We start from the raw sequence: 124,946 nt of genomic DNA, 5'->3' as shown, positions 1-124,946 counted from the left end.
TCCTTTTCTTTTTGCGAATACAGACTAACAGGGCTGCTACTCTGAAACCTCTCAGCATGTCGGAGAGCCTAAATTTTCAACTTTGAGGCTCAGTGGCCTTTGGTGCCCCCTTGCGGGTTTGGTATAGAATCATTGAACTGTCGGGCTGGAAGGGACCATGAGAAGTCATCACCCCCAGCCCCCTGTGCTGAGGCAAGACCAAGTAAACCTAGACCGTCCCTAACAGGTGTTTGTCCAACCTGCTCTTAAAAACCTCCCATGACGGGGATTCCACAACCTCCCTGCTCCAGAGCTTAACTACCCTAAAATAGAGTTGGAAAGCTTTTCCTAAGATCTAACCTAAATCTCCCTTGCTGCAGAATCAGATTAAGCCCATTACTTCTTGTCCTACCTTCAGACATGGAGACTAATTGATCACCAGCCTTCTAACAACCTTTAACATCTGAAGACTGTTAGCAGCTGCCCTCTCATTCTTCTTTTCTCAAGACTAAATGTGCCCACTTTTAACCTTTCCTTATAGGTAGGGTGACCAGATAGCAACTGTGAAAAAATGGGACAGGGGGTGGGGGTGGGGGTAATAGGCGCCTATATAATGGGACGGTCCCTTTAAAAACGGGACGGATGGTCACCCTACTTATAGGTCGGGTTTTCTAAACCTTTGATCACTTTCGTTGCGCTCCTCTGGACACTCTCCAATTTGTCCACATCTTTCTTACAGTGCGGTGTCCAGAACGGGACAACTACCCCTCGTGTCTTATATGCAGCCCTTTTCATAACCACATCATATTGTTGACTCATCTGCTCTTTGTGTAACCCCAGATCCTTTTCAGCAGCAGGACCACCTAGACAGTTATTTCCAATTTTGTAGTTGTGCATTTGACTTTTTCCCCCCTTCTCAAGTGAAGCACTTTTTACTTGGCTTTCTTGAGTTTCAGCTGGTTGATTTCAGACCAGTTCTCTAAGAGCTTGTGTACACTTGAAATGCTATAATTGTGCTGCTGTAGTGCTTCAGTGTAGACACTACTTATGTTGATGAGAGAGGTTCTCCCATCAGTGTAGGTAATCCACCTCTTCAAGAAGCTGTAGCTCGCTCGGTGGAAGAATTATTCCATCAACTTAGAAATGTCTCCATTGCAGGTTAGGTTGGCGGAGCTACTTCTCTCAAGGCTGTGCATTTTTCACACCTCTGAGTGATTTAGTTAAGCCAACGTAATTTTCTAATGGCGACCAGGCCTAATATAGTCCCTCTGGAAGCTCCCTAAACTCTCTTCTGGTTCTAAAGCTCTGTGGAGTGGCGGTTCTGGGGCCCAGGCACCTGCAAGGCTGGTGGCCCCCCAGCTGCATAGCCATGCTCAGTCTGTTCTTTCGGAGGACAAAGGACTGGGAGGGTCACTGAGCCCAATCCCAGCTATTGCAGGCAACCCCTTCCTATAATCCCATTCAAAAACGTATCAAGCTCCACTTTTAAACTACGCAGGTTGTTTGCCCCCACTACACTACTGGAAGGCTATGCCAAAGCCTCCCTCCTCTGATGGGTGGAAATCTTCTTCGCACACACACCTGGGCAGGAATAGACCTCAGATTCTCTTTCTCCAACTGACATTCCCCCTCCCCAGCTTGCAGTAAAGGAGAGAATCTCCATTTAGCCCTTAGCAGTCTAGGGCACATGGCATGCAGTTGGGCAGTCCAGATCCCACCCAGTAGTGGGCTAGTGCTGGGGGGGGTCTGTGCCCCAGAAGCGAGAGGGGAAGGTCTGGTTACTGTTGGTTGTCTGATGCTCTGAGTTCTTTTCTGTGCCATGGTAAGTGGTGTCATTTTGAATCACTGGCAAAGCCAGCAGGTGAAAATTGTGTGAGCGCCAAGGCTGGCCATGTTTGTATGACAGGGTGTCTCAGGAACAGCTCTGGATCTGGATCAGGGCCGTGAGAATGGAACTCTCAGCTTCACTTCAAAAGGATCTGTAAGTGGGAGCCCTGCAATGGAAACAGAGGGGGCCTCAATAATAATACAGACTCTCTCTGTCTGTCTGGTGCACCACTGCCCTCTACAGGGTAGAATCAGAACTGCCTACCTGTGTTTCCTAGGCTCTACACTGCTACAGCTGAGGGAGATTTTCTGTTTGCTCAGGTGGAGGGCTGTCTTTTACAGAAGGGGGCTTTGGAGTTCCATCCGTGGTGTCACTGGTATGGTCTCAGTGGTTGGGGCACACAGTGTAATCACAGCCATGGACTCAAGGCATGGCAATGAACTTGTACCACATTACACAGCGATGAAAGCATTCATTGCTCATCCATTTTATTAACCAGAAAAATAACAAAACAACCACTCTGCGAAGACTGAGTGTGGGTCTGTTGCGATGCCCTGGGTGGCTCTCACCCATTTCCTAGTGGACAGGCACAAAGATCCCCATCACTGTTGGCCTCTTTGGTGGTATTATTGGCAGAGTAGCCAATGTGTGATAATAACAGTTACCTCTTTTTGCCATAGACCCCCAAAGCCCTTTACAAAGGCCAGTCCCATTATCCCCATTTCACAGATGGGGAAAGTAAGGCACTGAGAGGGAAAGCAACTTGTCCAAGCTTAGGGTGGAAGCAAAGTCAGGAATAGAATCCAGATCTCCTAAATCCCAATCTGCTGCCATATCCACTAGGTCACACTACCAATGGGTCATTGAAACTGAGCTCCCCACTTACACGAGAGTCGGGAGGGTCCCTCTAGATCAGGACTGGAGCAGGCAGGCAGTGTGTGTGGGAAGTCTGCCCTGGATTTGGCACCCTTTCTCAGTCACATTTTCTATTAGGTTTCAGAATAGCAGCCGTGTTAGTCTGTATTCGCAAAAAGAAAAGGAGTACTTGTGGCACCTTAGAGACTAACAAATTTATTTGAGCATAAGCTTTCGTGAGCTTAAAAGCTTATGCTCAAATAAATTTGTTAGTCTCTAAGGTGCCACAAGTACTCCTTTTCTTTTTACTTTCTATTAGGGTTCCAATATAAAGGACTAAGAAATGATCAATAGTTGTTACAAGCATGTGCCAATCATATGTATTCTAGATAATAAGCCCATCAGCAGAAGGTGTTAAAGATGGTTCTAAACTGTGCTTGTAAGTAACCTATTGGACTCTATAACAATCTATAACAGTTGATTAACCATTTATGAAAGCTGCTATTAATCCTCCATTAACTATTTATAAAGTGTGACTTATTCCTCCAGCTGCAAATGCACATGAGAAAGTGACCAATAAATAAATAAAGCTGTTTCCTTTCTTCCCATCTCAGTGCACAGTGGTCACCTCTGCCGCTCGGATGGATCAAGCTCCACAACATGAGATACCCACAGTAGGCACAATTACAGCAACCGGATTGTTGGGCTAATCAGTACTGTGGCTGGCTGAGTTGACCCTGAGGGCTTTATAATACCCATTGTATGGCTGGTGCATGAGAAGCGATCTCCTGCTGCTTTATATACCTTGGACCCCTTACAAACCCAGATTATCTTGTCACCTATTGCTGTTTTAGATTCCCCCTCTTTAAATTGGGGACCTCTTACAGGGATGTTGGGAGACTAAATTCATTAAAGGGGTCAAGTCTTGAGTTTTTGACTCAGACAAACTACAGTTGACTTTCACCTAGGCTAAGAATTAGTAACTGGTGATCTGTTTTGTGTTTTTAATCAGATTACATTAGCAGCTGGGATCCCCAGAAAGAAACTACAGCAAAATCTGATTTGAGTGACTACTCAATGGACTGACAAAAATCAGCTGTTTAAATAAAATTGGCGAGCTAAATCTCTCTCTGTCACAGGGTTTTGTATTTAGTACCCATCGCTATCTGATCATTAGTTTAAAGGGGGGGGTGTGGCAGAATGATCCTTAGTGTGTTTTGGAACTACTCTTTGGATAGGTGGCATTTAGTGAGCATTTTCTTTCACTGGTTTCACAGTGTATATTCCACGAATTCTCATAGGCATAGCTTCCCAAACAGGGGATGGGATGACTCAGGGGACTGGGAGACAGAGCCCTTCCCTGTTGGGTCACTGGTCAAAACCGGCCCAGCTTGTAAATGGACAATCCTGCCATCTGATGGCTGTTTGCAGCATGTGTGAAATGAGAATTTAGTGGGTACTAGTGTGATGGACTGGTGCTCCTGTTGCTAAAAACACACCTCCACTAACTGGTCCTCATTGTAAGATAACTGGTCCATGCAGACTAATGATTCAGCCTTGGCCCTGGAGCTGGTCTCTGTGAAACAGAGGTGACGCCTAATGATAGACAGGCCATTTGTCCAGTTTGAAACTGGACAGTTCTGCTGTTTGTCCCATCTGATACTCAGCCAAAACTGACTGTGGTTTTATCCGGTGTCAAATGTGGGATGCCATAATGAAGAGCATCCCTCCGCCGGTGTGACCTTGCGCATGCCATCCAGGCCAGGTCATCCCAGCAGGGCTGTCTTCAAAAGGGCACCCCATCGGTGTGGCGTGACCTCATACACACTCTGTGTGTGAGATCAGACCAATGAGATGGGGTCAGGCCCAGGCTGTTCCTGGAGATACTGGAATGTGTGAGTGGCCACCCTCCCTATTGGCAAGCTGGTGCATTGTGTATGTCATGCAACTGAGACGGGGTGACTGAGTGGTTGAGGCACTTGGCTATGCTCCTGAAGGTTGTGAGTTTAACAATCTCATACTGAAAGGTCGCCTCAGTCCACCCCGCTGCGAAATGGGTACCCGGTCCATTGGAATAGGGCAGCCAAAGAGGGAGAGATGGGATGCTGACCACATCACATTCTCCTGTGCTGTTGGCTATGAACTGATGGTGGCTTAACCAGCTGAGCCAGTGGGTGGGGGGAACTTTGAGCGCATAGAAACTAGAAAAGAACATTAAACAGAGAAGGGTGTGAGAGGACTCAGCAGCCCTTGCAACAGATCCTGGAAATACTACAACTCCCAGCAGCCTTTGCAGCTCTCTATAAATATTTTATTAAAGCTAATGTTAAAAAATTAAGAAGCAGACCGGTTAAGAAATGAGTGTCTGTACATCTGGGTAAAGTGCTTAGGTTATCCACAAATACAAAGTTCATTTTTAAAATCATAAGATGCATACAGTGCATAATCAGCAATAACTCAAATTTAGGTGAATACATTTAAGAATAGTTTGGATATGAGCATCCAAGTTTTCAGGTACTTCACTCATGAAAAGTGATATAGAGAGTTGGTTGTGAAAAGCAAATATAGCAACGAGTGGAGCTGTTTCAGAGTAGCAGCCTTGTTAGTCTGTATTCGCAAAAAGAAAAGGAGGACTTGTGGCACCTTAGCGACTACCAAATTTATTGGAGCATAAGCTTTCGCGAGCTACAGCTCACTTCATCGGATGCAATCTCCTCACTGTATTTTCCACTGAATGCATCCGATGAAGTGAGCTGTAGCTTGCGAAAGCTTATGCTCCGATAAATTTGGTAGTCGCTAAGGTGCCACAAGTCCTCCTTTTCTTTTAACGAGTGGAGATTGTCCCTCAGTAATTGCGACGCTACGTTTCAGAGTAGCAGCCGTGTTAGTCTGTATTCGCAAAAAGAAAAGGAGGACTTGTGGCACCTTAGAGACTAACAAATTTATTAGAGCATAAGCTTTCGTGAGCTACAGCTCATTTCATCGGATGCATTTGGTGGAAAAGTTTTTCCACCAAATGCATCCGATGAAGTGAGCTGTACAAATGCATCCGATGAAGTGAGCTGTAGCTCACGAAAGCTTATGCTCAAATAAATTTGTTAGTCTCTAAGGTGCCACGGGTACTCCTTTTCTTTTTGCGACGCTACGGTGGGTTGTCCCCTTAGAAAATACAATCCATGAGGGAAGCATTTCAACTACAGGTTTCAGAGTACCAGCCGCAAAAAGGACAGGAGTACTTGGGGCACCGAATTTGCTCGTCTCTAAGCTGCCCCCGAGCACGGCTGCTCTTATTTCAACTACAACTCCCAGCAGCCCTGGCGACGAACGCGCCTCGAGAGGACTACACCTCCCAGCAGCCCCCGGGGCGAGGCCGCCAGCCCCCCTTCCGGGCCCCGCCCCCCTGGCAGGACTCCATCTCCCGTGAGCGCTTGCGGGCGAGGCCCCCCCCCCCTTCCGCCGGGCTGTCCGAGCGGTGCCTGCAGGCTGCGGCGGGTGGCCGGGTGCGAGGCCGCCGGGGCGATGCTGGAAGAGGCGGGCGAGGTGCTGGAGTCGGTGCTGAAGGCCTCGTGCCTGCCGCTCAGCTTCCTGCTCTTCGTGCCGGCCGTGCTGCTGCTGCTGGGGCCGCCGCCCGCCGCCGAGGCCGCCCACGAGTTCACGGTCTATCGCATGCAGCAGTACGAGCTGGGCGGGCAGCCCTACGGTGAGTGGGTGGGTGGGTGGGTGGGGGAGCCCCGGGCCGGGCCTGGCTCCCCCACAGCCCCGGGGGCGGCCCTGCGGTGAGTGAGTGAGTGGGTGGGTGGGTGGGGGAGCCCCGGGCCTGGCTTCCCCCCCCCCGCCCCGCATAGCCCCGGGGCCCGGCCGGGCTTCCCCCCTTTCCCCTCCCCCAGCCCCGGGGGCGGCCCTGCGGTGAGTGGGTGGGTGGGGGAGCCCCGGGCCTGGCTGGGCCTGGCTTTCCCCCCCCCCCCGCATAGCCCCGGGGCCCGGCCGGGCTTCCCCCTTTCCCCTCCCCCAGCCCCGGGGGCGGCCCTGCGGTGAGTGGGTGGGTGGGGGAGCCCCGGGCCTGGCTGGGCCTGGCTTCCCCCCCCCCCGCATAGCCCCGGGGCCCGGCCCGGCTTCCCCCCTTTCCCCTCCCCCAGCCCCGGGGGCGGCCCTACGGTGAGCGAGCGAGCGCCTGGCCTGGCCTGGCCCCCCCACGACTCCCCCAGCCTCGGCGCGGCCCTCTGGTGAGTGCACGTCAGTTCCACCCCCCTGCCCCTCCTCCATGGGGCCCGGGTTCTCTGCACCCCCAGCCCGCTCTAGGGTGAATCTGGCCCGGCCTCCGTCCGCCCCAGGTTGCGCTTCCCACTGATCTCCGAGGCGCCCTGGCCCCCCACCAGCTCTGCTCCCTTCACCGGGCCGGCGGGTGCAGGGCCTGGGTCGGGCAACACCCCACCGGGTGCTGGGCGAGGCTGGCCCGGACCTACATCGCAGGGACAGTGCTGTGGCCCCCCGCTGCCTGCCTGCTCCTCGTCAGGGCACCTTAGCCTGCGGCTCCCCGGAGCCCTGCCCTGCCGCCTCACTGCCCCCTGATCTTTCCGTCCTAGCTGCGCCCCGATGCCCACCTGGCCCATCACCATGATATCTGCCTTGGCACATCCTGCCGCTCCCCCGGCTGGGGATCCAGAGCCAGGGTCTTACCCCATGGCAGCCTTGCTTCACCTGGGGCTCAGTCACTTTGTCAGTTGACTGCATTGGCCTAATGAAACGAAGGCGTGTCCCTGGGCATAGAGGGCTCTGTCAGAGAACGGGGCACTACTTCAAGCACCAGCTTCTGGACGTGGCTTTGCATTTTACGGGCTGTGGCCCCTATAGGAAACCCCTTGTTTGGCAATATCCTCTCCATTGAGCACGTCTGGGGGGCTTCTCTCTTCCCTGCTTCCGCCCCCCCACAGGCTCTAATCGCTCTCATACGTACATCAGCTGATGTCCTGTCTGTGCTGCTAACTTTATTTAGCTTAGATTTAGCATCTGGTTTCCAGTGAGGTTTTTACTTTTCACCCAGATTTACAGCTGCTTTCACAGAAGCCAGGAGAAGGGTTAAGGGCATCTCCAGAGGTCACCTAACAAGTGAGCGCAGGCTGCATGGCAGCAACTGAAGTTTCCTGAAGTGCTGCCCAGGGTGCCTCTTGCACAACCCTTCAGTGTTGCAGTGAGCTCAGTTCTGTGATTACAAACTTCTTCTCCCACTCCTAGGGCTAAATCCAGCCCTGGTCTGGCTTCAATAGAGTTGCAGTCTCTTATGTTGGAGAATTTGGCACCTAAATTGTTCTGTTCATATATGCCTTTGTCTTTTCTTCCTTCTGTTCAGAGGTCAACTTTCCTCCTTCCTGAGCTATTCCATTTTCACTTTTTTCCTTCCTCCTGACATATGCCTCACTGCTGCCTGGTCTGAAAGTTCTAGTCCCTTCTCCAATCTATTCCCCAGCCCTTTCTTCACATTACATTTCCCTCCTCTTTCTCTTAGTCCTGATATTCTTGAACTTTACGTTCTTATTGGTTGCTTAACATCTTGTCTTGAGTCAGAAATATAATATCCGGCATGAATTTCTTAAATGTTATAACCTTTTCCCTTCTCATATGCTGATTAACACGGAACCAAGTATGGTTTCTAAGGGCTCTGTTCCTAGCTATCTTCTTCCAAATTAGGGTTTATATTCTGCTCCTGTGTGGATCTTACAATTTTTTGTCATTGTGGTCTAAAACTTCAGCCATTTGTTGACCTCCAGAAATACTTGGGTATCCCTGATCCAGCCCTAGATTCATGTCCTAGAATTTTGGGGATTGAATCTCTAGATCTCTCTGAAATTCCATAAGATTAAACAGCACTAAAAGTGAACTAGTGTTGGCTAGATCTGTGTGCCTTGTAAATTCTACCCCGGTCTGATATTGGCCTATAGGATATATGAATGGACTGGATCCTTGTGGTTATTTTTGAACCGGAGTTTAATCATTGCCAATGTTCAAACCTCCATTCTTGAGAACTTCATTAGCTCGTAGCTGTATTCTCTCATGGAGATACTGAGCTAGATCTCTTCAGACTGCAGTAGTCTTCACTGGCAGGTTTAATAGGAGGCATTGTGCACAAATTTCAGTTGGCCTTGACTTCAGCTGTAAGAATATTAAATCCAAGCAAGTGTTCACAACAGCTCTCTCTGATTCCAAGTTCTTGAACTCTTAGAAAAGCAGCATATTGATTTTTAAGATGCTTGTGATTAACTTTTAATGCTGTTTCTTTTTCTGGTTAGCTAAGTGAATTGTGTATTCTCTTTATCCCTTGCTAAACGCTTTGGATAGCTAATGTTCCCATTCTGTGTGTGTTCTGAGGCCAGATGTCCTTTGGGGCAAAAGCTTTTTGTTCCAAATTCTCAAATTCCTTTCCAATGGGATCAACTAAGTTTTTTAAAAGATCGAGCCTGAAGCAGGTTAAGAACAGAGTTTGATTTGTTTCTAATTCTATTAAAATAGAGTCCTTCAGATTATAAATAACTATATACATATTTAATTTGTTTGATAAATTACAAAAAGTAGCTCTTTCTTGTAGTATGAACAGAAAACAATGTCGAGCTCACTCTTCAGCAACATCTAACTGAGGTCCATGCTGGGAACAGAATATGCTAGTTACAACCCTGTAAACAGTCATTGCTCTTGGGATTGTTGCATGGTTTTCCTGATGAGTGTGGGCAGATGTTTGTCTGGGAGGTATATTATAGATATAGGCCCCTCTGATCATGCAATCTGATCCACTGGTGTAGATCCCTGTGTCTGTGCAGGGGCAGAGGTCTGTAATAGTTGGGCTCAAGCAGAGGTAACTAGAGAAATTCTATAACTTGTGTTATATGGAAGCCCAAACTAGATGATCCTTCTGACCTTAAACTCTATGGATCTGATTGCGGGACTGAGGCTGCATTACACACTACACTACATACCTTCATGCAGTGGGGCACAAAGTGCAGCTCTCAGGAAGAATAAAAATTTGTGTTCCTGCTGTTCAGGGAAACTGTGGCAGAACTCTGCTAACAAAGACCATATTTAAACACTGTTGTGTAAAGGTGTAATGCGGTTCCTGGATGTGCTGCCATCATTGGGGCCTAAACAGTAAAAAGCAAAAAAAACCCCTGTGCTAACATTGTAAAGAGGTTTGGCCTTTCCTCTGTAAACAAGTAACCATGTAAGCTGGGCTAGCCCTGACCTTCACAATCTATGCAGGCAAGACTAATGTGAATTGGGGTACTGCCATGTTCAAGCATGTTGTCTGACTTAAAAATACATTCTCCCATCCTATAAGTACGGCCTACATTCTTTGTTCTTAGGTGTATACATTTACCCATACTAAAACCTATTGTTTGCTTGCACCCAGTGTACCAGGTGATCTAGATAGCTTTGAATCAGTTACCTGTCCTCTTCATTATTTACCACTTCTCCAATTTTTGTGTCATTTGTACATTTTATCAGTGATGATTTTTTTTTTCTTCAAGGCCACTGATAAAAATGTTAAATAGCATAGGGACAAGAAATGGTTCCTGTTGGACCCCACTGGAAAGACACCCACTTGATGGCGATTCCCTGTTTATAATTAATTTTGAAATCTATTTGTTAGCCAATTTTTAATCCATTTAATGTGTGTCACGTTAATTTTATATCTTTCTAGTTTTTTAATCAAAATGTAATGTGGTACCAAGTCAAATGCCTTAGAGAAGTCTGGATACATTATATCAACACTGTTAACTTTGTCAATCAAACTTGTAATCTCATCAAGAAAAGGTATCAGGTCAGTTTGACAGGATCTGTTTTCCATAAACCCATGTTGATTTGCATTAATTATATTATCCTCCTTTAATTCTTCATTAATCAAGTCCCATATTAACCTCTCCATTATCTTTGTCTGGGATCAATGTCAGGCTGACAGGCCTATAATTTCCTGGGTATCTCCCCATTGTATTTTCCACCGAATGCATCCGATGAAGTGAGCTGTAGCTCGCGAAAGCTTATGCTCAAATAAATTTGTTAGTCTCTAAGGTGCTACAAGTACTCCTTTTCTTTTTTGGGTCATCTCATTAACCCTTTTTAAAAATTGGCACATTAGCTTTCTTCCAGTTTTCTTGAACTTCCACAGTGCATCGAGACTTATTGAAAATCAACATTAATGGCCCCACTGCTTCCTCAGACAGCTTTTTTAAAAACTTTTGGATGCAGTTTATCTGGACCTGCTGCTTTAAAAATGTCTCACTTTAGTAGCTTCTGTTTAACATCCTCCAGAGATACTAGTGGAATGGAAAGAGTGTTATCATTTCCATATAATGAGACTGTATTATGTTTTTTTCCCAAATACAGAACAGAAATATTTATTGAACACTTCTGCCTTCCTGCATTTTTATTGATGATTCTATCAATTCCATCTAGTAATGGACCAATGCCACTGTCAGGATTCTTTTTGTTCCTACTACAGTTAAAGAACTCCGTTTTGTCCTTAACTGTGCTGACCATAGATTTCTCCTTGTGTCCCTTTGTTTCCCTTATCAATTTTCCACAATTCCAAATTTCTGATTTTATATTCTGAATAAGTTATGCATGTATAACCAACTCCTTTTCATATATTATCTCAGACTGCTGTCTATTAGCATTTCCGTTCAGCTTGATCCCTGTGCTCTCATGGAAGCTATTCGCAAAGCCAGAGGATGCCTGAACAACCTGCTGCCCAGATTTTCCCAGAAAGCACTGATACAGACATAGGTGATAGATGCAGAGTAGCAAACAGATCTCGTATATCATTGTGCTGTGTGGGTTTGACTGTACTGTATCAGTAATGGGGTCAGGTGAGCATGTCAGAATATGGTTGTAACCGGTGTAGACGAGTGCACAGTGACTGTCACTAACGTGCCCATCGTGGGCTTAGGAACCCAGGGCAGATGATTAGTGTATCCCACAGGGGAAAGGGGGAAAACTGAGGGTGTTCAAAAGGAATGGGAAGAGAGAAAGGAATAACTTAGTGATTACAAATACCTGTCTCTGCTGATGACTGGAAATAGTCAAGGCTGTTTAGCATGGAGAGTGTTCTGGGAACGGGATGCTGGTATTGACAAGACCATCGGCTAGATCTCGTCCTCTCCTTCCCTGCAGGCACCAGGAATGCAGTGTTAAACACAGAGGCCCGCACTGTAGAGGCGGACGTCTTGAGCCGCCGCTGTGTGATGATGCGGCTAGTGGATTTCTCGTATGAGCAGTACCAGAAGGCTCTCCGCCAGTCAGCTGGGGCCGTGGTGATCATCTTGCCCAAGGCCATGTCAGCAGTGCCTCAGGATGTTGTCAGGGTAAATATCGCTCCAGACAGAGAGATGATGTTATTGGAGAAAGGGAGCAAAGATTCAGGTACAATATAGTGACTGAAACTCCCAGTTGTGGCTTGAGGGGGTTTTTACTCTGTCAAGGTTAAGTTTAAAACTTTGATTTATGCCCCTCTGCTTTGGCCATTAGTATGCCTGCCTTCTTGCAAGTTCAATGGAGCCTAAGTGTGCCCCTCTCCTTCTAAATTCTCAGCAATTCATGGAGATAGAGCCAGAAATGCTGGCCATGGAAACCATTGTGCCGGTCTATTTTGCAGTAGAGGATGAAGAGCTGCTCTCCATCTATGAACAAACACGGGTTGCTTCTACATCACAGGGTTCAGCTTCAGCTGCTGAAGGTGAGTTGCAGTGAAAGGGGGGTTTGAAAGGAAGAAAACTAGCCATAATAATGTTCCTCAGTCAGGTGTCTCTAAAAATGGTAGGTAAAGGTTTCCACAAAATTCTGGAGATGCAGTGTGATCTAGTGGCTAGGGAGGTGGACCCCAGGAGTCCAGAGTTCTGTTCCCAGCTCACCTGATGTCACTTGGGCAGATCACTTAATCTTTCCTTGCCTCACTTTCCCCATCTGCAAATTGAAGATAATGATCTGTGGACAAAAAGGCTATATAAGGGCTAAGTTATTATTTTACTTGGAGTGACATGATTTAGGAATATAGTTCCATAGAAATCCTTATTTCTGTTTCATCTCATTTGCAACAGCCTAGGGGCCAAATTCAGTAAAATTTGGTGGAAAGTTGTTTTTTCTAAGTGGTTATAGTGGGTTACTGAGTCTCACAACTCTTTGGCCCTATTCCTGGCTTGGCCACTAATCACTGTCTTTGGGCAAGTAACTTAAACACTTAGCGCCTCAGTTTACTCCACTGTAAATGGCTTTAATATTTACCTATCTGTCAAGAGTATTGGGCTTAGTTGTTTGTAACATCTTTTGGATCCTGGGGTGAAAATTGCTGTAGAAGTTCAAAGTATTCAGATTTTTGTACAGAGTTAAAATGCTTTGTCACTAGATGTGGAAATTTAAACAGTGAGTCAGAGAAGTTATGGGCTTATTTGACAAAGCTAGACTCTTTGTGAATCAGCTATCAAGGGAATTAAAGGTATAAGATTTTTTTCCCCCCAGTATATTTCTTTTTTCTAGTTCTGCTGCACACGGCGACTGCCAACGGTTTCCAGATGGTTACGAGTGGGGCTCAGAGCAAAGCTGTCAGTGACTGGCTCATAACCAGCCTGGAGGTGAGTTCTAGATGGATCAAAACTGGGATCTGGGCAGGTAATGTTTATAGGAAAGCCCAGGAATTCACTGAGTGGTGCGTTGCTAAAGACTGGAAGTTAAAGCCTCTTCCGAGGAAATCGGAGATTTTTCAGCCACGTCGTAGAAGAAGCTTTTCTACCTTTCTGTATTCAGAAGCCAGAAATCAGGTTAATGGCTCAATACTGGAAGTCAGTGGGAGTATGATTCAGGCTGTTAGAAATTGACTGGGTGATGGTTAGGAGTGGTCTGTTGTGCTCCTGTACTCCAGGCAATAGAGTGATGCAGGAGGGGATGCTAGGTAATGCTCCTGTGTGTTCCATCCCTAGGGGAGGCTGACTGGTCTGGGAGGAGAGGACCTGCCCACCATTGTAATAGTTGCCCATTATGATTCTTTCGGCGTGGCCCCAGTAAGTATTATTTTTTCCTGCAGCTCTCTTTCTGTTAATGGGTTACTTCCAGGGACCTGTATCCCTGTCTCTTCTCCACCCTCTTGCTAGCGGAGTGCTTTCCGCAGGAGCCTGTAAAGTCAGTGTGTTGCAACGGAAGCTGTTCTCGGTGGGGTGGACAAGCGCTGTCACGTAGGCTTGTCTTTACATCTCCCGTTCTCTTTCTGCAGTGGCTGTCTCATGGTGCAGACTCCAACGGCAGTGGCATCTCTGGGCTACTGGAGCTAGCCAGGCTCTTTTCTCGACTCTACACCTACAAACGTACCCATGCTGGGTAAGAAGCTGCTCTCTCCACTGGAGAGCATGGGCGGGAGTGGGCACATGGAAGGGGTTTTGGCTGTAAGAGGGACTCGGGAACAATCCTGCACCTGTGAAGTGTTCTATGTGCAAAGTCCCTTAGCTCAGTGACAGGGCTGGCAGGGTGAAACCAGGCTGCCTGTGTGCTGTTGTCACAAGCACTGTTATGAAATAAAACTAAAATTTCATCTTTTTTCCTACACATCTGTTCATGAATTATCATGCTCTTTCCTTTCTTCTCCTTGCAGTGGCTTATCAGTTTATGCTTTGTGCAAGGCAGGGGCTGCATGATCTAGTGGACCTGAGGGTAGGATAAGAGCCAGGAATTCTTGTGCTCTGATCCCTGCTCTGCCACTGTCTTACTACATGGCCCGTGGCAGGTTCCTTAACTTGTGTGTCTGGGTTTCCCCATCGGCAAAGTGAGGCTAGAGACATAAGGCAATTGGGAGAAGGGAGTAGTTAAAGTGTGTAGAGTGCCTTGGAAATGTAAAGTACAGAAGTGCCAAATATTCAATAAGAACCGTGTGTTCCAGCAGGCATTTCCTTGCCTTCTGTTCTGTTAGTAAGTGGATTCTGTCATATTCCTGTATAGATGTTGCAGTCAAGTGGATATGGTATATAAAGTAAAAGTGCTCATGATTTTACTGAAGGACCCAGCTCATAGTAATGAGCAAAAGTTAGTCTTTGGGCAAAGTTCAACTTGGATTCTATGCTCTTTCCTTCTTTACTTCTTCCAAGGCTGGGCATGCTGTCGCCATAGTCAAGGAGTCAATTCTGCTAACTATATTTTCCCTGTTTCTTGGTGGGCAGGTATAATCTGTTGTTCTTTGCATCTGGAGGCGGTAAATTTAACTATCAAGGAACCAAAAGGTGGTTGGAAGACAACTTGGATCACACAGGTGAGACAGACACCTAGGATGGGAACAGTGTATTGCAAGCTTAGCTGGGTGGAGCAACTTCAGCCATGAAAACATCCACTATTTGTGCTGTGATAAGTTAGGGTAGAGAGTGGGGTAGTTAAGCTAACTTCAGTGGCCATGATGCCATTTGCAGGCCAAAGATTAGATCACTGTATGTGTTCTATGCCCTCTGGAGAGAATGTGATTCTCTTGGGGCTGTTTGGTTGAGGAACATGTCGGGGACATGAGAAGTATGTGCATCAGGACTAGGAAAATGGACCTGCAGTGAACTCCAGCAAATGTACATTCCAGAGAGAAACTGTTATCTTCTGTGAGTATGCACAAAGGAATCCTAGACTGGTGTTTAGAGCATGACTTGGGATTGGGAGATCATTCTCTTCCTGACTGTCGCTGACTCGCTGTGTGATGTTGGATGGGTCACTTAACTTCTCTGCTTCAGTTTTCCCCTCTAAAATCAAGATAATGTTACTGATCTATCCCTACATTATGGGGATTAATATTTGGGTAAGGCACTTTGAGATCCTCAGGTGGAAGATATCCATTATTGCCTATGTGCATGTTCTGTTTGGTTGGATGGGCTTTTAATATCAGCTGAATCCATACTGACCCACTATAATAAGGTATATATTGTAAAGTGTCTTCCATGCTATTTGTATTGCAGCTGTTGTAAGAGGAGTATAGGGTGCATACTGGCCTCCTTACTGTGCATCTGTCATATCTGACCATGCTGAGAGACCTCCTCTCCATATGTCCTGCACATGTGTCTAGCCCTGAAAGCATGGGGTGGAGTTTCATGGGTTTGGATGCATCTGTTTCAGATTCCAGTTTGCTGCAGGATAATGTGGCATTTGTTCTGTGCCTTGACACCCTGGGCAGAGGGAACAGTCTTCACCTCCATGTCTCAAAACCTCCTAAGGAGGGGACCCTGCAGCATGCTTTTCTGAGGGAGCTGGAAATGGTAACGAAAAATGTCAACTTCATTGGGCATGTTGGGGAGGGTGGGCCGTGCACGTGTTGCATGGATGGGCATTTGGGGGTGAGTTGCTATGCGGAGCTCTTCTGCTTCTATAAAGGATAGAGAGTGTGAAATTAACGTGGCTAAAAGTGATGGGTGAGGAAGCCCTGATATCATCCAAGCCTCATTTCTGGTGGCCTTGATTTGGTGTGAGGAAATATCTATCATTTGGGAATCCCTTTTCCTAAATACAATGGCTCCTTTTAGAGCTTCTTGCTTGTACCAACTGACCAGCCAGCTCCTGGTGACTGCAGAATGTTGCTTTAATATTGTAAGCCAGGTTTCCAGGGTTGCTACATATTTTCCGGGTGCATCCGCCTTAACCAGCCCTTTCTGAAGGATGTTGGCAGAAACATACCCTTGTTGGAATAGGCCTGGGGAAGGGAAGCTGTAACCATCTATAACGCTCGAACTCCAGCATGGGTTTTGAGAAGGAAGGATGGGGAATGTGTTCTGAAGTGATGGGATCTGTTCCGTGACCTCCGGGTTACTGTTCTCTTGGGCTGCTTGGCTTCTCCCACAGGTGGTCATGAGCCAGTTTCCAGAAGTGAAATTCTCCATGGTGCACAAGAAGATAAACCTGGCTGAGGACATGCTGGCATGGGAGCATGAACGCTTTGCAATCCGCCGCCTGCCTGCATTCACCATTTCCCACCTGGAGAGCCACCGGGACGGCCCGCGCAACAGCATCATGGACATGAGGTCAGTGGCTCTGAGAGGAAGGCTCCAGCAGAAGATCAGTTGTTGAATGGACACGTGGGCTAGAGGCACTTACAAACATGATTGTTCCGGTGTCTTAACTTTTTCAAGTGGTTAACACCACATCACGAACACTGAGAAATCAAGACCAAGAACTGGGAGTGTTGGGTGTATAACTGTGTCTTGATTGGGCACCCTATTCTTCCTCCTTTATGGATGAAGTTTCATCATAGTTGTATGCAGTGAAAAGAGCTTTCCTGAGAGAAAGCTGTTACTGTAGCCAGATTTACACCTCCCTTCTCTTGTAGGTCACGAGTTGACTCTAAGACTCTAACCCGTAACACCAGGATCATTGCTGAGGCATTGACTCGGGTCATCTACAACCTAACTGAGAAGGTAAGACTGTCCCCCACATGCACCCGCTGCCCGTTGTCCAGGCTTTTCCGGTTCTCCTACACCACCATGCCTGCTTTTGCAACTGCGTCCCTTTTCTCTCTTCACAGGGAGCGCCTGCTGACCTGCAGATCTTCACAGAGCAGATGGTAAGGGAGCAGGGGGGCATAGATGTAGCCTGGGGGGAGAGGACTCTGGAGACCTTTGATTAGCAGCATAAGTTTGTCTAATTCTCTCTCTGGTGTCCTCTTTCTGCAGCAGATTCAGCAGGAGCAGCTGGAGTCTGTGATGGACTGGCTGACCAGTCAGCCCAGAGCTGCCCAGCTTGTAGATAAAGACAGCACCTTCCTCAACACCTTAGAATATTACATGAGCCGCTATCTGAAGGATGTCAAGCAGCATCACGTGAAGGCAGATAAACGGTAAGGGAGGCAGGTGAATGGGGAGAGGGAGAAAATGTGGTGTGCTCCTGATATGCGTAAACTGACTTCCCCCTTCATTGCATTCCTGTCTCTGAGAGTAGCAGTGTCTCAGGAGTTCTCCTCAGCATGTGGGGTGCCTGTACCTCCCACTTTCTGCTGCACCTGGACAGTCTGGTCACATGTTTTTTACACTCTTAACAGGACGTTCTGCCTTCTTTAAGGAACTCCCGAGAATTCCAGTGGGCATAATTACAAGTCTTACCTTCATCAGTGAGAAGAGGGAGGGCTTGTTTTTTCACTGTTCAGCCCCCTCCTTCTCCAGAAGTCCACTGTTTAAAGTATTGTTGAAGTATTGTTAAATACTGTGGTACCCTGTCTGAAGGCAGTGAGAGAGGAGCAGCAGTCTTCTGGCACCAGGAGAGCATTGCCTGCTTTTAAACAAAGGCAGTCTCTCGTCCTGATTTAGCTGCTTGGGATGAAGATGCTTGTGAGCCCAGTGAGGTGTCTCCAGGGCACCGGCTCTTTGAGAGAGCTGAAAATTTGTGTGGAAATGGGGGACAAAGGGTCTTGTTCTTGTGTGTAAATAAACAGCATTTTGCCCCACCCTGGGAATGGGGTTCAGCTTTCCAAGGTTTCCTCTCTGGTTGGGATAGGAGATGAGTACTTGTTTATCTAGGTACCTGCTGAGAGCTGTAAACTGGCTTAAAGGGGTATGTGAGGCTGTCAAGCTTGCCTGTCGCTGGTTGATTGCTTGTGTGATGAGGGGGACAGGAGATGAGTGAGTTCTGGGGCTGTTTTTATTTCCTCTGGAACCAGCGCCCAGAAATGTTGCACCATCTGAAGAGCTCATTCTTTCCACAGGGACCCTGAGTTTGTTTTCTATGACCAGTTGAAGCAGGTGATGAACGCATACAGGTATATATTAAGGCAGGGGTTGGGTATTTTGTCTTTCTCTAGGGTTGTAACTCCTTTGGTGACCTCACCTTTGTTGGTCCATTTCAGGGTCAAGCCAGCAATCTTTGACCTGCTCCTGGCTCTCTGTATAGCAGTCTACCTCGGAATTGCCTATGTTGCAGTCCAGGTGAGGAAAAAAAGGAGTGATCCTTCTATTCCTTCCCTTCCTCTTTAAACTATAAGAATGTATGAGCCAGGTATGCTCTACTGGCATTCATGTCAAATTCAGAGTGCGAGAGAGAGACTCTTCTCTGAATGAGAGAGGACCCATGATTTTTGAGACCTATTAACTGTTCTGGTGCTGATGTTTTCACCTTCATGGGTGTCTTCGCAGTGTTATCAGGCTCATAATTCAGCCCCTTCCCGCAATGTGGAGAGGAATATACAACAGCTTTCTGCCCCGAGTTATGACTCCCACACACTGGTTTTAGACAAAGCAAAAACAAGTTTATTAACTACAAAAGACAGATTTTAAGTGATTATAAGGCATAGCAAACACATCGAAGCAGATTACCTAGCATATAAACAAAACATGCAAACTGAGTTTAACATACTACATAGATCCAATATGAATAGCAAATCCTCACCCTAAGTGATTGATACAAGCAGGCTGCAGATTCTTAAGGGGCAAGCTGCACTGGTTTATAACTTGGAATCCCCAAATGTTCAATTCACAGGCTAAAAATCCCTTTTGTGGGTCCAGCAACCCCCCCAGTCCAGTCTTTGTTCCTCAGGTGTTTGCAGGGGTCTCTTTGGGTGAGGAGTCAGTGAAGATGATGTCACTTCCCTGCATTAAATAGTTTTTGCATATGGCAGGAACCCTTTGTTTCAAAGCTTGGTTCCCACACCAGTCAGTGGAAAAACACTGATACCCCAAGATGGAGTTCAGCACCAGGTGACCTGTAATGTCACAGCAGCCATGAGTCGGAGTCTGTCTGCAGCGTCCTCAGGAAGGCTCCCAGGTGGGAGATAAGGCCTATTGTTTTCGCTAATGGCCCTTCCCCACTCAGGTTTTCAGAATGAAAGAATCTTGTCTAGCGGGCATTCCCCAGGTGTAAACACATTTGTAATACTGATATATAGTCAGTATTCCTAGCTTCAGATACAAAAATGATACATGCATGCAAATAAAATATTCAGTAAATCATAACCTTTCCAATATCTCACATGACCTGTCTTGCATAAAATACATCATAATTATGCCATAATCATATAAGATCACCATGAAGAATATGGGGTGCTCTATCACAGAGACCATTGTGAGTCTGGCTTCTGATCTTGGGTTAAATGCTCAATAAAAGGTAACCGTGTTGGGTCACAGTCTGTACCCAGTCCTCTGGTTTCATAACAAGCTTTTTCTTTTATTTCTTTTTTTAAGTTAGATGCTTCAGGAAACGCCCACCATTTGATTAATATCTTTTATATATTAACAATAATATTAAATAGAAAAAAGAAAAGGAGTACTTGTGGCACCTTAGAGACTAACAAATTTATTAGAGCATAAGCTTTCGTGAGCTACAGCTCACTTCATCGGATAAGTGAGCTGTAGCTCACGAAAGCTTATGCTCTAATAAATTTGTTAGTCTCTAAGGTGCCACAAGTACTCCTTTTCTTTTTGCGAATACAGACTAACACGGCTGCTACTCTGAAACATTAAATAGAAAGAAAAGCACAAAATAGTGTTGTATAATTCAAATGGTCCTGTCCACCCATTTATTTCTTATTAGTTAGCTAGATCGATGAGGGGTAATTTGGAAGCTGCTGCTAAGGTTAGGGTTTGTAACCAGGGTTTTTTTGAACTTCTCTGCAGTGGCCATTTAAAAGAAAATAGGAATTTCATGGAGGGTTTTTCAGTGATTTCTAAACCGGCAAAAAATAAGAGCAGTGTAAAAGGATTAATGGTTGGCCTTAATCTGTGATTTTACCTGTTGTTTTGCAATCCCCAAATCACTACAAGCCAAATGTTACTATCAGTGGGCCAGATCATGTGCACTGAAGTCAATGGGAGTTTTGCCATCCATTTCAATTGGAGCAGGTTCCAAAAGTACTGATTGCAGATCAACAGCAAATACTCATGGCAATTCTCCATGAAAATAGGAGCTGATAATGGTACTGTGGGCAGGCCCAGTGAGCGTTTCTTTAATTAATTAATTCATTGTTCTTTCCTTATAACCCTGGCTTCACTTGCTGTACTGTAACAACTGAGCCTAGTTTGCCAAGCCCTGAGCAGATCTATTCAGAAGGAGGCAGAGTTCTCCTTAGGGTAGGGATATGAGTGTGAACTCAGCCCTGAGTCAGATATTGCATTTATATGCTAGCACTGCCTCCAGCCTCCTAATCAGCTCCTTCTTTCCTGTGAGCAGAGAAGAACACACATTGCCTGTTTGCTAGCACTGTCATGAACTCACTACTCTTCCCCCCTCCCTTTTCTAGCACTTTGGTCTCCTTTACAAGACGGTACAGAGATTATCCCTTAAATCCAAGCAGCAGTGAAGTGACAAATCACCAACCCATCGAGCAGCACTGAGCCACCGTTGAGCCCAGCAGGACCTTCTGCCTTCCACTGGCTCCTGCCATTTCTCCCTCTCTCCTCTAACCATCCTGGAGGAGAGCAGAGATTAACAGAACTTTTAACTCTTATGCACCGTTTTTAGGTCTCCCCCCCCAACTTGCCCATTTTCCTTCATTTTGTGGCAAGGGAGATGTGCAGAGACTCAGTCAATCCCTGCAGATTGTTTAAACACTGAATGGCTGATGCAAAGTTCCCTCCGAACAAGAAGTTTCTGTAAGTGTGAAGGTGCTGAACCTGGTTTCACAGGCATGTGCCATACAGCCAGCTTGGAGGCTTCACGGGGCAAGGGGATGGACAGCTCGGCCCAGCCAACTGGACTCAGAGCACTCGTTTTTAAAAAGTGCACATGTAAATTAAAAGATAATTATTAGCGTGTTTCATACTGCACCTCTTCCTTCTGCTCCCTTCCTGGCACCAGGAAGAGAGCACTCAGCAAGCAGTGTCTTCAGCAAACAGCTTATTGCATTTTCTTTGGACAGTGCAATAACCGGTTTTCCTTCTGGAAGTGCACTGTAAGCGATCTTGACTGTTAATCTGATTGGGAAATGAGAAAGGATCATTAACTGGTTGCCACAGTAGGATTCCTTCCATAGCATGTTTTGCTCCCTCAGCTGGAGGCTGCATTCTGCTGTGCCCAGGTTCCTTTGAGGTTGATATCCCTCAGTTTGATGCTGTTGCCACTCTGTGCTTAACTCTCACTGGTGTGTGCAGGTGTGTTTTTTTTTGTTTGTTTGTTTTTTTTAAGGGGTTCCTAAGTTTATAGTTGCTGCCGGATCAGGTCTCAAGCCATTCTGTATATTTAAACACTTTGATGGTTATATTAATAATATAAGCAGGAGCGACCTAGTTCCTGCCATGATCTCTGGTCAGTAGTCCATTCACTTCCATTCCTTTCTCTTTCCACTTGCAGTTGGGCAGATTTTAGTCCTGTTCACTTTCATCTCAGGGTCTTGTTCAGCATTTCTCATCGCTATTCTTTATAAAACACTGGTCCTAGCCTAATAGTATTGGTAACTTGCCAAGGCTCTGTTGTTGCTTCCTTTACATGCACCCTGTGGTATGTTTGGAGGGAGGTGGCATGTTAGTGGTGATTTTTAAGAAGGTTTTATGAAAGTCATTAAACGTTACTGTTTCCAGATTGTAGCTAAGAGCACGTGTTACAGCTGGAGCTCACCTGTTCTCCAGTACTTTTTTTCTCAAGCAAGATCTTACTTCTTCTGTTTGCTAATACATTACGATGGGGAAATTACGCTGTTGCCCAAAACTGTTGTTAATGCATGTGCAGAGGCCTGAGAATTTTCCAGTCTAGACAGACAAATGCCAAAGTGTGCTCAGTTTTAAACCCCTCTGAATTTCACAGCCTCAGGTAAGTGGAACACTGTGTCTTGCAATCATTTTTTGATGATTTCCCATGCTGCTTAGTAGAGTAGGTGAAGCAGTGTGGTAACCACCATGTTCCTATATGGAAACCTCTCAAGACCTTTCCCAAAAGTTGTAAGTTAATGGCATCTGTAGATGGCACTTTAAAGACCCAAATCTCCTGCAGGCAACAGCAATCTAACATTTAAAATACTTTTTGTAGTTACTGTACTTCCATGCATAGATCTAGTACGTCTACAAGCCAAGATGACTCTTTATTTAAAATACCACTTTCCAATTGAGGCTGAATTTTGATCTTTTGTGGCTTGGAGTTGAACTATCCACCTTCCTGTAAGCAAAAAAAAACATTAGCTGTGTGTCCTCATTTGTATTATTCACTGAACATAGATTAGCTAGGAAAAAGTGGTGGAGTGTGGCCAGATGCCCTTAGTAGTAGTGTCCTTTGGATGGGGATTAAAACCCTTATTTTTCAAACATCTTTTTTTAAAAAAAGCAAGAGAAAATGCACCTTATCCAAGGCTCTTCACGCTATCGCCAAGCTTTCCAATACACAGTGGCTCACTCTAACGGGCCTGATTAGTAGAAGCGCTTGCTGAGTTACTGTAGCTCCCAGTGGCATTCGATTGGTATCGTAGGTGCCCAGCGCTTCTGAAAATCAGGCCCTCGAGAGACGTTCCTTTTGCTAGTTCTTGGGTGCTTCCTTAAAATAGGTTCCACTGTGCGTTGTTTGGTTTTAGCATCACCTCTGGACAAGCCCTTCCTAATGGATTTGAAGCCTGTTTCCTTCTTGCTTTGGAATAGTTGGAGGAAAAACTTGCCTGCCATTAGCTTTTATGCCTTGTAACATTTTATGCCCTGCATGCAGCAGCTGGGAGGAGCAATTGCATGGAGAGTCCTGCTCAGCCTTAGGATGGAGCATGCCCATTGCAGATAGTCTGACAGGTAGATTCTCCTAAGATTATAAACCCTTACTGAGCATGTGCAAACAAAGATGTTTCAGAGGCTTATAACTGTGTTGCAACTTGCTAGTGCTCTACAGCCCAAGGAATGTCTCCTTTCCCCATATCAGCTCATTACTGAACCAGGCTTGCTGGGACACCGTTACTGCTTTAATTCACTTTAATGTAAGTAATATTTACTAATAGTGGGCAGAAGTGAACAGAGCCAGTGTACTCGCATATGCAATGAAAAGCCCCTTCTGGCATCTTCAAGACAAGAAGAGACTGAAGCTCATAGGTGCTGGAATTAGGGGTACGGGGGTGCCGCAGCTTGAAGTGGTTTCCATCATATTCACGGTTTACAGTTTGGTTCAATGGCGCTCAGCAGCCCAACTATACAAGTTGTTCCAGCGCCTGCTGAAGCCTGAGAGTAACAAACATCTCCGCCAGCGTGAACAATTGATTGCAGCTCTGATCTCTTCAAGGTTGTAGTATTAAACCAACTGTTTACAGCTCCTTACATGGTGGGAAATCAATACCAGAAGTTCCTGATAATGTGAAATAATATAGTGGCAGTTATCTTAAACCAAGGAGGGTAGGGCCGTATGGTTACAATGCATATTCAAGGGCATTGCTGGAACAATGACCTGTTCTCTCCAGAGTCAAAGCAATTTACCCTGTTATCTCATTTAGGCATGCCTAGCCCTATCCTGTCACCATAGAAAGTAAGTTCAGCTCATGGTAATTATTGCAGCTAGGGGCATTGCATTGCTGATCAAAGTGTTCCTGCTGATACCAAAGCATTCATGTATTCCTCAATGTGAGACAGCAGAATTACAGCCTCACACCTGAAGCAAAAAGAGGCTGCCACTTTTTGATCTATTTAAATCAGGTGTAAACGTTTAACAGAGAGGGTAATGAACCCCTGGAACAATTTACCAAGGGTCGTGGTGGATTTCCCATGACCACTTTAAAATCAAGATGGGATGTTTGTCTAAAGATCTGCTCTCGGAATTATTTTGGGGATGTTCTCTGGCCGTATACAGGAGGTTAGGTTAGGTGATCGCAGTGGTCCCGTCTGGCCTTGGAATCTATCAGTGTATGAATGCAGTCTTGTACTCTAATCCCACTATTGTAGGTCCCTGAAATTAGAACGCCTTATTGCTGGGGCTTGTCAGTTTTGCTGGGTTCCCCTTGCACAGTCAAACTTCCAACCAATCCGTGTGCTGTCCCTTGCGTTGTTTTGTAACAACGAAGAGTCATGATGCTGCACCAGGCAGTTTCAGATTTCACGGTATCTGCTTAATCTTCCCAACCATAAAATACCATACAGGAAGAAATCCAGCCACTGTTTGTTTGTTCCAAGGCCGGAAGGAACCACTGTGATCTCTCGGGTATTTCTGCAGGGCATGGGCCATGGCTCACCCTTAGCCTACCCATGTGCCCTGTCTCTGCTTTTGGTTTGTAAGGATTTTGGTTTGCCTGGCAGAAGTAATAATTTAAATGGGTAACCAAGTTCATGGAGGTGGGACAAGATTATGCCTTAGCTAAAATGCAACTATGGGACAATGCTGCTAGCATCCTTCTCAACTTTCCCTGCTATCTTAGGGCTATGAAACTCAGCACTTACTTACGCTTTCCAAACAGGCTTTGTCTATTGCCACCATTTTTCAGTCTCTCCGCTCACACAGACTGCTGGGGAGGCTATACACATGTAACTTGCTCCCGTGCAGCCTCTGTTACTACATTTAATAATTTTATTTTAGCTTCCCTATTTTGCACACAAGAAAATCAATCCAGAGTGATTAGGTTTGAGGATAGATTCCTTGAACAATAGTGATTGGTTTTTGCCAGTAGAATTAGTAATCCCCACACTGTTTTTGAGTTTGTAATCTCTGCAAGAAGGGAAGAAACTCTAGAAGTTATCACCGCAGCTATTGCTCTGTCCTGTGGATCCTGGCGTATAATAATTGCAGTAGAAAAAGTTTACATATAATGGGCTAAATTTTGCAATCTTAAATTGAAACTCAGACAGCAATGCATTAAGATTTAACTAATCCCTTTAAGCAAACTCCCCTTGAATTCAGTAAGAGTTTTGCTCGATTTAAGGATAGCAGAATTTGGCCAGGCAAGAGAGTTTACTGTGCTGAAAAGCTGGCTATCTTGAAAACCTGCCACATACACACTACCTCCAATACTTAATCCTATGCTTGTACCTTCTAGTGTTACCAAACTTAATACTCTGCATGTGCAAAAATGACTTTTCAAACACTGAGCTTGGTTATATTTAGGTGCAAATTGAAAGGGGGTTCTACTCATTGAGGATGAGCCAATATAAACATTTTAAATTGTAGATTTCTGCTACTTTTTTGTGGGGGGAAGGGTGTGAGCAAAACAACCCAAACAAACCACAAACAGAAAACCCATAACACGCACCAAAACAAATTGGCTTAAAATGAGCAGTGCATGCTTTTTTTTCAGCTACCCATAACACAAAAGCATTTGAATACATTTTGCTTATAAATTCCAAAACTGTCTCATCTGTGCTGTGATGAAGAATGGATAATTTTAGCTGAATTTATCTTTTGAGCATGTAAAAATGAGTTTCTAAATTAAAGTCTTGATGGTTGCCTCAACTTACTTGGCTCATTACTATCATTCTTTTTAGGCTTTGTGCAATTCACGGGCTTTTCTGGCTTCCTAAATGAAGCCCCCAGAATTCATTCATCTAGGATAACCCAACTACTGGGCGAGTCAGCAATTACATAAAGACTTTTTCCATCTAGCAGATCCAGCACATTATCTTAAAGGCCAAAAAGAATGCTTAAAGGAGTTGGTTAAATCTTAATGCAGTTCTATCTGAGTCCTGGAGCTAGTCACAATGTATTTTGAGTGCTTAACTTTCTGTTGTGGCTTTGCCGGTTGCTTTTACAAGTAAGACCCTCAGCTACCCGTTGGACGTGGGTCTTCCAGCCTCCAACCAAAGCTGCATGTTGTCTGCCCCGTATAATTCAGTAATTGAAGATCCTGTCCCTATCCCTGCTTGTGAAAACCCTGAGCAACACCCTGATTTTTCTAACATCCTACATCTATTCATGCTTAATCTGTATCTACCAATTTGCCAGTTCAGGAGTAACCAACACAACCTTCCACCACCTCAGCTTGGCTGTCCTGAAGCAGCTGTCAGTGAATCACGGGAGGCATTGCTCTCTTTGTGTCGAGGCATGATTAGAGGCACACTAACATTCTTAGCCCCCGATAACCTGCAAAACCAAATCTAGATTTCTTTGCACATAAATGGAAAAGGTGCTCGGCCACTGGCCTGCTTCTCTGCAAGTGCAGAGCACTAGTTCTAGTTCATCAAACTATTGTGCTACCACTACTAGGCTAAAGAGCTGTTCCACAGTAACACTAATCCTGCATTTTTTGTGTGCGCTCGTTTTCATGATAATGGTTCTTCTAAACTTGTACATCTGTTGTTGGTTGGCAGGTACCACTCAGTTCTGGCCAGTCTCCATTCTCCACTGGAGGAAGGAGTACAATCAATACACATAGGCACAATGGTGAATTTTTATTTTCACTGCCAGAGATGTTTTTTAATTTACTATAGAGACTTGTTGGTTTTTTTGTGTCTCTTTCCGGAATCACTCAATGCATTTAATTAGTCAGGGGATGTGCATTATGGAGAGAAAATGTTCTGGAAAAGAAAAATAAAATCATTATCAATAGACATGTCTGTTTACTCTTTGTGTGCCTAAGAGGTGAGTCTGTTGCCTGTGGCAATGTGTGGTATGGTGAAACAACCAAAGAGGAGGAGGTGGCTGTAACCAAAATGCATAGCAGACCAGTGCACTCAGCATCTGTAACTTTTTGGCAAAAGGCTACAAAGAGGAGCAATAGCAACTTTCAGTTTCTGCTGCTGTAGTGTGTATATGAGCTGAGGACTTTAACTCTGCTATAGCTGCAAGCCTCTGAGTTTATATGGTAATAAGGCTTCTGGTGTTCATTGACGTTAATGTGAGTCTTTCTGTTGACTTTAATGAGCTTGTGTGTTTTGGGCACTATAGGAGGGCTAGATGTCTTTAACTACCAGTTTACTTTTTTAATATAATGGAGAAACGGAGACCATGCAGCTGGAGTAGAAGCAGTGCAGTCCCCCTGGTTAATTCTCCTTCCTCCTAAGGCCCATTGGTCATGCATCTGGGTACCCAATACAAAAAATATTTTACAGCATGGCTCTCCCTGGGCTTCCACTGTAAGGAGACACACACATAAACACCTGCCGCCAGCAATATGCTGCTCTAGTAAGATGAGCTGTGCACCATGTGCTGAAGATCAGTATAAACTGGATTAATGTGACCAGTATAAACTGGGGGTTAGTGGGTACTGGTTTTGCATAGAAAGACTGAGCAAAAGTGTCTTAATTGTCCTGATGATGCCTGGTCTGTTAGGTTAGGAACTCCCTGAGTTGTGTTTCCAGTTCTGCCACTTTCTCATTCTCTAGTTTTGGGCAAGTCATGTAAGTGTGTGAATGCCTCAGTTTCCCCCTTTGTAAAACAGGGATGTTAAAACATTCTTGGGAAATTCTCTACATGAGATTATTATTTATATTCCCCTAGGACCCATAATGTCACAGGAACAGTCCAGAGAGAATCAGACTATCCTTGCCCTGAGAAGCTTATAATTGGATGTCTCCAAAGTGCTATATAGCTGGCAGATATTACAATGGTGGGACCCAAAGGGTGTCTGTATAGTCTGCCAATCCTAGTTCCTTTTGGATTGGGGCCACAATCTACACTTCTAGCTGTAGAGAATGTGCCACAAACAGGAATGCTTATCACCTGTGTTTGAGACAATTTCTCAACCCACAAACTTTTACCACTGGTGCCAGTGGATATTTGCAGATTTCTACCTACCTGATTTTAACATTGGTACTGAACACTGCAGCTACATAAGCCAAAAATCTTCAGTGTGGAACTTTCAGAGCAATCTTTGTCAAGCCAAATGTTTATTATAAGTCTTAAATATATAACCTCCCTGGTGGTTATAGACTTTGGTCACCTGGGGTGTTGTAACATCTTCCATTATTATACTGTCTTACACAACAAATATTTGAGAGAGAAGGTGTGAAGTAATATCTTTTATTGGACCAACTTCTGTTGGCGAAAGACACAAGCTTTTGAGTTTGCAAACTTGAAAGCTCATCTCTTTCACCAACAGAGGTTGGTCCAATAAAAGATACTACCTCACCCACCTTGTCTCTCTAATAGCCTGGGATCACCACAGCAACCCTGCAATACCAAATAGCTGTATGTTGTTTACATACAGGGTTCCTGAAATGCAACCCCTTCTGGAGTGGCAGCCAGCTGTCACATGGACAAACACTGTACGAATCAGGGTGGGGATTACAGATGCTTGTCTACACAAAGAAATTAATTTGGGTTAAAATAGGGTGTGAAAAGGAGCACCTTATTCCAAATCCACAAAGCTAATTTGTCATAAAACATTCTTATTCCCGAATAAAAGGATCCACACAGGAGTTAATCAGGAACAGCTATTCTGGAATAACTCTCCGTGTAGACAAGCTCTTCCTCATGAAAAATACCATGGGAGCTTTGATGTCCATGTGGAGTGGAGGTCCTTGGTTTTGAAGGTCCTCACCCTACAGCTTTACCCTACCGGATTTATCTATCATTAGGGCCCTACCAAATTCATGGCCATGAAAAACACGTCACAGATCGTGAAATCTGGTGTCCCCACGTGAAATCTGGTCTTTTGTGTGCTTTTATCCTGGACTATACAGATTTCACAGGGGACACCAGCATTTCTTAACTGGGGGTCCTGACCCAAAAGGGAGTTGCAGGAGGGTCACAAAGTTATTTTAGGGGGGTTGCAGTACTGCCACCCTTGCCTCTGTGCTGCCTTCAGATCTGGCTGGCTATAGAGCAGTGGATGTTAGCGGGGCGTCCAGCTCTGAAGGCAGCGCCCGGCCAGCAGCAGTAAGGGCGGCAATACCACATCAGCCACCCTTACTTCTGTGCTGCTGCTGGCTGGGCGCTGCCTTCAGAGCTGGGCTCCCGGCCAGCAACCGCTGCTCTCCGGCTGCCCAGCTCTAAATGCCGCAACCTCCCTCCCCCACAACACACACACACACACAATAACTTATGACCCCCTGCCCCACAACTCCTTTTTGGGTCAGGACCCCTACAATTACACCACTGTGAAATTTCAGATTTAAATAGCCGAAACCATGAAATTTGCCATTCTTTAAAACCTAGGATTGTGGAATTGAGCAGGATGGACCATGAATGTGGTAGGGCCCCTACCTATCATGGCTGCAGGACGGTGCTGACCCAGGGGCTGCAGGCTATCCAGGAGTTGCACCCCAGAGTCAGCCCTCCCCTACCCCCCTGGCTCTGCCCCTCCACTGGAAGGAGAAATGGGTCCCAGGGATGCTCTAGCCCACCCGGGTGCTCCCCCCTCGCTGGAAATGGAACCCAGGAGTCCTGGTTCCGCTGCTCTGATCCTCCGGGCAGGTGCCGCGCCCAGGGAAGGGGAGGAACCCAGGAGTCCGAGCGTCTCCTGCTTCTACCAGCTCGTGCCCACCCCCTGCCCAGCCGGCGCGGGAGGGGGCGGGACTGGCTTGGTGGAATCGGGCCCAGCGATTGGCTGGCGGGGCGCGGTGATTGGCAGGAGCCGGCGCTAGGAGGGAGTCGCGGGCGCCGTGGGCGGGGCCCAGCGCTCGGAGTCGGAGAGTCTCGCTCGCGCCGTTCCCCGCCAGGTACGGGGGGGGGCCTCGTGCCTCTGACGCCCCCCCCCCCCCAACAGCCCCTCGTGACTCTGACCCCCCCACGGCCTCTCGTGCATCTGACCCCCCCCAACGGCCCCTATCTCCCCCAGACCCCCCCTCGTGCCTCTGACCCCCCCCAACGGCCCCTATCTCCCCCAGACCCCCCCTCGTGCCTCTGACCCCCCCCACGGCCCCAATCTCCCCCAAACCCCCCCACGGCCCCTCGTGCCTCTGACCCCCCCCAACGGCCCCTATCTCCCCCAGACCCCCCCTCGTGCCTCTGACCCCCCCCAACGGCCCCTATCTCCCCCAGACCCCCCCACGGCCTCTCGTGCCTCTGACCCCCCCCAACGGCCCCAATCTCCCCCAAACCCCCCCACGGCCCCTTGTGCCTCTGACCCCCCACAACGGCCCCAATCTCCCCCAAACCCCCCCATGGCCTCTCGTGCCTCTGACCCCCCCCACGGCCCCAATCTCCCCCAGACCCCCCCACGGCCTCTCGTGCCTCTGACCCCCCCACGGCCCCAATTTCCCCCAGACCCCCCCACGGCCTCTCGTGCCTCTGACCCCCCCACGGCCCCAATCTCCCCCAGACCCCCCCATGGCCTCTCGTGCCTCTGACCCCCCCCACGGCCCCAATCTCCCCCAGACCCCCCCACGGCCTCTCGTGCCTCTGACCCCCCCCACGGCCCCAATCTCCCCCAAACCCCCCCACGGCCTCTCGTGCCTCTGACCCCCCCCAACGGCCCCAATCTCCCCCAAACCCCCCCACGGCCTCTCGTGCATCTGATCCCCCCCAACGGCCCCTATCTCCCCCAGACCCCCCCATGGCCCCTCGTTCCTCTGACCCCCCACAGCCCCTTTCTCCCCCAGACTCCCAACAGCCTCTCGTGCCTCTGACCCCCCCAACAGCCCCATATTCCCCAGACCCCCCCAACAACCCCTCGTGCCTCTGACTCCTCTCAACAGCTCCCGTCTCCATATCTCCCTAGACCCCCCAACAACCTCCCTGCCCTCCTGCCTCTGATCCCCCCCAACAGCCCCTCATGCCTCTGACTCCCCTCAACAGCCCCTGTCTCCATATCTCCCCCAGATCCCCCCAACAACCTCCTGGCCCTCGTGCTTCTGACCCTCCCCCCACAACAGCTCCTCGTGCCTCTGACCCCCCTCCCCCAACAGCCCCATCTCTCCCAGTCGCCTTGGCCCTCCTGCCTCTGAACCCCCCCCCAACAGCCCCTTCTGCCTCTGACCCCCCACCATGGCCTCAGCCCTCCTAACTCTGACCCTCCCCAACAGCCCTCTCCTCTTGGCTCTCCAGCCTCTGACCCCCCCCCCAACAGCCCCAGCCCCCAGTTCACCAGCCCCCAGCCCTCCTGCCTCTGACCCTCCTCAACAGCCCCTCAACTCCCCTGACTTCCCTCAAAAGTTCCCCCTGCCCCGGATCCCTCCATGTCTGCCCACCTCCTTCAGTGCTCCCACTGTGTCCCCTGTCTCTTCTGTCTTCCCCCCCGCCCCCAGTATTCCTCCCCTGGCCCCCTTGAGGCCGAGTTGCTGCCTGTCATGCCCCAGGCTCCTGGGGATCGCTAGGCGTTGTGTAGGAAGGGGCTGTGTGTCCTTCCCCTCATACAGGGATCCCCTCCCAATGCTAACATGGTCCCTTCTGGGGACCCCTGGCCTTTTTGGATCCCAGCCTCTGTCCTTCTATGCTGCTCTCGCTCCCTTTGGGAGGATGGGCAAGGCTTGCTGAAGGACAGCAGAGTTTTCAGTCCCCACCTTCTCCTCCTGCTGCCCCTCTCTTTTCTGGGGGTGCTCCCATGCTTGTGCCATCCACCTTCTACGCTGAAGCGACCATCTCGTCACTGCTGCTCACAGCTTCGGAGACAGTGTTCACCCCCCTCAAAGAGCAGCTTTGGGGGCCTGCTTTAATATCCCCCTCCCCATGAAACCACCCTTCTCATCCTCATACTTACTGGATCCGATTTGGGCATGGGGATCTCAGACTGCCAGTTCCCCTGGGCTTGTCCACAGCACCTGGAGTTTTCCAACCCATCTCCCTTGTTTTCTCTTCTCTCTCCATTTCCTTCTGTCTAGTTCTGTAGTGGGTGTCCATTAGCACAGGGCCACCAAAGTTTCTTTCACCCCAGCTAGCCTCAGTTCAATCCTTGTTGTAAGGAACCTGGGCAAAAATCTCTGGAATTATTCCTTGCACTCTGTGATGACCGCAGAGTTCTTACTCTGCGTCTCCGAGTAGGTGACTGGTGCACTGATGGGCACCTTACTTCAAAAGTTATTTTTCCTCCCTTGGTATCCTGCTGTTAATTGATACAACTCATTAGACTGAGCTCACACTTGGTAAAGCAACTGCCCATCCTTTCATGTATTTATACCTGCTCCTGTATTTTCACTCCATGCATCCGATGAAGTGGGTTCTAGCCCATGAAAGCTTATGCCCAAATAAATTTTAGTCTCTAAGGTGCACAAGGACTCCTTGTGGGTTTTTTTTTTTTTTAGAAATATTTGAGATGCTGAAATGTTGGGGAGATCTAAGGAGTGTTGTATTTTCTTATCCCTCTTTTTCTTGCCCATCTTCCATGTTATGTGGCTTTAGAACACAACACCTGATTTAATCGTTGTTCCGAGACAACTGCTGAAGACTGAATTGCCCATTTAGATTACTGGAACTGGAGCAGGGATCCTATTGTTATGACTCTGTCATTTACTCCACATGAAGTGAAGCCTAGTGACTCTGCCGTTAGAGGGAGGAGCGAGCTACCTGTGCCAGCAGCTAAAGATCTGTAGTGTGAGGAGGGGGTTATTTTACTATAAATGTTGAGCGTGGGGTTGAAAGTGAAGGGTTCAGTGTTTCTTCTTTGGTGTTTGTCTTCCAGAATGCCCAAGTCCAAGGAGCTTGTGGAAACAACCACTTCAGACAGTGGGTCTGATGCTGAGAATGAAAAGGTATCAGTATACAGTAGTTGGGGAATTAATCTAACTTTGTTTCTATATATCAGGTTTTCCCCTCCTAAACATGCACCCCTCCAGTGGGAAAAAGGTAGCAATGTTCTAGGTGCTTTAGTTAATCCTCTGAGGTCATGCAAATAATAACCTGAATTCCAGGGTACTCACTTAGTGGGCATCGTTGTCATGAGTGAGCTCTGGGGTGAAAGTCAGCAACTAAGTGTCCTTCCCGTGTCATACCACTGTGCAAGTTAGGGTGATCGTTGGCACTGAGGCAAACCCTATGCTTACAACAAGTGGATCATTTTTTTGCATCCATGCAGAGCAGAAGAGGCTTTGGGGGTTTTCTAATGTTACTTGAAAAGTCACAGCAGGTGAAGGGAGAGCAGTGTCCCTCCTTGCTTTCCAGATCTGGATGGCTTTCAGCCTTGTAGAGCCATGTAAAGGCTGTATCATAATGCAGCAAGTGACGGTTGCACAAAGAACTTTAATTCTAGCACTTCCTAACTTTTGAGGGCTTGATTTTACAGCCTGAATGTTCTTTTAGTGTAGTTTTTAATGTAATTATTCATAGTTTTGTCCCACTCTACTGGCTGCAGTCTAATTTTAAGAGATTGCAGACACATTTAGCCCAAGTACTGCTGGTTGCTAGTGTAGTTAACAGTGGAGTGCCATGTTAGTATAATTGCAGTTAGTAGGTCTTGCCGAAGAGGCCGTGCGTGACTTATCAGATCCCATCTGATGAAATGTGTGTAAGTCCCATCATTTGAACTATCTAGAAGCCCCATAGACTTGAGAACTAGACTAATCACAAGGGGAAGGGGGAGCTGTCTAATTGTGACCTCTTCTTTACAGAAAAGAAAAAAGGAGATGCCGTCCAAGCCGGAGAAAAGGCCAAAAACTGAGGCCAAAACTTCCAAGGTGGCAACAAAAAGTCAAGGGCAAGACAGTGAAGAGGAGGGCATGTTCCAGGTATTGGTGGGAGGGAAGAGGATCAGGTATTACAAACAAATCTACCTCTGTCACTTCCTTCAAATCTTCCCCCCCCCCCACATGCACACACAAATTTCTATTTGTTAATTTTCTAGCCAAATCGGAATTCTTTCCTGGTTTCTTGCATAGGTGTGTCCTTTTTCTGTCCAGTTAAATACAATTTGTATTGACCCAATGGAGTTTTAATTAATGAAATGAAATAATATGGACGGTAGTTAAATGTATGTATATGAAGCTGGTTGCAGCATTCCTCAACTCAAATCCAGACCTTTCTTTAACTATGATTTAATATCTTTGCAGATTGGGAAGATGCGCTATGTCCGAGTGTCCTGCTTTAAGGGGAAAGTCCTTGTGGATATCCGAGAATTCTACATAGATAAGGAGGGGGACACTAAACCTGGGAGAAAAGGTAACCAGACATCTCCACTAGGTGGCAGTAATGCATCATATCCTTCTCATTTCCAATACAATTAAAATCATAAAAAGAAAAGGAGTACTTGTGGCACCTTAGAGACTAACAAATTTATTAGAGCATAAGCTTTCGTGAGCTACAGTGAGCTGTAGCTCACGAAAGCTTATGCTCTAATAAATTTGTTAGTCTCTAAGGTGCCACAAGTACTCCTTTTCTTTTTGCGAATTCAGACTAACACGGCTGCTACTCTGAAACCTGTCAATTAAAATCATGAATGAGTCTAGGGCAGTCTTGTATCCAGGAGTTGGAAACTTTACATTATTCTTAAATAACTGACTTCAGCAACTTCTGAAAGTCTCCAATATTCCCACTGCCATTTGATGCTGGGAAGTGAGCAGCGCGGCCCCATGATGGGCTATTAATGAAAGAGCAACCAGCATAGTGACCTTAATCTATGAAGCTTGGCTCCCTGCCCATTTCTGAAGGGGGATTTCAACTGAGGAAGGACATGAACAGTAGGTAAACTGAATATCAGATAAAAGGCAGAAGATGGAACATGATCGAAGATGGGGCTATTCTGATAGCCCGCATAAGGCTCTACTGTGCAGGGATGTAGTACCTTAATTTGACCAAACTTTACCCTTCCTGCTCCCTTTTTCTCCCCTCCAACTATTTCTCTTATAAACAGCACCTCTGTGGGTGTAAAATAAGACAGGCCAAAGGAAAGTAGAAAATTGTAACTCACACATTGCTATCCAGCGTCTGGCTATTGACGGACAAAACTAAATATATATTGAAGCAGCATATATTGGCACATGGACCTATTAGAACTCAGGGGTTGTAAAGTGTAACGTGCATTCACCCTAATCTTTTAACCGTGGAAGTGCAGTCAGCAGGGACTGCAGGATCCCACAATATGATATTCCATCTCAGTCTGAATGGAAACTGGAATTTTATAATCCCTCCAGGCTATACCTCCATATTAAAGCCAGGATGACTGCAGTGTGCCACATAAGGTGAATAGCTGATGCTCCTGGCAAGCTGCCCAGTGTGACCCTCAGTGGAACAGAGTTTGGGTGGCCCTTTATTAAAGAGGTCCTTGGAATAACATGATCTAACATAATTTTTATATGACACAAAGGAAAGAGGAAAACAGCCCAGCAAGTAATTTAAAGGCTGCTGTGGAACAGGGGCATCATTCACTCCAGAACTTCTCTCGCACTACTGAGTTAATGTTCATTCATGGCCCTTTACATTGCAACTTTCCGGCTGACAGTGATTTGCTTAGTTGACTCACTTGACTCTAAGTTCCCAGGCCACGTCTGTAAGTCATTCCTCTCTTTTGCCCTATGTGTTGGGGTATTCAGCAGAGATTCAGTTACATGAAATTTCCCAGGAACCGTTCAGTTCTCATTATTGATTTTGTGTCTGTGCAGATGAATTTCTTTCAGCTTGATTTGCCCCTCGAACACTAAGCATGGTTTACCCTCCAGAAATTAATTTCCTTCAAAGAAGTTACCACTGTAAATAAGTCACTTAAAGCAAACAGCTTATCCTATAATGAAAGGCAGGAACAGATCCCTGAAACCTTTCTGTGCCAGTCTAGGGGGAGTGGGAGACAGAAGGGGGATTAAACTCTTTTGGCACATGTGGGGAAACTTGACCAGAATACAAGAGAGAAGATCTGTTCATCTGCTACTTAGAACTTGGGTTTGTAGAGGAATGTTCATGTGAATGTGGTCTCTTTTTTGATGTAGTGTCTCTAGCCACTGATGTTTGTCTAAAACTTAATAAAATTTGTGACTAAGTGTCAGGACATGTTACTTTTGGTTTTGCTCAGGAAACAAGTGGACAGCATCTGGGTGGAACCAAGTTGGCATGCCAATTACCATGTTTCTTTTCCATGGAAAAGGCCAGTTACATCAAGTTGGCTTTTTTTTCTGTGGGTGGTTATTTAGCTCCTGCCTAAGGAGCTAAAAAGAAGCCAATTCCTCCAAGTTTAAGCCATCATAATGAATGTTGTTAGCGGTAGATTTTGTAATTGAAATTACAGTTGCTGGGATGGGAGTTTGCGCAACCCATTTGGCCAACACAAAGGATGGTACTCTAATTGCTGGACTGGGAGTGAGGGCTCCTAGGGTTTATTTACAGCTTTGCTATGACCTTGGGCCATTTAGCAGTTTCCTCTTTACTTCCTTTTCCCCCTCTGTAAAATGTGGGATACCATCTCACAGGAGCATTAAAGCTTTCCATATTTCTATAGTACTAGAGGAGGACCACAGAAGCACACATTTCATATTTGCTAGAGTGTTAACATGGAGACACTTTGCTTAAAAGGTTGCCTCAGTTTCTGTTCTGGGATCTGTTTCAGATCATAAATTTCCCTTCTATAACTGCCCTTATGGAGCCACCTTGGCTGTGGAACTTGCTGATTATGCTCTGCCTGGTTCTGCAGGCATGTAATCCTTCTCCTTTGCTGTTTCTAGGGATTGCCTTATCTGCCGAACAGTGGAACCACTTGAAGGAGATCATTCCAGACATTGATGCTGCAGTCAAGAAATTCTAAGATGTTGTTTGTTTAAAATCCTGTATTTTTCCTTTTTTTCCCTTTTTTTTTTTCTTAATTGCTATTCTGCATTGGATTCCATCCAAGGGAAAGGTTCATTTGTTTTTAGATTGTGATAATGCTCAAGGGGCTAGAGATTGCTTTAAGGTTTTAAAATATAATGTGGAACAAATTCATGAACCTAGATTCAGTTTTGCTAAAAGAGCCTTTAGCATCTTCAGCCTCTGCCTTCCCCTAATGCTTTGTATAGTGAGTGATCCCATCAGTGATCTGCTGCACGTAAGAGTCTGACTTCTAACTGGCATTTCCTGAGCTAAATGGCTATTGACTATCATGCAGAGCTGTCTAGCTGCTCCACATCTGTTGCGATCTTCCACTTGGCTGAATATTTAGTAAGGAGTTTAGTCCAGCTATCTACTTGCCCCTCTTCCACCTCATCTAGGCTCTGGAAACTCTGCATACAGTATTCTGGCTATTTCAAGTAGCTTTTATGTTTGGAACTCTTCCTGCCTCTTCCTCCCCGTCCCCCTTGAAGAAGGGGATTAGCACTTCAGCAGGGAAAATAGCATGTAGACGATGAATATGCCCAATAAATTTCTTTGCATTACAACAAAAACAAAAAAGTGTAGTTTTCCCTGTTGGTGGTAACTTAACTCCCTGTTTTGTCCTCCCTGTTTTGTGTATTGGTGTCAGATTTCCTTCCACAGGGAAAATAAGTGGTTGAGCAGTGGCCCTGCCTTGGAGTATAATCTTTCTTTTTAAATACAAAAAAAAAAAACCAACTTTTTTTGCTCTATAGAATTGATGAGATACCTATCTTGGCAGAATATAATAAACAGTGTAGGCCACAGAAGGCCCTCAACTAGATCATATATTCTGTCAGAGGGGCAGTAATTACTTAATAAGCGTACAAATTACTAAAGAGGGAAATTAAAAGCCTAAGAAGGGAGAATCTACCTTCCTCTTGTGGAGGAAAATCACAGTAAAACTACCTGGGCCCAATACTGAACGGGTATCATGAGTATTTCCATTATTTAAGGCTAAACAGACTTGAATACTGTTAATCAACAGGGTGACAAGCAAAGCCTCTCAGCATCTAGTGCTCACATTCTATTTCAGGTACTTATCTAGCCCTTGTTGCCATAGTATCTGAGCACCTCCCACTCTTGAATATATTTATCCTCACAACCCCCCTGTGAAATACTATCTGTATTTTACAGATGGGGAACAAGGGTCAAATGTACTGAAGCACCTAACTTCCATGAGTTCAATGGGAGACGTGGTTCTAGACACTGACCTGGGTCTAAATGACTGCCCCAGGGCACACAGGAAGGCTCTGGTAGAGTGGGGAATTGAACCTGGCTCTCTCAAAGCCTGAACTAGCCTCCTACCTACTGGACCATCCTTCCTCTGGCCAGATATTAGCCCCGCTCAACATTTTTGTGTTCTAGCAAGCAAGAGAATGCACCTTGGTACCAGACTCAATTTACAGCATATTCAACAGCCACCATGTCTTATGCTGTAATCTGACTTCTGCAGCCATAGCTAATACTGTACATGATGTCATAAACCACTCTTCAGTCAGCAGCCAAAGGTAAAAGAAAAGATGGAGGAGGAACGGGAAAAGAAAACTGCCAAGAGAATGATGGGAAGGGAACAGAGAATACTCAGAGTAGAGCAGGGAAATGAGTGTCTAGGGGGAAAAAAATGACTAGGGATGTTTTGCTGTGTCCCTTAGAAGGTGCTGCCCAAAAGTCAGAGTCCAGGTTGGGGTAGGGTCAAGGTGACTTTAAGCCATTTTTCTACCTCCCTAACACTGGCCTGCTCAGATGGCTGATGTAGCTCTCAGCAAAAGTTAGTGGCCTTGGGGCGTCCTGCCCAAGAGTGATCCTGTATTTGGGGCAGTGCAGAAAGACGCTAATTGGAGGTGTTGGTTGACTGTCTTCCAAACAAGGACCTGTGGGAGGCAAGAATTTGGGAGGCACTTCGTGTATATGAATACAGGCACCAGTGTTGTCTATGGGTTAGAGCAGTAGAACCAAGGCACAAGTGTCATACAGCAAAGTAGTAGCAGTTAGGAACAGAACCCAGTTCTCTTGCTGCTTCAAAATGTGTCTTGATCAAAAGACCATCCTTCCTCCCTGTACTTCCTGTAGGAATTTTATTGTGGTCAGAGAGAGGAAATAAGCAAAACCAGATAAGTAGGGCTTAAAATTTAACTCAGTAAAATGGTCCCAAACTAAACTTTGTTAGCAAAAGAAATGCTGAAGAGCACTGAAATTCACAGTTCTGAAAGCATGCAAGGTTTATCTTTTTTGGAGGGCGGTGTAATGGATTTGAGATTTTGTTTTTTGTTGGCTGGCTTTTTCCTCAATCCAAAACTGAAAGGAGCGCTAAAAAAGTGGTGAATTACTGAAGTCCATGAACAGCCCAGTACTTTTAGTTTATAATGTAACAAGGTTTGGATTTTTTTAAAATCCTCACGGAACAGCTGCTTCTGATCAGAAAGATGCCCGAGAGTTATTGATGGATGTTTGTTTCCAATCCACCCACTGTAAAAATACAATTTATGATGATAACCTCACAGGATTTAAAACTGGCTTGTTTTTGGTTTGTGGCATAGATAAAAATATTTAAAAGCTAATTTAAAATTGGTTAGGATAAATAATAGAGACCAGAAATAGGTAAACAGTAGACTTTTGAAAAAAGAACGAGGAGTACTTCTGGCACTTTAGAGACTAACAAATTTATTTGGGCATAAGCTTTCATGGGCCACGAAAGCTTATGCCAAATAAATTTGTTAGTCTCCAAGGTACCACAAGTACTCGTTCTTTTTGCTGATACAGACTAACATGCTACCACTCTGAAACCAGTAGACCTTTGGTAAATAAGCCAAGATATAAGCATATTTGTATTTCCTATTCTCTCCTCCACAAAAATGTTTTCTAAGCTATCAGCTTGGCAGTTCTTGATCAATTTCCCTGCAGTACCTTTGCTCCGGGATAGATACAGTTGTTTTGTGTGAACGAGCTGGTATTTTACTGAGATACAGCAACCCTTTTTGGATGTCTTCTGCCAGGAGTACATACTTTTTTCCTACTTCCTCTTTCCTTGGGAACTGGTGGATGAGAGAAGATGGCCTGTTTGTCTGTCTTGAAAGATCTGGGGGATGTTTGTAGGATTTTCTAATGTAAAGTGCATCTTACAAATCTAGAACCTGATCTCCAAAGCCTCAGTGACTTTAATGTCACAGGATAGGGCCTCTAGATCTATTGGCTTAAGCTCACCTGTAAATCAAAGTAACTGGATGCTTTCTTACCCTCACATTGCTGGCACATGCTGAAAAGAACATGGGATCAAATCTGGGTTTCAATCATCTGCACATGTCCCTCTGTTAGCTGTGAAACTTCTTTCACCTGCACTGTGCGGGGTTTCCTTTCCTTTAACAGTTTTTTAAAGGGCTGCCTTTCCTTTCGGGATCTGTTCTGTCCTCCTCAGGCACAGTCATCCACATGTTTGTTAGCCTCCTTTTCTCTGTCTCTCTGCAACCTTTCTGCTGTCTGGTATGAGAGACTTGCCCTCTGCAACTCCTGGCACCTATACGAATCTTCTGAATCTCCTTGTCTTGTTGATTTTTCCAATCTCATTTGAAAACCAACCATATCTTGTCTCTTTTTGTAGATGCCTACTAATTTCCTGTCTCCCTCTGATACTCCTAGTAACTCCACAACTATTATCTTTTATTATTTCTTCTTTGATCCTGTTGCTTTGATATATAATTCTGTACCTTATTCTGTGAACTGTTTCAGGGCAGTAATTGACAGCTGCTATGTTTTATTATTTACCTGCACTATTCTCATTCCTGTCTTACTTTGCAGTCAGGGATGATTGTAAATATTTCCATCTTTGGGCAGAGTGATCCCAAAGACACTGGGTACAGTCTTCCTATGGATACCACTGCTTGGATTAGTGGCAAAGCTTGTGATGGCAGATCTCTGGTGGCCTATGCATCAAAGGACTGAAGAGAAGTGGATGATGTGTGTGCAGGGTGTTGCTTTTCATTTTTACTCCAATTTTTAAGGATGATGTTAGCTTCTGAAGTCAAAGTCCCTTTATGGAGACTGCCCTGATTGCTGCTCTGTTACTAAACATCATTGAGAGATGGCCCATGGACTCTGGTCAGGTTAAGTATGGTAGTACTGCCTGGCTCCATTTGATAATATAAAAGCGGCAAACTGCCCAGTTATTATGCGAGGTTCTCACACCTGCCAACCCAGGAGATAGGAGATTCATGTGGCGGGGGGCAGCCAGGGCTGAAAGGAAAACCTCAGACCTGCAGCATGTGTCTGGGCTGGGAGCTAGGGGAATAGTAGGTGGAGGTTTCCTGTTAAGTATGCGGAGAGTGCAATCTGTAGTGTGCTCCGGCCAACGTTGAAATAACAGGTGACTCAAGTAATGATCCTCACCATGCTCTCAGCCCATGCTGTCTCTTCCTGGGTACTGCACATCACATTAGCATTTCACCCTCTATCTGGTAGGATGGCACCTCCTGCCGCGGCAGATTTGACAGCACTGAATCAGTCCTGAGGCTAGGCCACAACAGGGGTGGGGGCCTGTGCCTCTTGCTTTCTGGGTTAAATCAGACTTGAAAGTATTGGCAGTGTTTGATCCTGCCTGCACTGGGGGAGGGTATCTCAGGATGAGTGGGCAGGTGTGTGTGTACATACACAGGACGGGGGCCTGCTGAGCAAGCTGCTGCGTTTCCTAGTGTGAAGATGTGTCGCATTTGCTACATGTTGGATAATGTGCTTCCCCTCCTCCCCTCTTCAAATAGCTGCTTCGGTTTATCTGCAGGATTCAGGTGAGAGTCCTGGAAGGTGACAAAAAGCTGCTAACAGAGCCACAAAGCAGGGTTTTTTGGTGCCAGCCTCACACTCCTTCTGCCAAGCCTGTTGGACTGATATTTTCAGCACCTCCAGCCCCTGCTGAAGTCAATGGGAGCTCAGCAACTCTGCAAATCATTCCATTTGTGTGTAAAACAATCAGGCTCCCTCCCTCCTTCCCAATCCTAGGGTAGATAAGCCATTTATCTTTAGCAATGCTATGGAAGAATGCCAGGCTGGAACGCATGGGTATGGAGATATGAGCCATGCAGTGCCGCATAAGCAATGCACATGGGTGCTGTCCTGCGATTATGGGGCTGTATCCACAGGTAATGTGGAAGCACACCAGGCCAGGTCCCCAGGGGACTGAGGATGTGTGCTGGGCTGCACACTAGGGCTAGCAGATACATTTGCCAGGCTGAAGGTAGATCTGTATCCCTTAGGTAGTCTACCATGTGAGTCTGATAACACAGTTATATTAAAAAAAATCCCTGTTCACAGTGGTCAGGGGAACCCATCTTGCTAGTGAAACTGCATTTAAAGGTGGTTAGCGCTACCAGCTTCAACCGTCCAGGGGCAGTCTGGACAGGGCCTAGCAGGGGCAGACCAATGCTATAAAGAGAATCAAATGTCCCCAGGGAAACTGTATCTCATATTGCACAGAGCAAGTTGGCTTCCAGCCCCCTTCAGCCTCAACATAACACACCGAAGCTGCTCTGTGTCACAGGGCATGATTCCACTGTATTATCGCCTGCTTCCTTCTTTGGGCAGGGACTTGGTAAATAAACCTTCTAGTCTCACTTACCGCTCCATCTACAGACTGGGGCTACAGTAGTGGTGGGGAGGGTATGAACAATACAATTTCAGATAGGGATTCAGTAGGAAGATATTTCTCTCATCTGTCCTTATCTCACAGCTCCTATACAAATTGTGATCGGACCTTTATTTTGTAGAAGATGCTGGTGTCTGCTGTGTCACCAACAGCTGGAGCATAGACACTATGGTTCTAGGAACCCTAGAAACACCAGACACAGCAGCCCCTCTCACAATCTAAGAACTGTGGGCTTGATTTTTCATTGGGGCTGAGCACGCTCAACTCCCAACTGGCTCTGTCTGGAGCTTGGTACCTCTGAAAATTAAGCTCTCCATTTTCAACATATACTTGCTTTCTGCTGACAAAAAAAAAAAAAAATCTTTAGGGTTCCTACTTGTCCAGGGGGAGGCAGCTGAATCTGTTTTGTACCTGCTTTTCTGTGTCCCTCTTACCCAAGCTGCAGGTGTCTAGATTACATAAGGTGGCCCTCTTTTCCCATTTGCATGGGTCTGGCTTGTGGGGCTTCAATCCAGTCTGAATTGTGTTGTGTTGTAAATTGTTCTCCAGTATTTTGCAGAGTTGTGGGCTGGGCCCATCCCTGAAGTACATGGTTCCTCTTTCCAGTCTGAATAGGCCTGGATGATTTCAGTGCAGTCGGCATGGCACTGTTCTAGATTTTGTGTCTCTGGCCAGGCTGAGATGATTCTGACAGCGTTCCCTTCCCAGACTGAAAGGTTCTGGACTCTCTTTACCATCCAGTCAGCATGATTCTGGACTGTACTCCTCTCAGCATAGTACTAGATCTTTCCCTCCCTTCATTGTCCCCAGCCTATCTGATTTTCCAGGGTGCGGCCGGACTCCATCCTCTTCCTGGACTGCATCTTCCTCCTCCAGTCTGAAAAATTCTAGACTGGCTATAAGAAAAGGAGTACTTGTGGCACCTTAGAGACTAACAAATTTATTAGAGCAAAGCTTATGCTCTAATAAATTTGTTAGTCTCTAAGGTGCCACAAGTACTCCTTTTCTTTTTGCGAATACAGACTAACACAGCTGCTACTCTGAAACCTGTCATAGACTGGCTATGCAACTCTCCAGCCTGTTCTGGATTGTGCCCTTCCTCTAGTCAGTATAAGGTTTGGGCACCTCTGTTCTGCCCAATGTACCTGGGTTTTCCTAGACTTCTTTCCCAGCACTAGACATCTGTCTTTCTCTAGAATGGCATGAAATGGACTGCGCTTTACAGATCTCTGTTCCTTGCTGCTGTACCATGAGTTCCTCTCCCCAGTTTGTGAGGGGCAGGACTTGCCCCCCCAACTCCCCCAATCTTCAATATTGTTCCCTACCCAGGAGACTGGATGGAGTGTTTGGGTCCTAAGAGGCATTGTGCCAGTTCTTCTCTCCTAGGAAGCAGGAGTAGGTTTTATTCTCTCTGGGGGTGCAATGCTTCTCAGTCTGGGGGAGCGAAGATGCAGTCGTCTTCAGTCATCCCCATCCCGTAGGTTGCAGGGATTGCATCGTTGGCAGCCTGGTGCTCCCAGGCAGCCTTGCCCCTCTTCCCCCCCCCCCTTGGCTGGGGCATGGTCCCTGCCTCCCTCCCTCCCTCCACAGCGTGCGCTGACTGCAGGGTTTGCAGGCTAGCAGCACTGGCCGCCCCTGGGGCACGGTCCCTGCATGGTTTGCAGCCCCAGGCAGGCTTGGCCTCCCCAGGGACGGGGGCATGCCTCCTAGAGGCTGCACCTCCGCTCCGCGCCCGGCAGGTGTCCCTGTGGAGCGGCTCTTTGTGGTCCTGATGCTGCCGCCGCTGGCGGCGGAGCCCTTTCCAGCTGAGAGCTCTTTCCTCCCCCGTCCGCTCCTTCCGTCGGCATCCTGCGCCGGGCGCGGGGAATGGCCAGACTCACCGAGGGCGAGGCGAGGAGGCAGCAGCAGCTCCTGCAGCCCAGAGCCTCCCCCATGAGCAGCAGCAGCAGCAGCTCGGACCCCCCCGCGCAGCCGGACAGCATGAAGGACCTGGATGCCATTAAGCTGTTCGTGGGGCAGATCCCCCGCAACCTGGAGGAGAAGGACCTCAAGCCCCTCTTCGAGCAGTTCGGCAAGATCTACGAGCTCACCGTGCTCAAGGACCGCTACACCGGCATGCACAAGGGTGAGGCCCCCCCCCCCCCCCAGCATCCTCCTTTCCTCCTGCCTCATGTCTCCCTTCTCTTTTCTACCCTCCCTCCTTCCAGCCTCCCCCAGCTTCTCCTCCCTGCCCGCCTCTCGCCTGTCTCCCTCTGCCCCCCCCAACTCCTAGAGCCCCCTCTTCCCCCTGCTTCCCCAGCCCTTTCCCCTCCCCATCTCCTCTCCTTTCTGGGGTACTGGCAGATTTCAGCCTGTTCCTTTCATTCATTTAGGCTTTTGACAGGAGCCGCCCGGGAACTTTTAATCCTCCCTAACAGAATTACATTTGTAATGTTCACAAAGGGGCCCTGGTGGCTTCGACCCTCCTCTTGCTGCCAGGCTAAGACTATCAGACTCTCTCTCTCTCTCTGCTCTAGGCAGGGTTGGAGCCACAAAGAAATGGGGTCTGGAGAAATCTGTGACATCTCATTAATACTTCTTCAAATGCCTTCTGGGCCCGATGCCTTTCCTTGTTTATCTTGCTCCTTTCCCCAGGTCCTATTCTGGCCAAAGATCTCCTCCGAAAGAAGAGGAATATCCCCCTCCCCCCTTTATACTCAAGTTAATTTAGGGTGAACCATTGGATGATTTCATAGATGAACCTCATTCCAATCCTCCCCTCAATATTATTGATCCAAGATGCTGCAGTAACATTTCTGTGAGCTGTAGTTTTTTGGTCCACTACTGTAGAATATAGTAGTATAACAAGAGGAAGGAGGAGGGTGTGTGGAAGACCCCTCGAAATCTTAAGACCTATAGAAAATAGCAGCCACGTTATAGCTTTGAAATCATGTTATCTAGCTAGGCAATATTTATATAGTGCTAAAAATGACTCTCTTTATACATAGACGGTTATAGACATTTACTGTACAGCACCATGCGTATAATGGGAATGCATTCAATAGATACCAGTAAAACTGTTTATTGTCAAACTTATGTCTGCAATTATAGCCTTCTGATTGCTCATGTGTGGGGCTCTCCTAGACAATGATATTTCAGTGTACATGAATGATATACACAGTCATCTTCTTACAATAGGGTAAATGGAGAAGTTGGATTCTCACCCCACTTCCCCTTTCCGGATTTGTGGGAATTTGATTTAGGGAATTGGAAATGAAGGAATGATAGTGCTGGGGACAGCCAAGTGGTGGTTGTGTGGGAGGTACCCAGGGCTCCCCTTGTCCCCCTGCTCTGCCCATCCACCTCAGCCCCAGCCTGCCAAACCCTTATTCTAGTCCCAGGCTCCCCTGACTGAGGGTAGCAAGGAAAAGCTGTGTCACATAAATAATCCAACGCCCCTTGGTTCTAACCTGCAGCATCCTCTGCTCTCCTAGCCCTCCATCCTCTTTATAGCTGTGCCAGTCCCTTCAGTCCTGATATGCAGCACCCTCTGTGTTTTGCTACCAGGCCTGGTGACAAGCAGTCATGACAAATGTCATGGCTGGGATTTTTTATGTGGACAGATGTACAGGACAGACTAGGCTGAGATCACAAAAACTCATTGCAGTTAAGGCCTGGAGCAGATGTGGAAGCAGGTCTCCAAAGGGGAAGACCAGCAGTCCCTGGACTATGGGACTGAACCTCCTACCAGGCTATAATGCTGCAGTTTTAAAATCTGCACAACAAAGATTATAAACTGCAAATCTATTCTTCATAGCAGTATCTAGAGTGGATGAAAGGCCATCCTGAGCTTCTGATTATCCTAGAAGCTTTAGGATGCCAACAAGTTTTGGAAAGCATGTTTAGGCTGTAATTATTATTATTTTTTAAATCGGATGTTTTGAAAGCTTGTTGTTTTCAGAGTATCAGGTCTGTGGCTTGAATTCATGTCCACCCTAAGCCTGACCCTGGGTAGATGTTTCCAAGTTTAGAATACTCGGATCACCACAACTAAAGGGATGGTAGAGAAATCAAAGAGCCTGTTTGTTGAAAGACCTGACACAGGTTTGTGGTGTAATCATATGGGGGTTTTCATTGGAGGGAAGGGGAGCCCAGATTGGTTCTGATGCAGCTGGTTTTGAGTTTAGGGTGAAGCTCTGAAAAGCAAAACACCCTATAGCTGCAAGTGCCAACATTCCTCCAGGGACATCTGATTGTTGCAAGCCCAACAGAGGAAAGGGTGACAAAAGGAAGTGTTATTAACAGAAGACAAGTATCTGTCCAAACAAAGGGCCAAATTCAGCTCCAGTGTAAAGGGGGAATCATCTCCCATTGAAGCCAATAGGAGCTGCGATGGCTGACTTTAGCCCAGGGAGTGTTTCTGTCTTCAATCAGGATTTCAGAATAAAACTGTCATATGTCTGTGTGCGCGCGCGCGGGTGTCTCTGAACAAACCTGTTACCATCTGACAGCATCCTGCCTTTAAAACACAGCGAGGAGGTGGATGGGGTGGGGACACGACTCAAACGCACATTTCATTACAATCGACATGTTAAATATAGTTTGCGTTTGTAGGCTGAGGTCAGGCTAAAGGCAGAAGGCAGATTCCAGGGATCTGCCACTCAGATATGGAAATTAGAGGGGGGCAGCACTGGTATTAGCCAAAGCCTTGTGACATTAACTTGCTGCTAAACACAGGATTCGAGTAGCCAAAAAAAAAATCCCCCTGGCTTTGACATTTTTGAGAGGATGCAGGCGTTGCCGGGATGTTGTTTAGCTCTCGATTCTTCTTTCCAGGGAAAGACATTTGAAAGTTCAGGTTATCATTGTGGTTGTTTCCAGGGCTTCTGGTTCTTCCTCCTTCCCTGTTTTATACAAATAGAAAGTTTTGGTTGATTTCCTTGTATCAGGTTTCACTGTTACTCATTTTTCTGTTGTTATTGATACACTCGCTTATAAGGTCGCCCTAAGCGTGGGATGTGAGTGGACTTCACATGGCTTAAGTTGGGTCATTCACCTCCCCAAATAATAACAGAGCTATCCCTCAAATTGCTGAACCTCCACCCCCATCAACTTCAGTGGGAATTGAGGACAGTCAGAATCTCATAGGATTGGGCCCAGCAGGAACTGCAGCTGCAAAGAAAGGTAGGGGCAGGAGGCTAGGTGCCCAAGATTTCATAGCTCACAATCAGTGGAAGGCCTGGGCCATCACCCATCCTTATAGCAGCAGGACACTTTACCTTTCTCGTGGGCTCATATTCAACACTCTCCTTACCTTCCTTTACTGTTGAGAACTGACAAATTCACTGGTCTAGGAGGGTCTTTCATTCCTGTATAAGAATTAGTGCCCTAAAGTCAATGCAATTATGAAATGGTTATATATTCATGTTAGTGGCTAAATATTAATGCCTCAGCAACCTATTTGGTAGCTGATATTGCTCCAGTTCCCCCTGATATTATTCATGATGCAGTTTTTCTATTTATGTTAATGATGGCAGATATATTTGCATATTAATAGCAATATTTGTCATCGAGCTGCTATTTCCACGGGAAGAGCAGGGAAGTGTTTTCACATACGCTGGGGGAGGTGAACGAGGAGGGGGAGTCCGATGAAAATTGTTGGCCTTAAATTCCAGAACTGGGCTCATGGAGGTTTCTGTGAGAGCATCTGCTGCGTGCTTTCCTGGGTGGATTTCCTGAAAGAGTCTATGGGAGGGGAAGGAGAGAAGCTGTGAAGCATGAGATACTGAACCGGACCCCCCAGGGAGGAAATGGCAGAGGAACAGTCTAAACCTGGGAGTGTGAATAGGCAGACAGTGCCACGGTTTGGCCATGGGCAGAAGAGGCATGCCTACCAGCCCTCTCCCACCGCTGTGTTTTTAGCTCATGTTCCATGTGTTGGTAGGAGCGAGCTACTCTAATAAACCTGATCCCTTATGCCAGGTTTACATGCTTAAGAGCTTTAAGGAAATTGGTGGGATTGATTATGCAGCAATAGAGGGATGAATACTCTTTCCTTGAGCAAACCAAAGATCTGGAGATGTGACTCTCACACATGCCATTAGCCTTTATTAATACAGGCATTAGGCTATTGGTGACAGCAGCAGCAGTTAGGGTGTAGCCAGGGATCGTCATTCCAGTAGCCAGTGCGGGAGGAGCCAGCCATCCTTTGCTGTGGTCCAGACAGATCTCGCAAGCTAGACAAGGTGAGATCGAGTTGGGATGCAGACGTCCCTGGAAGACCTCGGCACTACAGGAAGTGTTGATGGTGTCACACGGTCTGGGCCACGGTTCCCCTCTATCAGTACTGAGCCTCTGTTTACAGTTGAGATTCTGACCACTTGTCATCATTAAAGATCCCGTGCCACGCTTTATAAACGGCAGGCCGTTAACCTCTCTGTGCTGGCCACATTCCAATGTTCTGCCTGCATTTCAGTCCCTGTGCCACATTCCTCGCTTGCTGCCCCAAACTTCTGTGTATTGCTGCAGGCTGTTCCACAGCTGCTGCGTTTCACTGGCTGATGACATTTTCTCCCTTCTCTTGCTGTGAGGTTTAACTAACTAATGTTTGTAACGTGCTTTGAGGATCTTAGACAGTGGGTGCTGTAGGGTCGCCGGGTCCAGTATCATTATTAATAAGCACTCCTATAGTAGCATCTAGTGGACTCCTTAACATTTCAGCATTAGTACCACCCAGCGATGTACCATCTCTGTTCATCTCAATGGGCGCTGATAGCCAGGACTGGGATTTCCTGTTGGATGCTCTGAGAGCATTTGGCTACTGGGGGCGGGAACGGGGAGCGTTGCTGTATTCTCTTCCTAGGGCCTTCATAATAACTAGCAGCAAGACCACAGAGTAGTTCCTGCATCCTAAGGGCAGGGTTTCTTGGTCTCTCCACTCCTCACTTTCTCTGGGTATTTGAGCCGCTGGTGGTTGCCTTTATAGCTGGTGAGTGGTGCTAAGGGCAAATACAGAGAGTGCCGCGTTCCACACATGAAGTGCTGTTCTGTTTATTACACCCACAAGCTAGCCCCGAACCAAAGAGTGGAAGGGGTTTGGGCAAGCTGTCTGGTTTGAAGGTTAAGTTAGGAAAATCAGAGGCTTACCTATACAATCTCCAGGTCAAATTCAGAGGTGAGTCTAAGGCAGTGTAATGTCTCTTTTCCCACTGCAGCCTAGTCTACATGAGGCCACTTACTGGCAGATTCTCCAGTGTTTCAGCCAGTGGTAGCAGACCTGGAGAAAAGCATAGAAACCATGTACAGCAAAGGCTTCCATGGCCAACAGCATTTTTAGCACCACATCCTGCGGCCCACAGCTGAGCACGGTTAGCTGATACGCTGTTAAAACCACCTTCAGCTGCGTGAGCCCTACCCTTGATGGGGGGTGGGGGTGATATTGGACTTAGCAATGGTAGGAAATGTTATCCGAGAAAACCTAACGTCAATTGGCTTAGACTTAGACTCACCCCCACTGATACCGCTTTACACGTTGCCTCCAACTCTGTTTTTTTTAGTGGTTCCAGGGACAGGGGGCGGTTCCCTCCTCAAATCCAAGATGGTCATCTCAGATTGAAGTTTTAGGAGCCAGAGACTCCTGCCTTCCACAAGGAAAATGGGATCCCTGACTTGGGCAGAGGAACTTCTCTGTTCCAGATATCTGTTTTCCTAAGGCTTTGTTGCATTCCCCAGGCTCTCCCGAACTCTGAGACCAGACAGAGGGATACAACGCAGCTGGAGTTTTACTGGGGATGGCATTGAAGGTGTAGCTCAAGAATCAGTTTGCAATAGGCAATGTCTCTCTAGGGACAAGGGGCAATTCTTGTTTCCCTAATATTTACATAATTGGGCAGCAAGGAATATAACATCCCCCTCAGTGTTCCTGACCAGGACCTAGGTGCAACCGAAGTAGAGTTAGCTCCTGAACCTCAGAAGTGAATCCTGCCTCCACATGTTGGGGCAAAATGATCAGGGACTCCTAGGGGCCCTGGGTGTGGAAGGTATGGTAAGGATAGCCTTTTGAAAAGGATGCTGCTGAGCTAGTGCCCCCCCAAAGGCAAGGGTGCCCCCCTCAGTTTGGAGCACAAGAGCACGTAAATGGTTTCAACAGGCGGCCCTAAATCTGTTCCAGCTGTGAGTAGGGAGCAGCAATATGTGGGCAGCCCTGGAGGGATGTGACCACCTGTGTAGGAACATTCACTATTTAGTATTATAATACACATGTATAAAGTACCTCTCACCTTGGTATCTGGGCTAAATCCTGCTCCCACTGAAGCCCTTGGCAAAACTCCCAGTGACCTCAGTACCTTCAGTCCTCTGCTTGCAGTGCCTCACTTGCCATTTCCTACAAATCAAATTACCAAGGGGCTGATTGGATTGCAAACATGTTTAGAAAATGTTTTCATTGCTGCTTTTTAAAATCTCCTTTATCCTAAGTTTAAAATAGTCACCAGGCCTGAGCCGGCAAAGTTTGGGCTGCAGATCTTGATGTAGGTTCTGAACTTAACCAGAGTCTGGGGGCTGGCTCTGTCTAGAGAATAGAGGGAGAAAGGGTTGGTGCAGTCCCACCTTTAGTTAAAAAAGTGCATGGGTGTGGGGGGGAGTGGTCGGGAAAGGAAGGGAAGGAAAGGAAGCAAATTAAGTCATCGCTGCAGAGAAATATTGTCCAACAATGTGATTTGCACATCCAACACACAGTTATAACAGAAACCCCTTATCTGTGTCTGATCCACTCACACATACTTATTCAGATAACAGAGAGCTTATTTTTTGGAGAGAGATTGATCTATATGTTGCAGTTCAAATAAATACAAAAAGGTGACCAAATCTGCCTATATAAATTCCAGTGAACTCCTGTGATTTGTGGGTGGTGGAGGGAGAGATGAACAGCTGGCATTTTACCCTACAAACAGAGGTAGAGGGGGAAAGGCTTTTTAATACTGGTTCAGAGAACTGGGTACTTTAAGAGGCAAGCAACAAAATCTAATGTCTATTTGGTATTAGAGGAGGCCCTCGGAAGAAGAATGCATGACAATAGTCTATCCAACACCTCCATACTGCTGTGACAGGTTGGTTAAAATTTTAGCAGGGAAGGTAATTAACCATTGGAACAATTTACCCAGAGTCAGGGTGGCGGGCAACTTTTCAATCAAGATGGGATGTTTTTTCTGAAGGATCTGCTGTAGGAATCATTTTGGGGAAGGTCTCAGGGAGGTCAGACTAGATAATCTTATTGTTCCCTTCTGGCCCTGGAATCTAAGACTCTATGAAAATGTTCCAGATCAACAGACATTTTAAGTATAACAAGAGGTTAGTTTCAGTGCTAGTTAGAACAAAGTGTTTTGCTTAGAAAGTCCAGTTAGCTTTGAAGGCAGCACTGTCCAGGAGAGAGGGCACTAGACATGGATGCAGGAGACCTGGGTTCTATACCACATCCATTGATAAGCTTGGCCAAATCACTTCCCCACTTGGTGCCTCAGTTTCCCCACTCTGTAAATAATGATACCGGCTTTCCTTTATGAAAGCACTTTGAGATCTATGGATCTAACTAATAGGGCTATCGTGTGATGGAAGAGGAGGAAGAAGGTCAATGCTATTTGCCCCGCAACATGAGTAGAAGGGGGCATATATGTTCATAATCAGATTGGGTGTTGGCCAGCATGCAGCTGCAGATGCACCAGTGTGTCCGTGAAATCGTTGGATGAGGATTGCTCAGGGAGTTGACAACAGACTGTTGAATCTTTTGCTGCTTGGTTGGCAGTTCAAATCCAGCCCCGGCCGGCAGATGCTGGAAATTGCTACGCACTATATGATTGCTGTTTGGGGGTTTATGTGAAATGAATTTGATCTCAGTCCAGTTCTCATTGAACAAATACTCATGTTGCAAAAACCACCACAGAAGTTGGGCCATGGCAATTATACTTCCTTTTCTCCAAGGCACCTCTAGCTTGGGGTTGGGGCATGGTGATTGGCTAGTTTGTGGAAGACTCATGTGGTCCCTGCCCATACCGTACCCATTCTGTGGAGAACAAGGGCTTCAGTCTCCAGACACCTATCACTATGCTAATTCCATACACAGATCCCTGAAACGTTTAAAATAGAATAAATAGCCAGCTGTAAGGCACATGTGCAATGCGGGAGATGCAAGAACCCGAGTCTGAAGTCAATGGGAGTTGTGGGTGCTTGCCACTTCTCAGAATTAGGATTAGGATATGTAACTGGGTTTTGCAAATCCCGTATTTTAGCTGCATCCAGTGCTGCAGTTGTGCCCCTGGAAATAAGTTTCTGGCTTTGCACATGGAATTCTGTGTGTTATCACTGCTAAACTGGGCACCGAAGCCCAAATCCTCATTTTATAGCAGTTAGTTCCCTATTGACTTCACTGAGATCAGGAGTTAGGCCTTTAAAATGCATTTGGAAAATCTAGTTTTACAGCTGCTGGCACTTTCCATAATTCTCGCTCTGCCTCTGTCTCCACAGCCTCCTAGTAGTCCGATGGGGGTAGGTGCTCTGAACTGGGAGTCAGGAGAGGTAGGTTCAGTTCCCAATCCTCCCACCAATCTGCTGGGTGACCTTGGGCAAGTCACTTTCCCTCTGGTTCCCCTCCCACCCTTTGTCTTGCTAGATTGTAAACACTTAGAGAAAGGGATAATGTCCTCGCTATATGTGTGTAGAGCACCTGCTCAATGGGAGCCCAAACTCAGTTGGGGCCACAGGTTGCTACAGCAATACAGATAATTATAATACCGTCAGACACAAGTGGACGCAGGGTCTCTTTGAACACACAGGTTGAAAAGACCTTCACCCATAAACTTGAGGGGAGGGTTTCAAAAGCATCTAATGACTTTAGCAATCTAAGTTCATGTGATATAGGTGCTTAGGAGCCTACATATGTAGGATTTAGGCTCCCAAGTGTTTAAGTTACTTTTAGAAATGGGACTTAATGCCTAAGTCACTCAGACACTTTTGAGTATTTCACCTTTGATCCACATTACAGCTGTCAGGGGAATGGGTGGATTCAAAAACCTTGGGATACTTGTCAGCCTGTGTTTTCACTAAGGATCCCGCCAGATACTGCATTTGGCATAGGAAGTGAGAGAGAGAGAGAGAGTGTGTGTGTGTGTTTTTTTTCCTAGTCCCATGTCCCTTAGTTAAATTAGTTGGTAATCTTGAGACCAAGCCTGGCACAATGCAGCCTCAATTTGAAGGCTGGGCAAGGAGTCTTAATTACCTGTCAGATATGTTTAATATTCATGTGCTGTTTTTCTAGCAAGTGCTACGGAGCCAGGTATAATTTGTTTAGCAGAGGCAATTTATTGGATGCAGAATGCAAGGAGGGCAGCTGACTCTTGTTGCCATATGTGGGATAAAGACACTCGAGTGGTGATTGTCCTGCAAAGTTTGCTTCCGCATGGTAGAAAAATTATATGAGTCAATGTGGGACTTTGGGGTAGCTGCCAGAAGACACAGTCCTGCAGCTCTTACTCACCTGAGTTTGAATCATTTCAGACTAGGCTGGGCAAAGCATGGGAGAATAGATCAATGCTGGGGTGTATAGAAGCTTGTTGAGATTGGATTGCAAGATCAGGCCTCTTATCTAGGCCAAAGCCATGTGAGTGGAGATCTGTGACACTGACTGGCGCTGCGGGTTAACCCTGAAGACATTTTGTAGCAATCTGAGAGCCCTAACTAACACAGGGATGAATTCTGCCTTCGTTTAGGATAAAATATGCCCTGTAATTAAATGCCAATGGGACTGGGGTGGGTGGGGGGCATACGCATTCCTGTATTGGAGTCTATTCTTCAGTCCTTTGCCCAGCTTTGTCTGAAATGACTCAAGTGACGGGGCTTCCAGCTCTTCCCTGGGGAGATTATTCCACAGTCTAATAAATCTCTCTGATAGGAAACGTTTCTTGATAACCAGCCAAATTTTTCCTTTGCTCAGCTTCATCCTGTTTTTCTGAGCATTGCCACCTCAGAGCACCCTAAAACAATTTCTCTCTCTCCTGGGGCGAGACACCTTTTTACTAAGTGTAGGTGGCTAGCCTCTCTCCCCCTTTCGTCATGATTTTAGCCAAAGATGCTGGGGCAAATCTGGAGTAAGGACTTCAGGCTCGGATCCTTATTTGGCCCTTTTAATCTTTCTTCATAAATCAATCCCCGCAAGAATTGTAGTGCTTGCTTTTCTCTGAATTTCCATCAGTGGGTAGAGTACACAGACGTGTATATGGTACCGAAAGCCAGGACTGCTCTTGCTATGTCGTCTCATTGCTGCCATATATTCCCTTCCTGCTCCAGGACAAGGTACTTCTGCACAGATAGCCTAAAATCACATTCTACTCCCATACACCATGGGACGCTGGTCTCTAAACCGCTGCCTGCTCTGACCCCTTTGGTATTTTTTGGAATTGCTGATCCAAGCCTCACCCTCCCATTAAATATCTGTGTTTCAGGTTATTTCTTCCACTGGCTGTGTCAGCTTGTGTTTCTCCTGCCTGCAATGTTAACCCATCTGATCCAAAGTCCATAGAGCCCTTCTCTTGACTCCAATGGGCTTTGGATGAAGGCCCAGATTTTTAAAGGTAGTTAGGCATGCCAAACAGATTTAGGAGCCTGTCTCATTTTCAAAAGGGATTTAGCCAAATCCCTTTTAAAAATGAGACTTCAGTTCCTAAATCAGTTAGGCGTTGCAACACTAAGTTAAATAGCTTTAAAAATCTGGCCCAGTCCACTCTGCCCTTTATATCATTTATCTATTTTGTTCCTGGTGTTTTGTGACACCTCTCAATTTAGTAATATCTGCACCTTTAATTAACAAGTCTTCACCCTTCTTGCAGGTAATTAATAAAGAAGTTAAATAAAAACTTGGGCATACCAGGGCTGCCTGCACCATGCTTGACACCTCCTCTCTGAACTCCGTGCAGGAAAGTTAGAGCAGGATGCTGGGTGGGGGGATGGTAAGGCATATAGTCCATGAACCTATGGAACATGTTATTGTGGATATTTGGGGTGGGGGATTTTATGTTTATGTAACATGTAGGCAATTGTGTGTCTAATTTGGCATTTGCTGTCTCTACTGCAGGTTGTGCATTTCTCACATACTGTGCCAGAGATTCTGCCATCAAAGCCCAGACTGCGCTACATGAACAGAAGACTTTGCCAGGGGTAAGTCCCGGTGGTTGATGAATTATGGTCTGTGGGTTTCTTGGCTTGAGCTGGGCTGCGAACTGGAGGGAGCATTGGCTTTGATTCCTTTTTCTCTCTCTCAAAGAGGAGCTTGGTCTGGTGGTTACAACGGGGAGCTTGGAGGCAAACCCTCTGGGTTGGATTTCTGACCCTACTAGAGGCTTATTGTATGACCTCAAGCAAGTCGCTTCGCTACTCTGTGCCTCGGTTTCCCCATCTGTAAAAAAGAGTCTAGTGCGGCTTATCCACATCACCAGGAAATGGTCATGTTACAAGGTGGAAGATGTGGCACAGGAAGTTGGTACTTTCTTTATATGGGCAGCCTGTGAGGAGGAGTCAGGTGGGGAAGGAGATAAGATACGGCATTTGATGCTGGATCCTTTTCCCAAATCCCCAAGGCTCATTTGCACATCAGCTACAGCTCCTCATACATTTCCTCTGCCAGAGCGACTGGCCCGGTTGTTCAGGGTTGTGATGTAGAGCCTGACATGACGTTGAGCTCAATTACCGAGGCTGACTAGACAGTGGAGGAAACATGTCCCTGCTTATACACAGACCCATCCCACCGTTCAGAGGAGAAGTCCACTGAACGGGTGAGACTGGGAATTCTGGACTCCTGTAGGTAGCCCTCCATACCCTGTGCCCTTTCTGCTGTCTATGGTCAGTATGAAACCTCTATGGAGAGACTGGAGAGATTGTTCAACATGGATACACTCTGAGGTGTGGGGGATAAGCCCTCAGCTCACCCATATTCATGCACAGATTGCCACTCTCTGTTGCAAGGTGATGCTATTGGGTTTTTTTTTTGTTTTTTTTAAATTTTGCCATCCCCATTTTCTGATGGTAGAAGAACCCTGGCTAGGCTGGGCTTGTTTTCTCCTTGCTTTGGGGTTTGAACAAGTGTGCTGAAAAGATTCCTTTGTAGGTGAGTAGGCAGAGGGCTCGGGTACTTATAGACAGAAGCTCATCGGAGACCCTGAGTGCTTAAGGCAATAGGATAATTAATGTAAACCAGGGATCTCTGGAGAGGGGTTAGGAATTCTTAACCATAACATTTCCCCTTTAACTCCTGCAGGACCAAAAAGCTCCCATCACCTCTCCCAGCCCACAGAGCCACCCATAATTTTTACTGTTCGCTTTCTGCATGGATCTGTGTTTGCAATAGGCAGGAAAACTCACATGGCTTAATTACAGCTTAATGGAGTCTTTTTTGGAAGCTGTCATTGCTGTTATTGGCTGTGGGTGTTCCAGGTTATTTTAGGGCACAGATGAGAGCCGAAGAGAAATACATTCTTAAATATTATTTGACTTAATTTTCTTCGGGGGATAAGTTAGCAATTCAGGATAAGGCATAATAACCTTCCTCAAGCATTAGACCAGCATGGGATCTAGAGAGTGAGGGAGCATTATACCAGTATAGAAAATATACAGGTCATGGTTTAGTGCGGTAACTCAACATGCAATGGACAAGAACTTCATCATACAGTAGCTGTAACACTATACAGTATAATGTCTGGGCTTAGATCTGGCAGCAAGACCTCTGGATTCTGCTTCAGCTTTCTTTACACTCAAAATGGAGCTCCTAGTGAATTAAAGCTAAAAAGAACAGGATGAGCGGTAGCCCCTGTGTTGTTTAGTGTGAAAGTAAGTGCAACTTATTTGATACTATCCCTGTGTTTTGACAAAACTGCGGATTTTATTTTGGAATTGACAAGGCAAAACTGCTTTGTCTGAGAAGCTGAAGGTTGTTGGCATCTGGATGTGAGGATATTTCAGGCTTTTGGTACTCGGGAGGCATAGGTAGCTGCTAGGGATTGTGGGAAATGCACACTTGCTGACTGTCCCTAAACTGATCAATATCAAAATGGTTAACAATTACAATGTCATCGTTGGGCTTCAGGGTTAACGCTGGGAGAACTGGCATCAGTGCAGGGATCCTCTAACCTTAGCCAAAATCCAGAATCAGAGGGCTTCAGCTTCAGAATGAAAAGGGAGAGGTAGCTGAGGACAGAATATGGAACCTTTCGCCTCCTGGTCCATGGTTCTAATATAATCCATGTTGTGGTTGAATTTTGTTGTTGTCTGGTGGCTGTTTAGTAGCCTGCCTAACATGCGTTTAGTTGGTTTCCATCCACCTCCCTGAGGACAGCTGTCCACGTCTCAAAAGCCATCACCACAGCTGGCACAAATTGGCCCCCTGATTGGCTCTCTCAACACAGAGACCAATGATAGATCTTGACAGTTAAGGAACACGAGTAATAATCTGTGGATTTCTCAGCCTGAGCTAGGGTTATAAGGTTGGAATCAAAGAGGAATGGCCTTGATTTGTTTTCTTGTAGCTCTCTGGAGTGTGGTGTGGCTAGAGTGGTGAACTGGGAACCAGGACTCCTGAGTTCTATTCCAAGCTCTGTTGCTGGTTGGCTCTGTGCCCTTGGTCAAGCCACTTAACCCCCTCTGGGCTTTATTCTGACTTACACTAAAGCCCCTTTGCACAGCTCTGGCAGTGTAAGGCATCCCTGGTGTAAATGGGAATCCAGCCCATGGTATCTCATCTTATCCATATGTAAAATCTATCTATTGGGGGTTTATTCTGCGGGCCATCACTGTAGTATCTGAGCAGCTTCCATGTAAAATCAATAGCAAAGTCCACAGAGGACTTCCTGGAGTCTCTGGCAGTCCTTCCCTTTTGGGATCACAACTCTGCTTGCGGTAAGGTTTTTGATTTTTTTCTGTGTGAGTAGTTGAGGTCGGAAGGTGGGGGAAGCCAGTGTTCTGAGTGTCATTCGAATGGTGGCAAGTTGAAGAGGAAGGCTTTGCAGCATTCCTTAAAGATGGTCAGCCTGTGGGTTCACCTGGTCTCCTCTGCGGGTTTACTCCATAGCTGGATCCCCCTCGACTGAATGCTCTCGTGAGCATTGATCTGAGCTCTGTGGTCTGCATTGTCCCAGAGGGGTGCAGCTGTCGCAGTGGTTCATGATCAAAATGCAGTCTTTAATGTAGCCGAGGCTTGATCAATGAATTGCTTTGAAAATTAAACCCAAAGCCTTAAACTGGATTCAAGAGCTGACTGGGAGCCAGTGGAGGGCCTGGAGCATGGGTCTGACATCCTCAGGCCAGCACTAAGTCATGGAGAAGGCCGGCCGCCACATTCTTTACCAGCCGGAGCCTTTGCATCATCTGCACATTCCATTTCAGATCCAGTGGTTCAGTGATCCAGTAATCCAGCCTGGCAGTGACCAGTGCATGGATCCCTGTGGCCAGATCCTGGTCTGGGAAGAAGGGGTGGAGATCCCTAGCGAGCTGGAGGATAGAAGGCATTTTTAGCTACTGGTGCTGCCTGGTCACCCAAGCTTAGTGAGGAGTCAAATGGGACCTCGAGATTTTCACCCCACTTTGATGAATGGTGGGCGATGTGTGTTCATTGGAAAATGGAGACCACGGGCTGTCTCCAGTACAGATGCTATGGTGGCACAGTTACGGTGCTGCAGCTGTGCTGCTGTAGCACCGTAGTGTAGACACTTGCTACAGCAACGGGTGGGGTTTTCCCAGTGCTGTAGTTAGTCCACCCCTCCAAGAGGCAGGGAGAATTCTCCTGTCAACCTAGCAGTGTCTACACCAGGGCTTAGGTCAGCTTAACTCTCTCAGGGGGGTGAATTTTTCACACTCCTGAGCAACGTAGCTAGATCAGCCTGAGTTTTAGGTGTAGACCAGTTCAACATCTCGGCCAGTTCTTTTGCTTTTCTGAATGGCATCGCTTTGGTTTTGGCTGGGTTCTGCTTGAGCCAGCTGTTCTCCATCCAACAGCTAATTTCCAGTCGACATTCTGACACATTAGTCGTGGTGTTTGCATCAGCTCAGAATGAGATGAAGAGTAGAATCTCATTGGCATATTGTTGGTAGCTGAGTGCATGCATCTCACTAGCTCTTCCAGTGGTGATATTGAAGAGAAGAGGGGATAGTATGGATCCCAGTGGGACGCCACAGAATAGGAGCTTTTGACTACCTGTTGCCTGTCTCTGAGCACCGTTGGAGAGGAAGGATTGAAGCCACTTAGTGCGGGGGGTAATAATACTTGCCTGGCTTGAAAGGAAAAGTGCTTTGAGATCCTTAGAAGAAAAGTGTTGTACAAGGGCAAAATATTCTGTTATTTCCAACATAAAAATGTTTTCTTCATCCCCATAGTTGAACCATTCATATGTACCATTTCAGAGAGATGCTGTATTAGATGCTCCCGGGAAATATGATGCACTGTGACACCCTAAATTTCACCCTGGTATAACACCCTGCTGGTCAACTTTATTGCACCAGGAATGATTTTAGCTCATTCTACATGGAAAAAGTTCAAAACTGTCCCCTGGCATGGCCATGATCCAAACTGGCAATATCTCAAAGACCCTTATGCTTTGAGAACCCCAACCAAGATGGCTTTCCAGAGCCTTCTGTAGTATCTAGAAGCCAGTCTCATCTCTCACTGCTTTACAGTTTTTGCAATTCTGTGCCATAGAGTCACATCTAGTCACCCTTGGCACCAGGTTCTCAATTTTCCTCCTAGGCTCTTGAAATCTCAAATCAACCAGAGGTGATTTCAAACTCCTTTAGCCAAGTGAGACTTGATCACCTTAAACAAATACAGGAGTACTTGTGAAACCTTAGAGACTAACAAATTTATTAGAGCATAAGCTTTCGTGGGCTACAGCCCACTTCATCGGATGCATAGAATGGAACATATATACGTTAACTTCCAACTTGTCTGTATATGTGTGTGTGTGTGTGTGTGTGTGTGTATATATATTTATATATATATATTACTATATGTTCCATTCTATGCATCCAGTGAAGTGGGTTGTAGCCCACGAAAGCTTATGCTCTAATAAATTTGTTAGTCTCTAAGGTGCCACAAGTACTCCTGATCTTTTTGCGGATACAGACTAACACGGCTGCTACTCTGAAATCTGTCATTAAACAAATACGTGCTTAGTTCTTCCTAAACAAGTGGAACACGATTCAACCAGTCAAGATCCTGGTGGCATGGAACTGAATATAGACAGAGGACCATCTTCCAGCTAGTGGAAGGTTTTGGAGGATCTGGGTTTATTTTTAAGGCATCATAGGGCTCGACTATGTGGAATTCAAAGCAACACTTGGTACTCAAGGAACAGCAATGGGCAGGCTAGCTCGGATAGGAAGAGTAAGTTCAAATAATACCAGGATGGGCTAAGTGGGCCCTCTTTGATTGTGTTTGGGATCTAGAGCGAGTGGAGCATCACAAATACTGAAGAGTACTAAACAGCTCATCCTGGCTCCAATGCGCCACGGCACTACAGCTTCTGACCTATAATGTTCCATGTTCCTTGGCTTAGTAGCTGACGCGGATGTCCCATAAGGCATCCATCTATGCCAGGCACAGAGCTGTAGGGCACTCTAAAACTCTGCCTTTTATTCCAGATATGGAGTTGGCCTCTGGATTCCACAGCTGCTCTGCAAACCTCCCACTTAGAATTCCCCTGCCCTCGTTCCTGCATACTGACTGGGGAACCTCTGAGCCAAGATGGAATCTTTTCCATAAGGCAAGTCCCATGAGCCCTGGGGACTCTGCCCCAACCCCGGTGGGAGCGGATCATCCTGAGAAAGAAATTGATAGTAGCTAAACTCCTTTCCCAAGATTATGCTGTTGAGGGTTACAAGTTGCTCAGAAATGTATCTCTAGGAGGTCTGGATGGAGGCAGGATCTTTGGTTCTGAACAGCAGAGCACCAGGTCCTTGGCCTTCTACTTAATCTGTTGTACTCAGAGGGTGCCAATCAGTATGTAGGTGCAGTATCCATTGCCCTCTCTTTGCTCCCCAGTGCACTTATCCTTGGCTGGTTGAAGAGATATTATATCTCAATAACCCATGCCTTTGATTCGTGATTGTGCCTTCACTTACAGACTTCTGAAAGGAACCGAAGAGGTTATTAATGACATGCAGTGATCACACGCGCCAAAGTTAAAGCTTCTTGCTAAGTGAAATTTGAGGGAAAAGCAGCCAGCTTTTCAATATTTCGGAGAAACGCTTTGTGTCGCTTTTCATTTGCAGCCAGACAGTTGCAAATTGCATAAAATTGCTCTTGAAGAAGAAGGGGGGAAGGGGGGGAAAAAGTGTGATTCTTCTGGCAAGGTACAATTACAGTTTTATATCTATGCAGAACAAAGAAGGGCTTGCTGAAAGGTAGGCAAATAAGTGGCAGAAATTGGTATTGATCCAAGCTGGGAATAGGGGCAGGTTGAAGATCAGTAGTGGGGGTATTGAGATGTTGCTAGATTGGGGGGAAATGCATGGACGTGGTGAGAGCCTGGGAACGCAGGGACACGAGAATGGAAAATTACAGGGAAGCAGCAACACTAGAGCAGAGAGACGCTGGGAATGCACCAGGGGTTGAGATGCAGCAGAACTGGCTCCTGTGGATGGTGCACAAGGATTAACGCAGAGATGCAGCAGCACTAGAACGTAAGGACACGGCATCTGATTTGCCTCTTGCTCCTGATCTTGTGCTGGTGCGAATCAGAGCTGAATCAGGCCCGCCCATGAGGAAGGCAATGCACCGGGGTTAACAGAGATACAGTGGGACTGGCTGGCTTGAAGGAAGCTAATCATGGGGTCGCCAGACTTTCACCTCTAATGCTGGGATGAACCTGGCCTAGGCCAATATCTCCAAAGCTGCCTCTCCATGCATGACATACCAAGCCAGCTGTGTTCATCCAGGATGCTGCAACTGACAGTGCCTGCTGGGGAAACTTTCAGGAACGAGTTTAGGGCCTGAAGATTGAATGGAGATGAAGGCTGGACTCCAGTCTTCCATTCCTGAGGTGGTCACAGCAGGTCATAGTTTGGGCCCGGCATCAGTGCAGGGTGAGGGAAGCTTGCATGGCCACTGCCTAAGCTGTCCCCTCTTTGTGGATTTTTTAAATAGAAATCCTCAGCCTGCCGCACATTTCACCAGCCCTGAGTCCACCAGAGACAGGGCTAATCACAGATCGCAAGCACTAGAACATAGCAATGCAGGGAACACACCAGGGCTGGCACAGTGAAACAGTGCCACAGCATGAAGACATAGGCCAGATTCAGCCCTGGCTAAGAAGTGACTGCAGTTCACATTCACTTCAGTGGGAATCCCATTGGCTTATTCCACTGGTGAATCTGGCCCAAGGGGAGTGCAGGGGAATAGAGGGGCTTGACTGAAAGATGCAGCAGAAGCCTGCATAGAACGGGCATTGGGAGAATGGGCTGCCAAGACACACTTTGGGAATTGGAGAGCTAATAAGACTGAAGGTTGACACCAGCTCCCACATGCTGCCTAAAAGGGCACGCCTGTGCTCTCTTCCTGCGTGCCAGTGTGTGCCCTCCCCAAGCGGAAATGCACAAGCACGTATGCAGTGCCCATGGCCGAGTGTAGGCACATTGCTCAGCTGGAGGTATCTTTCTCTGAGCAGGCTCACGCCCACGTGTGTGAATAAAGACACCCACCGCCACACGTACACACACTTGTTCCCAAACACGCCCACGCTCTCAAATGCAATGACACGTATGCTCTCCCCAAATACACGGACATAAGTACACACATTCTCCAGGCATGCACAGATGTGGGCCCTCCCCAGCCTCACGTATACACAAATATGTGCGGGAACACACCAGCCTTCACACGTGCTCAGCCCACTGCAAATTTCCCCACTCAAACCCAGGCCCCTCATCATTGCTCTGCTGGGGATTTCCAGCCAGGCCTGGTTTTTCCATGTGTGCGCTGTTGCTGTAGGAGGGTTTTCTATCTCTCTCTATTTGCATCGTTCGGAAAGAGGAGCTGCAGCAGCCTGGCTGTCAGGAAGTGAACGGCACCGTTAGTGGTTGCCATGGGAACTGGGAGTTAATTAAGGCCTGTACGCAGAGGCCTGGGTGGAGAGGTCCCCATCACAGCCTAGTTCTGAAGCACAGAACCACCGGCCTCCTGTTTCTTGACAACAAAAGAACATTAAATTAGCAGGGACCCATCTCTCCCAAATCACTGTAATTAAGCTGCAGTGTGGGAGGGGGTGACTGCGTAACAGGTGCTGCCGTGTCCCGCAGCCATTCAGGTTTGAACTCTTTGGAGAACAGCAGATACCTACAAATAGGAGCCAAGTTTTGCTTCACAGGTCTGAATGATGTTGTTCTGGAGGGGGATGCTATGGGTCCCACTCCTCTCCCAGCCTTAGTAAAAACCCTCTAACCATTCCTGCCTGATCTCAGCCTCTTGGCCTGAGACTAAAGCTTCTGGGGAATTTCTCAGGCCCTTGGGCCCATCTCTGAGGTCTCAGGACCTTCAGCATCACTCCAGGGGCTGCGGGTGGAATGTCCGAGGGCATCTCGACATTTGGCAGTGATGCTGAATAGGCTAGAGGAGCAGTGGAGAGCTGGGTCCTGTCCAGTCAGTTCCTAGCCCTGCTGTCATCCAGGCTCCTTCCAGGCAGGAGGGAATCAAAGTATCTGATCGACTAATTCTTTTGCAAGGGTCAGAGAGAAAATGGGGCAGGTGGTGGACGATGGAGTTTGCCAAGAGGGAAGTACCAGGGTTCTCCCATTACACATCATTGGCAGGACTGCCCCGAACACGTCTAGAGGAATGCCCTGCCCCCTCTTGGGTACCCGTAAGACCAGAGGGGGTGATGACCTTTCTTATGCAAATGGAAAGCATCCAAGAGGGGAGAACTAGGAGTGGGTGACAGGAGGAAAGGAAGCTGTTGGTAAGAGTATAGAGGAAAACTTCATACAGGAGGCTGCTGTGATGTTCATTTTTCCCACTAGGGAAGATCCCTTGCCTGATGTCTCCCAACAGGCTCAGACAACTTTATTCGTCACCAGTAAGATTGGGTGAGTTTAATACATTTGAACAGCACAGGTACTGTGGATTCTCATCGCCACACCCAATCCATCCTTGTGCAGCAACATGGAACATCTTGGGTTTCAGACTAAGTTGGCATGAGAACTCTTTCTTGTTCTGTTTCTGCTAAATGGGGGCAGTATCCTGGATTTGAGCGGAGGTGATCTAGTGATACCCCAAAAAATAGGAGATGGGGGAATAGCTGGGCTGCTGCCCCCCAGAACCTCAGTTGGGGTGAAGGGGTAGTTTGGTTCCTTTTACTAAGCTGTGAAGACCAGAAGGGAGTAAAAGACCAACTGAAAATACTTGGGGTGAGTTACCTGAGTGGGGTGTGTCTCCCCAGGCCTAGGGGAGCCTGGGATCCTGGTCAGGGGGGATGGACAAACTTTCGTGGTGCATCTGTATCAGCGGCAGGTGAAAACTTGAGCTGGAGTTGCCTGCTGCCGCCCATCTAGCTGTAGATGCCTTAGCCTACTTGGCATTGTGGGCAGCTCCCAGTCATGGGATGGGAGCTTTTAGAAGCCTGGTGATAATGATCTTCCAGATCCTGGAGTGGTGTGAAGCTGGGCTCACTAGATGATGGGGCTCCGGTGCACCGGCTCAAGTGAGGCTGAGCACTAAGTGTATGTGATACACAGAGCAGTAGTGAGTCTCAGGTCCCTTGCATGCCTGCTCCCTTACAATGAATAGGATAGGGTAGAGATGGAGATCACACCATTCTCATTGTGTTACCAACATGCTTAGCTATGCGCCCAAGCCCCTCCCTTCCGGCTCATTCCTGTTATGTGTTGGGAGTAACGGGGTGACTGCACCGCAGTGTTTTATGAATGCAGTTGGCCTGCTCTTCCTCCGGTCCTGCCGGATGTGTTTCACTTTGATCTGAGCAGCGATCTAGACCTGTGGGTTAGAGCATGGCCAGTCAAATAGGAGAGGGGGCAGCAAGTGGCCAGGAGCCCAGCACAGAGGCTGGGACCATTAGATCATCTAGTCTGGCCTCCTGTGTATCACAGGCCATGAAATTTCACCCAAATATCCCTATATTAAGCCCAGGGACTTAAACCAGAGCATTTCCTTAGAAGACCTTTCCACAGGCAGAGAGCAGGAGAGACAGAGGTGCCACTCAAGTAAGATTGGGTGGGGGTGGTCTAAGGAATGTCACGGCAATGGGTGCTGTAGATATGCATATAGAATAATAATAAAATCCCAATCACAAAAGCAAAACAAAAACCCTGAAGGGGCAGGGCCTGGGAACTCTGCTGAAGCTAGATACAGACGCTCCCCGGGTTACGCAAGACCTGACTTATGCAAATTTGCACTTATGGAAAAAGTTCCATAAGCCAGAAATAGGATTTTCAATTTGCGGAAATTTTTGCATAATGCACGGGTATACATTTCCGACTTAAGCAAAATTCGAGTTATGCAAGGCTTTCCGAAACAGAACGATTGCGTAAGTTGGGGGGTGACTGTAAATTGAGACTAGAAATAAGGTGCACGTTTGTAACAGAAAGAATAATTGACCATTGGCACACCTGACCTAGGGATGGAGTGGCTTCTCCATTAATTGAAGTCTTTGAATCAAGACGGGATGTCTTTGTAAAAGAGAGGCTATAGTTCAAGCAGAAGCTCTGGGCTTGATGCTGAGATCAGTGGATGATGTTCTCTGGCTTGTGCTATGCAGGAGTTCAGGTTAGAGGGTCACAATGTACCCTTTTGGCCTTCAAATCAATGAATCTGCTCTAGAAAAGCTTTCAGTGTGTTTAGTTACATCAGTGCAGGCTTGGACGAGAGACTATGGGCCAGCTTCCACTCTTTTATTTAGCCCAGCGTAAATCCAGACTGACTCCTGCTGAAGTCAGTGGCGTTACTTCAACACCCATGTCAACTGGATTTGGTCCGGGATTTTTCTTTCTGTGAGTTAGATTTCTTTTGGGAAATGTGATTTAGATTTCCGTTGCAGCATGTGGAAAGGACTCCAGGAGAGTTGGCGCACTCCTCTTACCACCTTTCAGACCCTCACCTCCAACAAGACCAATCGTAAGGGGCAAGGAATGACCAGAATGATTGGGAAGCTCATTTGAAGTCTGTGGTCTCAGCTGTGCTGCCCTCAGGCATGCTAAAGGAGAGGGTCAAGTGAGGGCAGAATGGCCAGTGCCTCATCCCATCAAACAGCCCACTTCAAGATGTGTCTGCCCAAGAGCCTGCTGTGCGAAGAGGCTTGTAATTGCTGCGATGGGATGGACTCCCCTGTTGGTTATCTGATGATAATGCACAGTAATGGCGCTGTCACTTCCATAGGGATATCAGGGAGAGCCAAAGACTTTCCGAGTCACAGGATAAGGAGCTTGCCTTGCTGGCGGAGTAGCAGGAACAGGAGTGAAGACGGGGGTGACTGATAGCGTTAAGGAAAAAGTAAGAAGCTGCAGAGCACTCGAGGAGGCGAAGCGACTGATCTTGTACGTCATTGTCCTTCACTCGGCCTGGATGTCTGCACACTGCTCTCTGTCATCTCTCAGTGCTCATCTTCCAGAGGCATGGGGACAGCTTCCCTCTCCACCTGCCTGTCACTCACTGCTGGCTGGGCCAGGAAAAGGAAGACACTGGTCCTGCTCTGCTTGAAACGATGGCCTTCAGAAGGGGCTCGTGTGAAATGAGTTGGGGATTCTCAGTCCGGTTCTCAAAGGACAGTCTATTCCACAAAGGTTGAGTCTAGCAGTTAGAGCAGGAGACATGGAGTCAGGACCCCTGGGTTCTTTTCCTGGTTCTGCTACAGAGCTCCTGTGTGACTGGGGAGGGGAGTTGATGGGCAAATTCTTTAACATTCTTAAAGTGCTTGGAGATACTCAGCTGGATGGTGCCAGAGCAGCGTTCGGTTAGTACCATCTTAATGGCCAACCTTACTGATGCTCTCAACGGAAACCACCAAGGACTAAAAGATCAATGAAGACTAAACTTCCCTTTCATCCGCCAGGTCAGGACTGAGCCCCGTTGATAGAGTAGCATGTGGGGACATGCAGAAAGATACATACTCTGCCACTGTTCACCCTTCATGTTCCAGGGCATTGATCCATCATCACCTGCCCAAGTACAGGAGCTGAATGTGCCAGTCAGGTTCCGGACCCTGGTGCTTTGAATGGATGTTTAGTGGCTGTGATCCAGTAGGCAGGGAGTTCTAAACTGGTCAGCAGTGAACCAATGAGTCAATGCTGAAGACTCATGCCCTGATCCTGGCAAGTGCCTGAGTGCCTGTTTCTAGTGAGGGCCCTACGGAGCCAGCACACGCTGTGTTTGTTTCATGGTGTCTGCCTCTGACCCACTTAACGCCACTAGGTTACCTTGTGTTGCACCTGAGGGGCTATTCTACATCACTTACACTTAATTAATAGAGAGCGAGGCCGGCTCCTCCCTTGGGGCTCTCGCCCTCTCTGCAGCATATGGTTTGCTGAGCCTCGCAGCCTGACGTCCCAGGAAGCAGGAGGGGATGGTCTCTCCCTCTCATGGAGGAAATGGCTGCGGGATGGGGGCTGGGCTATTGGGTCACTGGGGTGGCCGCTCATTCAGTGCATCAGTATGGCCATGTGGGGGCTGCTCATCCCCAGGAATGCTCTGAGGAAAATGGTGCATTTTGTGGAGCAAATTGTAATCAGCTGGAATCAAAGCCCAGAGGCATTACTCACTCCTTGCTCTCTAGGAAACCTCCCATTGATTTGTGCTCCTTAGTCCCATTGACTTCAACAGGAGTTTTGCCTGGATTGGCTCAGGATTTGGCCCTTGGGCAGGGCAGCAGGTAGGGGGACTCCAGGGGTGAAATCCTGGCCCCATTGAAATCTATGGGAAAACTCCCACTGCCTTCATGCGGCAGAATTTCATCCCAGGCATCCTCACTCCCAGCAATTGCATCAGAAAACAGGAGCAGGAATGTCACAGTAAAGGAGCTGGAGTAGCCACCAAATCCCTTGCCCAACTGGGCTTCATGTTCCAAGCCCCACAGGAGCAAGGAGCGGGGTGCAATTTATATTGTAATTTATACAGAATCACATCGTAAAGGCCTCTTACTGTCTCCCTCGCTGGGAAAGGAATTGGCTGCTCTGGGCTGTCCTTCTGCTCCTCCCACAAGGCAGCTCCTGACCACTTGGGGATCGGCATGAATTCTGAAGGACGAGCTTTCTAACGTCCAAATGCAGATAGACTGCTAACGCACCTGTGGTCAGTGCACCCCTCGATCCCAGCCAGGCCAGCTGGGCGCTGCCCAGTGGGAGCCCAGGGGAGAGAAATGCATAGGCACTCTGTGTGTGTGCATGTGTGTGAGAGAGAGAGAGAGAGAGAGAGAGAGACACACACACACACGCACAGATAGATTGGTATGTGTGCATGTAACAGAGAAGGGGGTAGTGCTGGAGAGAGAGACAGTGTGTGAGTGTGAGAAAGAAGGTGGGGGAAAGAAAGCAAGAGATGCATGCACAGATTGGTGTGTGTATGTGAGAGGTAGGGTGAGGGGACAGACACACACAGAGCGTGTGTATAAGAGAGAGAGGAGGGTAAGGGGGAGAGACACACTCAGTGGGCGTGTCAGGGGGGTGGTGGTGTGACAGACAGAGGGAGGGATTGCTTAACCAGGTGATGTTCCCTTGCTGGTGTGTCTGGCCACACCACCACCATGTCGCTGGGACCGCTTTGCAAGGCCATTGGTCCCCTGCCCGGTGGGTCACAGAGCTGACAACGCTGCCTATCATTAGCGGCAGGTAGGAAGCGCTGCAAGGCACCGGCGGTGAGGGGCGGGGGAGCGTGGCCCTTGCTGGCCCAGCAGCGTGTGCTAAATGTTAATGTGATATTCTTCAGAAATGAATAAATAGGTTAATTTTTAATGCTCATCTAAATAATTTAATGAGGAAAATCAAGCTCAGTCTGCAAAGCAGGCTCAGCCTCTTAAATCACTAGCAAAAACCCTCTGAGCCACATGGGTGTGGGTGTGTGTAGTGCATTCATGTGTCTGGGTGGGTGGGTCCTGTACATGCATGCATATGTCCGTGCATGTGGGAGATAAGAACGTCCATCCTGGGCCAGACCAGTGGTCAGATGCTTCAGAGGATTCACACGTCTGTGTGTGGTAGACGCATGCATGCCTGTGTAAGGGCATGTGTGTGTGTAATACACACATCTGTGCAGGGTGCCTGGCTCTGTGTGTGTGTGCGCACACATGTGTCTGGACTACATGTGTTCATGGTGGGTCTCTGTGTTCATTTGGGCACTGTGAACATAGATGTACATAGATGTGCCTATTGGTCTGTACATGTGTGGATGTATATGACACATCATGTCTAATGCAGTGTGACAGGGCAGCTAAAGCCAGGCACGAGGAGCACGAGATTTTGGTTGTATCTCCAGCTCTGCCACTGACTCACTGGGTGACCCTGGACAAGTCACTTCACCTCTTCATGCCTCTCTCGGTCCCTCTGGAAAATGGGAGGAACAATGCTCATTTGTCAGCGTAAGGTGCTGGGACTTGAGACCCTGTATGAAGAGTAAGTCACTTATTCTATATCGCTCATTGTTCTGGGTCACCCCTCCTAGTGGAGTGTCTCTGGGCTATGCAGCCTAATCACTCACCTGGGCGAAGATAAAGCTGCTATAGAATTTCCTGGCATTTGTGCGTTTAGGTCTCTGCTTGTGGGGCCTTTTTTGGTTTGTTTGCCATTATAGCCCTGGTGGTGCTGGAATTAAGGTCATGTCACCTCCTTAGATCTGTGCTGCCATTGCCAGAAAATGTGATAAGCATGATGCCTCCTCCATGGCTGGGCCGGTGGTGGAGATCTCTCGCTGCAAACGTTAAGAAGAGGAGTCTGAATTTCTTCTCCAAGCATAAATGCCTTTCGCTGCTTTGAGAGGTTTCTGTATCTTGCCTTCTTCATCTCTACCCACGTCTCCCTAAGCAGGTGAGAACGAGCCAAGCCGCCCCTTCACGGCTCTGCCATGGAGCCGGGCTTGGCTGACAACAGATCAACTGGAGGGAGTGGAAGCGGGAAATGGGGCTTGTTAGAACTTGCTAGGGATTGTGAGCTACATGGGGATGCTCAGCCTGGCCAGAACCTCGTCATCTCATGGTCAGGCTGGTTCTGGTTGCAGCCCCAAGCCACTGTGAGCGAGTCTGAGGAGTGCTTGGGTCAGCTTCCCAGGGATGAGCGAGAGCAGAGGAGAGACCTCAGTGTGGCTTAGAGGGCAGGATGAGAGCGAGCTGGGGTCTGCAGTGCGGGTCAGGGAGCCCCCCAGGCCATCTTGGTCACAATCCCAGAGCCAGATGCTGCTCTTAGTTATCCTCGTGCAACTCCATTGAAATCGGCTCTGGATGCACCCCAGGGCTTACTCGCAGGCCTTAGTACATCTCACCCCATTCCCCTATTACAGGCACCTTTAGCGAGCGATGGGCTTAGAGGGCTTTGTTTGCCGCAGCTCTGCAGTTCCCACCAGGCGCTCGTTCTGGAGAGGGGCCTGGCCAAGCTCTGCCCTACTGGGGCTCCCATACGGAGAAGCTGGGGCCTCGGTGGCATTGCAATAAAAAGGGACCTGTTTAGAGAGACGCCGGTTTATCCTGCCGATCCCGCGAGGGTCGCATCCCGCTGGCAGAGCCCAGAGAGTCACTGGGCGCAATGGCGGGGAGGGGGGACTCTCCCCCTTCTCCCTCCTGCCAGCCCCCTCTCCGAAGATCATATCAAAATGTCTCTTTTGTGCAAAGCGGAGGGAATGCCCCTAAGAGCTGGTTACCATGGCAACCACAAATGTCAGGTTCCATGTGGTGAATAACCGTTTCCATGACGACAACTCCTTTACCTAAGGTGCCAGGAGCTGGAGTGACAGGCCTGTGGGGGGATGGGCGGCCGGGGTGGGGTGGGGAGGGGAGTGGGGGAGCAGGATGTTCTCAGGTGCTGAATTCCCTTTGGGGTTGTTCCTGAACCTCTCCCGCTCCTCCCTTCCCCCTCCCACTGCTGCTGTTAAAGATTCTGGATTCGCCCATATGCAGGCTTCAATAAAGCCTCCCCGCCATGCTGGATTTGCACTGGTGGGGCTGAGCTCAGAGTCCAGTCCCTGCATCTCCCTCCCCATCTGTTTATCTTAATCCCAGGTTTTCTTCCTGGCTAGAAATAAAGCTGGTTCTTGAGGCTGCAGCGGGGGCGGGAGGAGTGTGCGTGTATGACTAGTACAGCTGTTGCCCCTCCCCCTGAGCCTGTTCCCGAGTGCACATCTGGACTGTGCTGCCCAACCACGCACCGGGATGGCACACAGCTTCCCATGCCACCTTCCGTGCTGCACGGGTTATTGATGTGGACAGGCAAGCAGCAGCCACTGCCTTGCTCAGGTCTCTTAGTGGGGTGTATGGCGGGACTGTCTGGATGAGAGTCCTACTCTGGGAGTCCCGCTTAAATCCGCGCCTACCCGAACAGACACCCTAGAGACATCCCGGAGGCAGCGCTGGAGCTTGCACCTAGCAGGCTGGCTATGGCCGGAGGCGCTCCATAAATCAATACAATCAATTCATTGCAATAAGGGGCCAAGCTAAGGGAAGGTGCTTTGCGCTAAAGTCTCCTTGGAATGACAAAGCAGCATGAGGTGGATGGCGAACAGGGTCTTGAGAAAGAAGCAGCCTCTGAAGGGTGGGTTGGGTTTGGTGCCCAGTCAGTGGTTTAGTGCGAAGACCAGCCAACAAAGTCCTGGGATGCCACATGGGACTGCACCAGTCAGCTGGCACAGGGGGCATTTGGGGTTTGATGGTAGTGCTGCCTGCGGAGGGAAAAGCACCGTTCCAAGTTGGCGTGCTGAAGCATTGGGAGCTGGCGCATGGTATGGAGGAAGCAACAGAAGTCTGTGCATCTGTCTCTCCATCAGTCAGCAGGTCGAATCCCCATTCCTGGAGAAAGGGCCCAATAGCTCCCCTCTGTGTGGTCTCCATCTCCAAATCATCACCCCTTTGGTCAGAGGCAGACTCTTCATTCCCCGATTTGACCAGGTGCCGGAAAGAGAGGTACACATGTCTAGCTGAAATCACTAACCTCAGGGGTGCTGGCTGGGAACAGTGTTTTCCACTACTGGCCCCAGCAGGTTCGCCTGCATAAATGAATTCAGCCTTTGTGCATATAGATCAGATTTTCGCATGCCTGGACACAATCCTGCAGCCAAGCGCTCCATTTCTCTGCCCAGGTAAGGGGGGTCTTCTGCAGTTACATCCGGGACATTGATACAGCTGGAAATGTGACCCAGGAGCAGAAGCACCAGAACCCTGAATTCTTGGGAGTCACAAAGGATGCCATCAGTCAGTCACTTGGAGCTGGAATCTCTCAGCAAAGGGGGTGTGTGAGTGAGGGGAGTCGCACGCATCTACTTTAGAGACTTCAGTTCATAACTTTTTATCACTCGACTTCATTCTATGTTTCTCCTCATGCTTGTGCCTTAAACCACTGAACTTAGTTGAGGACCCACTCCTCTAGGATGTGAGCAGATCTTGCTCAGACAAATAAACGTTACCGACTCAAGTCAATGGGAGCTTTTCCTGAGTGAGGACTGGGGCGGCTGAATATTTCTCACATAGTTATGGAAATGAGCCTCTTGCGCAAGAGATCCCAACTCCGGAGGCCACTGGACTCCGATTTGGGGCTCCTTGAAGGAGGAGAAGGTATATTGCTTGTGAATTCACTTTCAGTGATGTGCAGGCTCCCAAGCACAAGATGTGCTTTTGAAAAAGGAACTCGGGCTCCCTAGTCACTTAGGTGCTTTGAAAATTTCCCCCCTGATGTCCATAATAACCTAATTGTCCTCTCATCTTGTTGACTTGGGCGGGGATCACTCCAGGTTAGATCAGCGTTAATGAGACGAGTGCAGAGCCCAAACACCATTTGGAGCTGGAGGGGTTTGTGAAACTAGGTAACCACCTCCTCTCCTGTGCGGATGATGCTTTGAGGTATCACTACCATCTTTAAAAGAAGTTCATAATCATCCTGCTCTAGAGCTTTCCCTCAAGGATCTCTATTCCCTGAAGGAGCATTAATGAAACACCACCCCTGTCTGGTACGAACGTCTTATTTCCCCGCATTTTACAGTAAGAGAGAGAGAGAGAGAAATGGAAACACAATTAAGTGACTTGCCCAAGGCAATGCTGAGTCAGTGGCAAAGTTAGGAATAGCTCACAGGTCCCCAGGCTTGTTCTTCAACCACTGGACCACACTGTCCCCTGGGTATTAGATTCTGAAATGATGAAGTGTTTGCTTCAAGGGCCTGAGTCTTTCTCAGCCAGCAATCCGCTGCCTGGAAGATGTAGGGTTCCTTGGTACAGATTGTGTGTATTTAAAGGAGGGGTGTTCTCTGCACTGCCAGGATAGGGAGGGGTGGGGGCTGCATTCCTCCCAGAAGATCTGAAAGAAGCTTCTTTGGCTCCTTTCTGCAGGTCCTGGCTTGCAATCATGTCATGGGTCTTGGCTTGCAGTTATGCCATCTCCACATCCCCGGTCTTGGCTTGCAGTCATGCCATCTCCACATCCCCAGGACACCCCTCTACACTGACATGACAGGCATTTACTGGCAGAGCGGGAAGAGGGACTCCTAATGGGAGAGTACTTGGGCAATGGGTGCCCAAGGGCTTATTCCGCTGCACAGGTTCGAGAGCATCACTAAGGGGAGGAGGTAATATTCCTAGCTGCATCTCTCCACCCTCGGGCAGTGCTGCTGAATTCCCTGGTGCTGCCGGCGCCACCATGTGACAGGCGGGCGGGCAGCGACGTCTCATTCCCTGTCTTTCTCTCTCGTTGCAGATGGCCCGTCCAATCCAGGTGAAGCCGGCGGACAGCGAGAGCCGTGGAGGTAGTTGTCATCTCTCCTTGTTATTCCTCCTTGTCGTTTTGCTGGCAGCTGGTCTGTTGTGAGGTGCCCTTCTGGCCCACTCTTGCTAGGCAGAGAGACCCAGTGTTTAGGGCCTGCCCTTGCTGTGCACCTGCGGGTGATTGTGGGCCTGGGTTTGGGTTGTGGATAGAACAAAGAGGCTACTGTTGGGAGCTCCTGGTTATGGTGAAACACTCCATGTCCGAGTATGCCACTGCAAGGCTCAGCCAAGCTCACCGCTTCTCTGCTGGGCCCCAGGCTGTGGCTATATGTGCTACACTTGGGAACTGTGCAGAGCGTCAGTCCTGGGGTGTAGCAGGAGGATCCTGGAGGAACAGGGAGCATGATGGGGCATTTGGGGGAGGCTCAGGCATAGCACTGGGCCAATTTTTTCATTGGAACCTTTTTTTTCAATGAAAAATACAGATTTGCATTGACCAAACCACTTCACGAATTTGAGTCAAATTCGCCAAATTGTTCAGTCCAAAAAAAAAAAATCAAAGAAAAGAAGCTGAAAAATATCAAAACATTTCAATTTTTCCATTCAAAATGAATTTTTGTTTAGCAATTGGTTTTACTTTTATTTTTTTAAAAAAGTAAAAAACCCTCAGAAATGAAATGAAACGGGGTTTTTGGTACGGCTGAGAGCTATTTGCACAACTCTCCTCAGCGATGTAGGTCAGCCCCTTGGCCTAGCGAGCATTAACATGACAGCAGTAACATATGCTAAGCGGTTATGAGCTGGAATATGCGGCGAGCTGCGTTAATTTACACTGGAGATCACGCCCCTGTCAGATGCCATTCTTCAGATGGAGCAAGTGTAACCCCCTAGTGTCGCAAATGAACACATCCTTTTTGTTGCTTTTCCCTGCCTTAACCGTGCATTTCTTCTTCCTCCTACACTCCTGCATCTGTCCTTTTCTTCTCTTAATTTGTTTGTGCTGCCTTATCAAGAAATTTGGTAGGCCTGGTGGCATTTGGGTGGGGCTGTTTTCCCCTTTAGAACGGAACATCGCATGTCCTGTGACTGGGATTGAAAGGAGCTGAGTTTTGTTTTCAAGGATTATTTCCAAGTATTTTGTCTGAATTCATTTCAATATTCGCATCAGCAGGAAATCAAAATTAAAAAGTCCGCTAATAATAATCATTTATTCCAACCAGAGGCTGGGATTTTCAGATGAGCCTAAGGGAGTTAGATTTCCAAATTTCAATGGGAATCAGGCATCTAACTCCCTTAGGCCGCTCTGAAAATCTAAGCCTGTGGGAAGCAAGGTGTGGGATAAGTGACCTAAGTCACTTAAGCCCAGATCTTCAAAGGGCTTTAGGTGCCTAACTCCCATTGGTTTTGGCTATGGAAGTCTTTGCTATACACTAATACACACTAGTAAGCATGTGTAGATGCTCACAGACACCACACACAAATTCTGGTACACAGTTAATATATAGCAATACTCAGATACACATGCTTATGGACACCCAAACAGACACTACAGGGATGCATCAAAACGTCTACATACACTACTGGTAGGCATGAATGCATTCACATAGCTACGTTCACAAGTCCATCCATACACATGCACCAATATAGAGAAAGATAAACTCATACCCATTTATTAAGCCCTCAAGCCATATTAAAAAAAATAATAACTTCCCCGCTCTGTAAATGTCCCTTATCAGTGATGGAAATTCCTCCTGAGAGAAGGAAAAAGATTGTTTCTTCTAGGCTGCACTGCCTAGAACCATGTACCTGCGCTACTGAGCACACGTAGATTTAGGCAGCCAGAGAGCTGAATGCCTGAATAAGAGCTTGCTGATGTGTTGGGAAGGGTGGAGTTAATATCCAGCCAGCTCTTCCTCTCAAGCTGCCCAGGGATCTCTGCCAAGGACCACAACACATGAGTAAGAAGAGAAGCTGACAATGATCGCTGACATTTACGGATCGAAAATCGAATCCTGCTGCACCTAATTAAGGCCCCGATGGTGCAATCTGAGACTTACTGCTGCCCTGCCATGCAGGGCCCCATCAGTGCAGGAATCCACCTGGATGGATCCAAGTGCAGGATCAGGGCCTATCTATGCCTCAGCTTGTTGCATCTGTGCTGGACCATAATTTCCTCTGGGCAGGGACCGTGCATCTGTCTATGTTTGTAAAAGCACTTGTAAGTACGCTGTAGTGGCTGGTCAAAATAATAATAATAATTAATGTCCCCACTTTGCTCCTTGGGAAGCAAAAGGAGACGTGCTGCTTCTTAGACCATTTAATTGAGTTCAAAACTGTCAGTGGTGTTTGCAGAAGACATTTCTTTCCCTGTGTAGGACCAGATATGATCCTGTTACAACCCATAGCCTATTACTCCACAAGTAGAACCACTGACTTTGGTGGGCCAATGCTCATGGGGAAAGCACTATTCAAATGGAGTCAGAGTATCACAATCTGGTACTTCATTATTTTTGCCTTCCCTACAGCAATATCTTTATTACTTTAAAAAATATCCTAGTGACTGTTTTATTAAATATTAATATTATCTTACATTTCTATAGCAATTCCATCCCAAAGCATCTCAGTCACTGTTAGAGAAGGGAGAAAGGAGTTAAAAAATGTTTATTTAATTTGTGTATTTTAAAAAAAAGTTTATTTCCATTTCACAGCTCTGAAACAGAGGAGGATTCCCCCCCCCACCATGATATTGGTGCCAAAATGGGCATTTTTCATATTTTAAGAAAAATGCAACATAAAAAGATTTCACATTTTTAAATGCAAATTGATTTTCAGCCCAAAGGATTTTGCATTTCAAAACTGCTGGAAGTTGTTTTGCACTGGAAACAAGATCCGTTTTTTGGGTGTGGGACCTATTTCTATTCCAAAAGGCTTCATTTTGTCCAAGATGAAACCTGAAAAAGAAATTCACAAGCATTTTTTTCCTGTTCTTTTTTTTTATTATTGTTGAAAATTTGAACCATTTTTGGAAATTCAAAGCCAGAAAGCATAAGTCTCGATTTTCTAGGTCTCTGAATTTTGTTTCAAATTTTCTCCAATAAATCTACAAATGATATGCATATGACACCACAGAAACACAGCCACTTCTGGGGGGGAGCTGATGGAGGCCTAGAACTAGCCTGCAGCTTTTCGCTGGGACAAGGAGAATTTGCTATCGAGGTCTAAGAGGTAATGAGGAGTTTGCAATGAAGTGTGTGCATGTGGCATGGGAGAAGAATAGTGATTCTCATTTAGGTTCCACTTAGATCCATCCTACAAGACTATGGCCGATTAATCCAAAGTCCTGCTTTCATTTAGGAGTTCCATACTGACCCCTGGCTGTATTCCACACCAGTGCCTGGGGCAGCCCACAACCTAGAGGGCACAACGTTGGTATAAAGCCACCTTTTTCTTCCCCTTTTCCAGCACAGCACTATTTCCTTTCTTGATGTTTTCCTTTATTACCACCCCCCAGCCCTATCAGGGAAGCTCTCATCCCTTCTGATTCTCACATTTGTCTGAGGTGTTCCCTGAATCCAACAGTCCACTCTGCCCTGAGTTTTAGCCGTTAATGCCAATGGGCTTGCAAGGGAGGCAGAGAAATGTCCCCTCCTTTCCTCTTCCTCCCTGTATTTACGTTGCAAATCTTCCCTCCTGTCTGGGAATGACAGTGCAGGAATAAATGAGGAGTCGGGAGCAAGTTCCCATCAGCCCAGGCACAGCAGAGCTCCCATCTGTCTGAGATGCCCCCAGCTCCTTTCGTGCAGACGGCAGGAGGAGATGGACTTCATTGTTTCCCTGTCAGGTTTCAAGCAAAGGAGTTTACTACCAAGTCTGCAGGGAGTGGGGGGCGGGGAAGGAGCGGGACTCCTAAGCAGCGCCCGATATAAATGCAAACCCTCTGCAAAAAGTCACTGCAGCTTGCCATAAGAGCAAGAGCCTGCCTACCGTGGTCCTGGCCTTTTAAACAAAGCTAATGCTCTTAGAATGAAATCCCAGCAACCTCACACTTGGTGTCAGACTCCAGCCTCCCGCCTGGGCACAGTCCCATTGAGGTTGCTTCTCCAGTGATCATGCATCATATGGATACAGCAGGAACTGTGTTCAAAGGATACTGTCTATTGTCCTCATGGACACGGGGACCAGAGAAACTCCATCCCCCAGCGAAAGGACTGAAAGAGCAACCCCCAGATATGCCTGGCCTCCTGCAAGTGACCTTGATGGAGAGGAGGATGAAGGCTGTGGAACCAGAACTGAAACAGGGACCTGGGCTGCTTCTCTCTCAGCTGCAGGGTAGGGATAATATCTTGCATTTCCATAGCAAGGAGCTCAAAGCCTTATGATGATGTACTGGGATCGCTTCACTCACCACTGAAATGCAGCCACCTCTGGAACTTAGCAGCTGTTTAAGAGCCACACTGCAGTGTAGGGCAGGGAGATGAATATTGTATCTAACTGAAATGGCGTGGGAAATCGAGGGAGGCAGGATGTAGATTCTGCTACACGGATTTGGCCGTGATATTGGGGATAAGAGCCCTGAGCTTGTGAAGAATGCCAGGGGATCGTTAATGATCACAAGCGATCTGGACATTAGCTTTGATTCTCATTCTAAACAGGGTGTCTCCCAGCAACAGGGCATCCCCAAGCACCATGCTGGGACAGCTCCTGGGGTCATTGTTGGACCCCAGCTTGTTCTTTCTCGTTCCAAGGCTGCATCTCACTTCTGTGGTTTCTAACCATGTTAACACCCCAGGGGTGGGTGCCCCTTGACATCCTCACAGCTTGCTCCTTGTGCAAATCTGGGGCAACATGGATCCAGCCAGTTGGCAGAGTTAAAGCTGCACCTCAGGCCCTTTCCCAGCGGGCCACACTCTTGGATTCATTCCAGCTAGGAACTGGCGATCAAAGCACCAAGTCTTCTGAGGGAACCCCATTCTTGGAGAAGACGCAACAAGGTCTGCAGATTGGGATAGAGCAATCTTACACAGCGATGGAGAAATGCTGCTCCTTGGAGAGGCAAAGATCTGCAGCAACACGGAGTGTGGGCCAGGCAGTCTTGTTCCATTTATTACCATCGGTTGGAAAGAAACCCCAGAAAACCTTTCCTGGGGTCACACCAAAGCCGACTTGCCCCATGGGATTCCAGGGATTGGCCTTTTCATGGGTGAATTGTGGCAGGCACCATGTTTCAGTATATTCTATGCTCCACAATGACACAGAAGAGGTTGGTTGGCCTTGCAGTCATCTCATAGAATTATAAAATATCAGGGTTGGAAGGGACCTCAGGAGGTCATCTAGTCCAACCTCCCACTAGCCTGGTGCCCTTGGACTGCATATTTTCGACTCAGCCGTAACTTCCCACATCCCATGCAAGCCTGGGGTTATCTCACATTGTCTCTTGTAAACTAGTGACATCTCCAGTGCAGAACCGGGGGCCTGCAAAACAGGGAGCTCTGTGCTCTGAATCTTTCTAGCTGTTTATTTTCCTTGTGACTATCAGTTTGGGCCTTTGTCCCAGGTTTCCAGCCATCCTTGGACACTGAGAGCTCCCTGCATACGTCTGTTACAGATGTGTGCATGAATCCTCCATTCAGAGGTGTGGTGTAAACGGTGCAAGTTCTAGACTGGGAGCTAGGAACTTCTGAGTTACTGGTAGGTGTATTATGATAGCACCTAGGAACCCCAGTCATGAACTAAGACCCTGTTGTGCACTGCTACAAACACCACAAACTGATTCCTACCCCAAACAGCAATTACACTCTAATTAATCCCAGCTCCTATATAGATTCAGTGGCTTCAGACCAGTCACTTAAAGTGCAAATCTCAGGTTATATTTTATGTTTGTTTCTTTGAACACCGTAGATTATTAAAGCGGGGGAGGGTGAACTAATTAAAATCTAATGAGGTTTTCATTATTTAAGACTTTTAGCCTTTCACTCACTTTCTGCAAACGGACTACTCCAGGGGTGTCAGACACTTGGCCTGTCTGGTGGATATTGGTGACTCTCAGGACATATTCAGATTCTGCAGAATCCCGGTTTTCATGAAAAAAAAAAGTTTCTAGTCTTCGTGATTGCACAGCTAACCTTCCCAATGTGGACCGAGTATAAACCGATGCAGTGCTTTCTTCCTGAGTCTGCAGAGAGCATGAACCAATATCTCTGGAATTCAGCCCTTCCTGCGCAAAGGGTCTGGCACCTCTGTGCTTGTCCATTTTACTTTTGTCTTAGTCAGTTTCTTTGATGCTCTCCCAATATTGATAGGGTCTGAGCCTCTGACATAACGGGGTGTGTGTATGTTATTTTTAAAAAAAAAAAAAAAAAAGTTTCCCGCTGGAAGTTTAAAAAAAAATTTCAAAATGTTTCTATGTGTGTTTTTTAGCCCATGGTGTCCTGACACTGCCCCTTTAATAAAACACTCTGTACCTCATTTTCCCCCTCTGTTAAAAAAAATGGGAGATCACAATACTTACCTCTCTGACCGAAGGGTTGTAGATAAAAAGTGCTTGAAGAAGTGCTAAATGTTATCGTTATATTCCTGACTCCAACGGGCCGCAGCCATGAGTGACGTACTGAGCATATGTGCACTGTTAAACATACAGCCATGCCCACGGAACATTACATAACTGGTTAGGTGCAGTATGACTGGGAGAGGAATCTTTCCCCTATTCTCGCCATGACAGAAAGCAGGACACTGGGGTTGATTGACTAGCGGTGTGATTAGATATGGCACATCCAATGCCCTAGGATCTTGCTCTGCTGCAGAGCATACCCAAGCCCTCCAGGTTAACTGAGGACACCTTTTGTCCACTGCTGGAACTGAATTCGCTCCTGGCCGCCCATCCGTCCCAGGCTGAGTGATTTGTATGGGTTAGATCAGTGTATTCGGATGGGAGTTACTGCAAAGATGATGTTATTAACCCTCTACAGAACACGTCTTCCAGGCAGTCACTTGGAGTCTGAGAAAGGAAAGGCGCTTTTCCAGAACTGCAAGATAGCCTGGCAGGGCTAGTGCAGGGGGGAAGCTCGTCGTCGGGGCAGGAGGCAATGCTTTCTTGGGAAGCAGTCCAAAGCTGTGGCATGAATTCACCAGGAATTAGGGGTCATCATAAACCTCCCCACCTTGCACGCCACGTGGCCAGCACTGCATGCCTCTCTGACCTACCTGCTCTGACATTCAGCAGCACCCTGTGCATTTCAAAACAACCCCCGCCGCCGCCCCCCACCACCAAAGCAAGCCATCCTCTGCACACCCAGTTCTCCCCTTGGGGAGAGGATGAGAGAGAGAGAGCACAAACCACATGTGACAGATGTGAGTCATGATGCTTAATGTACTGCTGGACAGTGCTCCCATGCCATGGTGGTGATGAAGGCGGCATAAAAACCTGTACCGAATGGTGTGGCTGGGGAGGGGCTAAAGGGGGCTGGGTGGGAAATTGAGCTGGGTGAAATCAAGCTGCTGATAATCTGTCTGGGGGAGTTGAAAAGGAACGCTGGCTAGGGAGAGACGGGAAAGACTGGGAGCGAGGGACGAGCTAGAGCAAGGTTAGAAGGGGAGAAGAGAGAATATATTGCAGGACCAGGAAAAAATAAATCAAAAAGGGAAGGAATAAAATGAGAAGAGTGAGAAGAAAAGAGCAAGGAGCACGAGGAAGAGGAAAGAAACCATAAAGGCAAAGAGGGTCAGAGGAGAAGGGAAATACTAATGAGACTGAGACAGGGAGGCCAGAGCAAGGGAGAAATAATCAGCAATTTACATGAGTTTGAGGGATTTTAGAAAATAATAATAATAATGATGATGATGATGATGAAGCAAAGGACAAAAGCCAGGCCTGGGGCAGCTTTAAAATCATCATCGCAGTGAATTAACCACCCGGCTGGAGCTGGGGAAGGAACGCCCTGTTCTCCACCTCATGTGGCTCAGAGACTGTTGCCCCTCGTGGCCTGCGGGGGATACTGGGGATTAGGCCTGTCCCCTGAATCCCACCGCTGCTGGGGGCAAGGAGCTGAGAGGAGGGCCCTGAATGAGAGGGGGCACCCTGGTCCCTCTTTGGCGACTGCCATCACCTGGTCCTTTGCAAGGCAGGGATTGTGGGCTTTCACTTCCCAGCCCCTTCCCCACCCGCCTCCGCTCCCAGCCCAGTGGAAGGGGCCAGCTTGATTTCCCAGGAGCCACCGAACGCTCTGCTGCTCTGAGCTGATAGTGATTGCTCACCCGAGCCCATTAGCACTGTATTAGTGACGAGGAAGCTCCCTGCGTTCCCAGTGAGATTTATCGTGGGAACCATCCCATCCGTAACGGGCTGCACAAGGGGGTCGCCTTCCTCTCCCACAGCCATCCTTGCTCTTCTTCCCCCCACCCCCGCCAACAGCTGTTTGGCCAGATGACCTAATTCCACTGGGTTTTAAACAGGAGCAGCATCCCCTGCTGTTTCTCCCTCTAATGGCTGAACCGTTCAGCCTTAAAACCCTCCAGTGTTCCTCGTCATCGCTCCATCAGAAATCCACTCTGCGCTAGGCCCCTCCTGGTGCCCTCCCTTCCCCAACCTGCCTGAACGACGGCCTGCCCGAAAATGGGTTTCCATGGGAACTCCAACTCCAACAGTCAGGGATAAGAGACAATTTTCGTGGTTGCTGGACAGTCTGGGAAATTGCTGATCAGAGGGTGAAAAAAAAGAGGTGGAAAGAAGGTGGAGAAAGGGGGGGCTATGTGGCTGAGCAGAGAGACAGAGGGGGCCAGCAGCTTGGCTTGCAATAGCTCCACAGGCCAGGGCAATAATGCAGCAGCCCCTATGCTTCAGATCCAGGGGGCTGTTCTAACCACTGCAAGATGCCAGGGGCTCCTGGTGGCTTGGCCAGCTGCAGAACTGTGGGCGGTGCGGGCTCAGCCACTGATGCTCAACTTCAAAGTGGTTGCTGACGCCCCCATAATAGGAAGGGACTAGGAGCCAGGTGAGGAGTTTGGGGGAAGAGCTGCAGCTTTTACCAGGAAAATGCAATCAAGAACATTAGCTGCGACTTTGGGGCTGAGTGCTGGGCAGCAAAGGGGAGTGAGAGGTTTGCTTTAATCATTAAAATATTTTTAATTAAAGCGACGGCATCAAAATAAAAGTCTTCCACATTGTTAACCTACCGTTGTTAACAGAAAAGGATTAAAGGGGGAAAATATTTATTTCTCTCTCCTCCCCCAAGTTTGCGTATTGGACAGCACTGAGTGAAAATGACTATAACATTTCCCCTGTATTGTCCTTTGTCAGTTTCCCCTGTTGCAATATTGCCAATTCCCAGCATTCATAAGTTAGGCTCCAAAAAAAAAAGTTGAGATTGTTTTATTTGCTTTCTGATGTTTGGGTCTTTAAGGGTTCATGTTTTCAAGCTTTATGCCACAACTAGGAGGGATAGAAGCTTACATTAAAAAAAAAATGAAAGCAAGATTCACACATAATCACAGGACTCCCAGAGCTGGAAATTTCAGAAATGCCCCTAGCAAATATTGCAAGACTTGTGATAAAATTGAGAGAGTGGGAAACATTCGGTGTTGTTTGTGTGGGACTTTCATGCAGTGACAAGAGAGAGAGGAACATTTATTTAAAAAAAAAAACAGGAAAAATATGATAGTGAAAACATAACAAAATATCCAGGGGACTCGGGGCTGGTGGAGAACCTGAAACGACTTGCAATTGATTTTTAAAACTGACCGCTTTCAAGTTGATAGTGTTCCCTTTTGACACGTCCAATGCTAGCTAGTGCCTCATGGTTCCAAAGGAATATCGCTTTGCCCAGAATCATTCTCGCGGGGACAATTGCAACCAACAGGCATTTGTATTAAAATATGGGACAGGCCCAAAATGGAACAGTTTAGCTGAAATCCTCACTCCCCTTCCCCATTCATTCCCCCCTCCCTGGACAAACAGAATCCCACTTTGGATAAAATTAGATTCAGATCCAAACAGCCAATCATCTTTCAAAAGCAAATCCCAATCCAATTCTCCATCGCTGACAATTTTAAAATCACGATTGGATGTTTTTCTGAAAGATCTGCTCTCGTTCAAACAGGAAGTATTGGGGAACGTGTTATACGGGGGCGGGGGTGTCAGACTAGATGATCACAATGGTCCCTTCTGGCCTGGGAATCTATGAACTTAACACATTTTTAAAAAAAATATAAATCTCCTCCCCAGTTGCTGCCCCATCCCATTCTGACCATCTCTGGGCACGAAGCATAGCTTGGTGGGCAGGAATTGGGACTGGTTAGTGGTCTACTGTACTGGGTGTCTGAGGAATGTATAGAAAGGGATTCCAGCAGGTCAATTTTGTCTCAAAGTTTAGGTGTTTGTTAAAATACCAGACTTTTTACAGTGTCTTAGATCAATAGAAATATTTCCCTGATATTTTTCCCCAGTTGATCCAACACGGATGTGTTTTTAAAGAATATATGCCCTGCAGTGTTTGCAACCCTGACACTGCAGCATTAGAATGTGTGCATGAGACCCTGAACATTTCCATTGTTTGTTAAACTCTGTTCATTTTATTACCTCATCCTCAACACCCCACTTGTTTGTTTTGTCCACCTGTTGCTTCCTGACTAGCACGTAGTCTTTGAGCTGTCTGGAGCAGGGGCTGTCTTCCTTCTTAGTTGGCTGTACAGCACCTTGCACCATGGGGTCCTGATTCTGGACTAGGGTTGCTAGGCATTGCCATGATACAAATAGTAAATACTCACAATAAGATGAACTTGACTAACCACTCCAGAGTGAAACTGTCCCATTTATTTTCATTGCCAAGGGCAGAGAGGAGGGTAAAACGGTGACAAGCAAATGAAAATGTTTAAAATTCTATGCAGATCTAAGAAGCTGGAGCGTTGCAAACAGCATTGGTCAGGAACCTTTGTCTTAAAAAAAATGGGGCTGTCTTCTCTGGTCATCCACCCTGTTGCGAATCAAGAGCCAGACCCGTGACTTTTATCCCTTTCAATCAAGTTGATCAGAGGGCAGCTTGTCCCATGAAAATACCTTGACATTGAATGAGACCTGTGTGTTTGTGTGAGTGAATGCATGTGTGTGCCCGCAGCTGTACATCTGTCTCCGCACACTGTCCGTACAGCAGGAGTGCGTATCTGTCTGCACGTCTCTCTCTCTGGAAACGTGGCTCTGAGAGCATCCGCGGAGTCACCGTGCGATGCATGTTGCCGGGCATGCATGAGCCTGTGTGTGGTCACGTCCATTATTTATGGGTGTGCGCATGTGTCTCCCAATGCACTCTTGTGTAAGTGTGTGCCGGCACGTGTGGGCCCTCCCCTCACGTGTCCCCATGTGTGCGCATGTGTGTGGGGGGGTGGGGGCGGAACAGAGCACTGGGTTACCTAGATGGGGAGCCACTTTCTAAGCCAGTGGGTGCTGCCCACAGCATGAAAGCCTCCCCCACCCCTGCCTCCCTGTGCTATTGTAGCTTGCAGACCTGTTGTTTTTCAGGTCACTGCACTCTCAAGCAGATAGCAGCCTCCTCGCTATTTTCCCTGACACACGTCACATTCAATTGGTTTGGTTTGAAGCCAGCCCCTCTGATCCTGTCACTAACAATAAGGAACCTTCCCTCGCTGCTCCTCCTAAACCTCATCCTGACACAGTCATTCCCTGCGGGGCGTTTCTCTTATGCACGTTCCAGAGGCCGTATTTAACCGTTTCAGTGACACGACCCCTCTGCGGGATGGGGGGCAGGATCATCTCTGGGGTCAGGCCCTGTGAGTAACCAGCTGGTGTGATCCAGAGACCAGAGCTCCATGCTGCCAACGCAACCAGACACCATGTTTCTCACCGGCCTAATGACACCCGGCTGTAAGATGTTAGCATCGGCACCTGGGCTTCGGGCCGGATCAGGGGCTGTTTTGTGGGGGGTGATGGAGAAGGGAGTAGGGCAGGGTGGGAGCAGGAAGAAAGCACCCTGTTGTTGTCATCACTTCTGCTCCCCCCACATCCACATACACTCTCCCAGAGTAACCTTGAATTGAGCTTCTCCCTTACAATTAAATAATCTAAAGCAACTCGCTGCTTAACGTGAATGTAGCCATGTGCCTTTCATCCGCCCTGGACCAGAGTGTGCTAAGCTCTCAAGCCATGTCCTGTGGACAGTAGGAGGGAGAGAGAGGAGGGGATCTTTGTACTCCCTCTGCCCCCCCCCCCATCTCTCTGGCATGAGCGCTAACCCTTTGGCAACATTTCTAGAGTGCGGGAGCCTGGGAGCCAGGACACCTGGGTTCTTTTTCTGTCTCAAGACACCGGAGAGGGGTCTAGTGGTTAAAGCCTGTGCGGGCTGGGAGCTACAGCTAGTCCCTCCCTCATCGTGAGAGCTGGGAAACTAGAAGTCAGGGCTCCTGGGTTCCATCCCCTACCTCTGCCATAGACCCGCCGGGCAAATCATGTTTCCTCACCTGTCATGTGGGGAGGATAATACCCACCTTGCAGGGGGTGGGCCTATGAGGTTTCACTCTTTAACATCCGCAGTGTGCTTTGAGATCCTCTGATGGAAGGAGCTAAGGAAACGCAAAGAGTTATTAACTCTTAGGGGGCTGGATCCCTGCTTGGTGTAACAGGAATCCCATTGGATTGATGTCCGGGATGAATTGTGGCCCAAGGAAAGTAACTTACCTGCCCGTGTGTTACATGCCCAAGGCCGGATGCCCCGTGTCCTTGTTCTCAGAGCCGCGAGACTCACAGAAGGTTGATGTTTCTGTGTTTGCCCCTAGGGGACAGGAAGCTGTTTGTGGGGATGTTAAATAAGCAGCAGTCTGAGGATGACGTGCTCCGGCTCTTTGAACCATTTGGGGTCATTGACGAATGTACCGTGCTCCGGGGACCTGATGGCAACAGTAAAGGTGCGAGCCTCCTCTGTCTGTCATGCCTGCTCCACAGGTAGGACTCTGCCCTGCTGTCTCTGCGCGCTGGGGTGTGCCCAACTCAACCCCTGCGCTGGGCGGGTCTGTACCTCAGGGCTGTTTCTCCACCAAAGATGGAGGGTGGCAGGCAAGAGGAGAGGCCTGCTTCGGAGAGGGGGAACATGGCTTGGGGCGAGTCCCGGGGTCGGCAGACGTTGATGTGCCCAGCTGTCTACCTGAATCAGCTGGAGCACCTGCCAAGCCATCCTGCCTGCCTCCATCTGTCCTCCTGGCCCTGGCCCTGGCCCTGGCCCTGGAATGCTTTATAGGGATCAGCCTGAGCAGCAGGATCCGGATCTCAGACTCTGGGCCGGTTCGGATCCAGCCTCGGGCCCGCTCCCCAGTACGCAGGTGGCGCCTGGCTCCCGGCCTCCCTCGCGGGTTTGCTCTCACCTGCAGTCTCCCTTGCTCTCTGTCCCTCTCCAGGCTGTGCCTTTGTAAAGTTCTCGTCTCACACAGAGGCTCAAGCAGCAATCCACGCACTGCACGGCAGCCAGACGATGCCTGTGAGTATGAGTCCAAGGTACCCGTCACGCCCCCTGCTCCCCATCTCTGTTCAAGTGACCGCTCCCCATCCATCTGTGGCTGGGAACCCCCATCACCACTCAGCAGAGCAACAAGCACATCGTGTGTTGTGTCCTGTGTGGCTGGGACTGCATGGGAGTATGTGTTACTGCTCTGCCTACACGTTTGGTTGTGTGTGCCCAGTGCATCCCATCATCCTGACTATCTTAGGCAGGGGTGGCGGTCGTTGTGCAGGTTTGCCACAGTAGGTCTGACTGTGAGCAGACGGGGCAGGGCGTGTGTGTGTATTTGGGCTCCGATAGGCATGTGGCTGTGTGTGACCTGATGTGCCGCCTCGTTACCCGGATGTTAGAGTTTGCAATTGTGTATCTGTGATTGGTTTGGGGTCGCGGTGATTAGGGGTGCCCGGGGACAGGGTATATCTGTATCTACTCTGCCTGTACATATGGCGGTGTGCGTGTGCCCTGTTGTCTGCCTTTCCGTCACCCGGGGGTGGGGGGAGGGGTGTAGAAAGAAGCGTGCGATTGTGTCCAGACTGGGTGTGACTGTGAGTATTCTGGGGTATGGTGTGCAGGGGTGTACATGCTTTGTACATGCTTGGGGGTGGGAAGCAACATCTGTCCTGTGTGCCGGAGCGATGGCTGCCATAAAGTTGTGCGTTCTCTCTCCGTGTCACCCCGGGAGCTGTGGGACTTTGCATTGCTATTCTAGGATGCATGTGTCACTTGTTTGCCTGCATACACAGTTGTGGGTATGTGCCCTGTACACCAGTGCTGTACCGGTGCCTTCCTGTCACCTCACTGCCAGCGTCTGCGGCCGTGTGTCGTGTGGGTGTGAGGACAGCCGGATGCTTGGCGCTGCACCTGCAACTGGCCGCCCTTGTACACCCCTGCTGCAGCAACTGTTTTTTCTTGTGTGCGTGTCTGTAGCTGTGTCCACGAGCTTGTGTGTCTGGGCAGGGCTCCTCCTAGCACTTGGGTTCAGATCTCAGCCTGAGCCTTTCACTCTGACATTTGCTGCTCTGCTGACTCTCCTCCTCTCTTCCGCTCTGTCCTGCCTCTCCCGCCAACGCTGCCCGATGCCCTCACTGCTGTGCTCTTCTCTCTCTCTCTCTATCTCTGTCTCTCTCTCTGTCTCCTCTCTCTGTGCCCAGGGTGCCTCCTCCAGTCTAGTCGTGAAGTTTGCTGACACCGATAAGGAGAGGACTCTACGTCGGATGCAGCAAATGGTGGGGCAGCTGGGGATTTTCACTCCGTCTCTCACCTTGCCGTTCAGCCCATACAGCGCGTACGCGCAGGCTGTGAGTATCGCGGGGCCCTATCGCCGTGGCATGACACCACGGAGACCAGGGCTGGCGGAGACCAACCAGCTCCCAGAGCGGTCAGCTGTGGTCTCCTGGGTTCCCTTCTCAGCCTGTCGTGCTAGCTGTGCTGCAGGGCCTGAGAGAGACACACAATCCGGCCCCGATGCGTTTCTCCTAGTGGGTGTGATTGGTTGGCCGACAGGCCCCCGGGAGAGATCTGGTCTCATTTCTGAGTTGAGACGTGTTGCTTCAGTACAGTGCCTGCTGTAGCTAGTGGACCGGTTGAAGTGTCTGGGAGTCCTGAGAGACAGTTCAAGTGTGCCCTGGTGTAGTTCTCTCGTAGGGCCTGTCTATGCTGCAGTCCCACGCTACCCCATGCTGACGGGTGTGCTGTCGTTTCACTGCTCCGGGACCCAGCCTAGCTAGATTAAAGCTTATCCTGGAGAAGTCAGCTCAAGCTGCAATCACACCCCGGGATTGCAGTGTAGACGTTCCCTAGGTTTGTGGGCTGTTTGGATGCCTGGGGCTTGTCCCCTGGATATGCAGTCTTCGAGTTGTGATATATTTCTCTAGCATCCAGTACAGTGTCCCTGGGTTGGGTGTATTGCTCTCTTAGCCCTTGGGAATGATTGTGCCCCAGTGCGTTGTGAGTCCTCACTATCTGGGTCCTCACGGGTTTCTCTCTTAGCTTTTGCTGCAGTGCTCAGGATCTAGTCCAACACAGTTGGATCTGGAGCGTTTCTCTCTTTGCTGGCGTGATCACGTAGCCTACCGTGGCTAGGAGAGTCCTCAGATTGAGGAGAACGTACTTGGCTCTGCTATATTTCTTTCCTTGCTGGTTATGCCTGGGATAGACTCCTAAGAACATAAGAACAGCCCTATGGGGTCAGACCAAGGGTCCATCTAGCCCGGTATCCTGTCTTCTAACAGTGGCCAGTGCCAGGTGCCCCAAAGGGAATGAACAGAACAGGGAATCATCAAGTGATCCATCCCCTCTCGCTCATTCCCAGCTTCTGGCAAACAGAGGCTAGGGACACCATTCCTGCCCATCCTGGCTAATAGCCATTGATGGACCTATCCTCCATGAACTTATCTAGTTCTTTTTTGAACCCTGTTATGGTCTTGGCTTTCACAATATCCCCTGGCAAAGAGTTCCACAGGTTGACTGTGCATTGTATGAAGAAATACTTCCTTTTATTTGTTTTAAACCTGCTGCCTATTCATTTCATTTGGTGACCCCTAGTTCTTGTGTTATGAGAAGTAGTAAACAACATTTCCTTTTCTACTTTCTCCACACCAGTCATGGTTTTATAGACCTCAACCATATTTCCCCTGAGCCGTCTCTTTTCCAAGCTGAAAAGTCCCAGTCTTATTAATCGTTCCTCATACGGAAGCCATTCTGTACCCCTGATCATTTTTGTTGCTCTTTTCTGAACCTTTTCCAATTTCAATACATCTTTTTTGAGATGGGGTGACCACATCTGCATGCAGTATTCAAGATGTGGGTGTATCATGGATTTATATAGAGGCAACATGATATTTTCTGTGCTATTATCTATCCCTTTCTTAATGATTCCCAGAATTCTGTTCACTTTTGTGACTGCCGCTGCACATTGAGTGGATGTTTTCAGACTCAAGACCTAATACTGTACGGGGTCTCAGGTCCTTTGGCTGCAGATCAGGGCTACCAGAGCGGAAGGCTGTTGTCCAAGAGCTGGGTGATGGCGATACTGTTATTTTCAGTGGGATCTGGGCCATTTTCAGAGGCAAGATTCCAAGCCTGAGGGACCAATGGTCCCATCTGACGAAGCAAATCCTACCTTCCTGTGAAGCATCCAACTCTGGTTGGTTATTTTCATCTTCAGGACAGCTGACCACCTCATGTAAGGTAGAAAGGCCCAGAGAGACTACATATGTCTCCACTGTCATAAAAAACCCGCAGCGCCACGTCTCAGAGCCCGGCACAATTGACTGGGGCTTGTGGAGTTTGGGCTGCCGGACTACAAATTGCAGTGCTGATGTTTGATCCCAGCCCCCTCATGGGGTTTCAAGTCCAAGCCCAAATGTCCACCCTGCCCTGCAGCCCGAGTCCCATGAGCCTAAGTCACCTGACCCAGGTCAGCTATGGCTGTGCCACAGGACTTCTACTTCAGTGTAGATGTACCCTCAGTGACTTCCTCAAGGCTATGCTGGAGCAAAAAATTTAACCCAGGTCTCCTGAATCCCAGGGTAGGGCCCTGACTATTGGGTCATCCTTCTGACTTCCCACTTGGGAGCGGAGTGAGAGAGTTTGTACCCACGGGTGCCCCTTTCACTTTGGACTTAGGTGCAACCTTCATTCAGTCCCCTTTGTCCCATGGACCCCTTCCTGCCATGCACTCTCACACGAGGGAAGAACACTGTCTGAGTTTGGAGGGAGGAAAAGCTGCCTAGACCTAACCCCAATTGATGTCAGTCGTTTAGGTGGATCTCATGTCAAAGGTTCCCAATTTGTACCCGCATGGGACTCACGCCTCACTCTCCCCCAAATGCAGCCACCTCTGCCCGGGAATACGGCAGCCGTTGAATGGGGTCACCCAAGGAGGTGGGGCAGGATGCGAGGAAGAACACCATCCGTGTCAAACTGAAACTGCAGTGGGGAGTTCAGGGAGCCAGCACATGAGTGAGCTGGACCTTGGCCAGGATTGGCTCATGGACTTTTCTCATGGAAAACAATTTCAGGATCTGTAACGACCTTGGTGTTACGTCCCATTGAAATGACGACTCCTCCTCCTCTCACCAGCACCCTGGTTCAGTAAGGACCTGGACAGGACAGTGCCTTGTCCTAAGCTACCAGCATCGCCTTCTCCAGCACCCCAGGGTTTGCTTCAAGCTCCCCCTCCAACTACTGGCCACCCTTGATTTAGTTTAGCTGTAACAAGATCCTAGCCAAGGGGGCCAGCATTGGCGCAGTGGGGCTTTTGTCCATGGTAGTTTCTGGTTTGTGTGTTAGGTTGTGGGGCAGGCAGGGGCGGGGATGCAGGGAGGTCATGGTGTGAGAGGTCTTTGACTTTAGGCTTGGCCTTCATCTTCTCTTTCACTCTTGACTGGCCCTGCCTCCCACTCCTTCTCCTTGACTTCATTTCTGGCCTTTTCCTCCTTGACTCTTGGCTTGGCCTGCTTTCCTTCCCTTTGGCTTTATACTCATCCCTCCCCCTTCTCTTCTCATTGACTGTGGCCCAGCCCTGGGCCTTTAATCTTGGATTGTTGCTTGCCTTGGACCTTAGGCTTGTCCTGATCTTTGGCTTCTCCTCTCTCTGGAGGTGGGATCCTGGCCTGTTCTCGTCCTCACTACATCAGGGTGTCGCGAGTCTCTGCAGTGGTCACCCTTTGAAGCACCCCGCATCATATGCGGAAGGGGTCGTAGCGGGGAGGGATTTGCTAGCAGGGTCCTTGTAGAAGTATTCCGAACATTAATCCAGTGAGCAGCCTCAAGTGACAGGGCTTGTGCTGAGTTAGAGCTTGGCTGATCTCTGGAATGGCTACAGGTTTTTCCAGGGCAGCCCTGACGCGGAGGACTTGACACTTGCGGCTGCCCCCGGCCAAGTGGACGCCGTTATTAGAATGTATCGGTGCGGCAAGTGATGGGGGCACTGCATAATTCCAAGGGAACCTCTTTTGATCTGTTTGCTCCGTCATATGCTGGCAGATTTTTGCCAGCTTGTGACTTGCTGGGTCTCTGGGCCGAAGCGATCAGACGGGTTAGAACAATGGAGATGGTAATCCCCTACCCAGGGCAGAGAAGGAAAACAGTTGTGACCCTGTGTAAGGACGATGAGTGATTAAGACTTTGGCTTAACATCATCTCCCAAAGACAGCAGCGCCACGTAGCACCAACCTGGGGTATTGGTTTGATACCCTCTCTTGGTCTACCTACTGAGATAGCCATGACACTCCCAACCCTGACTTGCCTGGCCTAGTCGGTTTCCCAGTCCAGTAACCACCAGGCTTATCCCTGCTTTGCTTAGAAGTGGGTGCCACTGGAAGAACCACACGTGCGGGAATAGTGACAACGCAGACAAGCAGCTTCTTCCAGGGAGTGTCCATGTGGCGTTCCAGAGAGTGGCTCTGTGGTCTTTCCATTAGCATGTTGAGGGCTCTGCGCAGAGGTCCTGGGGTGGTAGCCGTGGTGCAGGAGTTCACTCTCCTCACTTGTGGCATTCCCTTTGGGGTGGGAGAGTGTGGCAGTCAAACTACACTCTTTCCCACTAATACTGCGCCCTGCATGGATAAGCGACACGGGTGGTGTGACTCCCACTGCGGGGTGCAGGTGCCTTCAAGGAAGGGAATTTTCTGCCCAGAAGCCAAAACACTTTATTGATTCCCCTTCCACCCCCTGTAGATCTCATGGGAGCTACAAAGCTAGGTTTACTTGGTCCAACCTGAGCACAGGGGCTGGGTTAGATGACCCTCGAGGTCCCTTCCAGCCCAACATGTCTGTGATTCCATGATTCTCCCACCCATCCCACTGCTGCCCTGCTGAGCTGAATACTGCTCCAGCATGCCTTGCTCGTGCCACTATGAAGAGACATTAACACCACAACTTAGCCAACTCCTATTTTGACTCAACAACAGTGATCGGATGAGGTGCCCAAGCTAGATTTATCTGTCTAGGAGCTACCAGCCCCTTGACTCTAGAACTCACTGCTTCGGTCCCCTGTGTTTGCTGATCTCTGGGCTACATTGCTTGCAAAGGCCCTGTATATGCTCAGTCTTATTAAGGGCTGAGTTAAGTTGATGCAGTATCCATTAGAGTTGAGAAGAGACAGGAGGGGAGTGCATATAAGGGGATTCTCTATTGAGTCTTCTGGACTCATTAGCACCCAGCCTGGGCACCTTGGATCATCACACAAAGGTCTTCCTCCCTGCAAATGTCACACAATTTACTCACTGTCATTCTTGCCTGTGTGAAACGACGGTGTCCGATGCTATCACAGGGTTATAAAGGGGCTGGAAAATTTGGTGGTCATTAATAACTTTTGCAGCTGTTTGCGCTAAGATCTGTGTAATCAAATCTCATGCTTCAGAGCATCAACAGATGGCCACTGGGGTCAGGAAGAATTTTCCCTTCCTCCCCCTCCCCTCCCACAAAGTGCATCACTGCCTAGTTAGCCAGGTGCATTATGAGGGCAAGGGGGTTTGCCTTCCTCTGAGGCACCAGGTGGAGGCCACTTCTGGAGGCAAAATTGCTCTGATTTTATATGGCAAAGTCTGTGATGTGATCTTAGCCCCTGTGAGTACTGTGTGGTGTTAGTGTGGAGTCTAAAAGGGATTGCATGTGTCTGAGAAAAATACCAATGTATAACAGCCGGATCCTGGCAATGGGCAGGGTGTGAGGGGAGCGATCACACAGAGCTGGCTAGTGGAATTCCCATCCTTCGGGCTATTGAAAACCATACTGGACCCTACACTAAGGAATACTTCCTAGAGAGCAGTCTTGCACTGGTCCCCTGGTGGGAGAGGGCTGGGAGGAAATGCCTTACTAGTCCTTGAGCATCTCTAACTTGTCTGGTTCATTTATAAGGTCTCCCTTCATGAGTAGATGAAGACAAGATTGGGAGGAGGAGCATGGGGTGGAGGCAGTTCTGTCACCACAACGCATCGAAGTGCCTGTGGGCTTCCCTTGTAATGAGCTGGTGAATATGTATGCAGTACCGCTGCCCTTTGTGGAACAGAATCAGAGCTTTTCAACTGTGTGTCCTTGACCCCATACTGCTAAGAGTGATTCTACTTTAGCTCAAACTCTAGGGACCCATGTTTTCAGAACAGGAAGATCCTCAAGTTCTAGCCTTGCTGCTGCCATGAGGGGTCATGGTGTGCAGCCCAGAAACAAACCAGTAGGCAGTGGATTTGTTACAGTACTAGAGAGATGGGCTGGGGCAGTGAGGGGGGTGTTGTTATGAGCTGGATCTGGCTGAGACTGGAGTTTGGGAGCTGAGTCGAGGCCAGGGTTTGGGTCAGACATTGACATAAACCTCTTGGGAGCGGCTCTTCCCAGGAGCTTGTCCGGCTGCGTCCCAGCCCAGCTGCAGGGAATCGGCTGCTTCCTCTGTTGAATCAGACCCACGATCAAATCCACTGGAGCCAATTTGGGGTTGAAGCTCAGAGGGGTTTGGCTGTGAGGTTGTGTTTGTGGTGCCTTGCTGGCCTGGAGCTGTCCCTGCAGGAGCCGTCGCCCAGGTGCGTATCCGGGGTGCAAGGATGGCCAGTGCTCCCTGTGCTGCTCCTAGCCCCATCACAAGGGAGGGCCTCGCCAGCCAGGCTGCTCCCGCCCTTAGCAGCCCTCTGAGCTCTAGAATTTGGGGTGGATTGTTGGAGTCTGGCCCCCCCCAGTGGTTGGTGGGAGATGAAACCTGCCTATCAGATCCTGTGGCTGAGTTAGTAGCTGGAGTGGGGTTAGCATGTGGGTGCTGTGTGAATGGGTCGGGGTCTGGCCCTGGAGCCCGGGGCTGAGTAACTTACTAGACGTATCCTGGCACCAAGGCTGAAAGGATGTCTCTTTGCTTCATTTCACAGCTGATGCAGCAGCAGACGACGGTTCTCTCCACGTCTCATGGCAGCTACCTGAGTCCAAGTGTCACCTTTTCCCCATGCCATATCCAGCAGATCGGCGCGGTCAGTCTAAACGGGCTACCAGCCACCCCTATTGCCCCGACCTCAGGTAGGTGCCCATCACGCTCAGCTCTGAGTAGAGCAGAGTTACTATTATTATTATTTACCCATGTAGTGTTTAGGTAACAACCCAGAATGAGGCCCCATTGGGCTAGACAACAGAGCAGTAGACTATCCCTGGCCTGCAGAGCTCCAGTGCTGCAAATGTCTTTACAGCAGTGCCTTACCAATGCTATTTAGGCCTGTGGCATTGTGCACCTATTCCCCATGGCACTGCCCTGTCTAGTCCAGCTGAGGCTCCAGCAGGGAACTGGACTAGGAGACCTCTCAAGGTCACTCCTGGTCCGGTGGTTCTAGGGCTGTGAGCTTCTTTGCAGCAGTGCCAGCCAGAAGAGGATAATGAATCGCTGTGCAGACTCATTGGTGGGTTGTGGAGGCCAAGCTAATGTGGGATTTGTTTGCCTTTTCCCTCAGGGTTACACTCACCTCCTCTCCTGGGCACAGCTGCAGTTCCAGGGCTGGTAGCGCCAATCACAAACGGGTTCACTGGGGTGGTGCCTTTCCCAAGTAGCCACCCCACCTTGGAGACGGTTTACGCCAACGGCCTTGTGCCCTACCCAGGTACGGCGGAAGGGGAGGACCTTTGATTGCCACCTTCCTGGCTCGTACGGCCAGATGATCCAATCAACTCCACCATCTCCCCAATGAAATGCTGTGGCTCTAGTTCCATTATGTGTTCTCTCTCCTCCCGCTACCCATCCCTGCTTGTTCTAGGTCTCTCTCTCTCACCCTCTCTGTGTCCGGGCTTAGCCACACGTCACAAGCCAGAGACCTCGGGGAGCCAGAACTAGTAACCTTCCCTGGCTTCCCAAACAAGGAGTTTCTCATAGCTCCTGGCAGCTGTTCTGGGTCCCTTGGGCTTGCGGCAGAGTCAGGGAGTGCATATGTAGCTCTCCCAGGATTCCCTTTTCATTCCTTTCTCTTTCTCTTTCTCTCCCTCGCTCCAGCTCAGAGCCCCTCCGTGGCAGAGACCTTGCACCCAGCCTTTACCGGGGTTCAGCAGTATGCAGGTACCTGTCCCCTTTCACGGCCCTCCCCTAGACTTCCTTGTGTTCACGTTCTGTTGGATAACTGGTTTGTTACGTCTCGTTGACCACAGCCATGTATCCGACCACGACCATCACCCCAATAGCCCAGACCATCCCCCAGCCACATCCTATCCTGCAGCAGCAGCAGCGAGAAGGTGAGGACTTGGGACAATGGAAAGCTCCAGTCTGGGGGCTGATGCTCTGATGCTCGTGAGATTCCCTTTGGGGAGCTGAGCCTTGTGGGCTCTGATCTCTCCCGTGGAGGGTAAGCAGGCACCACACAGTACTTCTGGAGAAGCCCAACACATGAGCCATGGCTTGGCTTCAAAGCTGGCAGCATTGGTGCCACCAAACCACGTCAATTGCACAAGCCCCCTTCTGGGGTCGTCCCCAGTCACACAGGGCCTGATCCACAGCCTGTGGAAGTCAGCAGAAAGCCTGGATCAGGTCCTTGATGAGTGGGGAGAGAGAGGGAAGAGGAGTTTAACCCTTTGCACTCCATCAGTCATCAAACACCCGCAAAGAAGACTCCCAAAGCAGTCTCTGCATGTCTTGGACTTTCTGGGCCCCCTGCCTGGGGTTTTGTTTCTCAGCCTGTCACTTTCGATCATGTGACCCTCATGTGATGAGGATAGTTATCACCCTGCACTGGCAGCACAGTTAGTGCTCTGCCCTGCCGTGCCAAAGGTTTGATTCCTGAGATTGGCATGCATAGCTGGCCCAGCATGCGGGGAGAGCCCTGGCATCGCTCTACAGCGGCTCCTCCCAGTCGTTCTGGGAGGACCATGGGTGGATTCCCTTGGCCATCCCTGCTCAATGCAGCAGGCTCCATCGAGGGTCTGGCTCACGGCTTTAATCAGCAGGTTTGCAATCTGTAGGCTGCCCAGGACCAGTGGCTGAGTTGGCAGTGCTGGCTCAGCCCTTCCCCGGGTGTATACAGCGCAATCTTTGAGGTTTACCATGTGGTCATCTTTCAGCTGGGACTTCAAATCCAAGGTCCAGACCGCGACAATGAGTCCCCAGGGCTCTCAACCCAGCAGCTTCCACCAGTGCTCAGTTCATGCAAATGGAACAAACCCATCAGTGCCCAGGCTCTGGCACATCACTGAAGGGGATTGTCCAGTGTCACTGGGGAGATCCGGGGGCTGTGATACCTAAAGTTGCTCTACATAATCCTGCAGTCATATGTTGTTCCCAGGGCCCTGCTGGGATAAGTAGTTCTCAAACTGTGGCTGTGGGGGCTGCCCTCTGAGCCCCCCCCCCAACTCTTCCGATCCAGAGCTTAGCAGGCAGTGAGAACCGAGCTGTAGGGACGTTTAGGAGGGGGAGGTGGTCTATCAGAGGTTCTCTTACAAAGTTGTTCTCTGAGCTGAGCCCATTTCTTTCCCCTTTCCCTTGGGGGCTGTGCACACTTGTGTGTCCCGTCCTCCCCTCCCCATCCCTGACTGCAGGTCCGGAAGGCTGCAACCTCTTCATCTACCACCTTCCTCAGGAGTTTGGAGACAACGAGCTGATGCAAATGTTCCTGCCCTTTGGCAACATTATTTCCTCCAAGGTGTTCATGGACCGAGCCACCAACCAGAGCAAGTGCTTTGGTGAGCAGGCCCCTTTCCCGCAGCCGTGGGGTGTGCTGGGCGGGGGCGGAGCGGGGTAAGGCTGGGTGAGCCAGCAGTTACTTGGGGCACGAGGTTGGAAGGGGATGAATTCCCCTGGGGCCTGGCAAGCAGTGATCTAGAGGCGTTTGGGGCACCTGAAGTCTCTGCCCCGGCTCTGGGTGGAGTGGAGGCCACAGCGGAAGTGTGAGAGAGTAGCTCAGCAATGTGTGTGTGTGTGCATGCGTGCACGCCAATGTGGACTGGGGCTGTGTATAGACTGGCTGTGTGTATGTGTGTACACACCAAGGGATATATGTGTATGGACTTGTGGATATGTCTGTGTATATGCAAGGTGATATGGGAGTGCAGGTGTGTATCTATAAGGAGTCATAGTGTGTGCGTGTGTGTGTCCATGCTATCAGTGTAGGTATTTACATGCCCCTCTCCCCCCCAGCAATATGCCAGCACACCAACCTAGAGGAGACAGGGCATGATTAGTTTATAGGGGCTTGTTTCGGTCGCTATGTTTATCGGTGTGTGCGCTTGGTGTTTGTGTGTGAGTGTGAACTGGCCAGGAGGGGCGGGGGCGGGGGTGGGGGTCTGCTGCTGTGCGTGCTCAGATTTTATGGCGGGGAGGCTGGGACTTGCCCTGACTGTGGCTCGACGTAGGGTGACATCTGGGGGTCTCTCCTCTCTGCTGGGGGCAGATGTCACCGTCTAGGCCCAGCTCCTGCGCCCATTGGGTCTGCTGCCCTCACCAGCCTCCTGCTTCCGCTCAGCAGCGTCCATGGAACTCGGGGATCATGGCTGCCGGGCGTGAGGTTTCTCTCGGCCAGCAGAGGCCGATCCTATGGACTAGCAGGGCAGAGACCTGGAATTGGACTCTGTAGTCAATGGGGAACCCGTGCAGAGTGGAACCCGGGGTGCTCCCCAGGCAGGCTGCTGCCTTTTTCCCCAGCTGGAGCCTTTTTTCAAGGCATGCGGCCTCATTCCTAGATAGCCTGAATTTCAACAGTCAGGCCTGGAGTGTGCAAAGGTGTCGATCACTGTGGCAGAGCCTAAATCTAGTAGCCTGGGGTGAAGCCTTTTGGCGAGGTGCAGCTGGAAGGGGGATGTTTTCCACTGGCCTGGCTACCCTAGGGTGGATGGATTTGGGCCAGCACACCCCACCAGTCCTGGTCAGACGCGGGAGCATTAGATCCGTGGGAAACTGCGACACTCTCCATCCCGCCGGTCTTTGTTCTGCAGGTTTTGTGAGCTTTGACAACCCGTCCAGTGCCCAGACTGCCATCCAGGCCATGAACGGCTTCCAGGTCGGAATGAAGAGGTTGAAGGTTCAATTAAAACGGCCCAAGGATGCTAGCCACCCCTACTGACAGTGTGCGAAGCCAGGATTCAGGGCTGCAGCACAGGTAAAGCATCAGACATCCCAGCTCCTGCTCCTCCACCCAGGTCTACCTCCACCGCGGCCCTGTGATTCTGCCGCTGAGATATCAGTGCCAGAAGCATGTTAACCAGCTCTCAGTTGTTTGGCAGTCCCAGTTCATCCTGCCTGCCCTGCCGTAGAGCTAGGTATGAACCCCGAGAGATGGTTTTCAGGTGGTGCGCGTGATGTGGGCTTAGACTGTGGCACAGTCTCCCCAGGTAAGTGGTGGAAGCCACAACACTTGGGTCATTTAAAAATGGCCTGAAGCATTGACTGGAGGGAACAATCCAGCTGTGTGGAGTAGACAGGACCAAGGGTTCTTATGTCCTAATACAGCCAGCAAGACAAAGAGCTTCATAGAATCAGAGAATATCAGGGTTGGAAGGGACCTCAGGAGGTATCTAGTCCAACCCCCTGCTCGAAGCAGGACCAATCCCCAACTACATCATCCATCTCTGCTTTCTGTGGACACTGGGGCAATACACTGGGTTAGGAACAGGGAGCTGGGGTGAAGCACCATTTCGGCTGTTTAGTTTGGATGTGGTTTGAACATCTGTGGTGACAGCTAGTTTTTCTCTTTTGGGTGATGGTGGGGTTTTGCTAGCTAGGGCTCCGATGGGAGGGTTTGGAGCACGGTGGAGTTTGCTTGGCATCAGGGACCCAGTGAATGCTGGTTTTTGCAGCCGTTCCCATGTGAGAAACCCTTCTCCCCTGGGACACTGCAGTAGGAACTCGAGGGACGCCGCAGCTTCAGCAGGGACACGATTAGCGGATGATGGACGTCAGCCACTACTCACGCCTGGCCATCCTCTCATACTGGGTTTGGTAATCGCTTCGGCTGCCAGCACAGATGCGTCCACTTGCACTAGTGTTACTGCACCGCGCGGGGCTGTCCCTCTCCAACACTCGAGTCATATGTGTCGACTAGGTTGGGGCGATCGGTTTAACCCCCATCACAGAGCTTGTTCTGGGCACTTCGTGCTGCCACAGGACTGAAGGCAATGGAGCCCTGTCTACGCTGGCAGCCAAACCGGTTCTCAGCCCGGCGTCAGCCGTACTCCCTCAGTGTGGGTCTAGACCATGTATGAAGGCTTATGAGTCCGGTACAGCCTTTCAGCTAATGAAGCTGTCCCTTCACAGAGATCCAGTGGTGTTGGGTTCAGTGCCTCTAGACTGCTGAGCTGAGGGAAGGCTGGAGGGGTGGGGAGATCTGCAGCTGACCTCTAATACCATGGGGTCACGTGCCTCCAATGGAGAGGAAGGATACATTTGAGCAAGGGCAACGAGAAGCCTTGGTGTTAATCTAGCGCCTCCTAACCTCCCACTCTCTTTTCATGCAGGCAAAGGAACCGTCCAGAGGAAGAAGAATTTCTGCTTCAAACTGATTTCAGGAGAGGCCAGTAAATTTAAGAACTCTTTTGACACCACCCCTTTCCGTCCCACCCCGTCCCCCTACCCCGAAAACGTGATGCTCCGAAAAGAAGAGACACTTTGGAAGGCTTGACATCAGCCCAGCTGCTGCCGCCACCACCATTACTGGGGGAGGAGGGGGCCAGAGAAGTAGATACTGGGGACCAGACTGCCTTCTGCTCGGGATAGGCGTGGAGTGCCGTGGACCAAGAAAACACAATTGTTGCGTCTCTAGGTCACCACAGCAACTCACGGGATTTTGGCTTTCACCCTTTCATATATAAATATAAATATATATATAATATATATATATATATATATACAGTCTCTATTTTTTTTTAACGTAAATCACAGGACCAAACTTTTCCATTCAGAGACTCCCTCCTCCTCACCTCCAGAGGGGTTAGGGTTACTGCTGGGACAGCGCCTCCTCTACGGGGACTGCACAAGGGCCTGGACATTGTCAGAGGATGTGGCCACGGGGAGATCCTCTCTCCACTTGGTATTAGCAAGCGGTGAGGAGAGAGCGAACTATATATCTCCAGGAATGGGGCAAGGCCAACTCAAGATTCACTCACCCATCAACCTTAGCACCAGCTTGGTTAAGGATACTGAGAGCTCTCAGTCTTACTCCTTAGAGGGCTTCTGCAGACCAGGCTACTGGAATTGGGCTCTGAAGCCCGTCTTGAGCACTCCTGGAATGGGAAATAAGGTACCTTTACCCTTCATCCCCGGCAACAGCAGACCTTCCCCGTGCTCAGCAAAGAACCCTTGACTTTCATCCTTCTCCATGGCAACAGGGAATTTTCCCAACCTATCAAAGGCGAGCGCTGTAATCCTATAGCAGAGAGATGGAAGCCTGAAATGGCCTCCACGTTCTGGCAAGAACATAGAGCTGTTTATCAAGCGTTAGCATTTCCAAACCAAACATTCCATTGGCGATGATGTTTACTCCAGTTGATGACCTCTTAGCCCCTCCGCAAGGCTTTTCAGAGCAAATGCATGGAGGGTAACATTGTAAAAGAGGTTATTTTGTTTTTTTCAGCATCCCCTCCCACCATCCAAGGACAAATTATACAGTATGCAGCATATATAGATATAGATATAGATATACTTAAGCACAGAACCCAGGTCCGAGTTTGGTTAATTGGAGCTCCCCTAAAGTAGGGATCGTACGGACAAGCAGCATCCATTTAACAACTTGAAACAGTCCCTTTAAGGTTCTACCAAAATAAGTTTAAGCAAAAGAAAAAAACAACTTCTGAACAACTATTCCAGAGTTTGATAATGTGCGAAGAACATTCCTGTGCGTGTCTGCGTGTGTTTGTGTGTGTGTCTGCGTGTGTTTAAACAACATCAGCAGAGGGTTGGTGGGAAAAGACCGATGTAGCAGTTTTAGAAGAGAGCTCTGAGGACTAAGTTTCTCTTGGGACCTTTATAATCTGTCGTCATTCTCCAGATTCCCAGGTGCCAATGTTCCCTGTGCTCTTTAAGAAGGTACGTTTGTGGCTCTTCACCAACCCGCGCTGTCTGATTCTGAGAGCACATGAGAGAAAGGATGAAGTGTTGAAAGCTTGTGCGTTTCTATCGTCCATGTTTACTGATTGTAAATACCATTTTTATACTTAACATCTATTATGTACGTGATTTGTACGATGTTCTTTATTTCTGCTACAAGTGATTTCATGAAGTTTGAACTTTAATCAAATTTTGAACAAAAAAAATTACCAACAAACAACAAAACGGAAAAAAAAAAAGGACTTTGGAAATTTTAGGTTGAGCTGGTTTGAACTAAGTGTCTAAGATCAGTTTCTTCCCTCACAGTTACCAATGTGACCGATCCGGTGTTGCAGGTGAGATTCAAGCTATGTCTTAATGTCAAACTCCTCGGTCTGGTCGAAAGAATCTGAAATTTATTTAATAAAAGTTTTACTTGTTAAGTAACTGGTTTTTGGCTGTTGGTTGTGTCTGTCGCCAAATGGTTTGAAGATAGTCAGGATGGCAACAGATTAATAAAGCATTTAAATACAGGCTTAAGTCCATCCCTATGCAGCAAATCAGTCGGGGTACATCTGCACTGCAGCTGGGAGATGTGATTCCCTCAGCTCAGGTAGATGTACCCATGTTAGCTTTAATTGAGCTAGTGCACTAAAGATAGCAGCATGGCCATGGCAGCAGGAGTGTTGTGATGTGGGCAAGCCACCAAAGCACCTACCTAGGACCTCAAACAGGCTCATACTTGAGCTGCTAGCCCAAGCCACCAGGGCCACTCTACTGTTTTTAGCACACTCACTTGATCAAAGCTAGCGCATGTATGTCGCCCCAAGCTGGGTATTACGTCAGCCAGTTGCATTGGCGCTATACCCTTAAGCACCTGTCTACAGTTTAGAGAGGGACCTTAAGTACATGCTTTTCAGCAAGACCTGTAGAATTGGAAATGAACAGAAAGTAGGGTCCAACTTGGGCTGTATGCCAGCAAATTTCCTTATAAACAGGCATCCCTAAAGGGCAGTACCTCTCTAGGATGTTCGATGGCACAATCCCCATAATATCGGCATGCTGCCCCAGCACCTCTCAATGTATTGGTGCCCCCAGCCCTAGTGAATGCTGGAGGGCAGGGAGTGGCAGCATTTGTGTTTCAGAGCTGAGGACATGGAGAACAGGACCTGAACTGCCTCTGAAACCCAACCGCACCACACATGCCCCAATGAAGCAGAACCGGGCCAGGCTCAGTGACCTACACAATAAGCTACATCAGCTAAAAGGCTAATGGGCTTTTCTTTAAGCCACTGTCTTCTCTCACTCATTTAATTTGTTAGTTACAAAGTAAGGCTGTTTTATTTTTAACTGTGATTATTTCTCAGAGCAGTTCTGTACATAAAATGGACCAGCCCTTTAGGACTCAAACTCGAAGATGGCCCATCTATTAACTTAGACCAGAATATCTGAGCATGGCAAGAGAGAGAGAGGGGAAAAAAGCAATTTCAACCCTCCTCTGATCTGTAGCGTAAGGTACGCGGCCCTGTGGTCAGACCAGTGCAGCAGGATCTTGTGTTCACTATTAGCTCAGCCCAGTGTGTTGCATGTTTGTTTCAATTTCCCCTTCTGAAAATGGAGTTGACATTTATTTTCCAGGCAGGCCTTGTTTATAAAGTGCTTTGAGATACTCAAATGAAAGGTGCACAAGGAAAGCAAAGGATGATGGGAAAATAAAGGCTCTATAAGGCTAGCTTTTAATGTTTTCCCCTCAAAGTCATGGTGCTCCTGGCTGAGGCTTCCTACGTGCACTTATTGTTCTAGTTTATGTTTAAACAGCAAGCGAAACAGCATGGAGACTGTTTTTCCAATCGCCGTGTGTTGCACTCAAAGGATGATTACAGTTTTGTGGGGTCCTGGGCGGTTTCGCCGCTGACAGTGAGCAGCTGAATAGAATCAAGGTGAAAAGGGAGGGAGGGAGAGGGGAGACTGCAGACCTACCATGCAGCCTGGTACAATACTCCACCCACTGGCTTGGGCAAGATGTCCTCAGACAGCACCACGGACACAGCTCTAGGGCTGCAGCCAACGGCCCAGGACAGAGGAAAAGGGGTTGCAAGGGGAGGCAGGAACGTGGAAGCAACACGCTGCCTGCTGCAGCGTTCATTCCAAGACCAGCTCACCTAGCAAAACGTTTTGCTACCCTCGGCTGGAGATGGGGTAGCAAGGGAGAGCCCAGTGCAGTTCTCCCCATTGGATCCTGCTGGACTGTAGGTACGTACACAGGACGGGCAGCCCCTCTCGCCACCACCGCTATTTTTGGTGCACCTGCTTGTGCAGAGCTACTGCAGGCATGTCGTAAATGCAGCTTGAGCCCTAGCACCTGCTTAGCCTGACCTAGATCACGCTGCAGGTTACAGAGTGACATGGCGGCAGAGGGGAAAACTGGGCTAGGGGCTGGTGAAGGCCTCCGATGAATGACCAGGCTCCAAGCGTGGAGGCTGGTTACTGCTGAGAAGGGAAGCTCTCACTCCGCCTTTCTTCTTATGCCATTTGTTGCAGAGGGCATTACATCTATGCCTTTATATTGCGGGACCAGCAGCCCTTGTACCTGAGCACATCAGGGATCAGGCTGCAGGCTCAAGCCATTTGACTCCTTCCCTGCATACAGGCAAGAGACCACTGACCCTTTAAAAAGCAGCAGTTTAATGACAATAGAGGTTAAAATGCTATTAACAGCTGATGGGAGGAGGTTTATGAAGTCCACAAAGAACAGCAGCGTGGAGGAACACCAGTTGTACAGACATTTACAGGCTGGAGAGCACAAATCTACACATCTTAGCAGTGATAATAAGAGAAGTTGCTTCTTCAGTCTCGGCAGCTCCCAAATCCACAAAGGGCTCTGTCTGGGCTTGGGCTAGTTGAAGCCACGGGGTGTTTGTCTGGGGTGGAGCCTCTACAGCAGGCTATGGGGATGAGCCATCATGACCATTTCACAGGCTAGACAGCTCTGCGGGAGGAACAGCGCGAGAGGTCCCCCTGCCCCTTCCTGCCCCAACCAGCAGCTTTCCTCAGGGGCACTGGAAAGGAGCCAGGTTTCACGGCGTAGTTTCCTGAGGCACGTGGCTACCTGCAGAGTCGGATTCTTAGTTTGCTTTGTTTCTACAGCCATCGCTCTGGATTTGGAGCGCAGAGGAAACAAGGAGCCACTCCCAGTAACAGCCCCAGCCATGTAGTATCCCCCTCACCCAATTTGCTCATCATGGCACAGGGAAGCAGAGCGCTTGGTAAGAACATCAAGTCAGCATGGGGTCAACCTAGGAGCACGGCAGCCATGAGATGGCAGAGAAATCCCTCGAAGGGCCAGCAGTAGGGAAGGCTGAAGGAGGTTCTGATTGGAGGACGGGGTGGAGAAGGAATGAGGGACCTTCTGCTAGCACATCAGTGACAGAGAAGGGGTCGGTTAAGCAGGTGCTATGGATGGGGCACCATTTCCCACGGAGCTGGCCAGTTGAGAGTCTGGCCAACCTACTAAGCAGCAGCCCTGGCAAAGCAAGAATCAACGCTGGTCCCCGACTCTTGCTCACAAGGCAGGGGTGCAGCTGTGGCTTATGAGGTTCAGTGGAGACCAGAACATCTGAGCAAGCCGCACTTTGCCTTCAGTTAGCAACGGAGAGTGGGAGTCAGCTGGACCAAGCATGCCGGTTTGGTGGGAGGAGAATTTGGACCCTCCACTCTGCTCCAAGACTGGGAGGTGCCAGGGGCTTCTCTCTTCCTATATTGGGGCCCAATATTGGCAAAAGATCCACACTCATTAGCAGCACCAGAACAGCTTTAGGAAGGCAAGACCGCACCAGACTAACGAGGCAGTGGGCTGCCCAGGCCCCGGAGCACCAGTGGCCATGTTAATAGTCTTGGAGACAGTATGCAACTTGAGTCTGCTGGGGTACAACGCCTTCAGGTCTTCCAAGGCCCCGTAAGCAGCCATGGAGAACTCGGGGTCCCCTGTGGTGAGCAGGTCAAAGACGCAGGACTGGAAATACACGTCCTCCACCTGCAGGATGTGGCGACACTGCTCGGTGGCCATCTCCACCGTGTAGGCCCGTCGGGAGCTGGGCCAGAACGGGCTGGAGCTCCCCAGGCTCAGCTTGTGCTCCTGGATCAGCTCGTTCTTCGGGCAGCCGTGCAGACAGAGCTGGAGGCCGGCGCTCTCCTCCGAGAGGTTCAGGGTCTCCTCCGGCACACGGATGGCGAAGGTGAGGTAGCGGCCCACTTGGCGGATGATGACGGTGCTGCCAATGTAGTTGGCCTGGATTTCCACCTGGCCGGCATCCGGCTTCTCCAGGATGCGCAGGCTGCTGGCTCCCTCATGCCACCCTCCGGTTCTTGTGCCATCACTGAACGCCAGCGGCAGGTCCTCTGTGGTCGCCTGATAAACCTTCTGCTCCGTGCAGCCCTGGTAACTCTTAAAGATCAGCGTGATCTGCAGAGGAGATGGAAAGCAACGAGATCAGCCTGGTGAAAACGCAGCCCGATCCCCACCTTCCACTGCAGCTGTGTGCACTAGGGAAAGGCACCGGGCAATGTGGCAGCTCACAATAAGGCGTTGGGCATAGGTGCTGACTCCATGGGTGCTCCGGGGCTGGAGCACCCACGGGGAAAACATAGTGGGTGCTCAGCCCCCACCGGTGGGCCCCATCAATCAGCTCCTCCCTCTCCCCCACCCCAGTGCCTCCCACCCGACGAGGATCAGGGAGCCAGGGCCAGGAGCGGGGTCACGGCTCTGGGAAGTGGGGACGTGGACAGGGGTAAGGGGGCCGAGGCTGGGCGCAGAGCCCTGGGTGCAGCGCTATTAGGGGGGACACTGGGCATGGGGCTGGCAGCAGGGGCCAGCAGCTGGGGCTGGGGCCAGGAGTGGACCTGGGTGGCACTCCCTTCCCGCCCCCCATGGGGCCTGGCCTGGTCCCCAGCCGTGCCCCCCTAGGGGGGCATTCCACACTTTGGGGACCTCTGCCCTAAGCCATCTGTTCTCTACTTCCCAGTGACACATTCCACTAGAGCTGAAGCTTGCCTCCCCCACTGTGCTCCAAAAGTCGTAGGGGTGGGTCGTGAGGAACCCAGGGCCCCCAGAATATCTATTCTGCTAGAGACACCTTGGCTCAAATCAAACCTGGCAGCCGAATTGCTGAGGCCACTGGGCCCAGAACTACTTATTTCTGCACACAACCTTAAAGACCCGCTCATAGCTGCAGTTCTCCTGCAGGCACCACAAGCCTCCGCTGGCACATCCCCCTGCCAGGACAGGGTTCTACCGAGCACAGGGAGCACTAATAAATCACAAAGTTCATCGTCACTTCTAACGCCAACCTTGTCTGCCGTCAGAGCGGACGCCGGGATGTCAACCTGGCGAGTCTCTGGACCGGCCGACGTCCACACGGCCTAAAGAGTGCTCACAACGGCTCACTCAGCAGAAGGGCTAAGTGCAGGCGGAGGTTGACCCGAGCTGGGCTATCCCAGCCAACGTTGAGGTGTGGGGAAGGGAAGCTTCCCAAACTCTGCTGTGCCTCTTTTATGGTTAGAGACCATCAGTGCCCAGTGAGGCCAGCCCTGAACTCACTAGGGAGAGCAGTTGTTTCAAGGCTCCGGAACAGGTTTAAACTTCGGCAACAAGAGGCCATCAGCACCGTGCCTTTGTCTGGCGGCAAGGGAAGCCAGGTGCCAGCTGGATACCTGCTACAGGACAGGATATTTGCTTTCATCTCTCAACAAGGCCTAGCCCATGGTTAGGGCCCTTCATTTTCCGTTTTTATTTTATTTAATTTTTCTCAGGAATGGATCAGTGTGATCAATGAATCACTACGCTCATTGTGTCGGCGGAGTGCATCCTCACTAGCAGGGCTTGCATCAATGCACGGAGCAGTGCACTGTGGGTAGCTATCTCTCAGGGCACGTAGCCAAGGGGAATTTTGGGTTGGGCTTGCAATGCCTTATGGGACCAAAACATTTGCACCAGTGGTTAGGGGAACATGGCATTAACCTCTTGCGATGCACTTACCTCCCTCCCTCCCTCCCTGAAATCAATGGCAAACAAGCCAAGACTTTTTCATAAGCCTGTGTTAGCTGCGTGGATGCCATAGCACGATAAGCATGGACCCTGCTCAGCTGTACTATGTTGTTCTGAGCATTACAAACACCTCGCGCCTTATCCTACAGTATTTACACAGCCGATACAAGAGCCGCCACACAGCACAACGTGATGCCACCCTGCTGGAAGACATAGATCGAAGCAATTCACAGTTGCTGGTGACAGTCACGCATCACCTTGACAAGGTTGAGCACTGTTTCTGGGCCTGGGAAACAAGCACTGGTGGGACTGCCTCGTTATGCAGCTATGGGATGACGAGCAGTGGCTGCAGAACTTTTGAATGCATAAGGCCACTTTCCAGGAACTGTGTGAAGAGTGTTCCCCAGCCCTGAAGTGCAGCAATAGTAAAATAAAAGCTGCTCTGACAGCGGAGAAGCGAGTGGCGATAGCTCTGCAGTAGCAGTCTGGCCTTGCAAGCTTCCAGTCAGTGGGGAACCAATTTGGAGTGAGTAAATCTAACATGGGGTCTGTTGTGATTCAAGTTTGCAGGGCCATTAACAGACTTCTTCTAAGAAGGGTAGTGATTCTGGGCAACGTGCAGGACATAGTGGATGGTTTTGTCTCGATGGGGCTCCCTAACTGTGGTGGGGCAATAGAATGCATATCCCTATCTTGGCACCAGACCACCTTGCCAAAGAGGTACATAAACCAAAAGGGGTACTTCTCAAGGGTACTGCAAGCGCTAGTGGATCACAGGGGCTGTTTCACCGACGTCAACTGGGAACACAGGTCTGTTCAGAAAGCTGCAAGCAGGGACTTTCTTTCCAGACTGAAAAATAACCATTGGTGATGTTGAAATGCCAATCGTGATCCTGGGAGACCCAGCCTGCTCCTTGCTTCCATGGCTCACAAAGCTATAAACCAGCAGCCTGAACAGTAGTAAGGACTAGTCTGATCATAGGCTGAGCAAGTGCAGAATGGTGGTGGAATGTACCTTTGGACGTTTAAAAGGTCGCTGGTGCTGTTGGCTTACTAGGTTAGACCCTCAGTGAAAGCAGTATCCCCCATTGTTATTGCTGTCTGCTCCACAATATCTGTGAAACAAAGGGAGAAAAGTTTCCGCTGGGGTGGGGGTTGAGATAGATCACCTGACAGCCAATTTTGAACAGCCAGAAACCAAGGCAATAAGAAGAACACATTGAGGGGCTCTGTGTCTCCATGAGGCTTTGAAAACCAGTTTCAGCAATGAGCCAGAGTAATGTGACACTTATCTGTGTTGTTCCTTACCAAGCTATCCCCTTCCTTGCATTTTCTCCCCTGTAAACTCCACCCTCACCAACCACCATGTGTTGAATGCATAAAGAACCTTTTCTCCTCCGTCTGTTAGGTTTTATTACAAGCACACAGAGACAGCAAAGAAAAGTAAGATAACCTGGGGGCAAAAGGGCTGATAACACTGAGGGAGGAGAAACAAGGAAAGCTTGCTTACAGATGCACTGCAATAACAATTAAAGGTGTGGGAATGAGCACCTTCTGGTTCTTGTACCCTCTGGTGTTGAGTGCAAGGGATACAGAAGACATCCCATCCCCCCCCCACACACATCTAATAGGACTTTTGGGGGAGGAGGATGTAGAACTGGACGATGATGACAGCAGGTTCAGCATTGGCTGCAGCGGGACTCTTGCATCCAGCTGCATTTCATGAACCTCAACCAGATGCCTCAACATGTCTGACTGCTCATTCATAATCCGCAGCATCTCTTCCTGCATCCCTGCATGCTGTCCTGTCCTCCCTGTCCAGCTCCAGGTTCTTGGACAGTGCAACCCTCCATGTTCTAAGTGCCATTTTCTCACTCTCAGAGCCATGCATTAATGCATTGAACATGTCCTCCTCAGCCTTCTTTTTTCCCCCACCTTCTAATCTGGGAAAGTCTCTGTCCCGGTGTGGAGGATGTGCCGACAGACAAGGTTTCTGCTGCAAAGCACAAGGGTAGCATTGACAGTGCTTACATCGTTTCTGGTGCAAGGTAAATTTTTTTGGTTTTGTTTTTAAATAAAAAACCACCCCTTAATGCACTTCACTGCAAGCCACAACGTAATCACAACCGCTGGCTATTGCAAGTGTCGGTTCGCTGCTCCAGCTAGGGTGAGTAAGGCCACGAGGCATGGGCGAGAGGCTTTGTGCTGCTGCTTTTGTGAAGATATCCTTAGAATCACAGGTTGGAACTTGAGAAAAGCCCCCTTTCCCCTAGATACCTTGATGGTGCTTGAGGACAGGCACCAGGGTAAAGTCCCCACGAATAGCTTGTTTTTTTTACAAAAGCGGCACCCGGTGGGGGGGGGGGGAAGGGAGACAAACAAGAAGCTGCCACCCTGCCTCTTTTTCCGCCCCAATTCTGCTTGTGATACACGGTGATCCCTTCCAATCACAACCACGGCACGTTTGGGAAAGTGTGGTGGTGTGACCCATATTTCACCAAATGGTGTGGATTACTTGCTGAATTATTTGCAGTTTAAGGGCTAGCATTGAAAGCTTCCCTTGTTTCCCATAGGTGACCCTATGCAATATCACTCTCCTGAGGGTAACAGAGGCAGCAAGGGAGCAGATGCTGCAAACGTCTGGGTACAGACCTGGTCCTTATGCTGCAATGCTCTGTGCTGCAATGATGCCATCATAGTTAATACTGGAGTGGCGCGGGAAAGTGTCTTACTGTGGTGAACAAAAAAAGGCAGCCCTTCCCAGAAACCTTCTGCAAAGGATTGCAGGGTACCTCTATGAAAGCTTCCTGGAGATCTCCATTGAGGATTTCCGGGCCATCCCCATGCACATAAACAGTCCGTTTCAGGGAGCACCCTCTGCGTAGCTGGAGTGGCCACTGATACCCATTACATCTACGTTTTTGTTCAAATTAAACATAAAATATAATAGCATATAACCCCTACAGTTTGATTGGAAATGTGGTCTCACCAGAGATGCCTTCCCCGGCATCACACTCCACCACCAACTGGTCCTGTGTAGGGTTGGGCTCCAGGGTTAAAAACCAATTCTTGGTTGTCGGGGAGAATGGATCCTCCGCTTGCCTGCCTCACATTCTCCTCCTCCTCTTCCTCATCAACAATGTCCTCCTCGTCGTTGCTTGAGGTCGCCCGGGAGGTCTCCGTGGAGTGTTTTGGGGTAATGATGGGGTCACCGCCGAGAATCGTATGCAGCTCCTCATAAAAGTGGCATGTCTGTGGGGCAGAACCAGAACAGCTGTTCGCCTCCCTTGTTTTCTGGTATGCTTGCCGAAGATCCTTTATTTTCACGCGGCACTGCTGCCTGTCCCTGGTGTAGCCCTTCTCCTGCATGCCCCGCGCGATCTTGGCATAGATATCAGCATTTCTTCTGCTGGATTGGAGCTCTGCCTTCACAGACTCTTCTCCCCACACAGCAATAAGATCCACCACCTCCTGTGTGCTCCAGGCTGGAGCGTGTTTGGGGCCTTGAGTCTCCATGATCAGCTGGGCTGCGAGCTCTCCACGCTGATCAAACAGGAAATGAACATTCAAAAGCTCCCGGGGCTTTAACAGGGGAGTGACTGTTTCCTGTGTAATGTGCAGTGGAGCTGAAAGTGCTCTCCAGAGTGGTCACAGCAGAGCACTGTGGGACATCTCCTGGATGCCAATTCATTTGAATTACACAATGCCTTGTCTACACTATCCCCATGTCAATGTGTGGATGTCGAATCAAGCACTATGCCTCTCACAGAGGTGGAGTACAGAAGTCAACTTTAGAGGTCACTTAGGTGGGCGGAAGGGACTCGGTAGTGTAGACACGTAAACTATTAGATCCACTTAATGCGGCTTATGTCGACCTAAGTTTGTAATGTAGATCAGACATGTACTATTAGCCTATAAATATTTACATTTAATAATTGGGCCACACCATTTTCAGTGCATACATAACTTCATTCTTTTCCCCTATTTTTGTTTTTTAAAAACTTTTGAATACTTCCTTGTGTTCTGAGACAGATTTTAATTTTCTTCCCATTGTAGTGTGTCAAATCTTTAAACCATTATCTGCTAACAGCTTGAAATATGTACATGGTGGGTGAGAGATTCATCAGTACATTCAGATGCGCACGCACTTCAGAGCTTGCGTGCGGGCCTGTTTATTGTGTGCATCTTCTAGACTAATACAGAGCCTTATTTCAACAGGCAGCTTTGCATATACACACAGACTAATGTATTATCGTAATACATTGCATGAGATATCTGTATTGTATGTTCCTAATAAAACCAGTTATTTTTTATATTTAAAAGATACAAAAAGTAGGGTGAAAATCAGAAAGAAAATAAAAAAAAATACTTTCTGTAAAGCCCAGATAAAAATTGCTTTTAACTGAAAACGAAGGGACTTACACATGGGGTAGGCAGGTAAGGACAACAAGCACCCTGAAGGCTTCAGCACGGCACACTGTTATCAAACTCCAGTCTACGCTAATCGTTCTCAAGCTGGGGTGTGCCAAGTTGCTGCCCCCACCTCTTATTATTTGTGTCTCCGTATCACCTAGGAACGCCAGCCATGGGCCAGGACACTTCTGTGGTTGGTGCTGCACAAACAGAACAAACTGCCAGTCCTGTTCTGTTCATTCCCTCTGGGACACCTGGCATTGGCCACTGCCGGAAGACAGGATACTGGGCTAGATGGAGCTTTGGTCTGACCCAGTATGGCCGTTCTTATGTTCTTACAGTCCTGTCCCAAAGCGCTTACAATCTACCACAAGCCACTCTTCCTCCTGGTTCTAAACCCATCCTTGGCTCATGGTTTCTAGGGACTTTGACCAACTAAACTAGAGAGAATCCTTCCTTCCTGTTACTCCAAGCAGCATTTTCCCTCTCCCTTTGTATGTGTGTGTGTGTGTGTGTGGGGGGGGGGGGGGAGAAAGGCTTCTTTGGTGTCCGTTCATTCACCCATTACCAGCTGTGCAGCTGAAACAATCAGCAGAGGAGGGGATGTCAACACACAGGAGGGCAGAAATAAGCAGTCTAGGAGATCGTGGGTGGGGAGGTAGGTGGGGGTCACGGTCATCCACAAAGGGAAATCAGTCCTTAACGAATGGAAAGCCCTACCAGCACCATGAAGAACTGAGCAGCTGACATACAAAGATGGTGACTGTAATTAAGCCATGCCCTGTAAACTGGTTTATTTTCCCCCCTCACCTCCTTGCTACTCCCCCGAAGTGCCGGTTCCCGGGAGCCAAGCCCTGCAGACGTGGCAGGGAAGCTGGAGACTCAAGATTGAAGGGAAGGTGGGTTGGAAAGACGCAGTCCTCAGCGAGGCACCCGAGCACCGCAGCCTTCCCCCAACCTGACCACCTATCTAGCTGCCCGCCTCCAACAGCATTTGCTATGGAGGATGCCCTGACCTCCCCTCCTGTCCTACAACACCCGAGTGATTGTCTCCGACGCTCCCCTGCTCGGCTGCTGGGTGAGCATTAACCTCGATGATTAAGACCCATCCTTTCTTTGTTGTGGTAGCCACAAGGAGACCGAATGTATCAGGGTCCACGCAGGGTGCTCTGCCTATTAAAGCTGGACCCAGAACGCAGGCGGACGGCCCAGAGTCTAAATCAACCACCAGGAAGCTGAAACACAGAAGGGGAAAAAAAAAGAAAAAACAAAACAAAACAAAAAAAACACCTCCCAGCTTCCCTCAACTGGAGAAGACCCAGGAGGAAACAGGAGGGTTGGCCCTCTGAGCGGGTGCCCAACACCAACTCTTCAATGTTGCGGCACTGGCAGGAGCCCCTGCAATGAGGCGGGTGGAGAAGCAGCTGAGGTGGTGCCCAGGTGAGAGGTCAGAGCTGCAAAACAGAACAGAGGCCCCCCCAGGCTCTCAAGCTCAGCTGGGTAGCAGGCACCTTCCTGAGACCAAAATACATGTCACCCCGGCAACAGGAGACCCAAAGGGAGATCAGGACAGAGGATGTGGGGGAGGCAGAGCAGAGTGGGACAAACAGAAGGAGGAAGCATCTGCAGAGTTAGCATTTAATGAGCGCCAGAGAAGTAGCAGCAGCGGCCGTGGGCCACAGCAGCAATACGAAAGCAAGATGGGGCTGGAAGGGAATACAAATAGGAGAAGATCTGCTGAAAGGGAGGCAGAAACCAACCCGGGGTCGGTAGAGGTAAAGCACCCAGGAGAACTATAAAGCAGCAGTGGCCAAAAAAAGCCAATGCACTGAAAGAAGGGAAGGAAAGTGAGGGAAGTGGGCACGAGGGATTGAAAAAGGAGGTGGTATCACACAGACAGCCACTGCGAGTTTCTCCGTGTCCGTGGAGTCAGTGAGTTCTACGGCAGGACCAAAGGCACGCGAACAGGAGAGAGAAGCTCTTGGTTTGCTCTGTATGGCCAATAGAGGGGGGAAATGGTGCACAGGCAGGATCAAACAGCTCATTTTCCTGTCAGACAGGAGACCCTGAGAGGTAGCGCGGCCTAGCAGACTGATCAAGGGGCTGGGAGCCAGGAGAGCTCCCCAGCTGTGTCTTGAGCTCTGCCCTGACCATCTCATTCCCCGGCTGGCTAGTGACAGCTTTGCACTTCCAATGATACAACCCTCTCTAATGCTTCACTCTGCTCAACCCGGCGTGTGCTACTGAAAACAGCTGGTCACCGACCAAACAGAGAACACCACAGAGGGGGCGGATAACGGCCTCCAGTTAAACTGCCAGAGCAGAGCAAAGGGAGCTGGAGAGCCCAGAAAGCTACGAAGCTCACAGACACAGAGGAGCACAATTCCTAGGCTGCTGGTCTAGTCTGTGCAATAGGCGATCCTTCCTGCAAAAAGCTACCGACTCCTGACACACTAATGCAAGAAGGGGTAGAATGGTGCAGGGCCTCGGCATATTGGAGATGGGGTATGGAGCCTTTAGGCCAGTGGTTCGCAACCAGAAGTTCTGGGCCCCAGGGGGACCGTGAGCAGGTTTCAGGGGGTCCGCCAAGCAGGGACAGTGTTAGACTCGCTGGGGCCCAGGGCAGAAAGTCAAAGCCCTGGCGCCCAAGGCTGAAGCTCGGGGCCCTGAGCCCTGCCATGGGCTGAAGCAGAAGTCTGAGCAGCTTAGCTTCATCAGACGCCCTGGGGCATGGAGCCACGGGCAACTGCCCTGCTTGCTACCCCTTAATGCCGGCCCTGGCTTTTTATATGCAGAAAACCAGTTGTGTCACAGGTGGGCCGTGGAGTTTTTAATCACATGTTGGGGGGGGCCTCAGAAAGAAAAAGGTTGAGAATCCCTGGTTTAGACCACGGGTCTAATCCCAAACTGGGGAGCAGAGTTTAGGTCGTTACCATCAGATGTGTGCAGGGAACATGACCCAAGTGAATGGCTTTATTCCTAGAAAGCTGATTTGTCCATCACAAAACCCACCGCTTCCCGCACCCCGATATTCACCATGGCCACAGCCCCTGGTGCTGGTGCTTTAGATCATGCAGCAAGGCAGAGAAGCCTGCACGGCCAGGGAAAGATGCTTGCATGGATAATGTTGGTGCTGTGCCCTTCCATCAGATCAAAGAGGGAACCTGCAGTGTGCCATGTTGTCAGGCCAATGCTACCTACATGCACGAGTTAACACTTCTAGAAGCAAGAGAGAAGAATGTGGTTGTTGGGATTTTCATACTGAAGCTATGCCATCCCAGAGCAACAAGCAGATACTGTTGTCGAAGCAGCTAGACAATCGCAGCAGTCACACACAGCGTTGGAGATGAAAGCCAGTTTTGATCAAGATGGGATGTTAGCTGGGACACTGGAGTGAATCAAACTTTGCCTTGAGCCCATCTCTCCTCTGAGGATCTCAAAGAGCTTCACAGAAGGGGTGTCTCAGATTAACTGGCCCACATTCACATCCCAAGTCAGGGCCCGAGCTGAGAACTGAGTCCTACTCTACAGTATGACCTGAAAGAGGGTCCTGACAGGGGTTTTATCTAGTCCAGTTCTGCTACTGCGCTCATCAGTGCGGCATCTGAACACCTGCCCGTGGTACACTAAGAAACACGAGCAACATCTGTCACAAATCACAATTCCTCTGCCATCCAGTAGGTCCTTGATTGTCTTTCTGTAGGCGGGGAGGAGAAGGATGTAGGACAAGGGGTTTTTAAACAACGATTTTTAGTCTTCCACTTGGAGTATTGCCAAAGTCACTCACCTCTGACCAGGCTAGAAGAAAAGCTTTTCACCCTCAAGACCTGAACTGTACAGAAGGTTTGGGGCTACCTAAAGCCACCCAATTCCTTAGGTCCAGCTGGCAGGAGTTCACAGATGCACTGCCTCTCCTCCCTACACTTCGTCCAACTCTAGAGATCTCAAACCAAAAAACTCAGTTAGAAACAGATTCACTTTTCCCATCCATCACTTAAAACCTTGAAGTTAAGCCAGGCTTGCCTGAAGGTTTGGGAACCAGTGCTGAGTTTGTCCCAAAACTCAGCAGGTTTGGGGCGCTTACATATGGAAGGTTTGCAAGGCTCTGTTATGGAGGCAGGCCCTCAGCATCCCACGGGGCCCGAGGACACCATCTGAACCTTTAATGCAGTCCTGTAGTTATGGAAGACCATGGTAACATGACAGACCTGCGAGAAAGGTATAGAACAAACACACAATTCTCAGCCCCCATCTAGGAGAGGCTGTTTCTTAAGTACACACTCTGAAATTCACTTCCTCCGATGACCACAAGGGGGTAGCAGATGATCACAGCAGCTTAGTCCCTCCTAACAGAAGCTACTAAGTAGAAGGGTGGGGAGTTGGGGGGGGGGGTTGGTTTTTGTTGTTGTTTTGTTTTTTAAAGTGGTCTGATTACCTTGCTGGTGGCAGTGGCACTGGACCCCAGAACAACTGGGACGTTGGTGACCTGGACCGACAGGTACTGATTGTCTATTAGCGGCCAAGCTCCCTCCACTTTACACGTCTGAAACTCATCTTTAAAGGTCCTTAAATGAGGATCCCCAAATAATCCACAGTGGGCAAATTTCTTCTGAAAGCCAGATCTGCTCTCATAGCTGCAGAGCTCTGAAACCAGAGGGTCCGGTGTGCCGGGGGCATTCGCCGAGGAAGTCGGCCCATCGCTGGAGCAGTTGTACTGCGTAAAGAGTTCCTTGATCCGGAAGACGGCCGAGTGATACACCAGGTCTCCCCGGCAGGATTTGGCTGTCTTTCTGGTGCACACCGAATACGCCCGCAAGGCAATGCAATAATCCACGTCCAGCGGCGTCTCCTCTGGCAAGGCATGGTTAGGAGATGTGGAAGCCACGTAGTCTGCATTACAGCGCTGGATTCGGCATTGCTGGCAATGCACTGCAAGGAGAAAAGGTCATTCTGATCAACAGCAAGCAGTTGATGGGTGTCAACAATCCGCCCACTAACTAGCAACTAGAGATCTAGGGTCTGCCCTAAGCACAAGTCATATAAAGACAGATCTTTCCCTCCTCCCGACACTGCAATGAAAGCTCCTATCCAGGGGCTTAAAACAAAAGTCCTATAGGTAGAGAAAACACAGAAGCCAAACTCTTCATGACAGCTTTACTGAGATATAGATACTACCTACTGGCTGTTGTGACCCATCAACGACTGTACTACTTTGCACTTAAGATAGCGCGCCATCTCCAAAGCACTTTACCAACCTCGGCCATCACAATACTCCCGAGACAGACAAGTACTAAGTCAAGAGTTAAGTGTCACCAGAATTTTCTTGTGTTTTTTATTAAATAAATCCACCCGAGGTGGGACAGAGCAAAACAAAAAAACCATGGTTAAAATTTAACAAAGTGAAGATTACTTTTGTAGAAAAATGGGTGTTGTGCATGACATGGATGTTACACAAGCTACAACATACTACAAACATACATAAGACAGCATCAGGCAATGCAATGCAATGACTTGCATTCACTTTTAATATACATACTATACAAAAGTGGCAAAACTATCACTGAAATTTACCAGCCAAGTCACAAGATTGACTGCCTGCTTTAGCCATTATGAAGAGAAAAAAAAATATCATGATTTACTTGCTATTCAAAATAAAGTTCCACGCCTCAAGTGAACAGAATTTTGAAAGGCTGGTTTATATCCACCCACATTTTGTCAAGTCTGTAACAATCTGCAAGGCGGCTAGACTACGGTTATTCTTTCTACATATATTCAGAAATATCACTGCACTGTGTGTGTGTTGTGTTCTTATATACACAATGCTATGCTGTTTGCTACCCTGAATCAGCACGCAAATGTTAAAGGACAAAACGTGAGTTATTAAATTCATCCAGTATCCTCCCTGGAGGCAGATATCAGCAATGCAGCAATTTTAGACCCAGCATGCAAATCTGTACTGATTAGCTGCAGATCTTAAACACACAATATCCACCTCCCTGGAAGCATCTCACAGCCGTGTGTGAACATACTGCTGTCACAGATTTAGCGAAGTTTTACATTAAGGCACAAAACAGCTCTCCCTCCAACTCAGGGAAAAGAAGAAAAGTTACTTTCTATAGCTAGGCTTCTTGGCAATTAGAATAATGAACTGTGGATGGAATATGGGAGTTCGGATTCCTGAGTTCTATTCCCAATGCTACCACCATCTTGTCTGCTCTTGGGGGGGGGGGGGGTCGGGGAAATCACTCAGGCTGAAGTTTTTAAAATCACCCACTCATTTTGGATGCCCAATTGGAACCTGACTTTCCTAAATGCTGAGCACCCATAACTTCCAATGAACTCAGTAACCGCACTGGGTGCTCAGCACCTCAGATGTCAGGCCCAAGGCATCTCCACTGGAGCACCCAAGAACTGATGCACCCAAAATTAGTGCACATTTGATATTTTTGACCTTTGCCTCCATCTGTAAAATAGGGATAATTATCCACCTTCCTAAGTGCTCTGAGCCACATGTGGAGTCTGCTAGGAGCGAACGTGAGTCATTCACTGCACTCCCCACCTAAGTCTGCCTCGTTTACACTTTGACTGCTTCGCACAAGCACAATTAATTGTATTTTAAAGACTCTGCTCAGCATATTGTGCCGTTTTTTGCTTAAAAACCAATACTAAAGAGACACTTCATTCCAACAGGCTAGGGATTTTCACAGTTACAGCAACGGATGAAACAGCTGACGTCTATTAAAACTACAAGTTCTTAGAGAGAACCACAAAGATACAGCGATCTCTAGTTCCCCCTCTCCCTTTAGGTTTAAGCCACATCTTAATGCTTTGTAAAGAACAAAGTTAGTACATCTTACACATACACAGCCCCTTTGTGGGGTAAATTCACTGCAGGGTGGAGGGCTCAAATGAAGCCCCAGCCCTATTTCCGCATCATTATTCTTCACACAGGGTGCAAGAGCGTCTTGTGCAAACCCTCTACCTACGGGGCTGTATTTCATGTTTAATTAGCAGAAATCCCCTGCGACAGCAGGAGCTATCAGGCGGACCATTCCTCTGCCCACCAGGAATGGCAGTGCCCACACGCCCATGGGCAACAGAATTGGGCACAGAACCAGGGAGGGCTGGGAAAGTCCTGGCCTCCCAGTTGGACCTTCAAGCCCCAGGAGGTTTTATTGGTTAGTGCCGGAGAAGCAGGCTGTGACAAGGACAGCGCTGTGCAGCCCCTGCCAGGGAAGGGGGTCCCCAGCCCAGGGGACGGAGAGGGAGCTGACCCAGCCCTCCTTGGGCCACTGTCCCTGGCTGGCCCGCCGGCAGCAGAAAGGCACCTCTGTGCGCTAGGCAGCCGCCTTGTTTGCTTTGGCAGGAGCTGCACGTTCGCTCCTCATAGAAAAACAAACCTCCCAGAAAAGGCTCGTCCACCCCCACAACATGCACACACAGGAGAGGGCCCCCCAACTAAGCTGAGCATCCAGGCTTCTCCTCAGCACACCCCCTCAGAGGGGTCCCCAACTCAGGCACACCCTGAAGCCCCCCATACTGTCCTCCAATAAGGCATGTGTTTTGGGACCACCCCGCCTTCCAACCATGTTCCACCACCGAAGGGTGCCCAGAAGAGATCCCAGCTCCCAGACAGAGGAGTCCCTAAAAGAGGCACCTCTCCCACCAGGCATGTGCTCTAGGCTCTCCCTTTCCCCCATGGGGCCCCTCAGCCAAGGCACATGTTCGGGTGCTCCCTGCAGCCCCTCAAATGAGACACCTGCCTGGGTACCCCCTGACACAAGGCATGAGCACCCCCAGTTCTCATTTACACCCCCAGCCCATCTCCAGCTGCTCCCATCAGCCGACTCTCCCCAGCCCCTCCCCTGCGTTTCCATTCCAGTTCCGACCCCCTCCTTCCTAGCTCAGCTCCCCTCCAGTTACCCAGCCCCTTCCCCTCGCTGCCCCAGTCCAGCTCCCCCCTTCCCTCCAGCATGCCCAGTCTGGCTCCCCCTTTCTCTCCTCCACCGGCTCCAGTCCAGCTCCCAGCATCCCCAGTCCAGCCCCCCAACCAGCATCCCTGGTCCGTCTCCCCCATGCCTCCAACCCAGCTCCCCTCAGTCCAGCTCCCCCCAGCATCCCCTGCCCGGGTCCCACTTTCCTCCCTTCACCTGCCCCAGTCTAGTTCCCCCACCCAGCATCCCCAAGCCAGCCCCCCACCGCCCCTCAGCAGCCCCAGTCTGGCTGCCCCCTCCCCAGGCCAGGTCCCCCCACCATCCCCAGCCTGGGGCCCCCTCCCCAGCTGCCCCAGTCCAGCATCCTCCCCCCCACCCCCAGCATCCCCAAGCCAGCCCCCCACCTCCCCTCAGCAGCCCCGGTCTGGCTGCCCCCTCCCCAGCCCGGGGTCCCCCACCATCCCCAGCCCGGGGCCCCCTCCCCAGCTGCCCCAGTCCAGCATCCTCCCCCCCCACCCCCAGCATCCCCAAGCCAGCCCCCCACCACCCCTCAGCAGCCCCAGTCTGGCTGCCCCCTCCCCAGCCCGGGGCCCCCCCACCATCCCCAGCCCGGGGCCCCCTCCCCAGCTGCCCCAGTCCAGCATCCTCCCCCCCACCCCCAGCATCCCCAAGCCAGCCCCCCACCGCCCCTCAGCAGCCCCAGCCCGGCTGCCCCCTCCCCAGCCCGGGGCCCCCCCACCATCCCCAGCCCGGGGCTCCCTCCCCAGCTTCTCCAGCCCGGCTCCCCCCAGTGTCCCCAGTCCGGCTCGGCTCGGCTCGGCTCGGCTCCCCTCCCACTGGCCCCGATCCAGCCCCGCTCCCCCGCTACCTGCGGCCGGCGGGGCCAGGCACACGGACACCAGCAGCACCATGCTGAGCAGACGCCGCCGCGGCCCCCGGAGCCGCTCCACAGCCGCCGGGGGGAGGCTGCCTGGCCCCATAACCATCCAGCCATCGGCCCGGGAGCCTCCAGCTCCGAGCAGAGCTGCCCCGTCCGCCGGCCGGGGAGAGACTGCGGGGTCCAGCCGCCTCCGTCACCCCAGCGCCGCCAAGGGAGCCGCAGGGGGAGACCGGCGATCTGCATCTTAATAAGGCTGCAGCCAATGGGAAGGCAGCTAGACTAGGCCAATCTGCATATTCATTATCCTGCCACCAATGGGCACGAAAGCAGAGCCCCCAAATTCGTATAGTCAAGAGCCTCCAACCAAGAGGGCAGCTCCGAATGTGAAGCTACAGCAAATAGGGAAAGAGCCAGACCCAGCTAATCTGCATAACCGTTAGCCTTTCACCAATGGGACAGTACCTAGGCCCAGTTGATCTGCATATTTATTACCATCCAGCCAATCCGATGTCACCTTGGCGGTCCTGTTCACAGCGCTGTCCTTCAAGACACAGAGAGCTGCTCTTGAGGGCAATGGGGAGGGGGCAGCTGCTGCAAGCCAGGTCTGATGAAGCCAGAGGGGGAGGGGGAAAGGGGTACACTTGGGGATGGGGCAAATATTTGCCTTAGGAGTTCACCAGGTGGCACCACATGGCATGTATTATAGTACTTTATCTGTGGGGTGAGGGGACGGATACCGCCACATACAGGGGGCTTATCCCCCCATGACCCCTTACAAGGGGCTCTCTCTCTCCCTCCCTCCCCACAACCCCCTCAGAAGGCTTTATCCCATCCGAGTGGCACCCTACAAAACCAAGCCCCAAGGCCATGTTCCACTTACCCTTAGAATTATTTTAACCGGTCCCACATGGCCACCCCATCCTTAAGAGGTCCCATATGGCCCAGTGATCGCCAAACTGGGAGTCAGGACTTCTGGGGTCTCTTCCTGACTCTGCCTGATTTGATGAGGCACTTAACCATTCTGTGCTTCAGTATCCCCATTTTGTGGAAGTCGCCATCAAGCTTGATTCATTTCTGTTTGTAAAAGTCCTGTGAGATTTACAAGGGACAGGTGCGGCAGACGGTCAGTGTTATTACAGTTCCTCTTTTAAAAAAGAATGGATTCCAAATCTCCCTCATCCTGTTCCCTGCATCCCCCCAACAAGCTATTGCCTGCAACAAATCACGAACATGATCCAAGCGAATATAATTCTTTGCCTACAGCCACTTGTGCTTCAGATCTCATTATGACCTTTCTGTCATCTCCAGGAGCGATTACAGGAACTCCCTGCATTGGAGCAGTAGTGAAGTGGCTGGATGATTCCTATTATATTTTGCAATGCTGCACGGTGGACTCGCTGCTGATTCCAAGGCTAGGCAGGCGGAAAACCCACTCTCTGCACTAAGGTCCCCCTTTGTGCTGCGTTTCGCTTAATGGTGGGGTTGTCTGGAGAGTTTCCATTTCTCTGTATTACTGAAAGGAAGAAAAAAGCCACATTTGAAGGCATTATGTTTAAGGTGGGAATGCAGGGAACTTTCATTTCAGAGACAGCGGCCAATTAGAAATCTGGTCTCTAGGATCACCCACCCTGTTTCCGCTCCAAGCTGTTAGGAAACCTGCTATAAATTATGAGCATACAGGTAGACTATGGTATGTTCCTATATGCAGGTGTATGCTGTCAAACCTGCCCATGTAAAACTGTACGATGTGTACAGAGGAAGCTGCTAAATACCTTCATGCACTTACACACATGCAAACACAGACATGCAGATACATGGGCATGCATGCCCATATATACAGGCAAACCTGCACATACACCCATGCAACCCCCCCCCACACACACAGCAAACCTGCATATAAACACATGTAAACTCACTTGCACAGTCAGATTTGCATGTACAAACACCAGTAAACATATACTGTACCCACAAACCTACATGTGTATGCACATGTGCAGATGTACATGCCCACCCGTCCAGACATGTGTACATGTATATAGACACGCAGACACAGACAGATACAACAGCCTGCACTGTTCCACTACAGGACCTCCCTCTTCAAAAACTAGACATTTCTTTAAATCCAGACAAGTTTTCCAAAGCTCCACAAGGGGAGCTTGGCAGATAAAGCCCCCTAAAGCTGCTCTTTGTTCTTGTGAAGTCAGGCTGATCCCCTGGTCCATCAGCTTTGCAGCCAAAGGAGGCCCTGCACCTTAGCTGGATCCCAGAGCCATCCCACACACCCCAGCTCCCAAAGCTTGGATTGATTTTCACTTCAGATGGCGTTAGGTTGGGGGCTGCCCTTCTGACAACAAAGGGCTCCTGTTTTTATAAACTCTCTTTAAACATTTGGGATGGTAACATTAGGGGGGTTGGAGGGTAGGAGATGGGTAAGGGCGGACAGGCAAGGAGGCAACTTGATGCTAAATTGGAAGCTTCCTCTCTCTAAAACAGGGTGGGATAGAGAATGTCTGTACCAGGATAGTTAATGGGTTAATCCAATTTAAATCAATGCATGGACCT

The 124,946-nt window shown here is 48.9% G+C and overlaps 4 protein-coding genes and 1 long non-coding RNA gene across 10 annotated transcripts; 3 read left to right on the top strand and 2 right to left on the bottom strand.

Moving 5' to 3' along the window:
• Positions 1 to 5,988: 5,988 nt before the first annotated feature.
• NCLN (nicalin) lies at positions 5,989 to 21,379 on the top strand. Of its 2 annotated transcripts, none has more exons than XM_038384073.2 (15): positions 5,989 to 6,362; positions 11,819 to 12,009; positions 12,236 to 12,380; positions 13,178 to 13,272; positions 13,618 to 13,698; positions 13,908 to 14,011; positions 14,845 to 14,933; positions 15,773 to 15,912; positions 16,493 to 16,671; positions 16,977 to 17,064; positions 17,172 to 17,210; positions 17,320 to 17,483; positions 18,345 to 18,398; positions 18,486 to 18,564; positions 20,871 to 21,379. In XM_038384073.2, exons 1-15 carry the CDS (start codon positions 6,182 to 6,184, stop codon positions 20,928 to 20,930), a joined length of 1,689 nt encoding a protein of 562 aa, XP_038240001.1. In that variant the 5' UTR covers positions 5,989 to 6,181; the 3' UTR covers positions 20,931 to 21,379. The 2 variants fall into 2 exon arrangements, with proteins under 2 accessions (XP_038240001.1, XP_043358388.1); XM_043502453.1 differs by having other exon boundaries at positions 6,072 to 6,362; positions 17,323 to 17,483.
• An 8,598-nt stretch (positions 21,380 to 29,977) lies between these two features.
• LOC119848381 (activated RNA polymerase II transcriptional coactivator p15-like) lies at positions 29,978 to 37,208 on the top strand. 2 transcript variants are annotated; one of them, XM_043502455.1, is made up of 6 exons: positions 30,063 to 30,108; positions 32,209 to 32,368; positions 33,006 to 33,075; positions 33,931 to 34,047; positions 34,369 to 34,477; positions 36,967 to 37,208. In XM_043502455.1, the coding sequence occupies exons 3-6, from the start codon at positions 33,007 to 33,009 to the stop codon at positions 37,044 to 37,046; spliced, it is 375 nt and encodes a 124-aa protein (XP_043358390.1). In that variant the 5' UTR covers positions 30,063 to 30,108; positions 32,209 to 32,368; position 33,006; the 3' UTR covers positions 37,047 to 37,208. The 2 variants fall into 2 exon arrangements, with proteins under 2 accessions (XP_038240064.1, XP_043358390.1); XM_038384136.2 differs by lacking the exon at positions 32,209 to 32,368 and having other exon boundaries at positions 29,978 to 30,108.
• A 7,209-nt stretch (positions 37,209 to 44,417) lies between these two features.
• Positions 44,418 to 102,864, top strand: CELF5 (CUGBP Elav-like family member 5). Of its 3 annotated transcripts, none has more exons than XM_038383959.2 (13): positions 44,500 to 44,886; positions 55,861 to 55,943; positions 74,646 to 74,694; positions 87,431 to 87,559; positions 88,046 to 88,125; positions 89,298 to 89,444; positions 96,003 to 96,147; positions 96,573 to 96,719; positions 97,106 to 97,168; positions 97,258 to 97,341; positions 98,638 to 98,781; positions 100,030 to 100,193; positions 101,548 to 102,864. In XM_038383959.2, the coding sequence occupies exons 1-12, from the start codon at positions 44,628 to 44,630 to the stop codon at positions 100,155 to 100,157; spliced, it is 1,458 nt and encodes a 485-aa protein (XP_038239887.1). In that variant the 5' UTR covers positions 44,500 to 44,627; the 3' UTR covers positions 100,158 to 100,193; positions 101,548 to 102,864. The 3 variants fall into 3 exon arrangements, with proteins under 3 accessions (XP_038239888.1, XP_038239887.1, XP_038239886.1); XM_038383958.2 differs by having other exon boundaries at positions 74,646 to 74,697; XM_038383960.2 differs by lacking the exon at positions 89,298 to 89,444 and having other exon boundaries at positions 44,418 to 44,886; positions 74,646 to 74,697.
• Positions 45,748 to 51,391, bottom strand: LOC122457450. Of its 2 annotated transcripts, none has more exons than XR_006276973.1 (3): positions 51,020 to 51,391; positions 48,020 to 48,109; positions 45,748 to 47,644 (listed from the first exon to the last, which is right to left on the bottom strand). It is a non-coding gene; the product is annotated as an uncharacterized LOC122457450 (long non-coding RNA). The 2 variants fall into 2 exon arrangements; XR_006276972.1 differs by lacking the exon at positions 51,020 to 51,391 and adding an exon at positions 50,249 to 50,480 and having other exon boundaries at positions 45,778 to 47,644.
• Positions 102,865 to 105,776: 2,912 nt separating the features above from the next.
• On the bottom strand, positions 105,777 to 122,630 carry LOC119848315 (repulsive guidance molecule A-like). Its single transcript, XM_038383971.2, has 3 exons — positions 122,373 to 122,630; positions 118,006 to 118,499; positions 105,777 to 107,576 (listed from the first exon to the last, which is right to left on the bottom strand). Exons 1-3 carry the CDS (start codon positions 122,488 to 122,490, stop codon positions 106,908 to 106,910), a joined length of 1,281 nt encoding a protein of 426 aa, XP_038239899.1. The 5' UTR covers positions 122,491 to 122,630; the 3' UTR covers positions 105,777 to 106,907.
• Positions 122,631 to 124,946: the final 2,316 nt, after the last annotated feature.

The sequence above is a fragment of the Dermochelys coriacea genome, chromosome 25, assembly GCF_009764565.3.
Source record: "Dermochelys coriacea isolate rDerCor1 chromosome 25, rDerCor1.pri.v4, whole genome shotgun sequence".
Taxonomy (NCBI): Eukaryota; Metazoa; Chordata; order Testudines; family Dermochelyidae; genus Dermochelys; species Dermochelys coriacea.
This window is presented reverse-complemented; position numbering and strand designations above follow the sequence as displayed.

Coding starts and splice junctions, on each gene's coding strand:
- LOC119848315 (XM_038383971.2), bottom strand. CDS start 122,490: ATGGTTATGGGGCCAGGCAGCCTCCCCCCGGCGGCTGTGGAGCGGCTC. Junction 118,500..122,372: donor CCTGGCCCCGCCGGCCGCAG/GTAGCGGGGGAG, acceptor TTCTCCTTGCAG/TGCATTGCCAGCAATGCCGA. Junction 107,577..118,005: donor GTGCCACTGCCACCAGCAAG/GTAATCAGACCA, acceptor TCTCCTCTGCAG/ATCACGCTGATCTTTAAGAG.
- LOC119848381 (XM_038384136.2), top strand. CDS start 33,007: ATGCCCAAGTCCAAGGAGCTTGTGGAAACAACCACTTCAGACAGTGGG. Junction 33,076..33,930: donor CTGATGCTGAGAATGAAAAG/GTATCAGTATAC, acceptor TCTTCTTTACAG/AAAAGAAAAAAGGAGATGCC. Junction 34,478..36,966: donor CACTAAACCTGGGAGAAAAG/GTAACCAGACAT, acceptor TGCTGTTTCTAG/GGATTGCCTTATCTGCCGAA.
- CELF5 (XM_038383958.2), top strand. CDS start 44,628: ATGGCCAGACTCACCGAGGGCGAGGCGAGGAGGCAGCAGCAGCTCCTG. Junction 44,887..55,860: donor CTACACCGGCATGCACAAGG/GTGAGGCCCCCC, acceptor TCTCTACTGCAG/GTTGTGCATTTCTCACATAC. Junction 89,445..96,002: donor ACAGCGCGTACGCGCAGGCT/GTGAGTATCGCG, acceptor TTCATTTCACAG/CTGATGCAGCAGCAGACGAC.
- NCLN (XM_038384073.2), top strand. CDS start 6,182: ATGCTGGAAGAGGCGGGCGAGGTGCTGGAGTCGGTGCTGAAGGCCTCG. Junction 12,381..13,177: donor TTCAGCTTCAGCTGCTGAAG/GTGAGTTGCAGT, acceptor TCTTTTTTCTAG/TTCTGCTGCACACGGCGACT. Junction 13,699..13,907: donor ATTCTTTCGGCGTGGCCCCA/GTAAGTATTATT, acceptor CTCTTTCTGCAG/TGGCTGTCTCATGGTGCAGA.